Source organism: Papaver somniferum, unplaced genomic scaffold (assembly GCF_003573695.1).
Source record: "Papaver somniferum cultivar HN1 unplaced genomic scaffold, ASM357369v1 unplaced-scaffold_132, whole genome shotgun sequence".
NCBI lineage: Eukaryota > Viridiplantae > Streptophyta > Magnoliopsida > Ranunculales > Papaveraceae > Papaver > Papaver somniferum.
This window is the reverse complement of record NW_020622381.1, coordinates 10,302,756-10,446,934: the sequence shown is the minus strand read 5'-3', so window position 1 is coordinate 10,446,934 and position 144,179 is coordinate 10,302,756. Positions and strand designations below refer to the sequence as shown.

The 144,179-nt window shown below is 36.5% G+C and overlaps 7 protein-coding genes and 1 pseudogene across 12 annotated transcripts; 2 read left to right on the top strand and 6 right to left on the bottom strand.

Moving 5' to 3' along the window:
- Positions 1–66,822: 66,822 nt before the first annotated feature.
- Positions 66,823–77,016, top strand: LOC113332734 (E3 ubiquitin-protein ligase UPL6-like). Of its 2 annotated transcripts, XM_026579244.1 has the most exons (27): positions 66,823–66,959; positions 67,104–67,260; positions 67,384–67,481; positions 67,592–67,719; positions 67,929–68,040; positions 68,448–68,628; positions 68,889–69,074; positions 69,301–69,483; positions 69,845–69,926; positions 70,025–70,146; positions 70,250–70,554; positions 70,767–70,863; positions 71,213–71,356; positions 71,562–71,648; positions 71,756–71,842; positions 72,032–72,172; positions 72,264–72,389; positions 73,480–73,578; positions 73,723–73,790; positions 74,172–74,238; positions 74,680–74,850; positions 74,944–75,033; positions 75,505–75,585; positions 75,699–75,772; positions 76,071–76,142; positions 76,262–76,351; positions 76,485–77,016. In XM_026579244.1, exons 2-27 carry the CDS (start codon positions 67,105–67,107, stop codon positions 76,549–76,551), a joined length of 3,114 nt encoding a protein of 1,037 aa, XP_026435029.1. In that variant the 5' UTR covers positions 66,823–66,959; position 67,104; the 3' UTR covers positions 76,552–77,016. The 2 variants fall into 2 exon arrangements, with proteins under 2 accessions (XP_026435029.1, XP_026435030.1); XM_026579245.1 differs by lacking the exon at positions 66,823–66,959 and having other exon boundaries at positions 67,101–67,260; positions 67,395–67,481.
- Positions 77,017–77,334: 318 nt separating this feature from the next.
- Positions 77,335–78,794, bottom strand: LOC113332735 (annotated as a pseudogene).
- A 10,062-nt stretch (positions 78,795–88,856) lies between these two features.
- LOC113332817 lies at positions 88,857–89,618 on the bottom strand. The gene has a single exon (XM_026579324.1). The coding sequence runs from the start codon at positions 89,616–89,618 to the stop codon at positions 88,857–88,859; it is 762 nt and encodes a 253-aa protein (XP_026435109.1).
- Positions 89,619–101,833: 12,215 nt separating this feature from the next.
- Positions 101,834–103,577, bottom strand: LOC113333165 (GDSL esterase/lipase At3g62280-like). Its single transcript, XM_026579678.1, has 4 exons — positions 103,188–103,577; positions 102,836–103,021; positions 102,571–102,734; positions 101,834–102,477 (listed from the first exon to the last, which is right to left on the bottom strand). The coding sequence occupies exons 1-4, from the start codon at positions 103,438–103,440 to the stop codon at positions 101,974–101,976; spliced, it is 1,107 nt and encodes a 368-aa protein (XP_026435463.1). The 5' UTR covers positions 103,441–103,577; the 3' UTR covers positions 101,834–101,973.
- Positions 103,578–103,723: 146 nt separating this feature from the next.
- On the bottom strand, positions 103,724–106,630 carry LOC113333164 (GDSL esterase/lipase At1g09390-like). 4 transcript variants are annotated; one of them, XM_026579673.1, is made up of 5 exons: positions 106,348–106,630; positions 104,842–105,027; positions 104,574–104,731; positions 104,225–104,495; positions 103,724–104,134 (listed from the first exon to the last, which is right to left on the bottom strand). In XM_026579673.1, exons 1-5 carry the CDS (start codon positions 106,613–106,615, stop codon positions 103,902–103,904), a joined length of 1,116 nt encoding a protein of 371 aa, XP_026435458.1. In that variant the 5' UTR covers positions 106,616–106,630; the 3' UTR covers positions 103,724–103,901. The 4 variants fall into 4 exon arrangements, with proteins under 4 accessions (XP_026435458.1, XP_026435459.1, XP_026435460.1 ...); XM_026579674.1 differs by having other exon boundaries at positions 104,225–104,471; XM_026579675.1 differs by lacking the exon at positions 106,348–106,630 and adding an exon at positions 105,429–105,778.
- A 327-nt stretch (positions 106,631–106,957) lies between these two features.
- Positions 106,958–111,453, bottom strand: LOC113333162 (YTH domain-containing family protein 1-like). Of its 2 annotated transcripts, XM_026579671.1 has the most exons (8): positions 111,279–111,443; positions 110,374–110,436; positions 109,936–110,083; positions 109,775–109,848; positions 109,137–109,670; positions 108,178–108,690; positions 107,786–107,998; positions 106,958–107,699 (listed from the first exon to the last, which is right to left on the bottom strand). In XM_026579671.1, the coding sequence occupies exons 2-8, from the start codon at positions 110,419–110,421 to the stop codon at positions 107,343–107,345; spliced, it is 1,887 nt and encodes a 628-aa protein (XP_026435456.1). In that variant the 5' UTR covers positions 110,422–110,436; positions 111,279–111,443; the 3' UTR covers positions 106,958–107,342. The 2 variants fall into 2 exon arrangements, with proteins under 2 accessions (XP_026435456.1, XP_026435457.1); XM_026579672.1 differs by lacking the exon at positions 110,374–110,436 and having other exon boundaries at positions 111,279–111,453.
- Positions 111,454–117,318: 5,865 nt separating this feature from the next.
- Positions 117,319–120,424, top strand: LOC113332816 (the record flags this gene model as incomplete). The annotated part of the gene is made up of 3 exons (XM_026579323.1): positions 117,319–117,468; positions 117,582–117,653; positions 120,117–120,424. Coding segments are annotated over 3 exons (405 nt in total), but the record flags the coding sequence as incomplete, so codon positions are not given.
- A 124-nt stretch (positions 120,425–120,548) lies between these two features.
- Positions 120,549–122,573, bottom strand: LOC113333154 (galactinol synthase 1-like). Its single transcript, XM_026579661.1, has 4 exons — positions 122,136–122,573; positions 121,582–121,902; positions 121,344–121,478; positions 120,549–121,229 (listed from the first exon to the last, which is right to left on the bottom strand). Exons 1-4 carry the CDS (start codon positions 122,469–122,471, stop codon positions 120,984–120,986), a joined length of 1,038 nt encoding a protein of 345 aa, XP_026435446.1. The 5' UTR covers positions 122,472–122,573; the 3' UTR covers positions 120,549–120,983.
- Between the last annotated feature and the right edge of the window lie 21,606 nt (positions 122,574–144,179).

The following is a 144,179-nucleotide window of genomic DNA, read 5'->3' as shown; positions in this document are numbered from 1 at the left end:
GGATTTGCCTGAAATCTAGCACAACAACCAACACTAAAAGAAATATCAGGTCTAGTGGTTGTAAGATATAAAAGGCTACCAATAATAGATCGATACAATTTTTGATCCACTTTTGCTCCTTTCTCATCTCTGTGCAGTTTACCAGTAGTGGGCATAGGTGTCAGTTTTGGAGTTGACTTATCCAAACCGAATTTAGACACAAGATCCCTTGCATACTTTTCTTGGGATAAGTAAATTACATCCTTATGTTGTTGAATTTGTAATCCTAAGAAGAATTTTAATTCACCAACATTGCTCATTTCAAATCTTTAGCAAGAGAGACTTGGAAGTCCTTTGCAAATTTTTCAGAAGTTGAACCATAAATGATATCATCTACATAGACTTGAGCAATGACAACATCTTTACCACTCCATTTGGTAAACAAGGTTTTATCAGCTCCGCCTCTTGAAAAACCTTTTCTAATAAGAGAAGTGGTAAGTTTTTCAAACCAGGCTCCATGTGCTTGTTTTAACCCATATAATGCCCTTTTGAGCTTAAGAACATGATCTGGGAAATCAAGGTTTTCAAATCCTTTAGGTTGAGCAACATAGACTTCTTCCTTTAGAATTCCGTTTAGGAACGCGGATTTAACATCCATTTGGAAAAGCTTAACCTTGAGAAAACAACATGAGCTAATAAAAGTCTAATGGAATCAAGACGTGCCACAGGTGCAAAGGTTTCGTCAAAGTCGATACCTTCAGTTTGCGAGTATCCTTGAGCGACAAGTCTGGCTTTATTTCTGATTATTGTGCCAAATTCATCAGACTTGTTCTTGAATATCTATTTTTTTCCAACAATATTAACATTGGAAGGACAAGGTACGAGTTTCCATACGTCTTGTCTTTGAAATTGATTTAACTCTTCATGCATTGCATTTATCCAAAAGGGATCGTTCAGAGCTTCATCAATATTTCTTGGTTCTACTTGTGACAGATAACAACCAAAATTTCACAAGTTTTGAAGTTTCCCTCTACTCTTAGCTGTAGAATTTCTTCCTCCAATGATACTGTTAGGATCATGATTCCTTTGAACCCAGAGGTGTCGTGGAGGGACACTTTCTTGTTCATCATGTGTAGCCTGATCAGTGCTCTTCTCCTCGTCACTAGAAATATCAGGATCAACAACAGTTGGGATAACTTCAGCTGATTCTGGTATTTCTTTGACTTTCTCAATTGTCTCGGTTGGAGGCAATTCAGCAGGAGGATTATCATGATGAAAATCACTAATGTCGTCGATGATAACATTAGCAGATTCCATCTTGACTTGAGTTCTGAGATTAAATACTCTATACCCACGACTATCAGAGGCATAGCCAAGAAAGATACCTTCATCACTTTTGGTATCAAATTTCCCTCTCTGTTCTCGATCTTTAAGAATGTAGCATTTGCTTCCGAACACTCTAAGATAGTGCAGATTGGGTTTTCTACCATACCACAACTCATAAGGAGTGTGATGAGTGCTAAAAAGTGCATATTTTTATATCTTTTTCTTAGCAATTAACTCATCTTTTGTGCTCTAATTCTCCATTTTAACCCATATTCTGTATTTTCATTGTTTTCAAGAATAAATACTTTTCTTAATTAATTTTGCATTTTTAGGTTCTAAATAAAGCTTGGATGGAATTGCGGAGCGAAAAGAGCAGAAAAGTGGTGGAAAGTCGATAGGAATCCCGCAAGAAGGCCGCGAAGAATGTTTTGCACAAGACTCAAAGGCTAGAAATGGGCTTGGAAGGAAGAATTTGTTCTTAAAGAAGAAGTGGGCTCAGAATTGTCTAAGCCCAAAGCCTTCCTAAGCTCGTAGCCGTCAGATTGGATCCACAGATGCATCCAACGGTCGCTTCATCACAGTGCATCAAACTCTGAAGCTCCTGTCAAACATCATAGCACCTAACTCTCATCTGGATCGTCAGAATTGTTGTATCAAGAATCTAACGGTCGCTCAAGATATGCCTCCGTCTCGCCGTTAGATCGATCCATCGTCTTCGCATCCAACGTCTCATCCTTGTTGTGCATCAACATTTGCTACACCCGCTCAACACCCGAGTACCAAACACCTATACCCCGCACCAAACAACCCCTTCTCCTATTCTCCATCGAACCCATCTTCTTCTCCGTCTGCAACTCCACTGCCTCTTCTCAACCACCACCACAACCACCATCTCTTCATCGCCAACCACCACCAAAAGCCATCATGGCTATCACCTACTAATGCCTACCTATTTCCCCCTTCTTTCTAGCCAGCTATCATACCAATTTCTCTCCTAGGGTTTCAGAGACAGGAAAGAAGAGAAATTGATAAAATAGCTCGAGCTAGAGGAGCAGTTGGAACAGGAGATGGAGAAGGAAGAGCAGAGGAAGGATGGGTCGAAGACATGGGAACGAATCATCCCATCAAATTAGGTAAATCAGTAACCCTAATTTCTGCTGATTTGGGGATTTGGGGAAAAACATTGTGTGAACCCTAATTGGGATTCTGGGTAAAAATAGAATGTGGGTGTGATGTTGTGGGTATGCCTGGACTAGCCAGTGCTTCACCCAAGAGGACTGGAATAGCCAGTGCCTCAAGGGTTAGTTTTTATTTTAAATGATGTTGTGCATTTCAATTGTTTTTATCCTATCCATGATTTGATCTTGTTGTGCTTGAATTGTCTAGGATTGAATATCCTTATAGGTTGTTAAAACACTAAGCAAGCTTCTCTGCGGGTAGTTGCAGTGTGAGAGCCCCAACTATCACAAGGTTTAGAATTCATGTTAGTTCCTTTAGCCTCCTTTCTAGACCAACCCTTAGATGAACAGCCGGCTTTGAACCGCAACTGTCATCTAGTTATTCAGAAAGCCTAGAAGCTGACTGATAACTAACAAGCGACAAGAACATAGCTGGAGGACCTGCCTTTGTTTCTTTATCACTGCCCTTGGCTCACAGCCTTGGTTTGTTTATCTTTGTTTCAATGTTTCTTATTCACTGCCACTGAATTTCACTTTCTTTGTTCTTTTCACTGTTACCTCATTGCTTTAGTTACTGCCTTGTTAATTTATATAACTAGCTTAAAAACTTCAACTATACACCCTAGTCTCTGTGGTTCGACCCTGCCTTGCACACGCACTACAACAGACCTTGTGCACTTGCAGGTATCATTTCTGTGACTCTTTTAGAGAGACACCAAGTTTTTGGCGCCGCTGCCGGGGACTGGCGCTGTGTACTTGAAAAAAAAAATTGCTCTTGCTTTTCTGTTTTCAACCTGCTGTAACTTAGTGTAACTTAGTGTAGATTAGTATAGTTGTAGTTTTGTATCTTAGTACCACCTGTAGTGTAACTTAGTGTAGCTTTAATGTTGTTGTTTTAGTGTAGCTGTAATTTTGTATCTTTAGCTGTAACTTAGTTTGCATCTTCATCTTCATATTTGCATCATCTTGCATTGCATTTGCATCTTGCACTGCATATTCATTATTGCATTCTTCCCTTGCTTCTTCCTCACTTTTCTTCAAAGAGACTGATCATCTCTGTTGAGTGCAGGTACCATTGGGCTTGTCACCCTGCTGATGGCCTGTTGCTGCCTGACTTGCTGCTGTTGCTCTCTGCTAGTACTGCTGTTGTTTGTCTTCTGTTGCTGTGGAGTTGCTGGTGCTGGTGCTGAGCCTCTGGTGCTCTTGCTGTTGTTGCTGCAGCTGTGCTGCTACTCTTTCTTCTTCTTCCTGTTTCTGCTGCACTGAAGTACTTGCTGCTGGTGCTACTTGCTGCTGTGCTGTGGCTGAACTGATGCTGCTGCTGCTGTCAACTCCTGCTTTTGCTACAGCCAGCCTCTGGTGCTGCTGTTGTTTGCCTCTTGCTGCTGGTGGTGCTGCTATGCTGCTGTTGCTCTGTGCTGCTGGAAAAGAACCAAGCCCAACTGGGCTGTGCAACTGCAATTACTGAGCAGCTGGGCTGTGCTAACTAGTAAGCCTAAACCCATCAGTAAACCCAATTTTTGGGCTTGTAATTTTAAGACTGAATGCTGGGCTTGTAGTTTAACTAAACTGTGGGCCTGTATTTAAGCTGAACTGTGGGCTTATTTTGTTTCTGAACTGTGGGTTTCAACCCTGAAATTTGAATTTCTGAATTCTGGGCTTGACCCAATTGGAAAAACAATTTTTAAGCCCAACTGGGCCTCGAATTTTGGCTATTCTGTTAGCCCAAAACCCAACTGAAACTTAACTTTTGGGCTTGGTTTACTGAACAGTTGGGCCTCGTACTCAAATTATAAGTTGTCAGCTGGGCCTTTTTCCCTAAAAACCAAAATTTTCTTTTTCCCTAAGAATCAAAATTTTCTCTATCCCATCAAAAACCAAATGTTTTTCATTCCCAACAAAACCAAATGTCTCCCGACAAGTCCAAATTTTTCCCAAAAAGTCCAATCCCATTAAAAACCAAATTTTCTTGTATAGAGTCTAGTAGATAGTTTCTTAGTTAAATCTTTTGTTTCTTTTGTACATATTTTTCTAATCCAATGTGACTCTTAACTAAAAATGTTGGATTTTTGCCTTGAATAACGGAGTTCTAATCTTGCTTTCGCCGTCAAATTGGGTAATCTCTTTCCTTTTTCTCTAATCAGCATGATCCTCTTCGTATGTTGTATTACAATTCTTTTCATCTTTTGAAACATTGAGGACAATGTTTAGTTTAGGTTTGGGGGTATGGAGTAGATACCACGATCACATGTTATAATTGAAAACAAGAACTCCTTCTTTTTGAAAAAAGTTAAAAAATTGAAAAAATTAAAAAATAAAAAATCATAAAAATGGAGCTCATTTACCTTGAAATGTTGACTCTTGTGCATGTATGTAAACATAAGGATTCTTAGTCTAGATATTTAGGCACCCTGATTCTAGCACAATTCACATAGTGATAAGAAACTTGCACGCGCACGATCTACCAATACATGTATAGCCTCGATCTTCAAGGTGTTTGATAGGAAGTTAGATTGCCAATCACTTTAGAATACTGAATGAGACTTGACTAGCTTGTTCTTTGGTTGGCTGGGATAGAAGTTGGAGGATACGTTAAGAAAAGCAACCATAGAATTTGACCGGATGCATTCGATAAGGGCCACCTCTTGCTAAGAGTCATGTAATTATGTTTTTCTTTTTGTTCATGTATCAAAAGTGTCACTATGTTGTAAAGATCAAAGTTTTTCTTCAAAAAAAAAATCAAAAAAAAATCAAAAAAAAAATTCAAAAAAAAAAATCAAGTATTTATTTATTCCATGTTTTGTCATGTTAAAGACAATAGTTCTCTCTTGTTCCAAAAATAAAAGAGAGTAATCAATGTAAATAAGAGTCATGTAAAGAGTCATCTTTTTGTTTTATTGTAATAAGCAAGGAGGGTGCAGCCATCGATGTATAACGCGGGTAAACTGAAATATCACCAACTCATTGGGTGAACATTCACAATTCTCGTAAAGCCGGACAGCTAGCTTTGGCTTAGAATTCGGTTCTTAGCCTAAAAACTATCTCTTGGTGATTAGTAGTCATAACTTCAGGTCATTCTAGACACATGTGTAGATACACTTACACTCTTATCACATGTCTTTATTTGTTATCAGTGCTAGGATTGTGCCTTTGATAGCTAGATTGACATCTCCATTTTGCTGTGAGCTTCTACTGTCTTGCACATGTCACATTTCATGGAATATGAGCTTATATTTTGTCCTAGAACTTTGTAGGTACGTTCTAAGCAAACCTTCACGAGACTTCACTCGTCCACTAGGGACACTTAGTGGTTTAAAAGGCTTAGTGCATACGCTAAATGCATTCGAGAGACCAGCGACAGTGGTATAGGTAGGATTTCCTTAGTTTTGTTTTACTTGAGGACAAGTAAAATTCAGGTTTGGGGGTATTTGATGAGTGCTAAAAAGTGCATATTTCTATATCTTTTTCTTAGCAATTAACTCATCTTTTGTGCTCTAATTCTCCATTTTAACCCATATTCTGTATTTTCATTGTTTTCAAGAATAAATACTTTTCTTAATTAATTTTGCATTTTTAGGTTATAAATAAAGCTTGGATGGAATTGCGGGGCGAAAAGAGCAGAAAAGTGGTGGAAAGTCGATAGGAATCCCGCAAGAAGGCCGCGAAGAATGTTGTGCACAAGACTCAAAGGCTAGAAATGGGCTTGGAAGGAAGAATTTGTTCTTAAAGAAGAAGTGGGCTCGGAATTGTCTAAGCCCAAACTCTATCCTAAGTCCAAGACCAAGCCCAAAGCCTTCCTAAGCTCGTAGCCGTCAGATTGGATCCACAGATGCATCCAACGGTCGCTTCATCATAATGCATCAAACTCTGAAGCTCCTGTCAAACATCATAGCACCTAACTCTCATATGGATCGTCAGAATTATTGTATCAAGAATCTAACGGTCGCTCAAGATATGCCTCCGTCTCGCCGTTAGATCGATCCATCATCTTCGCATCCAACGTCTCATCCTTGCTGTGCATCAACATTTGCTACACCCGCTCAACACCCGAGTACCAAACACCTATACCCCGCACCAAACAACCCCTTCTCCTATTCTCCATCGAACCCATCTTCTTCTCCGTCTGCAACTCCACTGCCTCTTCTCAACCACCACCACAACCACCATCTCTTCGTCGCCAACCACCACCAAAAGCCATCATGGCTATCACCTACTAATGCCTACCTATTTCCCCCTTCTTTCTAGCCAGCTATCATACCAATTTCTCTCCTAGGGTTTCAGAGACAGGAAAGAAGAGAAATTGATAAAATAGCTCGAGCTAGAGGAGCAGTTGGAACAGGAGATGGAGAAGGAAGAGCAGAGGAAGGATGGGTCGAAGACATGGGAACGAATCATCCCATCAAATTAGGTAAATCAGTAACCCTAATTTCTGTTGATTTGTGGATTTGGGGAAAAACATTGTATGAACCCTAATTGGGATTCTGGGTATAAATAGAATGTGGGTGTGATGTTGTGGGTATGCCTGGACTAGCCAGTGCTTCACCCAAGAGGACTGGAATAGCCAGTGCCTCAAGGGTTAGTTTTTATTTTAAATGATGTTGTGCATTTCAATTGTTTTTATCCTATCCATGCTTTGATCTTGTTGTGCTTGAATTGTCTAGGATTGAATATCCTTATAGGTTGTTAAAACACTAAGCAAGTTTCTCTGCGGGTAGTTGCAGTGTGAGAGCCCCAACTATGACAAGGTTTAGAATTCATCTTAGTGTCTTTAGCCTCCTTTCTAGACCAACCCTTAGATGAACAGCCGCCTTTGAACCGCAACTGTCATCTAGTTATTCAGAAAGCCTAGAAGCTGACTGATAACTAACAAGGGACAAGAACATAGCTGGAGGACCTGCCTTTGTTTCTTTATCACTGCCCTTGGATCACAGCCTTGGTTTGTTTATCTTTGTTTCAATGTTTCTTATTCACTGCCACTGAATTTCACTTTGTTTGTTCTCTGTCACTGTTACCTCATTGCTTTAGTTACTGCCTTGTTAATTTAGATAACTAGCTTAAAAACTTTAACTATACACCCTAGTCTTTGTGGTTCGACCCTGCCTTGCACACTCACTACAACAGACCCTGTGCACTTGCTGGTATCATTTCTGTGACTCTTTTAGAGAGCCACCAGAGTGCTAAGGGTTTTAGACCGTAAATAAACCCGGTTGATCAAATAACATGTTGTAAAAACAGCTTCTCCCCAAAACCTTGGGGGTAAGTTTTTGTTGTGGAGCATTACCCTGGCTATTTCCTGAATGTTCCTATTCTTTCTTTTTGCAACTCCATTAGCTTGAGGAGTAATGGGTGGTGAGTATTGTTGAATGATCCCCAGTTTGTCACAAAATTCAAACACCTTGGTGTCTTTGAATTCAGTTCCACTGTCACTCCTAATTTTCTTTAGTTTGCGACCTTGTTCGTTCTGGATTCTTTTAACAATAATCTTGAATTCACCAAGGGTTTCATTCTTATGAGATAGGAATGCAACCCATGTGAATCTAGTGTAATCATCTACCATAACTAAAGCATACTTCTTACCAGCAACCGTAGGTTGTTGAATTGGTCCGAAGAGGTCCATATGAATTAAATCAAGTGGAGCTTTAGTGAGAATATCTCGAGATGATTTATGGTGAACTTTCGTTTGTTTACCCTTTTGACAGGCACCACATACACCTTCAATCTTTGCATTGATTTTGGGAACGCCTCTAACAAGTTCTTTATTAATGATCTTAGTTAGAAGACGATAATTGATGTGACCAAAACGCTCATGCCTAAGATGTGTAGATTCCACTTTTGTCAAATTACAACAATTACTAAACTGAGTATCAAGAAGATAACAATTTTTTTTGCCACGAGTTCCTTGAAAAATCACTTTTCCAGTTTTTTCTACAATGTCACATCCATTTTCATTGAAGACAACTCGATGGCCTTTGTCACATATTTGACTAATAGAAAGAAGATTTGCAGTCACACCTTTTACGTATACTACATCATGAATTTCAGGTACGCCGGGCAATTTGATCGTCCCTTTCTTGCTAATGTAGCAACAACTCCCATCTCCGAAAGTTACTGGTCCTCCTTCATAATCGTCAGACGAAACAAACCATGTGAGATCACCTGTCATATGTCTGCTACATCCACTGTCAAGAAACCATTGAAAGGGTGATGTTGATTTTAAAGCAAAAGCTCCCATACTGTTAGTACTTTCCTGTTTAGGATTTTCTGATAGTTTTGTACGTCCTTTTAAAAAGGCACTAAGTTGTTTAGTTTTCGTGTGAAGATTACTTGCAACTTTCAGGCTCTTTTGAAAGGACATACAAGTATGTTGAAAGTGATTAGAGGAATCACAAAACAAACATTGGCCAACATCTTTGGAATTTTCAGAAAAGTTCTGAGTCATATCAGTTTTGACAACTTGCGAGCGTTGTACACTACCTGACTTATGAATGTTCTTCAGAGAAGAACAACTGGAGTTATTCAAATCCATTAAAGAGATTTTGACAGATTTCAGATCCTTAAGCATTGTAATTTCTGCTATGAGATCAGAGTTGATCTGGATTTTTTTATCCAACTTTTTCTGGAGAATAACAAGTTTATTAGAACTTTTTCCACGATTGGTTTTTAATCCTGGTGAAGCGTTTCTAGAGACTTTTCTGTCCATCTAGTCAGATCGCTACAAACACAACTTGTAAGGTCTTAAACGTGTTTGCCTGCTCTGATACCAATTGAAAAATTGGGGGTCTAACAACCACACTCAATATTTCGCTTAGCAATCTGTATAGACAAACTCCAATATACTTTTTTAAGAATCAACTAGACAGTTAGACTCAATCAATGGAAAGTATATCAAAGAGTTTATATCTCAATCTCTCAATTTGATCTTTACTCAAGCAAATAGAAATCTGTGAGTCTTTATCAAAGAGAGATAACTTGGATGGTACCAAAGGTCAATATCCAAGTGTCAATCAATTTAAATCAACAACCAAAAAGGTAGGATATTCTAATTGATTGAACAACGCACAACCTGTGATATTTCAATTATATAAATAAATATAATGCGGAAAAGAAATAACACAGACATCGGAATTTTGTTACCGAGGAAACCGCAAATGCAGAAAAACCCCGGGACCTAGTCCAGATTGAACACACACTGTATTAAGCCACTACAGACACTAGCCTACTCCAAATTAACTTCGGTCTGGACTGTAGTTGAACCCCAATTAATCTCACACTGATCCAAGGTACAGTTATGCTCCTACGCCTCTGATCCCAGCAGGATACTGTGCACTTGATTTCCTTAGATGATCTCACCCACAACTAAGAGTTGCTACGACCTAAAGTCGAAGACTTTAATAAAAAAATATGTATCACACAAAAAAGTCTACGATAATAGATAAATCCGTCTCCCACGAATATACCTACGAGTTTTGTTCCGTCTTTTGATAAATCAAGGTGAACAGGAACCAATCAATAATACCAGACTTATATTCCCGAAGAACAACTTAGTATTATCAATAACCTCAGAATAATCTTAATCGACGCAGCGAAAAAGATATTGTGGAATCACAAACGATGAGACGAAGTTTGTTTGTGATTACTTTTCTATCTTGCCTATCGGAGATATAAAATCTCAAGCCAATTATTTCAATTGTACTCGTATGATAGAAGATGCAAGATAATATCACACAACTACAAGAAAAGTAGTATCGGTCTTGCTTCACAATCCCAATGAAGTCTTTAAGTCGTTAACCTGGTTTAGAAGAAGAAACCAAAGGTTAAAGGAGAATCGACTCTAGGTTAGCACAACTAGTATCACACAGAATGTGTGGGGATTAGGTTTCCCAGTTGCTAGAGTTCTCCCTTATATACACTTTCATATCAGGGTTTGCAATCAATGTTAACTTAGCAACAAAGCATTCAATATTCACCGTTAGATGAAAACCTGATTAGATTCAAGCTAATATTTCTCGACCGTTAGATCGAAAACTTAGCTTGTCACACACAAATGAAATGTCCAATTTTGGATTTATGAACTGTACCCAAACATTAACGTTTGTTGGTTCAACAAGTCAACCAAAAGGTTAGCCATATGATTACTCTCATATCAACCTTATTCTTCTTCACCATAACTAGTTCAAATGACTCAAATGAACTAGTTAGAAAATTGTTCAATTACAATGAAATCTTATGTAACTACACAAGACAGAATTGAAGCAAAATTGGTTTGATTCACTCGAATCGGTTCATGAACTTTATAGCCACGGTTAGCAAAAGCATTCCTTAGTTTATTTAAACATTAGTTCAAGAACAACCGAATTTAGATATAACCTGCTCAAGTTCGCAGACGGGGTTCGCGGACTTAAGCTCATGGAAGGAGTACACGAACTCCAACAGAAAATCTCGGGCCGAGAAGTTCCGCAAGTTCGCGGACTTGGCTCACGCCACTTCCATTTCTCTTGATCAACAAAGTTCGCAAACTTTGGTTCAAGGAATGGGACTTATGCATATATGTGTTTCCACAACAATGCTTATATCCACCAATAGTTATGTAATCTAAACTCTCATTTCAATCATTGAAACATTCTCATAGAACGTTATATAGCCGTTATTCACAGACTATTTTTCGTCAAAGCAATTTCCAAAGTGATTGAAACATAACATGACTATCGTCACTTGGTAAAGATGAATTCGGCTAAAGCGAAAGCTTACCAACACATATTTCGAGAAATAGATAGGCGAGATAAACTCGGCTCGAAATAGCAAATGTGTATAATGAAAGTCTATATATCAAAACGACTTTTGTCTCAAGAGTATGAGATAGAGTAAATAGACTTTTGAGTGACAGATAAGTTCAAGTCTCCACATACCTTTTAGTCGATGAAAAACCACCAGTTCCTTGAGTACTCTTTCGTCTTGTATGATGATTTCCATGGAGTCTTGAGGTCAACTACACTTTCTATCCTAATCCGAGACCTTTAGCTATGTAGGCTAGAAATCAAGACTTATAGTTTTGATAACTAATATTGACAAACATGCTTGAGATAGCAACGCATGCGAGTTCGACTGAGCAATGCTCTAACAATCTCCCCCTTTGTCAATTTTAGTGTTTTTTTTTTGCTAGGTCAAATTTCAAAAATGTGTCTATCAATAGCCTGCTCTGATACCATATTAAAGTCTGCGGGCATCCAACTCAAAACCAATTGGCTTTGTCAATTTTAGTGGCAAAACTATTAATACATATGGAATACAAAAAATAAATAAATTAACTTTTGTAGATCCTATTCACATGCCTAATCTTCAACATTACTCGAAATCTTCGTCACTTCCAAGTACTCCAATGATCCCAAAGGTTGTAAGTTTAGCATCATCGTTGTTGAAAATCCGTAGCTATAACAACAAGAAAACAATAGTTCTTAATCATTGTTATACAACGTCATAGTATCATTATACAGCGTCAAAGTTCAATTGTGTCACAACTTCAACAACAATACTATGGTGATATGTATCACTCCCCCTTAGTAAATACTCCATCTCACATGGAAACCACTCCCCCTTACATAATGATCTGAGCACCATATGTATTTGTAGTGTGAACTACATATTAATTCTCCCCCTTTTTGTCAATAAAATTGGCAAAGGTACAAGAACGGGATCCTAATGAAATTTCCGAAAGAGACATTTCATGACCAAAAGAAAGCAAAAATATCAACATGTTCTTTAGATGCAATCATAAAGCCGAAGCTAAATGCATTCGTCAAGGAGTTTATAAAGATACGAGATAAGCTCTATTATATTCCACAGCCGCATTCCCCACAAAGATTTGGCAATTAAGCGCAAGTTCAAAAATAACTCTCCCCCATAAAATGTCATTCCCAAGGGAACAACAAGAGTGACCTTAATTTCGAAAGAGAAAAGAAGGATTTCCTTGGACATAACAAATCACATACAAGTATGAATTTGAATCCAAAATATTAAATTAACCACAAGAAGTTCATAATTAATTTAACCGAAAATTCTCAACATAAGTAAACTTATGGAGACGTAAGAGCGCTCAATTAGATTAATCACAAGTAAATGCATAATTAATCTAATTGAAATACACAATAAAACTAATCATAAATTAATCAATTTAATTGGTCATACTCACATAAGAGAGTCTATGGAGCAATGACTAAGTTAATCATGAAAACAATCAACCCAGTCATGAACGCTCAAACATAAGAAGACTTATGGAGTCATAACTAAATAACCAAACAAGATGATTAATTTAGTTGAAAATGCTCGACATAAAGTACCTTACGGAACAAAAACATAGATAATCAAAAATAATCAACTTGGTTGTTTAATGATCAACAGAAGACACTTTACGGAGCCTCACGGTAATACATAAAATTATGGATCAGGGAAGATCAATTACTGCGGAATACACAAGGATTTATTCTATTTTCCATCACTATTTGCATAACGACATTTAATAGAAATAATCCTTGCAAACAAAATATTTTAACCTATCTTCCATCAATAATTCACAATATAGGCTTAACTTTTGTATTTGTCAAAAGTCCATTCATTCTTTCATCAATACATGCATATCAATTCATGAACGACTTTACTTTTGACAAGATATAAGACAATCAAGTTCACTGACGCAAACACAAATATCCCATAAAAATATTGCAATATATAAAACCATAAAGATTAATACTGCAAAAATCATCTTCCAAACAATTTAGAATTTAAACCAATAAATCTAAAAACACGAAGATGAGAAATGTTGGACATAGCTATGTGTAATCACAATAATGGCTATTCCAAACTTTAGTTATTCTTCTAATAAAAACAAGAAAAATAGAAGGTTTATTAGACAAAAAGAGAAATCAACAATCTAGGGAACAAAAGCAGACTCCAGTGCCATGGCCGAACACGAACTAAGGTCAAATAGACGGTTCAGGATCCTCACGAGTCTTGGTGTCTTTGAGCTTGTGATTAGCAGCATCCGTTGCATCTTCAGAGAAGAGATTCTCTTTGTGAAAATCATTGATGTTAGATTTTATGAGACCAAGGTCAGATGAAACCTTTTTCAACTCAGTTTTGAACACATCAAGACTTTTCAGAGTATCAACGAGATGCAGTTTTGCTTCCTCAAAATACTTAAGAAAGTCATGGACCACTTCAGCAGAAATCATATCATCCTTATAAAAATTCTCATGAGTATACGCATAGTAACACGAGGCATTGGGATGATTTTCATCTATAAGGGTTATTTTCTTCCTCCCTTCGTATTCAAAACCAATACCTTTATCAAGAAAGCCTTTAGCAAAACCACACAATTGTGAAGAGGACGACATTCTTGATAACCTAGAGTACGCAAACGTGACTCAGAGGTTTGGTATTTATATGTTTTCTTAGGGAACAAGACATTTAGGGTTTCCAAACGGTTGACTCGTGATGGTAACAAGTGTACACATACAAATACAACATGGCCCATAAAGAATAAAACAACAAAAGAACTTTTGCTACATGAGAATTCATAAATGGATCAATAAATTCCTTACCATATGAGAAATTTAGAGCATACTTGTAGCAGCTCACAAAGATGCAAAAGAAATGCAAAGAGAGAAACGATAAAACAAAAATACATCCTAGCCAATATTGTTTGCAGGCACTAGTTTAGCTATAAACGATAAGAGGATAGCTCAACTAAGCAGAACACCAAATTTCCATAGTATACCTGATTTTTACACATCTTGCTCAACAGGATTTTTATGAGCAAGTTCTCAACTCTTGTGATTAATTAGCACAAGTATGAGCTCTGAGCTCATTAAAAGAACTGTGTTTATGATCGAGTCTCTTCTTCCTTCTGAATCTAGAGAGAGATTCCCTTTTATGTGAGAAATTATCATAAAAATTACTGTCATCAAAATATGAGACATAGTTAGAGTCCTTAGCATAAGAATTTTGACTTGCGGAGGATGACAACATGTCAACAATTTCTTTATATCCTTCGATTATCTCCATCAGGTTATCATCAATTTTTCTTCTTTAATCTGGAATTTCGTTCACATTAAGGGAAATGTTATTTCCAGAGGAAACGACTTGATCCTTCCTTGGACGATTCTTGTTAAGACTACTATTATGCTTTAGAGCATTTGAGGAACTCATTGAACTGACCTTCCTGGTAACATACACAAGGTAAGTACGAAAACCAACTGGTTTAGACATACGAATGTTAGTTACACCTTTGAGAATTAAGTTTAAGCTGTGTTGAAGTTGAACAAAGGAGGTTTTATTCAACCTAGAGTTTCTCTTTTGTTTAGCAGAGCCTTTTGCATTGCAAAAGAGGCATACTTTCTGATCACAAAAGTGATTAGACAAAGCAGTCTTAACAACCTCGTTAAGATATTTCTTCCTTCCATGTGATGTAGAACATCCTTGATCAATAGGTAATTCAGACACATTCTTTGCAACAAGAAGGGATTCCAATTTTACTTCTGGAGCTGGAACATTTTTAGGCTTAGCAGAAGTACTTGGTATATTAGACTGCTTAGAGCATCCTTGAATACAGAGTTTACTCAAGCGATGTTCAATTTCCAACATCCTTTTTGAGGCTAGCCTCAGGAGTCATACATGAAGAATGATCTTCAGTATTTTCTTTGCAGTCTCTTATTACACCAAGCAGAACATCGACATGGTGTTTTAACCGATTAAATCTATCAGCTTGGATTCTAACAAGATTTAGAATCAATACACTCTCTTCAGTTGTTTCCCGTTCATTTAGAGAGATAGACTCTTTTGAAGGGTAATCGGGAATACTCATGTTGGAGCTTGTTTGTCTTGTTGGAACACATGGTTCGTCTATATTCGAGATTGAGGAATCTTTCTCTTTAATAGAATTAGACAAGACATAGCTTTTATTTATGGTGACGCGTTTATCAGAGATACTATATTCCATCCTCAGATCGCTACAAACACATACTTGTAAGGTCTTGAACGTGTTTTCCTGCTCTGATACCAATTGAAAAACGGGGGTCTAACAACCACACCCAATATTTCGCTTAGCAATCTGTATAGACAAACTCTAATATACTTTTATGAGAATCAACTAGACAGTTAGACTCATTCAATGAAAAGTATATCAAAGAGTTTATATCTCAATCTCTCGATTTGATATTTACTCAAGCAAATAGAAATCTGCGAGTCTTTATCAAAGAGAGATAACTTGGATGGTACCAAAGACAAATATCCAAGTGTCAATCAATTTAAATCAACAATCAAAAAGGTCGGATATTCTAATTGATTGAACAACGCATAACCTGTGATATTTCAATTATATAAACAAATATAATGCGGAAAAGAAATAACACAGACACCAGAAATTTTGTTAACGAGGAAACCGCAGATGCGGAAAACCCCCGGGACCTAGTCCAGATTGAATACACACTGTATTAAGTCGCTACAGATACTAGCCTACTCCAAATTAACTTCGGTTTGGACTATAGTTGAACCCCAATCAATCTCACACTGATCCAAGGTACAGTTATGCTCCTACGCCTCTGATCCCAGCAGGATACTGCGCACTTGATTCCCTTAGATGATCTCACCCACAACTAAGAGTTGCTACGACCCAAAGTCGAAGACTTTAATAAACAAATCTGTATCACACAGAAAAGTCTACGATAATAGATAAATCCGTCTCCCATGAATATACCTACGAGTTTTGTTCCGTCTTTTGATAAATCAAGGTGAACATGAACCAATCAATAATACCAGACTTATATTTCCGAAGAACAAGTTAGTACTATCAATCACCTCACAATAATCTTAATCGACGCAGCGAAAAAAGATATTGTGGAATCACAAACGATGAGACGAAGTTTGTTTGTGATTACTTTTCTATCTTGCCTATCGGAGATATAAAATCTCAAGCCAATTATTTCAATTGTACTCGTACGATAGAAGATGCAAGATCATATCACACAACTACAAGAAAAGTAATATCGGTCTTGCTTCATAATCCCAGTTAAGTCTTTAAGTCGTTAACCTGGTTTAGAAGAAGAACCAAAGGTTAAAGGAGAATCGACTTTAGCTTAGCACAACTAGTATCACACAGAATGTGTTGGGATTAGATTTCCCAGTTGCTAGAGTTCTCCCTTATATACACTTTCAAATCAGGGTTTGCAATCAATGTTAGCTTAGTAACAAAGCATTCAATATTCACCGTTAGATGAAAACCTGATTAGATTCAAGCTAATATTTCTCAACCGTTAGATCAAAAACTTAGCTTGTCACACACAAATGAAATGTCCAATTTTGGGTTTATGAACCGTACCCAAACATTAACATTTGTTGGTTCAACAAGTCAACCAAAAGGTTAGCCATATGATTACTCTCATATCAACCTTATTCTTCTTCACCATAACTAGTTCAAATGACTCAAATGAACTAGTTAGAGAGTTGTTCAATTACAAGGAAATCTTATGTAACTACACAAGACACAATTGTAGCAAAATCAGTTTGATTCACTCGAATCGGTTCATGAACTTTATAGCCACGGTTAGCAAAAGCATTCCTTAGTTTATTTAATCATTAGTTCAAGAAAAACCTACTTTAGATATAACCTGCTCAAGTTCGCGGACTTAAGCTCATGGAAGGAGTACACGAACTCCAGCAGAAAATATCGGGCCGAGAAGTTCCGCAAGTTCGCGGACTTAGTTCGCGGACTTGGCTCACGCCACTTCCATTTCTCTTGATCAACAAAGTTCGCAAACTTTGGTTCAAGGAATAGGACTTATGCATATATATGTTTCCACAACAATGCTTATATCCACCAATGGTTATGTAATCTAAACTCTCATTTCAATCATTGAAACATTCTTAGAGAACGTTATATAGCCGTTATTCACATACCATTTTTCGTCAAAGCAATTTTCAAAGTGATTGAAACATAACATGACTTTCGTCACTTGGTAAAGATGAATTTGGCTAAACCGAAAACTTACCAACACATAATTCGAGAAATATATAGGCGAGATAAACTTGGCTCGAAATAACAAATGTGTATAATGAAAGTCTATATATCAAAACGACTTTTGTCTCAAGAGTATGAGATAGAGTAAATAGACTTTTGAGTGACAGATAAGTTCAAGTCTCCACATACCTTTTAGTCGATGAAGATCCACCATTTCCTTGAGTAGTCCTTCTTCTTGTATGATGATTGTCATGGAGTCTTGAGCTCAACTATACTTTCTATCCTAATCCGAGACCTTTAGCTAAGTAGGCTATAAATCAAGACTTATAGTTTTGATCACTAATATTGACAAATATGCTTGAGATAACAACGCATGCGAGTTCGACCGAGCAATGCTCTAACAATTATTACCAAAATTTGTTATTATCGTATTAACAAACTCATATGTCTAGCGAAACTTGTGCCAACCCGGGGAACCCGGGGAACCCGAGGAACATAATTTGGGCGGACTTGGGCAGTACCTTCATGGGTTCCACGGGTTCGATGGGCAATCTGGGCAAGGGATTCCTAGATCGGGTCTGCCTCGGCCAAGCCTTCTAACCAGCCCAACCAACCCAAGTTCCACCCCTACTATATATAATATAACACATTATTGAACCTAGGTAGGACAAGTATTGCATAGAAAAATGAAAACAATTTCCAAAAATACCCATTGGCATAATTTAGCTTTGCGCAAACACTCGTCTTTTTTTCATTTCTGTTTTTCGTCTCTCCTCTAACCCTTCTTCTTCCTTTCGCTCTTTTCAGTACTTCTAAGAGATCATAAAGAAAAAAAATTAAACATACATGGAAAAGAAGTGAGACGATACAGTATCCAACTGAATTTTATATACAAACGAGATCTTAGAGAACATATAGGATTTCATATTTAGGGTTTGGAAGATTGGATTTGGGTTAAAATTCAATGATGATTTTGGTTTAAAATGGTAGTAATGATCGGATTCACAGAGTAATCAAACAAAAAAATGTATTAATCATTTGACCATCATTCTCAAGTGGGTCACCGGAAAATATGTGACGGAATGTAATTTTCTTTGGTTTTGTTTCAATGAAGAAACAAAAGAATGATGATTTAAGATATGAAGATGAAGAGTTAATTCACTGTATGCTTTCTAGACTTACTAGAGCTTAACCCGTGTCATAGCGGTACAGGAAAGAATATGTATTTCGAATATATCCACCGGTTCATACATATCATAATTGTTTGCGAAAAATCGATCCAGTCGATCCAAGTCTAAATGTTTTTGAGGTGTTGGTTAATAAACATGTTCTTATCCTCAATCTTGTATTATTAAGTATGTAAGTCGTACAATCCTTTAGCACAAACATAGTTAATCGTTAACCAACTCCTCAAAATCCTACGGGCCTATGGGTAGTAGAACACTATTTCATTCACTTCATCAAAATAAAGTAGTGTCCCTACTTCGAAAAGAAATAAATCATCAAAGGTCGTTCACCAAATTTGTAACAAAACTGAAAACACAAAATTACTTCAAAATTAATCAGATTAATCTTACAAAATCGGTTAGCTTTAGGAATTACTTTTCTCCCTTTGGTGATATAAATTATTCAAAACTTACATAAATTTGTGTTTATTCATTTTCCTAAAGTTTAATATTCTGTAATTTTTGATCCATTTCGTTTCTTATCTACTTATCTTCTCTCTTTACCTTTTACCATGAACTATTTCTCAAGCATGCATAATTACATGTAGTCGAGGAGAAATGGCAGAAACAGAAATCATGACAAAAAATGAGAATAAAAAGAGATATGAGAAACTAAATCAATTACAATTGATTCGTGTGTAGCCTTGTATATGGTTAATTTCTTTTTATAGGTTTCATCTTCTTTGCTGCTCGAACCGACAAATCTTAAAACCATAGCTATTGATTTATCTTCTCCCTAGAAAAATATGGCCTTTAATATTTATTTTAATTTACAATAATTTTAAAAAATAAAAGAAATTATTTTTTACCCAAGGATAACTAAATAATTTATCTACCTTAGAAACCTTTCTCATCCTCACTACCACTACTTCTTCCACCACCACCACCATTAACGTCATCACTCCACCATTCTCACCAAGGCCCACCACCTTTATCCCCACCGCCTATCCACCACCCAGGCCCATCATCACGCCTACCATTAATGCCTACTGATTTGATATAATATAAATTTATAACTTCCTCGTACCCTACTTCTTTATATGACTTCCACTTGTCGATCCCCGCCCGGAGACCCTACGGGCCCTCTCTATTCCTTTGTGCCGTCGTTCCGGAGGCCGAATGTATTAATGAAAATATATTTGTTTGATTAATTAAAGAAATATTTATTATGAAATACCAATAGAACATTTATTGCTGAAATTTAATTTAACTGATCATTTTACAATCGTAGATTTAACTTTCCCAAGAATGAATTCAGAGCGTCATTTATCTTGCCTAAGTTGTCTAAATTCTGTTTTATAAACTTGACTAGGGCTTAACCCTATCGTAACGGCACGGGCATATTTTTTGTTTTTAGATTCTCATACCATGGGCAATTCTCCGACCAATATTACTCTGTAACCAAGTTTATTTTAAAATTAAATGTTAGATCTTAGATGGGATAATAATACATAATGGTGTGTTTTGAGGCCCGGTGATATCAAAGCCTAATATTCTGTTGCAACGGAAACTGTTAGATGCCTACTGTGATCAACAAATTTCTAATGGTGAACCATTTAACAAAATTAAATATTTAAATTTGAAAATATCCCAGTTTGTTGAATATTATTTAAGAATAGTCATATTCAATAAGCGACAGTTAAGAATCAAGGAATCAAGACTACCGCTTATTAATTAACTTCGTGATTACATGCACATGAGAAGAGTTCTAGGAAAAAAGTAAGGATACAAACAAAAAAGTACTTGCACCATGCCCATTCCCTTAATAATTTTATCAAATATAGCGTTGCTTGTTATCCATCATGAACATTGTGAAAGGTCTTTGGTGCCTTTAACTGCAAATTAGAAAAAGTAACCATTTCTCATTCGTAAGCTCTTCCTAACAAATGACAACCTAACACTAGAATGTACAAATAATGCAACCCAAATGAAAGAGAACTTCGTTATAATCAGATTCTAATCATATGATCCTAGAAGTAACCCAAACTAAATCTGTAACTGACTTTTACTATGTCAATCAGCAATAAGAGTTACCTTTTGTGGAACTCATCTACCCCGAATAGACCACCCATCATTGTCGTATTCCAGAGGATCTTCAGTCTGTATCATGATGCCTTGGATAACCCGATGGAAGATGCGACTATCATAATAATAACCATCTCGGCAGTCAGTGTTGAAGTTCTCCACAATCTTTGGCCATTCTCCAGGGTATAGTTTTATGTGAATATCGCCATGCTATGCGTGAATAATCTTTCAAAAGGCCAAAACATGAATAAACCGTAAGTATATAACCAAAGAAAGTACGAAAATGCTACTTACGCTAGATGGCATGCTAATAAAAAAATATTTTGATCCGCTAATGGCCTATTAATAATGAGTAGTATGAACACAATGTTATTAATCAATTTTTATTTTTATTTTGAAGAGTTAATCAGTTGTTGATCCATGTATTTTCTTTTCTTTTTTTTTTGTTGGTAATCATCCATGTATTTTTGTTATCGTGTAAAATCTTAGGCTTCTCAATCATGTTTCCTTATCAGTAATACGAATGGTGATAGTAAGTAGTTATCATTTAGCGACCTAGAAACTTTGTTTATTTATTGTAAACTTTCTTTAATAAATTGTTTTTCAAAACCTCCCGCATCTCACATTTTATGGGGCCCAATACAAAACAAAGGTGGCCCAATGGGCAAAGGGACCCAAAATCTGTGAGGAGCAAGATTTATTTGCGGTATTACTGCACGGTGAGTGTATCTGTTCTCCTAAAGATTTCACATGTGAGTTTCATTACCAACTTTATATGTTCATGAAGTGTTGCATCTTCTTCAAATTAAAAAAAAGAAAAAAAAACAAACAATAAATGAATTTGAGTACAACAATCGCTTAATGCATTATCAATCACGAACATGGATGAAAATTACATTGCAAAAAAAGTAAATGTCAAACTTCATAAAACCAAACGTCTTAATGATAAAACCTAGACAAACTACCCTTAAACAATAAATATCTTAACGATAGACCACAAAGCTTACTAAACCACAAGTAACCACCAGTAGCACACGAACAGAAGGAACAACAAAGCTGGCCCACATCCACGAACCATTTCCTCAGCTGCAGATTTAGACGTCCCCGGAAGTCACATTATGGAACTCGACGGTAGTCAGAGTCCGACAAACAGCCTCATCAGTTCCAACCTTCTTATTATAGCATGTAACGTTTGTCACGGTCGTTATCCAATTTAGAAGTACTTCAGTATTGGGGTCTTCCGGAATTACATTGGCAGAGGAAGAGGGTGAAATGTACTCGAAAGCTATATATCCAAAAACAACCAAAAAGGAACAAGACAAATTAGAACTTCATATTAAGAAGAATTAAAGCACAATTCAAATAAAAAAAGATTAAAGGGAAACTTCATATTAAGAAGAATTAAAGCACATATTAAGAAGAACTAAAGCAAATCCAAATAAAAAACAGAACCTTCATATTAAGAAGAATTAAAGCACAATCCAAATAAAAAACAGAAAGATTAAAGGGAAACTTCATATTAAGAAGAATTAAAGCACATATTAAGAAGAACTAAAGCAAATCCAAATAAAAAACAGAAACTTCATATTAAGAAGAATTAAAGCACAATCCAAATAAAAAACAGAAAGATTAAAGGGAAACTTCATATTAAGAAAAATTAAAGCACGTATTAAGAAGAACTAAAGCACAATCCAAATAAAAAACAGAAAGATTAAAGAAAAACTTCATATTAAATAATTTTTAAGAAAAGGAGGGTAAAATAGTAAAATGTGTTTTCTTTAATGTATTATTTGATTGACCAAGAATTTATGTGATTCCCAGTAATATTTAGAAATACAAGGTAAAAATCATAATATTTGAAGCTACTAACTTGTGCACCCATGTACAAGTTACAAAAATCCAACATCTATAACATTTCATGCAATTTAACTCTACTTAACTTTCTTATTTAATACGATATGTCTAAAAACATTTATTAATTTATGTTACATTAAGTTCTTTATTTATATTAATTATATATAAATAAAAGATGTTTTGATACAAGAAATATTGTAACCACTAGGAATACTTAACATTCACCTGAAAATCATTTAGGCTAAAGCCAGACTCTATCGCTAAATACCTGAATCAAATACAACATAGTCATCACATCATCAATAAACCTTAGACAAAACAACTTTGGAAATATATACTGAAAAACTCAATTTGAAAAAAATATCAAGCAATCCAAGTTCTGTATTTGGTGGCTAATAGGCTTAAATGTCAGAAGATACTCCAAACTCCTAAAACTTGTGAAGAATTCAAAGGAGCCCGACGAACTCCGAGTAATACATCTTTTTATGCATCAATGAGAAACCTCCAAATCACATTAAGTGTAACTAAGAGAAATAATAATAAATGTTAGTCTAATTGTTTAACCGACGTTTAGATCCATAGTTTATCAGCTTCATTTCATCTTCTTCGTACCCCAAAATCAACTTCATCGTCACCTGTAAAATTAACTAAACAACAACAATTGTCATCAAGTGAAAAACAACCTATGACATGTTCACAAACAGAGAAAATAAGAACTGAATCTTACTATTGGCTTTGGGATGGCTTCTGAAATTTACGGAGATTCCACTTAGCTATTCTTGGGTAGCTCGACTGATAATATTTCAAATTCTAGGAATTTTGCAGCTCGGGACACTCAGCAACCCATAGTTGGTTACAACAAACTTTAATCAATGATAACAAACTTAGGAAACTAAAACTAAGCCAGTGTTCTTACCAGAAGCATAGGAGCACAATCAATTATATTGGTTGGCTCGTCGGGTAATTAGATTTTACACTTTTCATTAAGAATCTATGCACTAAGTTTGACCATGATAAGGTCTCTGCACTAGTGATATAACAATCAAACTTGGAAGTCAGGTATGAACTAATAGTGCTTGTAAAAAAAAACGAAGTCCCGTGTAATTTAAGAAGAAGCTTAACAAAATCATCTTCATCTTTAGATAGATTGAACACTAATCCTTTTAAACCATTTATCAAATTTTGAGGACACACTCCAGCTTTCTCAAAATACTTTTTGTCAAAAGGGTGACTTGTGCATTTGAGCCCTTTTGTTTGCTCAAGATGTACAATATTATAAGTCATTGGGATTCCACAGAGGACAACAATATCCTTAGGTCTGAACTCAAGCAATACCCCATCAATAAGGAAGGTGTTTCCGCCTTGATAACTCTCTATAATTTACAGTGTACCCTTCACATACTTTGTTGATGAAGGATCCTTAGAGAGATACCGGTTTTCTAGTATGCAGTTTATAAAACTCCAAAATGGGCATTCCATCATTTTGGATTTGAACACATAATACATTAGGTCTCTTAAGTTATAAGCACATCATTTTGTAAGATTGACTTGAGTATCCATGGACAATAGTGAAGGGCAGATAATGGATGATTCACTTTGAAGTTGGAGATAAGAGAGCCAAAAATTTTATGAAGGATTTAATCAGACTTTGAATTCAACCGGGAACAATACATCATTTCGTTATTGGGTATGTTTTTTATATTTTTGGGGTTAGGGTTTTATTTTATTTTTTCAATTCAAGCAACATTAAGATGTTTGTTGATTATTTACGATGTATATTATCAAACGACGACACGTTCTACTTCTATGTGTTTTTTTGTTCACAGTGACGAAGTCTGATGAAATCCTTCATAAAATTTTTGGTTCTCTTGTCTCCATTTTTATAGTGAATCATCCATTTTTCACCCTTTACTATCGTCCCTCGATATGCAATACCATCGTATGAAATGATGTGCTCAGAAGTTAAGGGACGTAATGGGTAATGAAGTGCTCAAGGATAAAATGATGCGGTGTTCATTTTGGAGGATCCTTCATCAACCAAGTATGTGAAGAAGATACTGGAAATTATCGAGTTTTATCAAGGCGGAAGACCTTCCTTATTGATGGGGTATTGCTTGATCTCTGACATGAGGATATTGACGTGCTTTTAGGAATCTTAATTACTTCTAATATTATTCAACTTGTGCATATAAAAGAACTCATGTGCACAAGTCACCCTTTATAAAAATAAAACTTTTGAGAAAGCTGGAGTGTGTCCTCAAAATTCGATACAACTGTTGAAAAGGATTAGTGTCCAATCTGTCCAAGAATGAAGACGATCTTGTAAAGCTTTTTGCTTTTTACATGTGATTTTGGTTCTTTTTTACAAACACTAATGGTTCATGCCTGGCTTCTAAGTTTTTTGATTATCTCATTAGTGCCGAGACCATATCATGACCAAACATGATGCATGAAATCTTAATTTAAAGTATAAAGGATAATTACCTGACGAAGATAACCAAAGTAATCGGTTGTACTACTCTGTTTCTGGTAAGAACATTGACTTAGTTTTAGTCTGTTGACATTAATTAAAGTTTGTTGTCACAAGCCATGAGTTGCTGAGCATTGTCCCATTCTGCAAGATGCCAAGAATTTGAAACATTACAAGTAGAGTTACTCAAGAATAGCTAAGTGGGATCTCCGTACTTTGACCCGACTTTGACTGACTTGACCTTGGACTGAACTTTGACTATTAGTTTGACCGTCTGTTAACCGTTAGTGGACCCGTGACTTTTCTGGACAGTTGGGATATTTTCTACCGACTTTCCAAAAAAATTTCTTAAATTGTTCGATAACCAATTTTGACACAAAATTTTCAATGGAAATTTAATAAAGAAAGATATAGTAAAATACTAAAGAGAACATAAAGAAGAATCTTATGTAAGTTTATGAATTTACTTCAGATGATGAGGATAATGATGACGATTACTGAGGATAAGATCTTACAAATTGATTGTTGGAACTGCAACAATGAAATACTGAAAAATGATGTTAAAAAAATAAATTTTCTGAAAATGAAATAAAACACTTACATATTTAACCGCACACTGAGGACAGAGTCACTTGATCATCAAGTTGTCCTTAACACGATAGTTCACCGGTACGCCTGAAAAATGAGTGATGCTTATACCATGTGGTGAAGTCGTATCCAGAATAAAACTTCATGTTGCAAGTACTATAATCACTACAACACTTGCCCACTTATGAACTCAACATCAAGGATTAGGAGGAGAAATAAACACACAAGCGCACAACAAAGTAACAAGAGGGGAAAATAGCTAGGGATAATAGCCTGTTTTGGTACACATTGAAATGAAGAAAAAAAAATTCTTTTATAGGCAGTGTAAATGAATTTGACATAAATTTTATTTGGTAACTTTCCTTGTTGAGTATAAAAACATTTAAGGAATTAAAACCTTGTTTTAATGTTAACAAAAACAGTAGGACTCAAATTCTTGTTTTAGTTACTCCGTTTAGGAATTAAAACTTCTTTAAATAATTCCTTTAGAAATTTAAAACTTGTTTTGCTTCTAATCCGTTTAGGAATTAAAACTTGTTTTAATTTTAATCTTTGTTCACTTATGCATGTGCATACATGCATTAGGCATGACAAGTGTCTCATGCCCACTCATATTTGCATTTCATTCACTCATAGAAAATGAGTAAGCATCCTTAGACCTTTAGGTCATTAGATCAATTCTAACCAAGACCAAAAAACTAAAACATATTAAAAAGACTCATTTTCTCCAACAATCCACATGAATGAAAAACCGATAAAAATCAGAAATCAGAAAGCGAGAAATACCACTATAGGCAAGAGGTGTCCATGAGGTCTTGAACCTTTGATTAGTGAGAAATTGCCGGAACTACTTGATGGACAGTGAACGCGATGTCTTGAACTGCCATTGTTTGGTATAATTTGCGATAATAACCACGCGTGATATCTCTCTAGGTGTTGTCAAGTTCGTGTCGTTGTATCCGTTTTGGCCCTAGACATATCCCGTTTCTCAGAATGCTCCAGAGAATCAACTATATTCTCATAGGAAGCGACCCACTTCCTCATTCAGATAGGTGAATTCCATCAAGAGTGTTTACTGCTACACCCCACTTCAATCTTAAATTGAAACTATAGAACTCATTATGACTTAATTAAAAGTCATCCTTCACATGCAGTCACACTATCACGTCTACACCATAGGGAAGGGACAGAGAATTAAATTATCTGATAGTGTTTACATTTACCCACCACAAATTAGTTGTCTCATTCAAAATCTTGATCTTATGATCTCCAGTTAGCAAGGTTGAGTATCCTTCATGGAAAGTTTAATTGATGAGATTAAGCCCCGCCCTCTTGATGTATTTCTAACTATCTCTTTGGACAAACCTTTCGTCAAAGGGTCTGCGATATTCTCCTTGGACTTTATCCAATCAATGGAAATAACGCTTGTTTGAGATTAGTTGCTTTTAGTTTTAGCTATTACAGCTAGGCTAACACATTGTATAGATATAGCTGGCAAATGCCTATGCCATAGAGGAATGTCTTCTAAAAAGCATCTTAGACACTCAAGCCTCCTCTCTTGCTTTATCTAACGCACTATACTCAGATACCATAGTGAATTGAGAAATACATGTGTGTTTGGAAATTTTCCAAAAACAAACCCACCTTCTAGAGTGAAAACATATCCACTCATAGACTTAGACTCCTCTGAGTCAATTATCCAGTTTGCTTCACAATATCCCTCAAGGATAGAAGGATACCTTTCATAAACAAAAAACAGTTGAATATTTTCAGGAACCGTAATACTCTAATAAGCACATCTCAATTATCCTTTCCTGGATTAAAAGTATACCTACTTAACTTACTCACACGATAGGCAATGTCTGGACTCTTATAGTTCATTAAATTCATCATACTTCCTATACCTCTTGAGTATTAAAGTTATGATAGTCCATCATCCTTATTCTTCTTGAATCTACAAGAAGGATCGTACAGAGTACAAGCATGCTTACAATCAAACTGATTATATCTCTTAAGCACATATTCAACATAATGAGAACGACTAAGATTATAACCATTAGAAAATATCTTAATCCTCATCCCTAAGATTACATCAACATGGCCTAAGTCTTTTATGCCATCATTCTCATTCAGCGCATGATCTTATTGGAATTAATCACATCTATGTTTGTATCAAGTATAAGCATATCATCAACGTACAAGAATACAATCACACAGGCATCCTTAACAAGTTTACTGTAAATACACTTGTCAGATTCATTAACTTAAATCCACTACCCATAGTTACATGATCAAATTTTTCATGTCACTATTTATGTGTTTATTTTATACCATACAAATATTTGTTCACTCTGCAAAATTTGTTTTCATAACCTTTCACCACAAAGTCCCCAGGTTGGTCTAAGTAAATTTCTTTATCTAATATACGATTTAGAAAAGATGTCTTAACATCCATATGATGTATCTGTAAGTTGTGTATGGCAGCAATAACAATTAGTATCCTAACGGAAGTAATTCTCGTCACAGGTGAATAAGAATCAAGGAAATCTACAAATTCTTTTAGTTTATAGCCTTTAGCTACCGACCTAGCCTTATATTTTCCTACAGTTCCATATACCTTATGCTTCCTCTTAATTAAAGACTCATTTACATCCTATGGTCTTACTCCCTGGAGGTAAACTAGCAAGCTCTCAAGTCTGGTTCTGACGGACTGAGTCCATTTACTAAATGAAGCTTCTTACCAGAATGGGGTTTCAGTAGATGTTATGGATTCTTTACAAGTCTGTAGCTCAGACTAAGCTAGGCATGTCATAGAGTCATGAGGTGTCCGATATTATATTTTATATACAAATTATATGCGTAGGGGCGTAAAAGCATCAAATGTTATACAATATTATCTAGGGAGATTGGTCGTGTGCATGTTGTGCTTATTTGGTTATTCTAACAATATTTTTGGAATAAATTCTAGGTTTATGTTTCGATAAGACGTACTGTAAACCTACTATGCATAGTCGGGTTAGAGTATTTAAAATATATTTATATGTTCTAGACTTTGATGGTAGTATCTGAATCACGAGATGTACGAATTTTGTGTGAATGGTGTCATCATTTGCGATTGGAGTTATTTTTGGGTCATCTTCTCTATTCAATAGGCGAGGTTGGGATAACATATGTTTAGGTTGTTCTGACGTCACTCTGTAGATTCATCTAGTAGTGATCATTCAGAAATAATCTAATATGGTACGCAATATCTGGGGAGGTGAACTAGAGGAATATTTTGTTGTATGTTGGGTGTAAAAAGTGTCATATTGTTTTTCAATTAGTTGAGCTGTGAAGCACGTTAGTGATTATTTGAGCGTTGTATTTGTTCCAACTAAGCACCATTCCGGATGACAGATCACTCGATTTCTCACTTTCAGTTTCAGAGACATATCAAGTAGTTTTCATGATGGAGAATGTTCAGGATTCGAAGATATTGAGCGAGGATTGGAAATCTGGTCGAATGTTAATTTACACTATATGTTAGAGCACTGCTCGGTTGAACTCGCAAGCGTTCCTATCTCAAGCTTGTTTGTCAAGTTTAGTTGCCAAAAGTATAAGTCTTGATTTCTAGTCTACTTATAGCTAAGTCTAGGATTAGGATAGTAAGTGTAGTTGAGCTTTAGACTCCACGGCGTTCATCGAATAAAGACGAAGAACTACTCAAGGGAACTTGTGGAACTTCACCAACAAAAGGTATGTGGAGACTTGAACTCATCTATCACTCAAAAGTCTATCTACTCTATCTCCTATTCGAAACAAAAGTCGTATTGCTATATAGACTTCAAATATACACATTTGGTATTTCGAGCCGATTTTATCTCGCTTATCTATTTCTCGAAATATGTGTTGGTAAGCTTTCGCTTTAACCAAGTTCATCTTTTAATCTTGACGAAAGTCAAAATATGATCATGTGAAAATCGCCTTGTAACATCTTACATGATTTGTGTGAGACAGTCATTTGATGTAGACTCAGAATATTTCGTATTGATCATTCGATCACTTGAAAATTTCTTTGAAGCTAATAGTTTGTGTGAGACAGCTATTGTCGTCTTCCAAGAATGTTTCAATGATTGAAATGAGGGTTTAGAACATGTAACCATGATTGGATATAAAAATAGTGTGTATTCACATTTGTGTAAAGTCCAAAAACGGGAATCATGGTATGCGTACCCGTACCCGTACGCGTACTGACAGAAGCCTAAGTCTCGTAAATTTCTGCTGGAGTTTGGAAGTGTAAAATGGTATGCTTACACGTACGCGTACTGGCTTAACCAAACTCAAGTACAGCTACTTAGGTATGCGTACCCCTTTGCATACTTAAGTAGGTTATGTTCTAAAATCGGTTTGTTCATGAACTAATACATTTATATATAATAAGGAATGCGATCTTTTGCAAACCGTGGCTATAATGTTCATGAAATGATTCGAGTGAATCAAAATCGAGTTTGCTTCAATTGTGTCTTGTATACTTCTATGAGAATATAAACAATTGAACAACTATCTAACTAGTTTCATTTGAGTCATTTGAACTAGTTATGATAAAGATGAATAAGGTTGATATGAAAGTGCTCATATGGATAACCATTGGTTAACTATTGTTGAACCAACTAAGTGTACACGTTTAGGTACGGTTACCTTTATATAAATGTTGGTACATTTCATTTGTGTATAAAAATCTAAGTTCAATCTAACGGTTGAAAGATATTAGCTTGAATCTAATCAGGTTTTCATCTAACGGTGAATATTGAATGCTTTGTTACCAAGGTAACATTGATTGCAAACCCTGATTTGAAGACTATATAAATGAGAACTCTAGCAACTTGGAAACCTAATCCCCACACCTCATCTGTGATACTAGTTGCGACTAGAGTCGATTCTCCCTTAACCTTAGGTTTTTCACGAAACCCTGTAGGTTAACGACTTAAAGACTTCATTGGGATTGTGAAGCCAGACCCAGCTATTTCTCTGTAGTTGCGTTTTCTGATCTTGATGTTTTCTATCATGATTGAGTACTATCTTCTTTAATATTTGCTCAAGATTTATTTTTCGATAGGCAAGATTGAAAAGTAGTCACAAAAATTTTCGCCTCATCGTTTGTGATTCCACAATATATTGTTTCGTTAATCAATTAAGATTATTGTGAGGTGATTGATAATACTAGGTTGTTCTTTGGGAATATAAGTCCGGTTTATCAATTGCTTCCTGTTCACCTTGATTTGTCAAAAGACGGAATAAAACTCTTAGGTTTATCTGTGGGAGACAGATTTATCTATATAGTAGACTTTTCTGTGTGAGACAGATTTGTTTATAAAGTCTTCGACTTTGGATCGTAGCAACTCTTGGTTGTCGGTGAGATCAATTAAGGGAATCAAGTGTGTGGTATCCTGCTGGGATCAGAGACGTAAGGAACGCAACTATACCTTAAATCAGTGTGAGATTGATTAGGGTTCAACTACAGTCCAGTCCGAAGTTCATTGGTAGTAGGCTAGTGTCTGTAGCGGCTTAATACAGTGTGGTGTTCAAAGATGGACTAGGTCCCGGTGTTTTTATGCATTTGCGGTTTTCTTTGCTAACAAAATTTTGGTGTCTGTGTTATTTCTTTTACGCATTATATTTTGTTATATAATTGAAATATCACAGGTTGTGCGTTGAATCGTTCAATTGGTAAATCCAACCTTTGGTTGTTGATTGAAATTGATTGATCCTTGAACATTGGTCTTTGATACCGTTCAAGTTATTTCGCTTATATTCAACCGGGCTCGAAAATTCATATTTGTTTGATTGCAGATTGAATTGAGAAATTGAGATACAACTCTTAGATATACTTTTCTTGAGATTGAGTCTGACTGTCTAGTTGATTCTCTCGAAAGTATATTGGAGTTTGTCCATACAAATTTCTAAGCGAAATATTGGGTGTGGTTGTTAGACCTCCGCTTTTTCAATTGGTATCAGAGCATGCAAAAATGTTTAAGACCTCATAAGTCTGTGTTTCTAGCGATCTGACTTTATGGACAAAAATGTTATCTCTATAAAGGTACCACCAGTCTTCGATGGCTCGAATTACTTACGGTGGAAATTTTTTATGCGTGCCTTTCTTCAAGCGCGTGATTTTCAATCATGGGTTTACTTTGTTAATGGATATGATCCTCCGGTTGTTACAATAGGCATTGTAACTGTTCCAAAGGATATTGGTGATTATGATGTTGTCGAGATTCTTGTTGCAAAGCAAAATTCTGACGGATTGAATGCAATCATCCATGCCATCACCCTAGATCTTGAGCACCATGTGATAACGTGCACTCGGTCTAAAGATGCTTGAGATATCTTAGAAACCGTATTTGAAGGGAAGACATGTGAAAAAGAAGCTAGGCTTCAAACCTAAATTCTGATAGGGAAAACCTTCGTATGGCAGATGAGGATTCATTTGATGAGTTTAATCACAAAGTATTTGAAATTGTTAATGTATCTTTTGCGTTGAGTAAGACTATTCCTGAAAAGGACATTGTGATGAAAATTCATAGATCGTTGCCATCTAGATACGATTCTAAGAAACATGCTATCGTATAAGGAAATAACCTTGATCTTCTTTCCAGAAATACTCTGGATGGGAAGTTAAAGATCTTTGATCATGAGTGTATCCAAATTTGGAAAGGATATTGCTTTTAAAGCACAAAGGAACACTAAATTACTTGATAAAAGTAAAAGTGTTGGTGTTAGAGCATAGCTCGGTTGAACCCACCAAGCATTGGTATGTCAAGTTTGGTTGTCATATTTTAGTGAATCAAAACTCAATTAAAGAGTCGCTTGATTATGTACTAGAGACAACTTCGTTTAGGTTAGGCTAGAAAGATTAGGATTATGAGACATTAAAGTATTACTCGAAGACTTGAAGAATGTGAAGAAGTAACAAGCTACATCGACGACATCATCCTTCCTCTTGAGGTTAGTAATATTATGACTTGAACTGTTTCATTCCTAATGTATCTTTCAAGTCGTGCTATTTGAAAACATAAATGCGAAGCTGTGAATGATTATACTCTAGTAGACATAATATTAATGAATTAGAATACGAAGTATAATGCTTATCTTTTGAACTTAGTATATAAGACATCCATATAATCGTATGAATGCTATTGTGATTATGTGTATAGTATGGGTGAATATTTCGTCCTGGGAAACAATGTTTACATTCGTTTAAAGGAAGTACATTCAAGAACTTGTTTTATGAATCGAAAGGGAAATTGCCAGGCTTATTGGTATTGTTATTCATTGCATATCTTTGGATTACCAATATGTGTGAGTTAGTAGAACCGATCATAACTTGTTATGTATCTTGGTAAAACTAGTCACAATGCATGACTTATGTATTGGTATGACTTTTATTAGTGTAACCGATCCTAAGTAATCACCTAAGATGGTATGATCGATATTTGTAATTGGTGTGACCGATCCTAGTAATTGATGTATCCGATCCTAGTAATTGGTGTGATCGATCACAAAAGAGTTGTAATTGATCCTTGTAATTGGTGTAACCGATCCTGGAAACTGGTGTGACCGATCACAAGTAATACCATGAGAATATGGTAACCGGTCATGGTAATTGACGTAGCCGATTTGGTAACTGATGTAACCGGTTCCAGTAACCATATTAAGGTAGAACCGATCCTTTTGTTTGTTAAAACCGTAAACCCATGATTAGTGTGTTGATTTGATCTATCACATAGTTCTTGGAAATTAGATGAACCAGTTCTAAACTTGTTTGGAATTGTGGTATAATCGGTTCAAAGATTGTAAAATATGAAAAAGGATTTACAAAGAAAAAGATGTCGACATACTTTGAACATGTTCATTAACTCTTATCTTTTATTGTTCAAAGATATTCCTTAATAACTCAAGGAGATCATGGACCGAAATAAGTTGAGAATCTTTTAATTAAGGTTGTTAATTTTATATGCTTTTAATTACCAGCAATTAAAATGCATATCTCTGGAAAATAAAAATTAGTAATGTGCATTTACTAATTGGAGATTTCCTAGTAAGATTTCGGTTAATTTTGGACAGAGCATTTCTAGGAATTATGAAAACCGATTTTGGGAATTTATTGCATATTTTAAGAATATTCGGTTTTGGAAATTCCTTGGTGTCCAAACTTCCTTGGTCTATAAATACCCAAGTTTGCATTTCGAGCAACCTATCATAAGATCCAGCAAAACTACCTTGTTGGGTTGTTACTGGTGGAGCCGTCTATTCAGAGAGCAACGTACCCTAATTAGGCGAAATCTCTTACGACCGCTCGTTTAAAGACTTCTGTGGGATCAAGAAGCTCTACGAGTACCGTTGGTGGGAAACTAGATAATTGCAGTATTAATAGTTTTCGATTTGATTTGATTGACTAACGGTTGTTGAACTTTGATTGCACCTAGTTTCTTTATTCTTGAGAATCTTCTCTTATGATATAAGATTCACTCAAACTAGATCGAAGTGTCGACGGGATCTTTAGAACTGTTTTTAGATCTAAAGACGTCTTGTGATAATCCATTGTTAACAGACTTCGTTCTGTGCGTGATTGATCACAAGAGATTCAAGTTGTGGTGTGCAGGTGTTTATTGAAAATTTAAGAAGATTTGAAGACGAAGAAGATTTCTTATTTAGGTTCATAATCTTTGTTGTGCACAAAACTTGATAGGATGGGATCCAACTATAATCGGTTTATCCTTGATAGATTTGATTGATTAGTTGTGTAGATCGGCATCACTATATAGTATCTTGGTAGATCATATTTTTGATTGCGAAATATAAACTCTGCTACTTTGGTAGTTGTTGGATAGATAGATCTAAACCCGACAAAGGAGTTTATTGGATTAAACAGAAGATCCTTTGTCTAACTCATATCAGTGAGATTGAATAGAGTTGTTACCGAACAAATTTGTTGTTCCTTTACTGTTTGGAATACGAACCAAAGGAATTTTTCCAGTGCGTCCATTTATTGAATGTCGGAAGCGCAGGGATACTGAGGAAACTAGGTGAACTATAGGTTTAGTTGTTTGGTCTCAACTATACGAAGTTGGTGTGATTTTGTATAGCGGCTTAATTCTAAGAGTATTCAATTCTGGACTAGGTCCCGAGGTTTTTCTGCATTTGCAGTTTCCTCGTTAAAAAAATCTTGTTGTGCCATTTACTTTTGTTTTCCGCAATTATAATTTTTGTTATTATAATTTAAAGTAAATTACACAAACGTTAACTCCGTATTACTTGATAGCGATCCTATAGAGTTTGGTTAAATCCGAACCTATTATCAAGTAATCACACTTTGATTGTTGTATTGTCTCGATCTCGTATCCATAGACGATCACACAAAGTGTGAATATAGATTCGTTGTATTGTCTCGACGCAGTCCATAAACAATCACTTTCGGTAAGAGGACTTATAGGTGCAAAAGTTTAAGATTGTGGTATATTTGGGTACCCTCGTCTTTTCAATTGGTATTAGAGCAGGAAAACATGAAAGATCTAACAATATGTGCTTGCTGCAATCCATCCTATAAGAAATGAACTCGAGTTCACATGAATCGATTTCAGTTAACGTACCGCCAAGATTTGACGGAACAAACTATCTATGGTGGAAATCTGCTATGAGATCTTTTCTTCAATCTAGAGACTTTAATACTTGGTTATTAGTCGTCGATGGTTATAATCGCCCGAAACTCGAAGATTCGGAAACTGAGTATAAACGCTTAGTAGATTATTCTAACGAAGAAAAGGCTTTTGCAAAGCAGAACTCAGATGGTTTGAATACTATTATACATGTTGTAAATCGTGATCTACAACATCATGTATCAACATGCCAAACTTCAAAGGAAGCTTGGGATAATCTTCAGATCGTATTCGAAGGAAATACATCAGAGAAAGAAGCTAGACTTCAAACTCTTATGTCTGATTGGGAGAACCTTTGAATGGATGACAACGATACTTTTGAAGAGTTTGATATTAAACTCTCTGAGATAGTTAATGCTTTTTTCTCACTTGGAAAGACTATTTCTGAAAAGGATATAGTATGCAAAATTCTCAGATCGTTGTCGTCTAGATACGAATCTAAGAAGCATGCAAGCATAGAAGCAAATGATCTTTCAACTCTCTCACGAAGCACTCTCGTTGGAAAATTGAAGATCTTTGATCATGAATCACAGTCTATTCAAGCTAAAGGAATTGCTTTTAAAGCTGCAAAATTTCCAAAAGCACCATTGGAAAAGGATAGACTAATGAATGATTCTGATGAACAGATTGCAGGAAATTCTGATGATGAAGTTGAACAATCATTATCATTGATCACCAGACAATTTCGAGATATCTTGAAGAAAAGAAACAAGAGACTCATAAATGATAATCATCGATCTTCTTGACCCCATGACCGAGTTCTTGTCAAGAACAAGAAAGATCAAGAAGAAGATGATGAATATCAACATCAGTGCTTTAAGTGTAAAGGTTTTGGTCATATGGCTAAAGACTGTCCTAATCTTAGGAAATACACTGGAAGCAAGGCATTGGCTATAACTCTAGACGAGACCTTTGATTCATACAATTCTGAAGAAGAGGAAACAACTAATATTGCATTAGTTGTCAATATTCCTTCCTCCTCCATTAGAGATTTAACCATTTTAAGAATGAACATGTCTTCTGATATTAATAAATCATCTAACGGCAAAGGAAAATATAAGACTAAGTGCATAACTGTCTCAAAGAGCAATATAGCTAAAAGTTGCATATGCAACATCTGTCAATCTCAAGATACTTCGTTATTTCGAGGTAACAAGAAAAATGTTTTTCATACAATACTAGATCAAGAACACACTGTTTGTTCTAATTCCCTTAATGAGGAAAAATCTCACACTAATACCATCTAATCGGTATTAAATTTATATTCTCACCTTGTGTGCCGAATCTGTGTGTGAGGAAATAAAAATTCAAGGCACTTATGTGTAGAATATGGGAATGAAGAATCTAAAAATACGAAAATATATTTAAGATATTCGTATTTATAGGAATATTATATTTTCGGAAGTATGAAAAATATAAAAAGATCTTTCTCCTTCTTTGGTCATTCCTTGTCCGAACTATGAGTCAGGATCCGATGTCTTCTCTTGATAGAGTACGGGATCTGAAAGATCACTCTAAGAATAAGTTTGTACCTTCTCTTGATATTGAGAATTCAAAGGGGAAAATTAAAAAGAGAGATTGGCTTAGCAAGAAGGAAAGAGAAAATATGCTGAAGAAAGATCAGTGTATTGAAGCATTGACACACTTATGTGTTCAATCATAGACATAATTACATGTTCTTGCAGAATCCTTCACAAAAACTTCTCAACTGCAAGAAACACTGGTCAAGCAACAAGGTGTTCTCCTTGAATAAATTCACAAGCTGAAGACTGAAAGTAATAATCTGCCTTCCTCTACCTCTGATATAAAGGACTAAGTTGCAACAAAATAGACATCAGTTTTTGATTTCTTTCAATTATTGTGTAAGGTCTATTGTTGAATAAAACTATCTACTATTTATGAATAAAATTATTATTTTATAAATTTTTCTTGTGATAGTTTTTCGATTACATAGCCTGTGCTTGAATGCTTTATTTTATTGCTATGTGTATGGGATGTTTGATTACGGTTTTCTAACCTTAATATTTGATCTCATATGATGTGTGAACCCTTATGGTTTGTGTGGCTTTTTGATTTAGCGGGATTAAGTTCTAGCCCATGTTGGTAGGCTTTATCAAAGGATCATAAGGTGTTCCTATTGAAACTCATATGTGAAAAAGTCACAATATGTTGAATCGATTTGTGTTTAACATAAAAGCATATGTGTTTCGGGGTTTTCAACTCTTGTTATTTGCATTTGTTAAAACCGATTCAACCTTTCTCTGGTAAAGGTTTCTTTTGTTGTTGTTCTTTTGTTCCTGCGAGAGGATGACAACACAATGATATTCCTCCCCGGAAAGATACGAACAAGAGGAGAAGAGGATGCGGAATTTGAGGTAACAAATTTGTTAGTTAATCGTTTTCCTGTTTAAGAAAAGCTTGAGTTTATTGCATATATTATGCTTTTGCTTAAAAAAATTCGGTACAATTTATGTTTATTCCATTATGTGTGTATGAATGTATGTGTGTGTGTGATTCAATTGTTTCCGGTTAAGAAAAACTGGTTTGATATCTTTTTTATTGTTTGGTATCAATTGTTTTGGACTTAACGAAATTCGGTGCAATTGCTTCCTGTTAAGAGAAATAATTGTGCAAGTCAATTTATTTGGTTTGTATGTATTGTTTATGGCTTAACAAAATACGATATCATTGGTTTAGTCCAATTCGATTCTGGATAAGAGAAACTAAGTTAATTCTGATCTTAATTAGACTTATCAAAAGTAAAGGATTCGGTTACTCAAGTCTAATCGATAGTTAACTAACCTAGTATTTGTCTTGTCTAAAGTGTAAGGTCTAAGTTATTATCTGAATAATTAGTTCCTGATGAGAAAAATAAAGTTAATTCTGATCTTTATTTTGGTCTTATCGAAAAAAGCGATTGTATTTGTGCAATCGGTTTAGCAAGGGAACTAAGTTTCTTAGTCAATTTGTTAAACTATTAGGGAAAATTGCTTCGGGCAATTGTTTCCTTGATAACATATTAAAACAAAATTACTTGTAGTTTCGGTTTTGATATTGGTTATCTAAAGTGGTATGTGAAACCTTCGTGCTTAACTCTTATAGGTTGTACAATTCTTTTAGATTGTAAGATCCTTTCGGTTTTGGTATTTGCTCGGACCTTTGTCATTTTGTGACAAAAAGGGGGAGAAATATATGGAATAAACAAGTGATTTGTAATCACTAAGGAAAGGACAATTGTACTTAAACGTTATATCTAACGAAAGAGTAAAGCATTGACTAAGGGGGAGAAACATATCATATGATATTTGCAGTTATTTGGACTACAAAGGGAAATAGCAAAGATGTGCGTATTGAAAATCTACCTATCTTACCTTTAGGGGGAGTATTAACTTTGTTATTTAAATGTCAACAATGGCATTTATGGATTGAATATATGCAGGTTATTGTGTTGTTGAAACTTAGAATCAAGCGTATGTATAATGTATTTTTGTAATTTGTTACCCATATGATTGTAAGAGTTTTGCCACTAAAATTGACAAAGGGGAGATTGTTAGAGCATAGCTCGGTTGAACCCACCAAGTGTTGGTATGTCAAGTTTGGTTGTCATATTTTAGTGAATCAAAACTCAATTAAAGAGTCGCTTAATTATGTACTAGAGATAACTAAGTATAGGTTAGGCTATAAAGATTAGGATTATGAGACATACAAGTATTACTCGAAGACTTGAAGAATGTGAAGAAATAACAAGCTACATCGACGACATCATCCTTCCTCTTGAGGTTAGTAATTATGACTTGAACTGTTTCATTCCTAACGTATCTTTCAAGTCGTGCTATATTGAAAACATAACTGCGAAGCTGTGAATGATTATACTCTAGTAGACATAGTGTTAAGGAATTAGAATACAAAGTATAACGCTTATCTTTTGAACTTCGTATATAAGACATCGACATAATCGTATGAATGTTATTGTGATTATGTGTATTGGTATGGGTGAAGATTTCGTCCTAGGAAACAATGTTTACATTCGTTTAAAGGAAGTATATTCATGAACTTGTTTTATGAATTGAAAGGAAAATCGATAGGCTTATTGGTATTGTTATTCATTGCATATCTTTGGATTACCAATATGTGTGAGTTAGTAGAACCGATCATAATTTTGATACGGTAAGTTGGGAATTTATCACCGAAGTTCTTAGACAATATGGTTTTTCAGAAAATTGGTGTTCATGGATCCTTAGTATTATGAATTCAGCTCGGATTTCTGTGTTGATAAATGGTAGCCCAGAAGGTTTCTTTAGCATTTCTAGAGGTTTATGGAAAGGTGATCCTCTTTCACCTTTGATTTTTGTTCTTATTGAAGATGTTTTAAGTCGAAATATCTCTAAGTTGTTTGCAAGGCGTAGTATGCACTCTATGGTTAGCAAGAAAGGTGTGGCCCCTACACACTTTTATTTGCGAATGATATTCTTATCTTCTGCAGAGGTAATCTTCATAGTTTGAAAAATCTGAAGGATATGTTGCGCATGTATCAACGTGCGTCTGGCCAGTATGTGAGTTATGCAAAGAGCAAGTTTTATTTTTGTGGCGGCACTGGCTCTCGTGTTATTGCAATTGCTAATTACATGGGAATGGAAAGAGCTTCTTTTCCAGATAAGTATTTGGGAATCCAATTGAAGCCTGGAATTGTGCGCCACATTCATGTTCTTCAGGTGGTGGAGAAAATTATGGACAAGTTGTCAGGATGGAAGGGTAAACTTCTTTCCTTTCAGGCTAGACTTGTTTTGATTATATCAGTCATATCTAGATATGTGCTACATTCCATGGTTGTTTATAAGTGGTCGTGTACGGTTATTAAGCAAGTTGAGCGGGCCATTAGGAATTTTTTATGGTCAGGTGATGCTGAAAAACGTAAGTACTTCACGGTTCTTTATGAAGATTTATGTTGTTCGATGCGGGAAGGTGACCTTGGCCTCAAGAAATTGGTAGATGTTAATAGATCTATGCTTATGAAGTTGTGGATCTCTATTCGGGATTGAAACAAGATTTGGGCCAGATTCTTGCGGGCAAAATACTTCAAGTTAAATGGCAATTTGATTGATTATAAATTGGGTTCTTCGGTTTTTCCAGGGATCAGATTGGTTTACAACTTTGTGCAAAAACACACACGCTCAATTATAGGTATTGGTGCTAATACTTCGTTATTTTTTGATAATTGGTGCGGAGATTCTCTATAGCGAGGCGGCTTGGAATTTTTTCCAATGGTCCGAATGATTACAAGGCAAAGGTGAGTGACATAATTGTTGATGGTGCTTGGGCCATACCTTCGCGTTTGAAAGATATGATGATTCCTTGTAACATTGATGTTGAGAACCTGCCGCTTATTGCTGGTGGAGATGATTACAAAATATGGGACTTGGATAGCAAGGGCGTTTTTTCAGTCAAGTCCGCAAAGGCTGCTATCAAAGCACCAGCTGAAGTTTTTCCAATTGCAACGCTTTTTAGTAGACAAGTTGTGCATCCTACTTTGAGTGTGCAGTATTGGAAAATCTGGTAGAAACAATGTTGCGCAACTGAAGATAATGTTATTAAGAAGACTAGCAGAAGCATGGCTACTTTTTGTCGGCTGTGTAGGAAGAGTGAAGAAACTTTGAGACATGTCACTTGGCACTGTAGAGTAGCTAAGAGAATTTGGGCTTGGGCTACAAAAAATTTTAATCTTCGGCCAAAGGAAGATTTGGTAGCCTCTTATAAGGTTGCTAAAGCTCGAAGTAGGATGATTAAGGATCTGTGGCTAGTTGCAAACCTTGCAATTACCACAGAGCTCTGGAAGATGCGCAACAAGATATTCTTTGAGGATTTTAGATTGCATTGGCTTGGTTTTAAGGGCAGAGTTTATCAGGTTATTCGTGATAACTCGATTCGAATGAGGGTCCATATGTACAACACGCAAGAAGATTTGCGCATCTTGAATTATTTCAGGGTGCAGCATAGATCGAGCAAATTTTCAACTCCAAAAGAGGTTAGTTGGTTTCCCCTAATCCTGGAGAAATTATGATCTGTTGTGATGGTGCTTCTCGTGGCAATCCTGGTCTAGCGGGTGCTGGTGTAACCTTCAGGGATGCTAATGCAGCGGTGCTTGGAGTGCTTTCAGTTGGCCTGGGTTTTCAAACCAATTATTATGCGGAAGTTTGCGCTGTGATTTATGGTGCATTGCTTGCTAAGATATGGAACGTTAAAAATCTTTGTATTCGTTCAGATTCAATGAGTTGCATTCAAGCTTTTCAGACGGGTGATCTTCCTTGGCAGCTAGTTACGAAGTGGAAGATTGTGAGGAGCTTTTATGATAATGTAGTTGCAGGAAATCCCACAACACACCCCTTGTATTATCATTACTATGATTTCTAGATATAAACTTATTTGATATGAAAATAAAGATAAAGATAATGAAAATAGAAAATAAGACACAAGATTTACGTGGTTCGATCAATTTGATCTACATCCACGGGGTTAGGTTTCACTATGATCATTGAATTACATATGAATTACATTGAGACTCCATTAATGAGTATTTGGAGCTCGCTCTCTCTCTCTCTGGTTTTTGGGGAAGAATAAGAAGATAATAATAATACAAGTTCCTTTTCTCTCTCCTACCTTTCTCTTTATATAGGATGCTACCTAGTGGATGACAGCTCATATACAGCTAAGATTTCCCCTAATTTCAGATCTGGCTTGCGATGATATCGCAAGCTTATAAATGTTAATTTCGCAGATCTTCTAATCTTCGCAAAGTTATTACATTTTTCTTATGTTTAAGCTAATATCACCTATTGTGTCGTTTCTTAAAGTGCTCTGCGACATTTTTGTAATGCGTTGTTAAGAATTTCGCGAGCTTATCGTTGTCGCGAAATTCTGATCCTACATCTTGCCTCTTTTTTCTTGAATATTGCTTGAAGAGCGATCTTCAGGAAAAAAATCCACCTTGTTGTAGTTGTTGGAGGAACGAGCGAAAGAATATTGGACTAGAAAAGTACGTACTTGCCTCTATTCTTTTGTGAAGTTCCGGAGCGTTGCGAAGTAAATAAGAAGTATTAACCCTTGAAGTATAAGAAGTATGAAGTATCCTTGAAGAAGTATGCGAAGTATGAAGTATCCTTGATGAAGCATGAAGTATCCTTGATGAAGTATAAGAAGTATTCAATCCTCTAAATATAAGAAGTATTCGTTCTTGAATGAGAATAATAAGTATTGCCTCTATTCATGCGAAATTATTACTCCATTTTTGGTGATTCTTGCCGAGAAGATAAAGAACATAAAAAAAATTCTTGGTAATCCATAGTTGCCTCTGTTCTTTATCTATGAGAGTAGAATCCTTGAGAAAATGTTGAATGTGCGAATTGTTTCTTCATTCTTATCTTGCCTCTGTCTCATGTTTTGTGCTCATGCGGTAGTATAATCTCTTCAAGTTGTTTATAATTGTGCGAAATAATTGAGCGAGATAATCACATCATTCGAAATAATCACATTCTGCGAAATTCTGACACATTCTACGAAATTTCGAATCATTCTGCGAAGTTTTGAATCATTCTACGAAGTTCTGAATAATCTTGCAAAATTCTGAATAATCCTGTGAAATTCTGAGTAATCCTGAATAATTCTGCTAAATTCTGCGATATTATTGCGAAATTATGCAATATTATTCCGTACAGTTTTGTAAAGTACTTGTGCGAATATAATGCTTATGCGATGATTATGTTATGAAATGTGTATGCGATGTTTATGCTATGAAATGCTTATGCAATGCTTTTATGATGTTATGATGCTTGTATGATGAGAATGCTTATCTATTGCAATGTATAGCTAATGTTTGTGTTACTTAGCTCATTTTGCACGCTAAAATTGATGTATCTTTAAATTGCCTCCATTTATCTGACTTTTTATTTAGTGTATGCATTCCTCTTCGTGTAGTTATTGTTCCTCACAAGTTCTTACTTGTGTTTCATATTTCCTCTTTCCTGCACTATTAGTATCTCATAACAGTATGATCATAGTATCAAGTCTCCGGCATTTTCACTGCCTCAGTTTTATATACATATACATATTCGCAAGCTTATTTGCTTACATATAGTCATTTTCGCAAGCTTATTTTCTTACTCATCTTCTTATGTGGTCTTATTTTGCCTTCCTAGTTAAAGGTCTTATTTTTCCACCTCTTGTCATTGCGACAAAATCGCAGGACGTCTTTGCACTTTCATGCAAAAACCCGTTGATCTTGCCTTAACTTTTTCTTTTGTATTATTGCCTCTTCAGGATTGTTGCGGTAATATGACAGGCCTAAATATTCTTGCGAAAATAAAGCCCCATGACATTGCCGTCTTGCGACGAAATTGCAGGACGTCTTTACACTTTCATGTAATGACCCATTGATCTCGTCTTATCTTTTTCTCTAGTATTATTGCCTCTTCAGGATTGTTGCACAAATATGACAAGCCTTAATACCCTTGCGAGTAAAAAGCCTCATGACATTTGCGTCTTAAGACACTTATCAGCTCCCTAATGGAGGGTGCCTCCCTTGTCTCCCCCCTGGTTGCCCCTTCAAGGAGGCGTACTTCTACCATACAAGGTTAGCTCCTCCCATCCAGTCTTAACAACAACCGGTTGTTTTCGCAGCCTCTTATCCCTTTTTCCTATAGGGCTTATGGTTACGAGACTGCACCCTAAGTGGGGTTTTCTTCGGGCCGAGTGCAGTATAAGCCAAGACTTGTCAAGAATGGCAAGGTACGCTCCAGATGCCCCTGGCACTCTTGACTCGACCGTGTACCTCCGCGCCTTGATCAGATTTTGCACTCCTTGGGAGAGTCCTTATTACCTTAGTCGCCCAACCTAAGTCATAAGCTTAAGCTGAGAATCCAAGGTGCCTCTCCCGGATGGGCTTTATTTACCCCAAATCTCCATGACTCAGGTTCCGGGGCGGTGTAACCTTTCCCTGAGCCATGCAACAGGTACCCACTTATATGACGTACTTTAGGTCTTACATTTTCCTCTTACGAAATTGTATTCGCGAACTAGGGTGTACGCCATAAAGGTTCGCCCCTATCTGCGAAATTTTATTCGCGTTTCTGCAAAATTTTCGCGTCTCTTTGTTTCTGCGAAATGTTCGTGTTTCTTTATTCTCTCATTCATCTTTTCATTTCTGTCATCTCTTTCATTCATTCTTTCATTTCTGTCATCTCTTTCATTCATTCTTTCATTCTCATAATATCATATCATTTGAATCAAAATAAATATTCAAGAGAAATTCTAATACATGGTAACTCTGAAATCTTTGTAGTTGTGAAATCTTTGTAAACTATCGCGTTTTGTAAATCAAATCAAAAATCTTTTTATTCTCTGCAAAAGAAATATTCTAGAGAAACATATAAATTGAATTTTCTCAGTTTTCTGTAATTTTGAAATCTCGAAATCTTTGTAATTTTGAAGTCTTTGTAATGTTGAAATCTTAATAATCTTTATACTATTTGAAATCTTGAAATCTTTGTAATCGTGCGATTGAATCGTTTTTTGTAAATCAAATCAAAAATCTTTTATTTTCTGTAAAAGTAAAATATTCAAGGAAAGTGGTACTTAGCTTTTATGTGATTCGTTGTTGTTGTCAATCTCGCGCAAAAAATACGTTTCATGAAGTATAAATGTCGCTTAGCAATAATAGATGCGAGAGGCAAGAATTGAACCCGCGACCTACAACTTGCATATTCTCACACCATACCAACTGTGCTAATCCTCTCTTGCGAAATAATCAAAGTTCTTGCGAAGTAATCAAATTCCAACTGTGTGAGAGGCAATTCTGTATAAATTTCGCGTAACAAAAAACACGCGAGAAGCAAGAAGTAATCAAATTCCAACTGTGCAAGCTTCTTCTTTGTGAAATATCTCTGCGAAATTATCATCAACTGTCTTCTGTGCGAAATAATCAAAGAAATATCTGTGCAAAAAAATGCGCATGTGTTGGGACTTGATCACACGACCATGAACTCATTAACTTCGCATATGACCAATTGTGCTGCCTCTTGTTTGCGAAATAATGAAACAATATTGCGAAATTATTTATTTTTCGCTATCTGTAAAAAAGAATAAAACTATGTTCGCAGGCAAATTCGAACTTGCGACCACGAACACACATACTGCTCTCTGGACCAATTGTGCAAGAACCTCTCTGCGAAATTAGCACATAACTTTTTTCCTTATTCTTTTATTCTCCCATGCAAATGAGAAGAAAATGAAAAATATGTGCCTCTGCGAATTCGAACCCGTGACCTATTTGTTGTTCGCTCAGCCTTGAACCATCAGTGCGAATTCTGTTTGTGACAGAAATTACAGCGCCCGCCTCTTATCTTATCTTCGTCTTTCCCTTGTTTCTTCTCCTGAACATGAAAATCTTCCACTGAAACTTCCATTTTTTCCTTAAATTTCACCACAACAACTAATTTTTTCTCTCACTCTTTTCATGTCTTTGAATTGTTGATGATGTTTACTCCCTGAAAGTGTGATTTCTTCCATGAAATTTCCATTTTTGAACTTAAACTTTGTAGATCTAGAAAAATATGAACAATAGCTAATCTTCATGGAAATTTTTTGAACCAACAAGCTACAGGAGGGATAAATCCTTTACTCCTCCCTGTTTCTAGCGCCAAAATGTAGTTGCGGGAAATCCCACAACACACCCCTTGTATTATCATGACTATGATTTCTAGATCTAAACTTATTTGATATGAAAATAAAGATAAAGATAACGAAAATAGAAAATAAGACACAAGATTTACGTGGTTCGATCAATTTGATCTACATCCACGGGGTTAGGTTTCACTATGATCATTGAATTACATATAAATTACATTGAGACTCCATTAATGAGTATTTGGAGCTCTCTCTGGTTTTTAGGGAAGAATAAGAAGATAATAATAATACAAGTTCCTTTTCTCTCTCCTACCTTTCTCTTTATATAGGATGCTACCTAGTGGATGACAGCTCATATATAGCTAAGATTTCCCCTAATTTCGGATCATCGCAAGCTTACAAATGTTAATTTCATAGATCTTCTAATCTTAGCAAAGTTATTACATTTTTCTTATGTTTAAGCTAATATCACCTATTGTGTCGTTTCTCAAAGTGCTCTGCGACATTTTTGTAATGCGTTGTTAAGAATTTCGCGAGCGTATCATTGTCGCGAAATTCTGATCCTACAGATAACATTCGTTATGTGCATAACTATAGGGAAGTTAATTTCTCCGCTGATGCTTTGGCCAAACAAGCATGTTTGTTGGCTGAAGATGTTTTTGAGTTTTACGAGGGTAGGCCAAGTTTTCTTCTTTCTATGGAGTGGCCTGGAGAGGTTTATTTTCGTTTTAAATAGGTTAGACTAGTGATGGCCAAACAACTAGCATTAGTTTAATCTCGTCCCTGTACAGTTTTCGATTTTTTTAATTTTTATTGACCGAGTAAAAAAAATAGTAGAACCGATTATAACTTGTTATGTATCTTGGTAAAACTAGTCACAATGCCTGAATTATGTATTGATATGACTTTTATTAGTGTAACGGATCCTAAGTAATCACCTAAGATGGTATGAACGATATTTGTAATTGGTGTGGCCGATCCTAGCAATTGGTATAATCAATCCTAGTAATTGATGTGACCGATCACGAAAGAGTTGTAATCAATCCTTGTAATTGGTATAACCGGTCCTGGTAATTGGTGTAACCGATCCTGGTAGCTGGTGTGAACGATCACAAGTAATACCATGAGAATATGGTAACCGGTCCTGGTAATTGACGTAACCGATTTGGTAACTGATGTAACCGGTCCCAGTAACCATATTAAGGTAAAACCGATCCTTGTGTTTGGTAAAACCGTAAACCCATGATTAGTGTGTTGATTTGATCAATCACATAGTTCTTGGATTTCAGATGAACCAGTTCTAAACTTGTTTGGAAGTGTGGTATAATCGGTTTGAAGATTGTAAATATGAAAAAGGATTTACAAAGAAAAAGATGTCGACATACTTTTAACATGTTCAGTAACACTTATCTTTTATTGTTCAAAGATATTCCTTAATAACTCAAGGAGATCCCGGACAGAAATAAGTTGAGAATCTTTTAATTAAGGTTGTTAATTTTATATGCTTTTAATTACCAGCAACTAAAATGCATATCTCTGGAAAATAAAAATTGGTAATGTGCATTTAGTAATTGGAGATTTTCTAGTAGGATTTCGGTTAATTTTGGACAGAGCGTTTCTAGGAATTATGAAAACCGATTTTGGGAATTTATTGCATATCTTAAGAATATTCGGTTTTGGAAATTCCTTGGTGTCCAATCTTCTGTGGTCTACAAATACTCAAGTATGCATTTCGAGCAAACTATCCTAAGAGCCAGCAAAACTACCTTGTTGTGTTGTTACTGGTGGAACCGTCTATTCGGAGAGGAAAGTACCCTAATTAGGCGAAATTTCTTACGACCGCTCGTTTAAAGACTTCCGTGGGATCAAGAAGCTCTACGAGTACCGTTGGTGGGAAACTAGATAATTGCAGTATTATTAGTTTTCGATTTGATTTGATTGACTAATGGTTGTTGAACTTTGATTGCACCTGCTTTGTTTATTCTTGAAAATCTTCTCTTCTGATATAAGATTCACTCAAACTAGATCGAAGTGCCGACGAGATCTTTAGAACTGTTTGTAGATCTAAAGACGTCTTGTGATAATCCATTATTAACAGACTCCGTTTTGTGCGTGATTGATCACAAGAGATTCAAGTTGTGGTATGCAGGTGTTTATCGAAAAATTAAGAAGATTTGAAGACGGAGAAGATTTCTTATTTGGTTTCATAATCTTTGGTATGTACAAAACTTGATCGGCTGGGATCCAACTATAATCGGTTTATCCTTGATAAATTTGATTGATTAGTTGCCTAGATCGGCATCACTATATAGTAACTTGTTTTTGATTGCGAAATCTAAACTCTGCTACTTTGGTAGTTGTTGGATCGATAAATCTAAACCCGACAAAGGAGTTATTAAACAGAAGAGCCTTTGTCTAACTCATATCACTGAGATTGAATAGAGTTGTTACCGAACAGATTTGTTGTTTCTTTACTGTTTGGAATACGAACCAAAGGAATTGTTCCAGTGCGTGCACTTATTGAATGTTGGAAGTGCAAGGATACCGAAGAAAATAGGTGAACTACAGGTTTAGTTGCTTGGTCTCAACTATACGAAATTGGTGTGATATTGTATAGCGGCTTAATTCTGATAGTATTTAATTCTGGACTAGGTCCCGGGGTTTTTCTGCATTTGTGGTTTCCTCGTTAACAAAATCTTGTTGTGTCATTTACTTTTGTTTTCCGTAATTATAATTTTTTTTATTATAATTTAAAGTAAATTATACAAACATTAACTCCGTATTACTTGATAGTGATCCTATAGAGTTTGGTTAAGTCTGAACCTATTATCAAGTAATCACACTTTGATTGTTGTATTATCTCGTATCCATAGACGACCACACAAAGTGTGAATATCGATTCGTTGTATTGTCTCGACTCAGTCTATAGACAATTACTTTCGGTAAGAGGACTTATAGGTGGAAAATTATAAGATTATGGTATATTTGGGTACCCTCGTCTTTTCAGTTGGCATCTCTGAAGATGATCCTTCTGAGACTGATTCATCATATGAAGATCTTGAAAAGTCAGTCTCTTTGATCACAAGACAGTTTAGAGATCTTATTTTGAAGAGAAGTAAACGGTTCACTAGAGATAAACCCAAGTCATCAGTTAAACCACATAATTGTGTTCCTCCTAAAAATAGGGATGCTGACGATACTGATGATGAGTATATGCCACAGTGCTTCAAGTGTAAAGTTTTTTGTCATTTTGCAAATGAGTGTCCAAATTGTAGAAAATACACTGGGAACAAAGGTCTTGCTGCAACTCTTGATTAAATGTCTGATCACAATGATTCCAATGAAGACGAAAAATCAAGTGTTGCACTCCTCTGTGAAAATATAAAATGGACTTCTCTTTGTTTACTGGAAATTTTGTTTATAATCTTTCAGGTTCTACCATTTGTCTAGTAGCCTGCACAACCATGACATCTGAACCATCCTCCACATTGACATGTTCTTATTATACTCTCAAGGGTCATGAACTCTCCAAATGTTTAAAGTACAAACACAAGATAAGATATGTCAACAAACTTCAACGAAGATCAAATCGATTAGAAAACAAGCTTAAACTTGTTCAGAAATTGTCCGAGGTATGTAATCTTATCTCTTCCCCGAAGAAGTTTATTTCCAAAGAAAAAAATTAGACCACTAGAGAAAATAATTCGGTCTAAACAGTATGTGAAACAGGGTTCTAATAATTCCATTCAATAAGGTTATGGTGGACAGATTATTTTTCACCCCAGCGTAACTTAAATGTGTTGGTTGTGTATCTTGTCTCATGTGCCTGGTTCAAAAAGAGACAAGGGATTGCACACTTCAGGCTTTAGGAAAAGAGAAAAGTTTTCTTTTTTTTGGTCTTTTTTTCACCTTTTTTTTTTTGAATGCTTCCATGTTTTCATATCTAATAGATATTGAAAGGACTTTACTCTGTTTAAGCAATAAAAGAGGATTAAAATCGACAATTCTGCCTTCTTTAGGGTTGTGAGTTGTGCGTACGTGAATCCTTTTGTGAATAAAGGTTCCGTAACCCTACATTCCTTTTTCCTTCTCTGAAAACTCTTTTTATCACAAGATTGCTTGTTGAGTCTGATTTGTGAATTCCTCTCACAATCCCATATTGGTATGGAGAATCCAAGCATTATGTCTTCTGATGGAAAAGATGTTGAAAAGACGAGGGTACCCAAATATACCTCAATTTAAAACTTTTCCACCTATAAGTCCTTTCTCCGAAAATGATTGTCTATGGACTGAGTCGAGACAATACAACTAATCGGTTCACACTTCGTGCGATCGTCTATGGATACGAGATCGAGACAATACGACAACAAGATAACTTGTGTGATTGACTATGGATACAATATCGAGACAATACAACAACAAAGTATGTTTACTTGATAGTAGGTTCGGACTTAACCAAACACAATAGGATTGCTATCAAGTAAATAGGAATTAACGTTTGTGTATTTTACTTCTAATTATAATAAAAACAATTACAATTGCGGAAATAGAAAAGTAAAAGACACAACAAGATTTTGTTAACGAGGGCACCGCAAATGCAGAAAATCCACAGGACCTTGTCCGGAATTGAATACTCTCAGGATTAAGCCGCTATACAAAATCTAAACCAACTTCGTATAGTTGAGACCAAGCAACTAAACCTATAGTTCACCTAGTTCCATTTGTATCCATGCGCCGCCAACTTGCAACAAGTCACGCACTTGGAACAATTCCTTTGGTTCGTATTCCAAACAGTAAAGGAACAACAAAGCTGTTCGGTAACAACTCTTTTCAAACAACGTGATATGAGTTTGACAAAAGGCTCTTCCGTTTATCCCAATAAACTCCTTTGTCAGGTTCTTAGATCTATCTTTTAAAAATTACCAAAGTAATTTTTTAGACTATGCAATCAATACTTCGAATCACAAAGAAACGTATTGATGTCGATCTAATCAACTAATCAATCAAGATTATCACAAAGATAAATTAACCGATTATAGTTGGATCCCCAGCCGGTCAAGTTTTGTGCACACCAAAGATTATGAACCCAAATCAGAAATCTTCTTCGTCTTAAAATCTTCTTAAATCTTCAATAAACACCTGCACACAATCAACTTGAATCTCTTGTGATTAATCACACACATAACGGAGTCTGTTTACAATGGATTATCACAAGACGTCTTTAGATCTACAAACAGTCTAAAGATCCCCGTAGAAACTTCGATCTAGTTTGAGTGAATCTTATATCAGAAGAGAAGATTCTCAAGCATAAACAAACTAGGTGCAATCAAAGTTCAACAACCGTAAGTCAATCAAATCAATCGAAAACTAATAATAAACTGCAATTATCTAGTTTCCCACCAATGATACTCGTAGAGCTTCCCAATCCCAAAGAAGTCTTTAAAACGAGCGGTCGTAAGAGATTTCGCCTAATTAGGGTACTTTCCTCTCCGAATAGATGGCTCCACCAGTAACAACACAAATAGGTAGTTTTGTTGGCTCTGAGGATTAGTTTGCTCGAAATGCAAACTTCAATATTTATAGACCAAGGATGTTTGGACACCAAGGAATTTCCAAAACCGAAAATATTCTCAAGATATGCAATATATTTCCAAATTCGGTTTCCATAATTCCAGTAAATGCTTTGTCCAAATATTGACCGGAATCTCAGTAGAAAATCTCCAATTAGTAAATGCACATTACCAATTTTTATTTTCTAAAGATATGCATTTTAATCGTTGGAAATTAAAAGCATATAAAACTAAAAACCTTAAATAAAAGATTCTCAATTTATTTCGATCCGGGATTCTCCTTTAGCTATTAAGGAATATCTTTGAACAATAAAAGATAAGATTTACTGCACATGTTCAAAGTATGTCGATATCTTTACTTTGTAAACTATTTTTCATATTTACAATCTTGGAACCGATTTGCCACACTTCCAAACAATTTAAGAATTGGTTCATCTGACTTCCAAGAACTATGTGATTGATTATCCTATCAAATCACCATTAATGGGTTTCACGGTTCTACCTCCATGTGGGTACTAGGATCAGTCACACTAGCTTTCCAAAATTTGGTTGACTAGGTACTAGGATCGGTTACCATATATTTATGGTATCTAACTTGTATTCGGTTGCACAAGTCATATGATCGATTACCAATAACTACGACTTGTTGTACCTTTTACAAGGATCGATTCCCCTTGCTTGTGATCGGTTGCACCTCTTACTAGGATCGGTTCCCCAATGTTTAGAGTTGGACATACCAATTACAATATATTGATCATACCATCTCAGGTGATTACTTAAGATCGGTTTCACTAATAAAAGTCATACCAATACAAAAAGTCAGGACTTGTGAATATTTTTACCAAGATACATAAACAAGTTATGAGCGGTTATACTAAATACACATATTGGTAATCCAAAGATTTGCAATGAATAACAATAACGATAAGCCTAATTATTTCCCTTTCGATTAATAAAACAAGTTTATGAATTGTACTTCCTTTAAACGAATGTAAAACATTGTTTCCTAGGGCGAAATCTTCACCCATACCCATACATAATCAAAATAGCATTCATACGATTATGTCGATGTCTTATATACGTAGTTCAAAAGATAGACGTTATACTTCATATTGTAATTCCTTAATGCTATGTCTAACTAGAGTATAATCATTCACAACTTCGCAGTTATGTTTTCAATATGCACGACTTGAAAGATACGTTGGGAATGAAACAGTTCAAGTCAAATATTACTAACCTCAAGAGGAAGGATGATGTCGTCGATGTATCTCTTTACTTCTTCACATTCTTCAAGTCTTCACGTAATACTTGTAAGTCTCATATCCTAGTAACTTTCTAGCTAACCTATACGAAGTTGACTCTAGTAAATAATCAAGCGACTCTTTAAATGGGTTTTGATTCACTAAAATATGACAACCAAACTTGACATACCAACGCTTGGTGGGTTCAACCGAGCTATGCTCTAACAATCTCCTCTTTGTCAATTTTAGTGACAAAACTCTTACATCATATGGATAAAAAAATTACAAGAATTCATTACACATACACTTGATTCCAAGTTTCAGTAGCACAATAACCTGTATACATTTAATCCAAAAATACCGCAGTTGACATTATAATAACAAATCTAATACCCCCCCCCTCCTAAAGGTAAGATAGGTAGATTTTCAATCCGCACGTCTTTGTTATTCCCTTTGTAGTTCATGTAACTACAAGTATCGATATGATATGTTACTCCCCCTTAGTCTATGCTTCACTCTTTCGTTAGATATAACGTTTAAGCACCATTGTCCTTTCCTTAGTGATACCAAATCACTTGTTTACTCCATATATTTCTCCCCCTTTTTGTCACAAAATGACAAAGGCACGAGCAAATAAAGGACAAACCGAAAGGATCTTACAAATCTCAAAAGACTTGCAAAATCTATAAGAGTTAAGCACGAGGGTTCCACACACAATTTTTGATAACCAATATCAAAAACTAAACTACAAAGTAATTTTGTTTTGATATGTTACCAAGGAAACAATTGCTCGAAGAAATTTTCCCTAATAGTTTAGCAAATCAAAAATCGACTAAGCACCTTAGTTCTTTTGCTAAACCGATTGCACAAATACAATCGCTTGTTCGATGAAACCAAAATAACTCTATTTTTCTCATCAGGTTCTAATTATTCGAACAATAACTTAGAACCTTCACTTTTAACAAGACAGTTACTAGGTTAGTTAACTAGCAAATCTTGTTAAGGCATTCGATTCGACTTGAATAACCGAAACCTCCACTTTGATAAGTCTTACTAAGATCAGAATTAACTTAGTTTCTCTTATCCGGAATCGAATTGGACTAAACAATTCATCCCGAAAACCTTTTTGTTAAGCCATAAACAATTCATATATACCAAATAGCATAATTATTTACCTCAACCGGAAGAAATTGAAACAAACATAGACATTATAGTACCACAATTGCATCGTAATTTCGTAAGCCTAAACAATTGATACCAAACCATAAAGCAAGATAATAATAGTTTTTCTTAACCGGAAATAATTGAATCAAACACACATCCATACACAAATAATGGAATAAACATCAATTGTACCAAAATTTTGTTAAGCAAAAGAAATAAATATATGCAATAAAATCAGGCTTTTCTTAAACAGGAAAACGATTAACTAAAAAATTTGTTACCTCAAGCTCCGCATCCTCTTCTCCCCAGAAAGATATATCATTAAGCGTCAGTTCAAGATTGGACTCTCCCCCATTGTGTTGTCATCCTCTCGCAAGACAAAAGAACAAAAACAAAAACCAACCTTTACCAGAGAAAGGTTGAAAACCGGTTTTAACTAATGCAATGCAAAAGTTGAAACCCCGAAACACAAGGTACTAATGTACCTCGACAATGCTAATAGACTTCCTTAAATTTTTGAATGTTGCCCTGTCTAATGGTTTAGTGAGAATATCAGCAAGTTGACGTTCAGATGGCACATATTCCAGTTTGATAACTCAATTCTCATATAATTCTCTGATAAAGTGATATCTAATATCTATATGTTTAGTACAAGAGTGTTCTACTGAATTTTCAGTCAAGCGAATAGCACTTGAGTTATCACAAAGGTGTTGTGTCAAAAGTTGAGTATAGCATGTACCAGCAGCAATATATTCTGCTTCACAAGTTGACAAAGACCGTGAATTTTGTTTATTGCTGTGCCAAGCTACAAAATTTTGACCAACATAGAAGCATCCACCAGAGGTGCTTTTCCGGTCTTCTACACATCCTTCTCAGTCTGCATCTGAATAGGCGACAAGTCTGTTGTTCGTATCCATAGAGTATGATAAACCATAATCTAGGGTACCATTAACGTATCTTATGATTTGTTTTACAGCTTTTAGATGTGATTCTCTAGGATCTTTTTGAAATCTTGCACGACATCCCACACTAAAGGCAATGTCTGGTCTTGTTCCAGTTAAGTACAACAAGCTTCCTATCATATATCTGTATAATTTCTGATCAACTGATTTTTCTCCAAGATTCTATTGAAGTTTTCCGGTAGTTGGCATCGGAGTTGCCATAGGTGTTGCGCCTTTTAGTTCGAATTTTTCAACTAAATTCCTTGCATATTTTTCTTGAGAAAGAAGAATATTGTCTTTTTGTTGTTGTATTTGCAAACCAAGAAAATATGATAATTCTCCAACATTGCTCATTTCGAATTCTCCACTCATAAGATTCAGAAATTCATCTGTTAGAGATTTTGAGGTGGCTCCATAGATGATGTCATCTACATATATTTGTACTACAAGAATATTTTTTCCATTCCATTTGGTGAAGAGTGTCTTATCATCACCACCTCTAGAGAATACTTTTTGAAGTAAGAAGAATTGCAGCTTATCATACCAAGCTCTTGGAGCTTGTTTTAGACCATACAAGGCCTTTTTGAGTTTAAAGACATGATCTGGGAATAATGGATCTTCAAATCCTTTGGGTTGAGCAACAAATACCTCTTCTTTTAAATCCCCATTCAGAAATGTTGATTTAATATCCATTTGAAAAGGTTTTATCTTAAGATAGCAGACATAAGCAAGTAAAAGTCTTATTGATTATAAACGAGCAACAAGAGCAAAAGTTTCATCAAAATCAATACCTTCAATTTGAGAATATCCTTGAGCAACGAGCCTAGCTTTGTTTCTGACAATTGTTCCGAATTTGTCTGATTTGTTCTTCTAGATCCACTTTGTTCCAACGATGTTTACTCCTGTCGGCTTAGGAACAAGTTCCCACACTTCTTGTATTTTAAACTGATTAAGTTCATCATACATTAAGTTTACCCAAGCAGGTTCACTGAGTGTTTCCTCAATATTGTTTGGTTCTATTGAAGAGAGAAAACATGAATAATGACAGACATTCTGAAGTTCTCTTCGAGTCATAACTCTAGCATTGACATCTCCAATTATGACTTCAGTATAATGTCTTTGATGTACCCACTTAGCAGGTTTTTGGACAATATTTTCAGTATCATTGGGTTGTTTAACAATACTTTCATTATCGTCTTTATCATTTGTGTCACTAATTAAAGGAACAACTGATGGTTCTTCTTCAGTCTGTTTTTCTTTAATAACAGTTTCAGAGGGAGAAAGCTCTGCTACAGTGTGATTGTCTTGACAAAAGTCGCTAATGTCATCAATAACTATGTTAATTGATTCCATCATGACTTTTTTTTTCTGAGATTGTATACCCGGAAGGCACGACTGTCAGAAGCATATCCAAGAAAAATTCCTTCATCGCTTTTGGAATCAAATTTTCCTTTATGTTCTCTATCAGTATGTGACTGGTTTTGTTTGATCTCTTCTTCTAACATCTTAACAAGAGCTGAGAAATATTCTTCAGTGTCTTCTTTAAGACCATCTGAAATCTTTGAAACGTTAATCGAATCGTTCATGTGATTCAATTCTTATAGGTTGGATCGCACCAAACACAGATTGTTAGATCTTTTCGTGTTTTCATGCTCTGATACCAATTGAAAAGACGAGGGTACCCAAATATACCTCAATCTAAAAATTTTGCACCTATAAGTCATTTCTCTGAAAGTGATTGTCTATGGACTGAGTCGAGACAATACAACTAATCGGTTCAAACTTCCTGTGATCTCTATGGATACGAGATCGAGACAATATAACAACGAAGTATGTTTACTTGATAATAGGTTCGGACTTAACCAAACAAAATAGGATTGCTATCAAGTAAATAAGAATTGACGTTTGTGTATTTTACTTCTAATTATAATAAAAACAATTATAATTGTGAAAATAGAAAAATAAAAGACACATCAAGATTTTGTTAACGAGGAAACCGCAAATGCAGAAAAACCCTGGGACCTTGTCCAGAATTGAATACTCTCAGGATTAAGCCGCTATAAAAAATCTAAACCAACTTCGTATAGTTGAGACCAAGCAACTAAACCTATAGTTCATCTAGTTCCGTCTGTATCCCTGCGCCTCCAACTTGCAATAATTCACGCACTTGGAACAATTTCTTTGTTTCGTATTCCAAATAGTAAAGGAACGACAAATCTGTTCGGTAACAACTCTTTTGAAACAACATGATATGAGTTTGACAAAAGGCTCTTCCGTAATCCCAATAAACTCCTTTGTCAGGTTCTTAGATCTATCTATCAACAATTACCAAAGTAATTATTTAGACTATGCAATCAATACTTCGAATCACAAAGAAACGTATTGATGCCGATCTACTCAACTAATCAATCAAGGTTATCACAAAGATAAATTAACCGATTATAGTTGGATCCCCAGCCGATCAAGTTTTGTGCACACCAAAGATTATGAACCCGAATCAGAACTCTTTTTCGTCTTCAGATCTTCTTAAATCTTCAATAAACACCTGCACACGATCAACTTGAATTTCTTGTGATCAATCACACACAGAACAGAGTCTTTTAACAATGGATTATCACAAGGCGTCTTTAGATCTACAAACAGTTTAAAGATCCCCGTCGAAACTTCGATCTAGTTTGAGTGAATCTTATATCAGAAGAGGAGATTCTCAAGCATAAACAAACTAGGTGGAATCAAAGTTCAACAACCATTAGTCAATCAGATCAATCAAAAACTAATAATAAACTACAATTATCTAGTTTCCCACCAATGGTACTCGTAGAGCTTCCCATTCCCAAATAAGTCTTTAAAACGAGCGATCGTAAAAGATTTCGCCTAATTAGGGTACTTTCCTCTCTGAATAGACGGCTCCACCAGTAACAAAACAACTAGGTAGTTTTGCTGGCTCTAAGGATTAGTTTGCTCGAAATGCAAACTTCAATATTTATAGACCAAGGAAGTTTGGACACCAAGGAATTTCCAAAACCGAAAATATTCTCAAGATATGCAATATATTTCCAAATTAGGTTTCCATAATTCTAGGAAATGCTTTGTCCAAATATTGACCGAAATCTCAGTAGAAAATCCCAATTAGTAAATGCACATTACCAATATTTATTTTCTAAAGATATGCATTTTAATCGCTGGAAATTAAAAGCATATAAAACTAAAAACCTTAAATAAAAGATTCTCAATTTATTTCGATCCGGGATTCTCCTTTAGCTATTAAGGAATATCTTTGAACAATAAAAGATAAGAGTTACTGCACATGTTCAAAGTATGTCGACATCTTTACTTTGTAAATCCTTTTTCATATTTACAATCTTAAAACCGATTTGACACACTTCCAAACAAGTTTAAAATTGGTTCACCTGACTTCCAAGAACTATGTGATTGATTATCCTATCAAATCACCATTAATGGGTTTCACGGTTCTACCTCCATGTGGGTACTAGGATCAGTCACCCTAGCTTTCCAAAATTTGGTTGACTAGGTACTAGGATCGGTTACCATATATTTATGGTATCTAACTTGTATTCGGTTGCAAAAGTCATAGGATCGGTTACCAATAACTAAGACTTGTTGTACCTCTTACAAGGATCGATTCCCCTTGCTTGTGATCGGTTGCACCTCTTACTAGGATCTGTTCCCCAATGTCTAGAGTTGGTCATACCAATTACAACATATCGATCATACCATCTCAGGTGATTACTTAAGATCGGTTTCACTAATAAAAGTCATACCAATACAAAAGTCAGGCCTTGTGAATAGTTTTACCAAGATACATAAACAAGGTATGAGCGGTTATACTAAACACACATATTGGTAATCCAAATATTTGCAATGAATAACAATACCAATAAGCCTAGCGATTTCCCTTTCAATTCATAAAACAAGTTTATGAATTGTACTTCCTTTAAACGAATGTAAAACATTGTTTCTTAGGAAGAAATCTTCACCCTTACCCGTACATAATCACAATAACATTCATACAATTATGTTGATGTCTTATATGCGAAGTTCAAAAGATAGAGGTTATACTTCGTATTGTAATTCCTTAATATTATGTCTAACTAGAGTATAATCATTCATAGCTTCGCAGTTATGTTTTAAATATGCACAACTTGAAAGATACGTAAGGAATGAAACAGTTCAAGTCAAATATTACTAACTTCAAGAGGAAGGATGATGTCGTCGTTGTAGCTCTTTACTTCTTCAAGTCTTCACGTAATACTTGTAAGTCTCATATCCCAGTAACTTTTTAGCTAACCTATACGAAGTTGAATCTAGTAAATAATCAAGCGACTCTTTAAATGAGTTTTGATTCACTAAAATATGACAACCAAACTTGACATACCAACGCTTGGTGGGTTCAACCGAGTTATGCTCTAACAACTTTATGATGAAAAAAAGATGCCACCCAAGGATTTTATTAAAACAACCAGAATATTTACACATAAATGGTTGGAAGTCGGGCAACAATTTGTGCCCAACACCTTTCTGGATAGTCAACCCTATCATACGAAAAAGAAAACTACGTACTTTTCTATTTGCATCATAACTAGCTAAGAAGTTCTTCAATCTCTTCAAGAAGGCAATCATATCATCTCCAAGTTCCCTTAATGTTGTAAAAGCCAAAACACGAAACGATAACCATGCATTGTACATTTTTCCAAGTATTTGTTGCATTTACGGGTAATAGTTGCGGAAAAAGCATGACCTGGTGTAAAGCTACGCACCCCTCCTCCTGTAAAAGATGAGACACCTGTGACATCAAAGCACACGTTTCGGCCATTCTCTCAATTGTATACGAGCAAGTCAGCGAGTCTCAAAGGTGCATTTCTTTCCGACAAAAATCCCATCGGTACTTCCTTCCTTGCAGCGACTCCGGCCTTATAGCAAATGTCCATCATTACGCCACGTACCAAATCATGACAGAATTCAAGCCCGACTTCACTTGCGCAATGGATAGCATGGTCACCGAAAATGTCCATGTCTCGATTACATATTGTGTAAATGTTGTCTTCAGGAAATATTTGTACACCCAATCTGTATTGAGTGATGACACGAAAGTGTCTCGGCCCAACAGTTTGATTCAGTCCAGCAATTGGAATTGCTTTCAGATAATCCATAGCATGATCCATCTTTTTACTTTGTTATAAAACTGCACCCTTCTCTGATATTATGGATTTGGTGGGTAACTCTTTCTTAATAACATCAAAATAACGAATTGCCAAGGCTTTCATGGGATGAGAGGACGTGTTATTGATGTTAAAAGTGGAAGGAGTAAGACCACATATATGCATGTACTTATCGAGAGCAAACTGGAAGTTGTAGTTGGTGTAGTCGTGTCAACAAACCTCAAAATGATACCCTGTAAGCTTTGTGTATGGATGCATGATGCCAGGTACCCATATTGGCTTGTGTCCTCCATCGTATATACCCCTAAACCACCATCCTTGATAGGCAAAGTTGCTATCCTTTGCTGAAGTGAGACCAAATCCATCACCATCCCTTGTATTCAAAAGACGTAGATACTGAATTAAGTGTTGATCAAAGTGGCTTGTTGCTGCTGCAAGGACCTAAGGGGTTGTAGTACGCAAGGTAAAATATAATCTTGAAACGTATTCTCCAAGAGCGGCAGTTTAGAACATAACCTTCTCCATATTGTACCAACTGCTATGGGTCTTAGACCACCATCAGGTTTGAGAAATGGTAGGGGTGCACTGGCAATGTATTCTCCAAGAGAAGCAGGACACTTTCCAGAAAGCCATAAGTTCGCAACACCTGCAACGGATGTGAGGATCTCTTCAGAAACAGTTGTTGCAGATTCACTTAGAGCATCAAGCAGGTGTTGGGCTCTAAGTCCATCTCTGCCACACGAGGTGCCTTTTGGGAATCCTCTAATAGCATCCCAGACAGCTTTGCTATCAACAGAAACTGGTGGACAGTCTATGTTGTCTGAAGATATGATAGGAGGGGGTGCATATGGGTGCTTCTGTTGTAACTCATGAAGAGTATCTTCATTATGTGGTGATATACCATTAGAGGATAGAATTTGGATGGCTGTTGTGTAGTGCCCATAGCTGAGTTGCTTTCTACATGCCTCCACATTGGTGTTTGGTTTCTTTCTAGTGTGTTGCTTCCTGCTTTTTTTGTATTTCTGGTTGAGCCTCCAAAATCTGCTGAAGTAGAATACTATAACCATTTGGTTCTCTCCATGTGTTCAAAGCTTGGTTAATGACTGCAGTTTGTAGCCTCTTTCTGTTTCCTGATCTCTCTTCCGTTGAGGTTTTTGGTATATATAAATTGAGAGTGCAAATGGGTAATAGAAGCAGTTTTAGCTATGAATTGAGATCACAGGGGTTGACAAGTACTTTATCTAAAGATGTTTTTAAAGTTCTAGAAAAGTGCAGCCGACATTGTGGTGGGACGCTCGAGATCGTAGTGATCTGTTTCTGAAAAATCAAATTAAGCATACCGATATTGGGACCCCCCATGATTCTCATCATTGCTTGTAGATGTGGCAGTAGGAGCAGGATTATGCATCGTAGGTTTGTCTACACCATATATCAAAAATTTTGCACCTTTACCATTGAATGGACAAGGTAATACACCACCAGGGTGATCACGACATATGGTCTCCTCCATGCATACCACTTCATAAAGGGCAAGCATAGACACATCTTCAACTTCCTGAGAAGTTTTTCCCAAGCCATGAAAACAACGTACTTTGTACATATCCTTTCTTTTCAAATGGATAAACCATCTGCAACATGAAAGTGTATATCCTTTATGTGCCTGAAGATGGAACTTTTTTGCATATCCCCCACCATTTACACCATCATGACATTCTTGAAAGTGTTTGTATGAGCAGTGAAACGAAGAATTATCATCTACTGAGCTATCAATGCAAGGTAACTGTCCTTGAAAGTTTGTAGATGGACTAGTCGGAGAAGACGCTGAAACACCCTCTCCTGTAGATAAAGATGGTAAACCCCCTAGTGTGGAAAAAGAGTCATCACACACAGTATTAGATAATCTTGCAGATGACGATGACGATCTTGTATAAAATGATCTAGTTTTTGGCATGATAACTACACTAACCACTTTTTTCCTTCGATGAAAAAAATGTGTTGAAGTAAAACAGTAACGATGTGGAATATATAAGTGGATGGCCTGTGAAAAGGCGATGGATGGAATCTGTAATAAATTTCATGTAAAGAATAAAATATACAACTCAGATTTTCAGCCCCTGTAAGAATAATTGTCACTACTTGCACCACTGAGGATTTGGAACGAGTTGTTTAAACTTCTCCCTTGCAATCAAATCACAATACCCATCACTAATTCATCTTTAATATTCACACAACTAGCAGTCTGTTCGAAAAATCTTAACCCTGGTTTCCACTAAAACACCTCTTTCGATCAAAACAAACCCTGACCAATTCAACTCTATAACCTTCCTTAATTCAAGAACAATTAGGGTTCAAGGAATTCAGTAATTAATAACAATTAGGATTCAAGGAATGAGAAATTAAGAGTTCAAATTAGGCAAACAAACCCAATCGAAAACTTGAAATACCATTCATTAAAACACTAATTAAAGCAAAACCCCCACACCACCAATCTTCAAAGTTGTTCAAAGAAAAACCACTGAAACTCCTATACAATCACTCAAAAAAAAAGAAATGTGTAGTTACATCTTCTCTGATGACTACACCCAAGTAGATCTAACGACTATAAAGCTACTAACATTCAAGATTCAAAGATAAACAAGATGTAAAGAACACAAAATTAAAGATGAAAACAAGCATATAACGTGGTTCGACCTTTGAGACCTACATCCACGGGAAAGAAACTATCTCTTTATTGATTAAGGTTTTACCCTTGAAAGAATTACAAATATCACTTAGACTTCTCACTCTTTCCTTCTCTGAATCTCTCTCTATAATTCTCTATAGAAAGACCATCTAATATTACATAACCTGTCCATTTTCGTCTACATGGACTGATATTTATAGACAAACTAAACTCGTAAAGGTGTGGCCCGATATCGCTGAGCTGGTTAAGCTTTCGTACATCTTATGATTACTTCAGACGAACTCTTCGTTATTCTCCCTCGTGGTATCTCACTTGATTCTCTTCCAAGTTATCTCGCCTTGCTTACTATCGTACTGCTACTCCTTAGAGGGCATCGTATTGCACCTTCTTCGGACGATATTGTTGATCGTCCTTTATTCGGGCTTCTGATACGATGTACTTTCGTCCATGGATGTATCACACCCCTTCTGATCCTTCATTAAATGCACCGTTTCTCTTTTAGACTTGACCGTCTGAATGATTTGACTACTCCATACACTCGTCTTTCATGCGGTTGTGTAGCAGATACCTTGAGTCGAATGTAATCACCTTTTTAGAGTATGATTTGGTACATCCTCTTTGTTATCTCATCATGAGATACAAATACAGAAAACCCCACTTCAGAGTCGTAACATTGAAATTTCTACACCACTGAGCAATCACAGAATAACCACAGCCTCAAAACAATCACAGAACTTATGTTGAAACTACCCACTTGAATCATTGAGGATTGGGAGCTATTGATGAAACTTCTCCCTTGCAATCAAACCACAATACCCATCCCAAATTCAACTTCAATTAATATAATAGTCATAATTTTATAACTCCTACATCACTGAACAAATACAGAACAATTATAGCCTTAAAAAAAGAAAAATCACAGAACATATGTTGAAATTACTCACTTGCACCACTAAGGACTGAGAGCTAACTGAGTGAACTTCTCCTTTGCAATCAAACCACAGTATCCACCCCTAATTCAACTTCAATTTCACACAACAGTCAATCAATTCGAAAAACCTTAACCCTGGATTTCACTGAAACACCTCTTCCAAACAAAACAAACCCCAACCAAACCAACTCCCTGATTCAACTACCTCACTATGTTTCTATCACTCCCAGAAAAAGCCCCAATTTTGAATGGAATCACGACAGGATGGAAGAGATTAAGAACTGAACAAACAAGAAGAGAAGAAAGAAGAAAACCAATAAAACCCTAGCTTCTATCGACGAAAGAATCCTCTACAAACTGAGAAATCTGAGATTTCAAAAAACCCTAATTGAACCCACAAAGAAGATTGATAGATTGAATCTTCAAACTAATGGAATAAACGAAAAGAAAAGAAAAAAAGGAAAGAAAAATCGAAAAAACCCTAATTGACGGATTGAATCTTCAAACTTTTATGATTTTTTTTTGCTTGCGTTATATGTCTCTTTTGAAAGAAATATTAGTTTTCGAGATTTTATATGACCAGTCTGTTCGTTTGACCTTTTGATTAAAAACTTGGGTTATTTTTCTTATTTTATGTTTTACACCTTTTCTTACCATTAAAAAGAACCAATTTTTTCGATGAATCACCATATGTTGTGATGGTTTTCACAACCGAAGGATGGAGTACAATTTGATAATATATTTTGCATATTTAGTCCATTATTAGTGAATACATTCTCACATAATTCATCATATTATGTAATATTTTGTTGAAACGGTTTTTCAAGGGATTCTGACTTATGAGTAAACTCTGCCTTCTTTTCCATTTTATTCCAGATACACCGGTTGTTGTCCCATCTCTTCCTCAATAAACAGTCATATCTAACACATGAAAATTTTATTTACAAGTTATCGACATGTAATCATTTATCAATTGTAGCTACAAAAGATCCCTGGTCCAAAATCTGCTAGGTAATATTTTCAAACCACCCTATGGCATTTTTTTGGGTGATCGACAATGAAAGATGACACAATTGGGAAGTATATCATCCATTTAATAAAATTTCAAGATCGCATCGTATAATCCACTATTGTTAGTGTGTGAATGATCAAGTGTTGTAACAAAAAAAGGGTTCCCTTAGGTATATCTATTGTTTGGTCGAAGACTCATTGTCGGCTGTTTTTTCATTTGTACATATTTTCAGTATAAAATGAATTTATGTATATTCGACTTTTAGCTATGCATATTATAAATGAAATACACAAATCTGTATTGAAACACAAATTACTCTAACATAATGTCCACAAGTGTGGATGGAAGCACATCACTCAAATAAATTCAAAATTGATTGGTTACAACATACATAAAATAAATAAAACTACTACTGTTACAACATAACTTATTTCTAATAAAAAATATAAGATAAATTAAAGATGATCAAATTTTAATAAATTTCATCCGCCTACTACTGCACTAGTCCCCCGAGTTTTAAGAAACAATTTAAACATCGATTTTTGATTTATAATTCTTTTTATACTCATTTGATCTTTGGTTAACAAAGAATCCACGTTTGAGGAATACTCTCATAAATTAGGGATACACAAAAAGACAAAAAAAAGACATTGTGAAGCAATTTAAAGAACCTCTTATCCAATTAATTTTGGCAGTAGCTAAATTACCGTTGATTAATTAATGTTACTTAAAATTAGTTAGTTAATACATGCTTAAAAAAAGTTAGTTAATAAATTAGCTTGTTAAGATTAAACTTGAGATGGTGATTCATTTTGTTTTTCTTTGTAATGATTCTCAATTGCAACATCTTCTAGATAATAAAAAATTTCATCCTTTAAAAAATCTTAAATCAAGATATTAATGATACAGGTGCAAAGCCATAAGAAAAATGAAGAAACTTATGATACAACTACTCTGAATACTCAAATATAGGTCCAAATGAGGTTAAAGTTGATTTTTTTTTTGGTTTGATTCGGTCGAAAATGAATACTCAGGTCCAGAATCTACATACTTAAATAATGAACGCCGACTCCAAAGAATCAGTATTCATCATCTAGCAATGCCGAGAGTAGGTATTCCCCAATTTATCAGGCAATCAGCATGATCGAAGAAATACGACAACGCCGACTGTAGCATTTATAACCAAACCCAAAACTTGTGCACAATCGGGATCGATTGAGCGTGGGTCAACTACACCGACTGCGGAAATGTGCAGTCGGTAATGAAAAAAGTTTAACCAACCATGCCGACAGGGTGTGTACCAACATTGTCGGCATCGTCTTCTTGACAGTCGACATTGTATTTATCATTCAATGGCAGACTGTCAGATGTAATGCAATGATTTTTTTTTCTTCAGTTTTTTTGTTTTGATTTTAGGAGAAGAAGCGATCGAGGAATGCATTTCTTTTTAGCTTTCATTTAGATTTTAGGATTTTTTTTTTGTAAATTATTAAGAGAAAGAAAAAGGGTATCATGATAGTTTTATCACTAAAACCTTTCTTTTAGCTAAAAATCCAGCTCTATTTGACCGTGGGTACCCCACAATTTGTGAAGGTATCCCCAAATATGAGTTCTTAACAAACTCGTCTACTTCTTAATTTACCACCAAAAAAAATAAATTTTGGTGGGTTTGGATGCAAAATATAAAAGGTAGGATTTATGGGTTTAGGGAATTTGGTGGAATTACTTTTCTTTTGGTACATTTGGTTTCCGAATCCCCTAAAATCACGTTTCCCATGTGATCATTTTTCCAGCACCTCTCCCCATAAAATTTGTTGTGAAATTTACTAAGGGATTTATGAACCACTTTTTTAATCCTTAAATTCCACATATACACAATTACAAGATTCTGAAGGTAATGCCAAACAATAAATGGACAAGGGAGTTCTATGAATCTTTAGGTGTTTTAACTGATTTACCGTACACAGATTTAATTGAAAAATCCTAGTCAACGTCAACAGGTTCATGTTGGGGTGGAAACATACAAGTCCTTCCCTGTAAAATACGGAGTACTACAAATACAGTCCTCGCTAAAAGCTCTTCCTTCTGATTCCAGTTTCCTTTCTTCATCGCTGTCGGGGAAAAAGCTGAGAGGAGAAGACGAACTCCTCAGATGTCCGTGTTAACTTTCTCATTCTAGTAAATCAGGGCAGAATTTCTTCACATTCGGATTAGGGTAAAATTCTATGCATATTCCAGTTATAAATTAGGGCAAATTTTTTACATTGGAATTTCTCTCAGAAGGAGTTCTCTTATTGGGAAGTGATATTAGGGCAAAATTTAAACAATTTTGAGTCAGTAATTGAATTAGAAATATTAGGATGTTCTTTTCTGGAGATTCGACTCGTAAAAGAGTTGATTTAGGCGGAAGAAGCTCGAAAGAAACAGATAGAAAGAAGGTATTAGAACAATCACGATTAGAAAGACAACGTCGACAAGAATTAAAGCAGAAAAATGCTTCTGCACTCAAAATTCAGGTAAAAATCACTTCAATTCATTCATAGTTATGTTTTTAGGTTAGAGTTACTAAAAATTCATGCTGAATAATGTCTTAGGCTACAGAAAAAAAACATGGATTGTTTGACTTAAAATTTCTACAGAAATGCTACAGAGGGAGGAAAGTTGTAGAAGGTGAAAGGAATAGAGTGAGAGATGAATTTAAGTTAACTTACGGAGAGAAATGTCAAAAGGTAGACAGGTATGCTGCTTCTTGGTCTTTACAACAAAGATCCTTTTTTTTCCTTCATATTCTCATGGCCTGATTTTGTGGGATAATATTAAACATTCGAGCTTGTTTGCTTTCTGCAGGCGTTGTTTTGACGTTGATTCGGGTTTTCTTAGTAAGTTATTGTTTTTCTTCAAAGCAAGTAATGGTGGCGACTTTTTGGTTCTTGTGGAGACCTGCAGAATCCTTCGTCGGCTTGCTTTAGACAGTGGTGAGATTAACTTTTTTGATTAGAGCTACTGTTATTGCTTCAGTATGTACCTATCTTATGACAATGTAGTGTTTTCTTGAATAGTGCTGTTTACCTTGTATATGTCATATTTGGCAACCTTTTTGTTGAAGATCCTATTTATTTGGTTCGATACGCATTCTTTCTTCCTACTTCAATTTGTTTGTTCATGAAATTTGATTGTGTTATAGGGGATTTGGTTAGCCTCTTTGCAAGCACAGAGTATTCCTTAAAGCGAGCGGCAGTGGAACATAGAGTGAAGCGTTTAGCAAATATTTGTCTTCAGGCAGTTCATCAGAATAGGTGAGTGGTGTTCCTTTGTGTTGTTATACCTTAAGAAAACAAAGAGATATTCAACCCCCGATTGGAAGACTGTCTGGTGGTCTCCAATCTTCTTATGACTATTGTCTTTATAATACATTGCTGACCATTTTCATCAGCGTCATCTTCTTAATGCTGTTGTGTAAATTTTGTTGTTCATAGCATCAGGTATTGTTAGTCACTGATTCTGCACAATGCACTGAAATATTATATATAAGTGTAACATGTGCTTTATGTTTTGCAATTAGATTAGGATTTAGCTTTGGGATGTAACATCTTTGTATTTAGATACATTATGCACAATGGAGCAAAACATTAGCTTCTTACTATAAAACTTTTTTTCCGAGTTTTTATTGAATTTTTTGCTCACGGTGCTCTATGTTGCTTAGGTATCATCTAAAAGACCAGCTTATGTTGTCGTCAGAGTTTTCTGATACTCATACAGTTGTCTTGCTTGAGGCAGTGATCCTGTTGACGAATTCGAGTCTTCCCTGGGCTTGCATAGTTGCTTCTCATCTTCAACAAACACATGCATTTGCCTTGTTGAGAGACATCATTCTTACGGAAGCTGTATGTGTTCTTCCCAGAAAAAAAAATCAAATTTTATGTGCAACTGTCATCTTATTGCTTTCCTATTTTTGAATAAATCTTCTCCCTCAAGGGAGATTTTCTGTATATAATTCTGCCTGTATAAATAGTGTATAAATCTTGCTTATGCATTAAATTCTTTACTTCGCAGAATTTTTTATTAAATCCGTGATGTCTCCGAAGGTTGCATCCTTTGTGTTTGGGTTTTTCTATAACTTACTGATATAGATTATCATGTGCAGTATATTGTGAAGACTCGAGGTGCTACCGGGAAAGGAGCATCTTCTTTAGAGCATGTCCTTACCCTTATTGTTCGTCAGATTGGTGAACAACGACGAATTTGCTCTGTCAATGATTCTCAGTGGAGTTTCTCCTCACAAATTCTTACCATTCCGTTCTTGTGGAGACGTTTCTCATACTTAAAAGATGTAAATTCCTTGTGCTAAGTTTGTCATTGGTGGATATAACTTGCTATTAACTTGGTGCCATTATCAACTTGTATAAAATTATGTTTGTTTTGTAAGTTTTATCAGGGATTTACTAGTCAAACCGCGATATATTTTTGTTTGACGTATACAGTATGTGGAACATATGATGCTAATTGGAATGCAAATTGGCTTTGAAACTGAGTGTTTTTGTTTTTTGGAATTTCAGGTCTTTGCAACTCAAGGGTTGGTTGACCATTATATTCATGAGATGTCATTATGTGTGCGTAGTCATACCTATGTTCTTCCTGATGATATCTCGCGTGAGTTTCCAGGGTATGCTTGCCTACTTGGAAACTTCTTAGAAGTTGCTGGGGTTTCTTTGTCTCGACCAAACTGCTCATTCGACATGGTAAGGGCCTTCCCATACACGTGTTTGCTTAATGTTGTTTTGCTCGAATTTGTAGATACTGCACATCATAAAGTGAACTCCACGAGTAATTTAACTGCCAAGATCCAAAACTCACAGTGGATGTCATCGATTCCATGTACTGGATTTGAACAAGGAATTATTAAGCTGAAAAAATCAAATTAGAATTGGAAACAAAATTTGAGCTTTCTTATTTTCTGTACCAAGTTCAACTTACTTAACTTGGTAGACGAAATATACTGTATCCCTGAAAGAAATATGCCATGACTTGAAGATCTAAGTTCATTTATTTTAGATTGTCTTTTAACTGAATATGTACATATTTGTTTTTGTTTCCAATCAGGGCATAGACTTTGCTACTGTTTCAACATTTTTGTTGGAGGCGTTGCCGCCGTTAAGATCCCTGGATACAGACATCGGTGGAAGTATGCTCCTCTGCAATTAGAAATACCTCTGTACAATTCTTCATCTGCTAAGCAATTTTAAGAGACACCTAAATGAGGTTATCTTTTCATTTTGTTAGATTCAACTCCGAACGAGGATGAAATGGATGTTGAAGAGGAAGTTAAAGAAACTATAGTTATGGATCTTGATTTGGAACGGCAGATTTCCAATGCCATCAATCCACGCCTTCTTCAGCAATTGGTATATGCCGTTCTACCTTGTCACATAAGCGCTTTTCCTTCCAGTTCGATTTCCACAGATTCTTCTTCTGTTTTTCTAACTGAATTTGCTCTATCTGAATTAGGTAAATGTTCTATTTAGAGGTGCCTCACTGCTTAATGGTCTAGAAAGAGGTTTGCCACATGATCAAGAGATGGCAGCAGTTGGTGCTGTCTGTTCTTTCCTGCATATTACGTTCAATACCGTACCTGTTCCTTTCCTCATAACTGGACTAGCCTACAGAACTGAGCTTGTTCAGATTCTCTGGAACTTTATAAAGCGCTGCCATGAGAACCAAAGGTGGCCGGCATCGACAGAACTAACAGCTAACCATTCTGGCGAAGTTCCTGGTTGGCTATTACCACTAGCTGTTTTCTGTCCTATATATACGTAAGTCTTCTTATTTTAAGTTGACCTTCCTATAGGTTTTCTTAAGCACAGTTACCAAAAGGTGGAAATAGCTTGTCTGCTGCATGTTCTTTCTTTTGAATCGAAACGTTCTGTGCTCTTGAGTTGCCACTCTTTTTGCTTTCCTCTGAGCTTGTATATTGGTTCTTTTTGTATTTGATTAATCAATTTTACCTGTTCTTGGTGGTTGGCAGGCATATGCTCCTGTTAGTCGGTAATGATGAATTCTATGAGCAGGAGAAGCCACTCACGCTAAATGAAATTAGGAGCTTGGTCATTATTCTTAAGCAGGTATGTTCTTATTAGGTGATGATGACGGTGGCCCAAGGGCATCTATTTACATTCGTGTAAAAATGTCTATTTCTTTTCCTTTTTTTAAATGCACCAGAAATGAACGGTCTATGAGCATATTCTTGCCTTCCCGGAAACATAGGTGTTATGGGTTGGATAATTGAGAATGAACCTATCATCCGTAAATAATCTGAATTAGATATGTCAAAATGGTAAATCTAAGTTTACTTCTGTCAGCATGTGAATGTAAGTAGTAAACTGGGTGGTGTTATAGTTTGGTCTTAAACACGTAACATAACTAACATGGTTTGTAGATTGGTCAACTTACATTAACTGCTTCGCATCGCAGGCCTTGTGGCAACTGCTATGGGTAATTCCTTCTAAATCTCCCAATGTGACGAAAACTGCAGTTGATTTCTCTTCACAAAAGAAACACTCTACTGTCTTCTTGCAACACAGGGTTAACATTGTTACTTCTGAGCTCCTAACTCAGGTATGAAGTTTGAATTTTAATTTTCCCCTTTTGATTATATTCTGTTTCTTGATTCTTAAACTACTGGTTAGATCCAAGTATTTAATAGTGTTTGTTGAATTCTTCATGTGCTTAAAAGCGATACACATGTCTTTGATATGTATTGGTTTGAAAACAGGTCTCTAATCTCTCTCTGCCTTCTTTATTTTTATAAATATCACTGCAGTTACAAGATTGGAATAATAGGAGACAGTTCACAACACCCAGTAATTTCCATGCTCAGGAAGCAGTTGACGAGCTTTTCATCTCTCAAGTAAGGAATTTCCACTAAATTTTGAACAATGTTAGCAACTTAGCATAGTATTTCATGATGTATCTTATGATATGATTGATATATATTTTAATATTGCCCCTTTTCAGGCTCTAACTGAAAATTCCAGAGCGTATGATATATTAAGACAAGCTCCCTTCTTGGTTCCGTTTACTAGCAGGGTTAAAATATTTACGGTGAGTGTTTTTCTTCTTCCTGCCTAACTTGCATTACTCCCAAATCTCAATGCTATGGAAACACAGACATAAGTCATTATTCATTTACTTGTTCCCAGAGCGCTTCGATGGTAGAAATCTCAACTCAAGTTCACTTTCTTTGTTTGGTATAATTTCTGATGAATTTTTTTTTGCCTGAATCGTAAACAGACACAATTAGCGGCCTCGAGGCAAAGACATGGACAGCATGTTGCTTTCACTAGAAACCGATTCCGAATTAGACGCGATCGAATTTTTGAAGATGCTTTCAATCAACTGAGTGCACTATCGGAAGAAGATCTTCGAGGAGTGGTATGCCCTAGCTTTTATCGATGGAATAAATTTGCTTTTACCTGTTAGCATTTAATATATGTTTCAAGTACATTTGTCTTCAATTTTTCAGATCCGTGTAACCTTTGTTAATGAGTTTGGAGTGGAGGAGGCTGGAATAGATGGTGGTGGTATTTTTAAAGATTTCATGGAGAATATCACTCGAGCAGCCTTCAATGTTCAGTACGGGTTATTTAAGGTTGGTAATTTAGTGTATATGCATGTGTTCTATTCATTTGTTTGTTTTTGATGCGTATTTATCATTGTAAAATGATTTTGCTTGTTGCTGTTAATTTATTGACGTGAAATATGTAAAAAAGTCTACCAGATTTGAAGCTCTTCTATTTCTGTATAGTAAAGTTCCTTGTGTAGTTCTTTAGAAAATAACTTCTGGTTATATATGTATATCTTGCCACTTTAAGTTACGAAAATGGAGTTATTGAAACTCGATGCTCCTTGGAAAACCTTACATCACAGTAACTGTAGGTAGTCGAGAAAAATCCAGACTTCAGTCATGCAATTCCTCGATGTCTTACTATATCCTGTTTTATTACAGTATTAGAGATCTGAAGTTCTCTCGACTTTTTAATATGTATATCAAGCTGTCAAAACTTGGTACTCAATGTCTGTAGGAGTAAATTAGGTGAACCATTATCATGCAAATTGATTAATGACTTTACTTTATGTAATAACACTCAATTTAACATAAATGTTTTTCCATGAGATAAGTGTGAGTACATAATATGACTATTAACTGAAGATTGTAATGGTGAACTGTGTAATAAGTTGGGTCTATGAGTATGCTTTACCCCTCAAGCGAAGGACCGATGGACTTTGATCTAAACAATCCAAGCTAAATTGTGAATACATTGTCATACAAGAAGATAATAAGAATTTACGAAAAAGGGCAAATGGTAAACCCTGTCATTAGTATCCCTACCCTATAATTGAAGGACTAACAACATTTGATCTGAATCATCTCATCCAACGGCATGAAATATGCTCTTACATCTGTATTATTATGTTGCTGTAGTGCTGCTATTGCACTTTCTTGTATGTTTTTTCCAAGTGACGTTTGATATCTGCTATTCATAGATACAGCTTAATCATCGTCTACTTCTAGTTAGACATGTGAGTCTAAAAATGTTGAGTATTTTCATCATATCCAGATCAGTGCCTTGGAGACTTCACTTTATTTAATTTTTCTTCCGTTTCCTCTTTTATTTTTCGTTAAAGACTCTTTATTCTTATATGGTCTACTGTTTTCTTTTCTTGGTTACTATCTTCAGGAAACAGCTGACCACCTTTTATACCCTAATCCTGGGTCTGGACTGGTACATGAACAGCATTACAACTTTTTCTATTTTCTTGGAGTTGTTCTTGGAAAGGTATATTTCATCCTCAAGCCCATCTGCTCCTTGACTTTAAGCCAGTGCAATGTTGCTTTACCTAGTGCATGAAGTTGTTGACCATGTCATTCATCCGGTTACTAGACCTGATAAAATTTCATGCCATGATGTCTATTCTTGCAGGCAATGTTTGAAGGAATTCTTGTGGACATACCATTTGCAACATTTTTTCTGAGTAAACTGAAACAGAAGTAAGTTTTCAGATGGCTGCCTGTTTAAGCATACTTGCAGTACATTTACCGTAGACAGTTAAAAATAGAGTACCTAGGGACTGCTGACCTCGGCTAAATCTCTTGACTTGGCAGTGCAGTTCCTATGTTATTCTGTATCTTTAATTTATCTTAATAATCCTGTAAAAAAGTATGTCTCAGTTATATCAATTAAATGTCCTTAAATTTCCTATTATTGTGTTTAAGTCGATGTTATCATCACTGATAGAGTTTTATATGCTTTGTGGTTTCATTATTGAGTAGTCTATAGTAGTTTGAAGTTTAGAGACTCCTCAGAATGTATTATTTTTTCCGTACTAGTTTTGTTGTTTTAGTAATGCTCTGATTTTCACCATGTTCCAGGCACAACTATTTGAACGACTTACCTTCACTTGACCCAGAACTCTATCGTCATCTTATTTTTCTGAAGGTGATTTCCTTTCAAGATCTTAATTAAGCAGTTATATTTCAAAAATATATTTTGATGGCTACAAGGTTATGTTTTGTTGCTCGTTTAAAATTTGTCATAGAAGTTCATGCTACTTTTCTTGGTGGACATAGTTACCATGTTTCTTGTAAGAAAAGCTCTTTTTTTGCATGGTTGTGGCAGCTTCACTTCTCTCTTAACAAAAGATCATGATTTGGAAAAGTTTTAACAGTATTCAATACAGTGAGCATCAAAAAATCTTTAACAAACATTTCTTAATCATTGCAACAGGTTTTCTTTTCATCAGAACCAAATATTGCCTTTCAGAAACACTTTTGATCTTCCTGCTACCATTTTAGTTTTTTAGTGTCGTCTTTGCCAAGTTTTTCTATTTGGTACTAACTGGAATTGATAATTGAACTTATTTAACTGACGTACTTGCAGCATTACAAAGGGGACATTTCAGCATTAGAGCTGTACTTTGTCATTGTGAGCAATGAATATGGGGAACAAACAGAAGAAGAGTTGATTTTAGGAGGAAAGGAAATTCGGGTGACAAATGAGAATGTAATTCGATATATCCATCTTATTGCCACACATAGGTTGAATATCCAGGTAATGCTTTCTGGCGCTTACAGCTTGCTAAGTTGTCTCCTGTTCCCTTCTAAAGCACATACCCTGACACTTAGGAACATGTGTCATCAACAGATACGCCGCCAAAGTACGCACTTCTTGAGGGGATTCTCGCAGCTGATACAAAAAGATTGGATATCAATGTTCAATGAACACGAACTTCAGGTAATATCTCTGATAATATTGTTTATCTTTTTGGAATTGCAATCTTCATTTTTGTTGACTTTTGTGAATGCCCATTACTGGCTCACAAGATTCCACCACTATGACACTAAATGTACTTTGAATTGCCTATAGTTCTGCATCATCTGACTTTTCCCTCAGTTCTCCATTACCCGTACTAGTTTTTACAAATGAAGTATGTTCCACAGCTGTACATTTTCTAGTTCACAAACTAGTCTTTTCGAATTGCTTATAGTCGCCAAATATAGCATGGAATAGAACTGTTTGTTATTAACTGTCAAGAAACCAACTGCATAGAAGACAGCATTTGTTTGATTGCAAGTTAGTGAAAATATGTTTTGTCAGTCTACTGTTTTATTTTCTCTTGCAGAATGATTTAAGGCATAGTTCATGAATTTTCCAAATGTGTAAATATAGTTGCTATGCTTAAATACACAAATATTTGTATTGCAGCTTCTGATATCTGGATCTCTTGAGGGCCTGGATGTGGACGACTTGCGATCTCATACTCATTATAGTGGTGGATACCATGCTGTAAGTTGTGTCTCTGTGCTTCTCAGAATAATTCTCCCTCTCAAGATTGTTGTCAATGATGATTGGGTTATATTCATCTCTCAACTGATACTTCTGGGATTTTTTTTTTGTAGGATCACTATGTCATAGAGATGTTTTGGGGAGTTGTGAAGAGTTTTTCTTTGGAAAATCAGAAGAAATTTTTGAAGTGAGTTGTAACTCAACTAAACATAACTTTTGTCCCGACCAACCTTACAACTTTTGATTGCATACAATCTACAGTACACAATAGCTTGTAGGTGAATTAGAGCCACCGACTACCATTGAATGATTGGGCCAACTTAGTTAAGTTACTGGGCCGAAATGTTTCGATAGCACCTAAAATGGGAAAAGGACTAGGTCTACTACCTGCGTGCTAAGCATTGCAGTCCAAGATTATAATTTACCATCAAGCATCGGCATTATGAATTATATAAGAAATGACAATAAATCGAGGCTATCTGCAGGTTTGTGACTGGATGCTCTCGAGGACCATTGCTTGGTTTCAAATATCTGGAGCCTCAGTTTTGTATTCAAAGGTTTTTGAAAATTGAAGTGTCATTTTCTCTCTATCTCTTTACCTGTTATACGTGTCTAAATAGCAAAAAGTTCAAAAAATTACCTGCGCATGTGCTGATTGGACTGTACTTGACTGCAGGGCTGCTGGTGATGCTTCTGAAGAAGCTCTTGATCGATTACCAACCTCAGCTACTTGTATGAACCTTCTGAAACTTCCACCCTATAGAAGGTATACAGATCTACTCATATGTTCCTTCTGAAGCTCTTGATAGTACTATTCAGGAATTAAAGATTGAAATGTTTTTTTTTTTCTGTTGAATTGCTTGTGTTTTTTTTTGTTGATGGTGTGATTTATGATGCAGCAAAGAACAGCTTGAAAACAAATTGATGTACGCAATCAACGCAGATGCCGGTTTTGATCTCAGCTAAATTACTATATCGAATTTTGTTGCTATCAACAGTTATCTTTGTTGATTATCCTTACCGAAGGACACACTCGCCCATCTAAGAGGACCCGTTCAAAGACTGTAGAACATTTAGAAGTAGCATCTGAACTCTTGGGGTGGAGACAGCCAGTTGCACCAAAAGATCAGAAGAGAAAGTATTCAAATGTAATATATACACAAAAATACATTTCTGTACATATCCCTGGGGTTAAGGCTGGTTTGGGGAACAACCGGCGACAGCTAGGTTTCAGCCCTTTTTAGTAATGTCTCACTTTTTCTCATATTACTTGTGTCAGTTAGGGCTGCAAGATTTGCGAGGATGACTTTTTCATTGTGTAAATCATCCAATAGCGACGCTATTTTAAATAATTGAACTATTGTTACTATGTTCAAGTACAGAGTAATTTATGATGAGGTTAAATATGGATGCACAATATTCTGTGAGGTGTAAATGCATCTGTACGTGGGGTTATTCTTGTTTTCTTTTTTTATATCACTCATCCTCCAAGAAAGAAGAGAGTCCAGCTCAATGGGGTGTTGTGAATAATGGGATGTTTTGTTGAGAAAATTTCCTGGTGAAAAATCCTGAAGTGTAAATTATGAAATTTGCATGTCATTGCGGATGTTATCTTAAATATTACAATTCCAGAATCCAGACATCGATGTTAAGGGTAACAATCCGCGTGACTATGCATCTCATTTACCAATTGGCCTGTTTATCCAATAAATCTCCCATTGCGCTGAACCAATTACTTCAGAAAAAATATACCAAAAAATAAAATAAAATTAGCTTAGTAGTTTATTACCAAAACCAACTTTGAATCAAAAAAAATTTATGCAGCTGCAGTTCCGTGAAACATTTCTGCCAGTGCAGTTCAGTCTTTCCTTGTTTTTATTAGACAACACTGAATGCTGATTGTATAGTTGATGTCATACGAGAAGCAATTGTTTTTGATGCAAATGCTTGAAGCTGCTTCTTGGCATCTGAATAGATTTGAGATAAAGAAATGAAGTTAGGAATGGGGCAGAAAATATTGTACCCCTATCAAAGAAGATTCAAAACAAGAACACACAAAAAGACCTAAAGATCTGATATATGCTAGGTAATATGGAGATGTGAAGAAAGAAGAAGAAGCAGCATGTCCAACTGAACAACACAGATTCATTGATAGTAAATTCGCACTCCAGAAATTGATTTCTTAAATGAAATGACATACATTTGATATAAGAAGAAGAAGAATTGACATACAGACCTTTATTGCATTTAGTGAAGCCAATGATATTAGCGGCGCTGAGGCTCAGACATACTCCTACGACAAGTAGATAATCTGCTTGAAACCTTATAAGTGAGAATATTCCAAGGATGACCCAAGCAACTGCCTGCAGTTTCGAAGCAAATGCATTAGTCTTCACAATAAATCATTGCATCACGGAATTCAAGACTGGTTCACGGCTCCCTCATGTGAAAATTTTAAGTCAATTTAACGCTGAGATACTGGCAGTCTGGCATTGAGAAAGACCCATATATAAACCGCGATGAGAATAGAAGTGCATCTATTCTAAACTGTTAAGAATAGACTGAGATACTGTCAGTCAGGCATATATAAACCGTGAAGAGAATAGAAGTGCATCTGTTTTAAACTGTTAGGCATAACCAATATTAGCCAGTATACTGAACCTTGAACGATTAGATGGGCATATTTACTTACTGTGATATAAAGTGTCCACCAAAACAACCAGGAATCTTTCTTATTCATTCGTGCCAAAGACTGCAGAAGAATAACAACAATAAACATTGATCAACAACAACCTTAAAGGAAATACAAATTAAAATGTTAAGTTGGTTTAAACCTCTTGGTCAAGGCATTCGAATTTCCACACGCTTCACCTTGTTCATCAACTTCATTCCACCATCTTAAACCAACTAATATCCTTCCACTGACATTCTTCACAACCCAAAAATCAAGAGCAGCGAGAAATACAGTGACCACGAAAATGATAACAAAGCTACTAAAGAACAGTGCCGAGAGAATGTAAAACGCCAATGCAGAAGCCTGTTTTTCGAAAGTCCACAAACAGTTCAAACAAAATACATGTTAATACAACCAATTGACAACTACGCTCAAGTAAATAGCAAATTGTGAAAGAATGTAAGTATTTAACCTTGAAAAGTACATGGAAGAAACAAGTTTTTGGGTTGGCATAATTCTCCTGTGGAGGCTGCATCATTGGAGTAAAGTTAAAACTGACATTTCTTAGTTCAGAAAGCGAAAAGATACAAATTGAGAACGAGTAATGACATTCAATTTGAGATTTATACAAATAAAGGTGCTTAATTGTGGTGAAAAGTGGGAACTCAACAAGAACTCTATGAATAGGGGATCATAAACACAACTAACTAGGAATATAAGATCAAAACAAAAACGCAATAAATTATCTTCAAATGCAATTTATGTAGACTACTAAGATCTAGTACAATATGGAGGTCTTCTGAATCATAAATCATAATATGGTGATCTGAGGAGTAAAATGCAAGCTAAATTACTTTAACCAGATTAATTTTCGAAATCCAATCAGATTGATTCCATAACAAGGATTTTAGTTTTACCTGGTTTAGATCCATAACAAGAAATTGAAGAATTCCTCTGTTGGTGTCAAGGTACTGAGAGACGATCGTAGCACCTTTACTGAGCGCTACCAGCAATAAATTTTTATTATTTTATTGCGTTGAATCAACTGGAGTGTTATATGTGTGTGACTATAGGGGATAGTTAAAAAAAACACTACTAATAATTAAGGAAATTGAAAAAATACCTCTCATTTCAGGATTTTTCAAAAATATATATTTTTTTGGTTAAGTCCGAAATTATATTAAAATAAAAACAAAGTTGTTTACAAAGCAAGGGGCACTTGCAAGGCAAGCACCCCAAAAAGAAAACCAAAAACTACTAAAATAACAGCAGTTGCAGCCAAAGATGCAACAATCATCTAAGCTGTTATAGTCACCATCGATGAAACATTAATTGAAGCGGTAATAAGGCCTATTTGGCTACTCCACTGCAGTGAGAAAGCCGGGCCTGCCTATATGGCCATCTTCGCTCGGCCAATCGTCGGAATGTGTACGAGATAAGGTACTCATTGGCAGCAAACTACCTTGTTTCGCCACCGTGTCCGCTGCAAAATTAATTTCTCTGTACGTATGCTCAAGCCGAATGCATCTATACCATGATTTAGCAGCAAGCCAACGTTGCCTTACTGTCCACGGAACGCAATTGGCCTGAAAGGCAAGCACTGCGCTTTGAAAATCAGACCTAACACGAATGTTCTTAAACCTCCATTGTTTGGCCCATTCCAGACTATATATAACTGCTTCAATTTCAACCATGTAATTAGTTGTGTTTCCAAGACCAACACTCAGAGTCCCAAGGACCTCACAACTGCTATTTCTTGCAACTATACCCGATGCGGCAGGGCCTGGATTTCCAATAGAGGCCCCATCGCAACATATCAATATCTCATCTTTATCAGGGGGTCCACAAACATTCCAAAGGGATTGAATGTTGAACACTTCTATGTGCCACTTTGAAAAAACTAAGAATCTGCAGATCTTCACAGGTGTTATGCATATAGCCTGTCATTCTCTTAGCATTCTCATGAATACGCTGATAAACCTTCATCTTGAACTTCGTCCAATTTAACTTCGCACCATCGAAAACTATATCATTACGTAGTATCCAAAGTTTAACTCTAATGGCCAAGTTTGCTACTAGCCACAGGTCCTTCACCATTCTACTACGTCCCTTTGCCACTTTATATGAATCTAGCAAATCTGGTTTCAGATTCAGCTTAAAGATAGTTGCAATCCAATTCCACCCCCTTTGCGAAAATAAACAACCCCACGAAATGTGCTGCATCGACTCAGAGTCTATCTTGCAAAGTACGCAGCATGAAACTATCTCCCACTTGAATCTAGAGATAAGAATATCATCTGTAGCACAACAATTAATGTTTAAAACCTTCCAAGCCTGGGCACCCAAAGTCGGATGTATAACTTTACGCCAAATAAGATTAGCCTCACGAAACACAGGCGTTGATTGACGCAGTAAATTCTTTGCACATTGTACTAAGAAGATCCCCTTCTGATCCAGAGTCCAAATATTGATATCCTGCAAGCCACTAGGCTTTGGTAGCATAGCCACATCCATCCCAACCGCTTCCATTTGTTCACGCACATCATCTGGTATTACCCAATGACCATTTATAATCAAATGCGAAACCAGAGAAGAAAACTCCATTCTCCGAGTCATTGATATTCCCAAAATTGAAGCTATACTCTGTTGGCCGTTCCAATTGTCAAAATATAGAGATGTATTGCGACCATCCCCAATCAGACGCCTAGTATGCTGTTCCACTTCATTATAAATCCATCTAATGCCTGGCATAATGGAAGATTTGAGATGATAATCAATTCATTCGCCATTTACCTTGAAAAATTTTGCTCCCAAGAAACGCGCCCACTTCTTATCTGAATTCTTGATATTCCACCACAACTTCATGAGCATGGCTTTATTAACTACCTGTAGTCGAGTAATCCCTAAACCACCTTCGCTCTTGGGACTACAAATTGTGTCATATGCCACCATTGTATACTTGCGTTTTTCCGAATCACCAGACCAGATAAAATTTCTGATGGCCCTTTCGCATTCAACAATCACTTTCAATGGCCACTTATAAACTGCCATCGAATGAATAGCTATACTCGAAATCACTGACCTAACCAAAACAAGTATGGCTTGAAAAGAAAGCATCATTCCCTTCCAACCAGCCAACTTATCAAGAACTTTCTCCACCACGGGCCTGACATGCATATATCGCACAACACCCGGGATAAGTTAGACACCTAAGTATCTATCCGGGAAACTAGAAGCCTGAATATTTAGCATTGCTGCAATTTTCCTTTTCCTAGCAAGTGATCCACCTCCAAAATAAAACTTACTCTTCGCGAGACTAAAAGTTTGACCCGAAGAATTTTGGAAACCAATTAGCAGATCAACCAAGTTACGCAGGCTTTTCAAGTTGCCCTTGCAAAATATCATAATATCGTCAGCAAAGAAAAGGTGTGTAGGTGCTACACCTTTTCTAGAAACCATGCGTGACATATCACCGTTCGCAAACAACTTAGCGATGTTAGGCTTAAAACATCCTCAATGAGTACGAAAATAAGAGGGGATAACGGATCACCTTGTCGTAAGCCCTTATTGATTTTGGAAAAACTTTCCGGACTGCCATTAATCAAAATTGAGATCCTGGCGGAACTAAGAATATTAAAAATCCAACTGCACCAAACATCAGAGAAGCCGTATCTTTTGAAAACCACAAGTACAAATTGCCAACTTACCATGTCGAAAGCTTGTGTTATATCTAGCTTAATTAAGACCGACATTCCAAACTTCCTTTTCACATCAATTTCGTTCACCATCTCTGAAGCTAAACTAATGTTCTCATGAATATTTATACCCTTCATGAAAGCCATTTGTTCCTCCGAAACCAAATTATCCAGCACACTGCCAAGTCGTGTAGCCAAAATCTTGGTGAAGATTTTAAAGAAAAATTTACTCAGACCAATTGGCTTGAAATTCTTCAACTTGTACGCACCTTTAACCTTCGGTAACAAAACTACATGACTAGAATTCACTCCATTGGGAATAAAGTGATGTTTCCAGCAGTGAATCACTGCTGCGACAAGATCAGTTTCAATGATTTCCCAACATCTTCGATAAAAGATGTTAGAAAAAACGCTTTAAAAATACCAATTTTTCCATGGACTATGTTTTGATCCCTAGACCTATTGCCCATTAATTGTTTTTTCATTTGAATAGATAAAACAATAGTCCCACATTGACTAAAATCTAAAGAGTTTTAGACTTAAATACCATATAATTGGCTATAAGGGCATGGCCCTTGGGTCATTAGACTTTTGTGCTTGGAGGGAAGGCCTAGACTAGGGCAAGGTTGCCTTTCCCGTACGCGCGGTGCTTCGCACAGAAGCACGCACGCCGCCGTCCGTCCGGTCGGGTCAGGCTCGGGCTCGGGTGTGGGTGTGGGTGTGGGTTCATTAGATCATATCTTTTTGCTGAAATTTTTGGTACGTGTTTTCCACACAAGTAGAAGAATCTTTTCTTTGTCTGTATGTGTTTTGTCCTGACTTCTTTGTCTGAACGTGCTTGTCTTGGTTTCTTTGTCTGTACGTGTTTTGTCCTGACTTCTTTGTCTAAACGTGCTTGTCTTGGCTTCTTTGTCTGTACGTGTTTTGTCCTGGATCCCTTGTCTGTACGTATTTGGCTTGGCAGCAACACACTGCTCCATGCCTGACAAAACAACTTTTCTTGCACTATCTTTAACCCAACATTACCAGTATTTCTGTCATAAGCATGGGTTTTCTTTCTTGTTTGTAACTACACAAACACTATATAAGAGAGTAGTTGTAAGCTCAGAAAATACACCACAGAGAAACATCTCTTCTACTCTCCCTCTGGTTTTCTGTAAACATCTCTTCTACTTTTTTAAGTTATGCCAAGCTCTAAGGGTACCCTCATTGTATGCTACATTGAGGGGTACTAACTGTAGTTGTATCCTGGAGGTGACTCGCCAACTGCTGTAGCATCTCAGAGGAGTGGCAGGCGATATTGCCTTTAGGACAGCGTATCATATACGTGCCTCTACATTTTCTGTGCATCTCCAGCAACATCGGTTTGAGCTAAGTATCTTCTTCTCAGTTACATTATTAGTACTTTACCAAACAATCTAAAGGCAATATCCTCTTTACTATATTTTGTAACAACATGGGAAAGAGTACTGTAGACAAACCCCCAAAGTTTAGTGGAAAAGACTTTAAACGATGGCAGTCCAAAATGTTATTCTTCTTAAAAGACCAAAGGCTAGATGAAGTTTCCTTAGAAAGACCCTCAAGAAGACTTCATGACCGTGGCTATGAAGATAGACTGGATAGGTGGACTAGGAAGAATTACATGTGCAAAAACCACATTCTTAACTGTCTCGATGACTCCTTGTACGACTTTTATAATGCAAAAGAGAATTTTACTTCTTTTGATTTATGGGAAGCCCTGAAGAAAAATATCTTGCTGAGCTGCTGGAAGCAAGAAGTTCTTGGTGGCTAGGTTCCTGGAATATAAGATGACTGATGAAAAGCCTGTTGTAGAACAATTCGTCGAACTCCAGCTACTCATCAACGAAATTCTTGCTGAAGGCATGCATATTGATGAATCTCTACAAGTATCTGCAGTGATTGAAAAGCTACCACCCTCATGGAACGAGTACAAGAGGAGGCTGCGACACAAGAATCGTGAAATCACCATGGTGGAGCTGGGGAAAAAATCCAGGTGGAGGAACTTCTGTGCTGCAAAGACAAAGCCTGATGCTGAGCAAAGACATGTCAAAAAAGCTCATGTCCTGGACGATAATGCTGCGTCAAAGAAAAGGCACGGAGAATCCAGCAAAAATGGTAAACGTAACAAACAGCGTAACTCCAAAGGTAACCATCTTAAGCCAAAGGGTGGTGTCTCCAAAAACACCATCAAAGGCGACTGCTATAACTGTGGGAAAACTGGTCATATGGCCAAGGACTGTAGGGCACCTAAAAAGACCAAAAATGATCCTAAACAGAAAAATAAGGCAAACGTAGTAGATGATTCTGGATATTTTACTGGCATGGTGTCTGAAGTCAACCTTGTCTCTAATGTGACCAATGTGAGAGACTGGTGGCTTGATTCTGGAGCCACTAGGCATGTCTGTAAGTTCAGAAATGCTTTCTCCTCCTATAACAAAGTAGGAGACGATGAGAAATTGTTTATGGGAAACTCTTCTACCTCTAAAGTGGTAGGAAAAGGCAAGGTTGAATTGAAGCTCACTTCAGGAAAAACTCTCGCATTGAATGACGTGTATCACGTCCCGGACATATGCAAGAATCTTATCTCAGAAACCATCTTACTTGGAAAAGGTTTTAAATTTGTAGCTGAGTCTAACAAAGTTGTAATCTCTAAAGGTGGTGACTTCGTAGGAAAAGGATATGTCACTGATAACATGATTAAGCTTAGTGTACTTTCTTTGAACTTGAATGATAATGCATCTTCTTCTGCTTATGTTTGTGACTCCTCACATGTTTGGCATGATAGACTAGGACATGTTAATTTCAAATCTATTGAAAGACTTGCTAAATTAGGCTGCATTCCTAAAATAAACTTTGACAGAGGTCATAAATGTGAAATTTGTGTTGAATCTAAATATGCTAGAAAACCCTTTAACAAAAAGGTTGAACGTAGTACAACTCCCCTAGAACTAATCCACTCCGATTTGGGAGATTTGAAATCAACACCAACTAGAGGTGGGAAAAAATGGTACATCACTTTTATAGATGATCACTCAAGATACTGTCAGGTTTATCTTCTTAGAAGTAAAGATGAAGCCCTAGACGCTTTCAAATTATATAAACTTGAAGTAGAAAACCAAAGAGGTGTTACTATTAAAACTCTTAGGTCGGACCGAGGCGGTGAGTATGTGATACCTATAGGAGAATTCTGCAAACTTAATGGCATCATTCATGAAACTACTGCACCTTATTCACCTGAGTCGAATGGAGTAGCTGAAAGGAAAAACCGAACACTCATAGATATGGTGAACGCTATGTTAGCTAGTTTCAGGGCTACCTTCGAACCTGTGGGGGGAAGCAATTCTCTCTGCTTGCTATATCTTGAACCGAGTTCCATTTAAGAAATCCGACAAAACTCCATATGAGTTATGGAAAGGAAGACAACCGTCCTATGCATACTTTAAAGTGTGGGGGTGTTTGGCCAAGGTGGCCACTCCTCGTTCCAAGAAAACCAAAATAGGACCTAAAACTGTAGATTGTGTTTTCCTAGGATATCCTGAGCACACTAGTGCTTATAGGTTCATGGTAATTGGTGAGAACACCATAATGGAATCCAGAGATGCAGTGTTTTTCGAACACATTTTCCCTTTAGGGTCTGGACCTCATAAAAGGGTCCGCGATGATCTCTCAGATGTTCCTTCGACTAGTCAACCCCCGTCTCTAGATGCTGAAACCGAACCTAGAAGAAGTAAGAGGGTCAGAACCGAGAAAGGTTTCGGTCCAGATTTTGTGACTCTTACGGTAGAGTCTGAACCCCAAACCTATAAGGAAGCTATGACTTCTCCGGAAGCTCCCTTCTGGGAAGAAGCTTCAAATAATGAGTGGGATTCCATTCAACAAAATGAAACTTGGGAGCTTGTAGACTTACCTCCTGGTAGTAAAACCATAGGTTGCAAGTGGGTCTTCAAAAGGAAACTTAGAACAGATGGAACTATAGAAAAACACAAAGCTAGGTTGGTAGCTAAGGGGTACAGACAACAGGAAGGATTAGATTTCTTTGATACCTATTCACCGGTCACTAGAATCACTTCTATCCGGATGCTGATTGCTATTGCTTCTATTTATGATTTGCATATACATCAGATGGATGTTAAAACTGCTTTTTTATATGGTGAATTGAATGAAGAAATTATATGGACCAACCGGAAGGTTTTGTTGTGAAAGGTTTTGAAGATAAAGTATGCAAACTGAAAAAATCTTTGTATGGTTTAAAACAAGCACCTAAACAGTGGCATGAAAAATTTAATCATGTAATGATATCTAATGGCTTCAAGGTTAATGAATCTGATAAATGTGTTTACATTAAATCTGTGGATGATTCTCATGTTATTGTGTGCCTATATGTTGATGATATGCTCATATTAGGTAAGTAACCTTGATAGTATCAATACCACTAAAAGCATGCTTAACGAAAACTTTGACATGAAAGACTTAGGCCCTGCTGATGTAATCTTAGGGATGAAAATCAGAAAGATGTCTGATGGATATAGTCTTAGTCAATCTCATTATGTTGAAACTGTGCTTAAGAGATTTAATCATGAAAATGCTAAACCTGCAACTACTCCTCCTTATCCCAATTGCAAATTGAAAAAGAACAAGGGTGAGGGTATTTATCAACTTGAGTATTCTCGTGTTATTGGCAGTCTTATGTATTTAATGAACTGTACAAGACCTGATATTGCTATACTGTGAGTAGATTAAGCAGGTACACTTGCAACCCTGGGCAGGATCACTGGAATGCTCTCTACAGAGTTCTACGGTACCTGAGAGGAACTTCAAACTATTGCCTAAGTTTTGGGAAGTATCCTGCTGTGCTAGAAGGGTATTGTGATGCTAACTGGATATCAGACTCAGATGAGTGCAAATCCACTAGCGGGTACATCTTCACACTTGGTGGTGCGTCTGTGTCATGGAAGTCTACCAAACAGACATGTATAGCCGATCCACCATGGAGTCTGAGTTTATAGCCTTGGAGAAAGCTGGAGAGGAAGCTGAATGGATACGAGGTTTCCTGGGTGGAATTCCACTCTGGCCCAAGCCTGTGTCTTCGATCGCAATCCACTGTGACAGTCAAGCTGCTATTGGATGCGCAAAGAATAGTGTATACAACGGAAAGTCTATACATCTTCGAAGAAGACACAAGACAGTGAAACAACTACTCTCTACTGGCATCATCTCTATAGACTTTGTAAGGTCTAAAGAGAATATTGCAGATCCTTTGACGAAAGGGTTATCTAGAGAGGTAGTTAGATCCACATCGAAGGGGATGGGACTCAAGCTCATAGAATAAATCGCCATGAAGGACACTCAACCTTGTGAATGGAGCTCCAAGATCAAGGTTCAATGAGATAACTAATTTTTGGTGATGTCGAGAGAAAGCACTATCTTGTCCCTCCCTATGGTGTAACCGTATGATAGTGCTGCCTGCATGTTTTAGGATGATCTGTCAGGATCTTAATGAGTTCCATGGCTTTGCTTAAAGCGGAGTGTGGCAGGACACTCTTAATGGACTCACCTATGTGGATGTTGGAAGTGGGGCCGCTTCCTATGAGAATTTGAGCTTTTTCTAGAGACATTCATTAAGTCCGGGATTTAGCCCACGGCCAAAACGGGCACAACGGCAAGAGCTTGGCAGCTTTTTTTTGAGACATCAAAGTGTGGTTGTTATTTCTGAATTGCACTCACTGTTGACGGTTCAAGACATTGTGTTCACCGAAACAACAAGCAGTTCCGGTAACCTCTCACTATGTTAAGGTTCAATCTCTGGGACACCTTAGCCTAATATTGATGTATTATGTTTTCTCGTATTTCGTCGATATGTTTTATCATTCATGTGGGGGATTGTTAGAAAAAACGCTTTAAAATTACCAATTTTTCCATGGACTATGTTTTGATCCCTAGACCTATTGCCCATTATTGTTTTTTTTCTTTGAATAGATAAAACAATAGTCCCACATTGACTAAAATCTAAAGAGTTTTAGACATAAATACCATAGAGTTGGCTATAAGGGCATGGCCCTTGGGTCATTAGACTTTTGTGCTTGGGGGGGAGGCTTAGACTAGGGCAAGGTTGCCTTTCCCGTACGCGCGGTGCTTCGCACAGAAGCACGCACGCCGCCGCCGTCCGTCCGGTCGGCTCGGGCTCGGGTTCGGGTGTGGGTGTGGGTGTGGGTTCATTAGATCCTATCTTTTTGCTGAAATTTTTGGTACGTGTTTTCCACACAAGTAGAAGAATCTTTTCTTTGTCTGACGTGTTTTGTCCTTTCTTCTTTGTCTGAACGTGCTTGTCTTGGCTTCTTTGTCTGCACGAGTTTTGTCCTGACTTCTTTGTCTGAACGTGCTTGTCTTGGCTTCTTTGTCTGTACGTGTTTTGTCCTGGCTCCTTGTATGTACGTATTTGGCTTGGCAGCAACACACTGCTCCATGCCTGACAAAACAACTTTTCTTGCACTATCTTTAACCCAACATAACCAGTTTTTCTGTCATACGCATGGGTTTTCTTTCTTGTTTGTAACTACACAAACACTATATAAGAGAGTAGTTGTAATCTCAGAAATACACCACAGAGAAATATCTCTTCTACTCTCCCTCAGTTTTTCTGTAAACATCTCTTCTACTGTTTTAAGTTCTGCCAAGCTCTAAGGGTATCCTCATTGTATGCTACATTGAGGGGTACTAACTGTAGTTGTATCCTGGAGGTGACTCGCCAACTGCTGTAGCATCTCAGAGGAGTGGCAGGCGATATTGCCTTTAGGACAGCGTATCGTATACGTGCCTCTACATTTTCTGTGCATTTCCAGCAACATCGGTTTGAGCTAAGTATCTTCTTCTCAGTTACATTATTAGTACTTTACCAAACAAAAGATACCTGAGAAACTATCAGGGCTAGGTGCACTATCCGCTCTAAGGTGAAAAACTGCGTCCTTAATTTCCTCCAACTCCGGTACTGCATCCATGCGCATACTATCTTCATAATTGATGCTAGGATGCTCATAGTCGAATAAGTCCATATCCACTACCGTCTCGGACCCATTGAACTTATTGAAATAATAGTCCAGAATATGATCACGGATTTGATCGCTGTCATTAAGTATGGTACCTGCATCAGAAACAATGTTAGAAATAAGCGAAGCATTCCTTCGCATATGAATAGAATTGTGGAAGAAACTGGTGTTGCTATCTCCATCCATAATCCAAGTTGTACGCACCTTCTGTTTTAGCATAGTCGCTAAATTCACTCTGGCCAGATCAACACTAACCAAAGCCTCAGTCAGAAGGTTAAAGTTAGCATCATCACTTGGATCCAAATCCGAGATAGCCTGAACTGCCTCTAAGTGCAACTCAGCCCTTTTCAATCTAATATGCACATCACCAAAAACTTCACGGTTCCACAGCTTCATTGCCTCCTTCAATCTCCTAAGCTTATTAGGAAAAATATAAGCCTTTGAATCTTGCAAAGGTGCGTTCCAGCTGGTACGAACCATATCCATGAACTTGTCATGTTCAAACCACATTCTCTGAATTCTAAAAGGAGCCCGAACAAGCATGTTCGTTTCAAAAGGAAAACCAATTAAAGGTGCATGATCAGACACATCTCTGGCCATTACAAGGTAACACCAAAAATGAATCTATCAAGCCATGCCTCGTTAATTAAAGCTCTATCAATCTTCTCCACGATCCTAGCACAACCAGATCTTCTGTTGTGCCAAGTCATTTTACTTCCAAAGGAGTCGGCCTCTATCAAGTTATTACCATTGGCCCAAGACCGAAACTCATTGATAACAGCTTGGCGGACAACTCTACCCCCTTTCTTTTCTTCAATACGCAAGACAGAATTGAAATCCCCCATCACTAACCATGGGATGTTTGCATCACCAAAGTTAAGAACATGCCATAAACTTCTTCGACGAGTAATCTGGCATGTGCTGGCATGCACAAAAGAAATAACTACTCCATCCACCTCAATCGATATAGATTGCTTACTCTTGTTGGTGAGAACAGGATCCGCAATACTTCCCGACCAAAGTACCCACAAATTACTCTTATCACAATCCATATTTTGAATGAAATTATTGCCCAAGCCATCTAATCTTAAGCTATGTACTGTGCGAGTATTGCAATGCAACATCGTCTCAACAATGCATAAAATATCAGGCCTATATTGTTTTACCAACTCCCTAAGCTTAGATCTAGGAGCATCTTTGCTTAGACATTGTATGTTCCAGAAGAACACACGCATTAATCAACTATTGGCGGAGGTGTTGGTCCCTCCTTACCTATCTTTTTTAACCTCTTTGCAAAAAGCTTCGACGATTCTTTCAATTCCGCAATCAAAATTGCGCCATCAATGTCCTCGTTTTCGTCGATAGTCTCAACTCTCAATATCTGTCGCATTCGCAGATTTGACAGCTTTCGGATTTTTCTTCTTCTTAGACTTTTCATTGGGTTTAACTGCGTCTTTGATAGACTTCCTTGTACCACCCTCTAAATCTCTATCACTACTTGCGTCCATTAATTCCTTCATTTCAGATTGAACAACGATAATGGCCTGAGCTTGAGTCTTTAATTCTATCTCTCTTGCTGCATCCTCGGCTTCAGTTTGCGAAGCCCAACTGAATTTACCAACTTCATCATCCAGTAAAACCACGTTAGGATTAGCAATTATATCCGCCTCAATCTCAGAATCCACTTCTTCAGATTCTATCTCTTCGTTGTCATCTGCAGTCTCCTTTTTGTTGCGCAAAATCGAATAACGATTGGTGTCAGGTTTGGAGACATTAATACTTGCAGTGGTTTTAGTTCTACGTTTCTTCCTCTGGGTTACAAAAGGTGTATTCTCCCAATGTTGTTGCAATTGAGGATCAATTTCTGAATCCAATTCAGCTTGCAACTGTGTTGCCATATTGGCATCACCTTCTATAATACTTTGCTTGATTTCCTCCGTTGTGTAGCCTGCCTCTAATGCATCCTGAATATACAAGCCAGTACGCGATGACTGTGCCTTATGTGCTCGTATAGCTCCACCCATTAGCTTCGCTCGTATCTCCTCTCTAGGACTATTATCAAACTCAGGTGCTTTACCCTTCAGCTCAGCAGAATTTGGTTGAGCAGACCTAGCCAAATCAACAATCCTATTATCGTTCTCCAACTTCAACTTCCTAGCTTCTTGTTGGTTAATCTCATAATCTTGTTGTGCCTGTTTAGCTCGAGCCCAATCTGCTGCGGATTTGAGTCGTGCCTTTTCGGCCTTTGCCAAATTGTCCGCTGTCTTCTTAGCCTCATCAACAGTAATTACAGTACCCACGGTCTTATCAGTGGTGTTAGCCTCAGCCCCAGGTTTCACAGCCTTAGAGTCCTTTTTCAGATTGGAAACCTTGACAGCACCAGAGTCCTTTTTCTGGCCGAATTCTTTTTGTGCAACAGTTTCCTGTTTTTGCACAACTTCCTTGGCCGGAGCAGAGTTATGATTCAACCAAGATTCCTTGTCTTCTTCGCCTTTCTTCTTCTCTTTCACCTCCAGCGCCAGCTTGCATTCCTCAAAAACATGGCATATGATCTTGCACTGTTTACAGAATTTTGGCTTGCGCTGGATGTCTACTATCTGATCAAAGCCAAATCCAGAAGCATTGACTTGAACATGTTTTAGAATATCCTCGGCAAAATACACATCAACGAGGATGCTTGCAAAATAACCATACTCCCTCTTCAACGTCCTAGCATCAATAGCAATAGGTGTACCTAATGCTGTGCATATGGACATCAAAATTGCCTCTGTCCAATATGCAACGGACATACTAGGCAGTTGAACCCAAACCAAAGAACGTGATGTTCTCTGATTATTTGGATTGTTTCAAAAAATACCACTAGACATGACAATTGAGTACGTAGTATTGCAGGATTGAGTAGTCATGATGTAACGAGGTCACACTCGTGACAGCTATTGTAAGGGCTCGCCTCATAGCCCTTGGATAGGTCATCTTAGATATCTACATATCCCGAGATAAGAATTAAATAATAAAAATATTTTTCTTACTTTTTATATATCTGTATATAATTTAATTTGGTCATTAATCCTCTAATAAATGAATTGTTTTAGAATTCCTGTTAAAACTTGTACTGAAATCACTAAATTTCAGAGAAATTACTGGTGGGGTAAGGATGAAAATGGTATTAATAAAAATGGTAAGAAAGGGGTTGTCTTAAAGGGTAGGATTCTATGTGTAATTCTCTGGTTAATGGAGGATTGGGCTTCCAAAACATGAGAAAGTCTAATTTAGCTATGTTAGCTAAGATTGGGGGGAGACTTGGCATGTACCCACATGATGAGAAGAGGGTGTCCCTTATCAAATCAGTGTCAATACTTAGTACTAGGCTTATTAGTATTAATTAGCTTATTAGTGGGTGTCTTTATAAACTGTAAGGGAGTGGGCAGATGTAACCACTTGGAGGCTGTGTAGCCGTTGGATGCTAGGTAGTGAGTGAGGGCTTTATAAGCTATTGAACCTGTAATGAAACCTCAATCCAACTTTTGATCAAATTAATCGTTTATTCGATTTTCGGCTGCGTTCGCAAGAACCAGAGAAACTTGATTCTCTGAATCAAGTGGTTACTATCCAGATCTTGTCACTGTACCTCCAGGTACATGACTTGGTATCATATTCACTTCCTGGAACCTGTAGCCATGGCCACCAAACAAACCCTCTCCGATCTCACAAATGCTGTTAATCAAAACACCGATTTTATCATTGAAATCAAAGATGAGATCAATTCGTTGAAATCTTCAGTCACTAATATGGTTTCCAAGATGAACCTTATTCTTAGTTTACTTGGATACAATCATCAACAGATTCAGAACGAAATTTACTCTGAAGAACCAACAATGGAAGAAGTTGTGATTCCAGAAGAAATAAAGACTGAGGAGTTGTTTGTGGCTGAAGAATTGATTGTGATTCTTTCGATTCTCTTGACTTGGAGTTGATTCCTCAACTTCTCTTTGTTGAATCTGAAGAGGATGATGATTGTCTCGATTTCGAATTGCTCATTCCTTCGTTTTTCTTCGATGAAGAGGAAGATTTGCCTGACGAGGTGAATTTTCAAACTACCGAAGTTATGAGTAATGAAGGTAGTTGTGAGAAACTCCAAAGCTTGAAGGAGTTCGTCAATGGTAACGACAAAGTAATTATTCCAATTGACAGAATGAAAGATATACAGATCCAGTTTTGTGTCAAATTTGTTGTGGAGAATTCTGATATTTCTGAAAACTTGATGGAGTTGTTCCTTCTTCACAACAAGTTACTCGCTCCTTATTTGATCGAGGTAAGTGTCATGTGATATCATCACTTACTTATGAAAAATTACTTCTTAGCCTGGGGTACGACTCAAATTTGCGATTTCAGAATTCGTTTCCTCGTTTATGTGTTAATGATTTTGCAATTCTGGATGCAAAGAAGATATTTGTTCAAATGCCTCAGAGGGGTAGATTTTTGTCCCTCTTGTTTGCTAGAGTAATTACTATTAATATTAGATGTGAAAACCTTGCAAGCTCAAAGGATTTAATCGTTCTCGATAACAAATTGAACTTTGATGCGTGCTTGAAATTGTTGAATGGATACTCTTATTTTACTGGTGCCTATGAGTTCAGTTTGGGTTTAACTGGTCCTTGTTTGTTTGTCCTAAATGTTTTCTCAATTGTAAGGAATGGAAACAATAGGAATTTCGTTTACATTCATCCACTATGAATTATATCTTATTAGTGTTCAACACTAGTGATGTTTTACTGTGGTGTCTCCAAATGCTTGCGATGTGGAAGCTGGAGTGCAAGTTACTTCATGAGATTACAGTTCATTATCTCAGATCATTGGGTGTTCACCTAGAGATTTTTAAATGTGCTCACCGGCTTACTTCTTGTGATACCTCAACTGTCATTCATCATGGGTTCCTTGTACTGCAACAATGGTATCTTCTTTTTCATATGTTGGTGGTTTATGCAACCCATGGTAGCTGGTTTGCTCGAATTCTTAGAGCCTATTATGCTTCTTTTAGAGAGGAGCTTTCACAAGCGATTATGGGGTTCAGTCCCGAAGATAATTCTGCTTGGATTCAGGATCCTTCTCTTAGACTTCCAACTGGTTTGCTTTATGCTACAGGAGACACATTCTGGAAATGGTGTAAGAGAGGAGCAATGACAGTCCAATTTTGTGTTATGGTTGCTCTGCAGTCTTCATTATTAGCACACAATATTCACAGCCACATCCATTCAATACTTTCACTATCTTAGTGGAAAGAAGCTTTAACTATCGAGGATTCGTTCTTGAACTGGTCAATTTTTATATCTGATCATGCTTGTGTTGGTTGGCAAGGGTGACAGTGGTGTAGGAGGTAAGCTGCAGGAATGCCTACTCCAAGAAGGCAACACAATAACTCAGAATTTCTATGTTCAGTCTTTCGATATCCTTCTTACACAAATCCGTTTCTCCACAATCGATTTCAGCAAGGTATACTTCTTCAAATACATATTTCTGATTGTTTTTCTATGTGCCAGTTTACCTACTGTGGAGTATATTCGCCTCATATTTGATCGTGGTAAAGAAATTGCACCTGTTGCGAGAGGTTCTGTTTTTATAGACATATTTCCAAATTCTACTTTACTTCTTGTTTGATCGTCCCCAATGGGTTGATTTTCACGGATGCTTGTGCTGGCAACTCTGCTCATGAGCTGATTTTGGAGTTTGGGTCCAATTTATTTCTGTTCCTCGGAGACTTGAATGTGTTTGAGAGTGTTATAAATGGAGAAAGGTGTGATACTCGTCAGCTGGTTAATGAAATTCCACAACAAATTTATATTCTTTGGTCTTTTATGATAGTACAAATGGAAAGGAAAAAGTTGTTTGATGGGTATATTTTCATGCATTCTTGCAAGGGTACATCTGATTACGAGTTTGATTTAGACCATTGGTACCAACTCATTGATTATGTTTTTATTTGTGCAATTGTCTGTTGCAGCTGGGGATAGTAGTAATAGTGGTCTATACTTGCTTTTTCTTTGGTTTCCATCAAAAGTATGTGGAATATTGGCGCCTCATGAGAGAATTATATTGCAAGTTTTGCTTTCCCTTTGTATTTCCTTGCACCCGTTTTACCCTACCTGGTATTTTACTCGTTGCTGCGCGGACCTAACAACTTTATCCAGATCAGATTCGAGTGAATATTATCTTCCTTGTTACCCTGCTATATGGAAGTTTGCGTCAAATGGCGATGCTCAGCCCAATGAGGTACTGGTATTCACACATGTGATAAGGAAATCTGCTGAGATTTTCGAGCACATGAAGTTTAATGGCTGGCTTACAGTCAAGAGTTATATTCGTAGTCAACTTCTGGGAGGTGGAGTAATGGTGGGGAACTTCCCTCATCTCTTTGTATCTGAAGCCAAGACTGTGTTTGCAACTGTGTTGGAGCTCAGGCAACTTCCACCAAAGGTAGACAACACTGTACAAGTTCAGAGTGGAGCTTATGCAAATTGCACAGAAGGGAAACTCAGGGCAACTCTAATCTTCTTGGTGTCAGGTGAGATGTTACACAATTTTTGTCGGCAGTGGAAATTTGGTTGTTAGGACACCACCTGTGGCTATGGTACGTCATTTTTCTACCAGACATGGAGATTCTTGTTCCTCTCTCATCAGTCGTCAGTCTTGTTGATAGTGCCACTTCTGTTACTGCTTCCCAAGCTACAAATTGTGATGATTCTGAACATGCTTACTGTTGGGCACCGAGCACAAGCGAGTTTAGTTCTCTAGTTGAATTTTTGGGTGGACCTCCTACCTTGTGTGCTCATATTATTTCGAGGTTCAGTAGACGTTGGATCATCAGGCTGGATGTTGTACTTCGGGACCTTACAAAAACATTAGGTAGCGTTTAATTTGAAATCTAGGATTTCTGAAATTGGGTATTTTTATTTAAAATTTTAGTATATAAATCATGTTGGGTTTACTAATTATTCTTACCTTGATGTCAATAATCAGATTATAATGATGTATAAAAATTACAGATGGTGTATCTACTTGATTTTACCATTTTTTATGAAGGTGGGGTGGTGGTGCAACTAACAGTGGTGGTCGTGTAATTGATAGTGGTGGTCGTGCATCTGGATTCTGAATCCGTTGATTGTGTTGGCACCTTTCAGCCATTCCCATGTTTTTTCACTGGATGTGATTGGATATTTAGGTTAGTGATTGAATTTTGTTAAAGTGATCGTGGTGTGATTGAAGGTAAAACGAAGAGATGGTGCTAATAAATTCACAAATTTAAATAGCGGCAAATCTGTAGTTCCTCCGTCCGTCCGTCCAAAATTTCACACGAGCTAGTGAACTGGATGGTACGTTTAACTTATGGGTGCAACCATCAACTAATAGTGTGACTTTGTGTTAATGGAAGTTAATTTCACCTTGTTTAAAAAGTCAAGTAACAGACTATTTGACGGTCTCCCGTTAGTTTATGATCCTATTGTACCAAATGCATCTTTTAGGACCCAGACCCTAATTAGTCTATAAAGTCACAACCCTTTTACAAAATATCTCAAAGTATAAATACATATTGACAAAAAATCTCATGCAAGCGGTGGCGCCAGTTATATATTAAACCTGTACCATGAAAAATCTTACCTCGGCATGTTTGAGATTGTGTCAGTGACATCTTTGACCACATTCTCCTCGACATAGAACGGATGTAGCATAAGACCAGGTTGGAGCATGGATTTAAGTGATCCGTAAGGAGTAATATCAAGAAGTTTGGATATCTCTGAAGAAAAGAAAATGTAGTACTTGATTGTAACAGGAACTGCTTCAGGTATGCCAAAAATGTCCCGAACAGTGCAAAGAAAAGCCTCCACCTTAGTATTTGGATCTACATCGATGAACTTCACCATACCACCAACATAACGTGGGTTGTTTTCATCTTCATTGACAGTTTTACCGTTATACCATACTGCAGCTTTAAATATTTCTTCCCCCATCTATAATGCACACTTTTGTGGCGAGTTCTGCAGATTTACGAGGGGTTAGCAAGCAACAACATGGTTAGAAGGCGGATTTAACAAGTCATCTATGTAAAAAGTCGGAGTAGATTGAACAGTTCATAAGCATAATAACAAGTACGTGCACATTTCCTGCAAATGACTATCGCAAGTATATGTCGGACCTTCGTTCACAGACGCAAACCTAATACATGATCGAACTTAAAAGACAAAGGAAACACTCAAGTCTTCCTATAAAACAACTATTCGCTGGGATCCTGCATCTCTGTAACTGCTGTGAACGGTCACTGCAAATATACCGCCTATAAGAACCTAGTAAAGCTTTTATTGGCAGATCGTTCAGATTTATTGTTGGAGAAAAATGAGTTTTTTTTTTTTAATAAAAAATGTTTTGGTCTTGGTGTGGTTTGATCTAGTGACTTATGGGTCCACGGATACTTGCTCATTTTATGAGTGAATGAATCTCTCTTTAGTCCCACATTGGGTACAATAGAGAAGGAGTTCCACTATATAACCATATTCTTATGGATATGTTGTAAAACAATGTGGGTGGAGCGGGTGATCAAAAATACGTTTTTCAACCCATCATATGCCATGCACCAAGTCCCTTTTCTACGAGTCTTACTTGTTTTTGAAGAAAACAAAAACCTAACTTGATTTTGCAAGCATCTTCTTGCTTTTGAGTTTGCAGTGTTTTACTTTCCATCCTCATTGCTGAGTTCGAAGAGAGGGTAACTTGCGTTGTGCTAATTCAAGTTATATCGAGCAGTCTTATCCTGGACACATCTTTGCAGTGAGGGGTTTAGCATTACTCAACTCGAATATACCCGCGAACTAATGTGTTAAGGACAACTTGTTGAACCTGTGATTCTGCCCTCATCAAGTTATTTCGGTAGAGTTGTTCCGGATTAGTTCTTTACATATTATTCTGATACGTCTAACGTGTTATTCATTGTTGCAAGATCCCAACTTTTATGTCCATCCTTTGCATTCAACTTTGATTACTACCAAAACATATACTCAATATATAACAAACCCATTTCACAATCGGTAATAATCCTACACTTCCAATTATCTGACAACCCAGCTTAATTCCAGAAACAAATACACGCTACTCGTACGCATGGTTGTATTCCAAATTTCAATCTGCAGTTGAGATGTATATGTGTTTGTACAACTTATTCTTCTCTGTACCCGGCAAGACTTTATATTGTTCTCTTTTTAACAGGTAAACTCTAGTAACCACAACAACCGAACCTGTGACCTCCACGCTAGGTCTGGAAAACTTATTCCATAACTTGAAAACTTCTACTCGTAGTAGATACGAGCCTAACTCCGTCATAAATACATGCAATCTCTAAGGCAGCAGTTTCACTACACAACTCCGACTCACCCTTAATTAGCAATATTGATCAGATCCTAAGCTAATAACGAGGTTACCGTTTACAGAGTAAAAAGTACGAAAACAAACCATAAAGAAAGATAATGGGTACGACAAGTCAGTAAGTCACTAATTTCAAAAAAAAAAAAAAAAAAAAAAAAAAAAAAAAAATGAAGCCTCCTTAATGCATGCCATACTGATAGAGAGGAAGAATACTAATTTTATCGATTAGCTTACCTGTTTGCCTCAAGCTCACAGTCTCCGACTCCGTAAACCTAGGATTTTCTCAAACAAAGCCAATGCAGTAGGGTGACTTTATAGCAACGAGTCATTGACATGCATATGGACTCCAGTCATTGACAGTTTGACACACATACGTGACAACTGACAACCGTAGATGTGCCAAATTTTATTTACAATCGAGCCCAACTTCGGCCCAAGTGGCAATCCATGGCTCTCTCTCTGGACGAGGTTTCATCAAACCTCCAAAGAGTCGAAGACTATAAATAAAGTGATGCACCAAGAGGGAAATTTCTTGCAAGACAATGAGCATTGCGACATTCGAATTCCTTATACATGATTATACACGTAAAATTCCGTGAAAAGATAAGGTGCTCTAAAAGAGTAATGGTTCTTGGACGATGCGCAAGACTTCTGCCTGGCTACAATATCCGTACAAATTTACGAAAAGTATTAAGTGGCTCATTGATAAGATGAAATAATTTGTATCAAAATAATTTGCAATAAGTGTGTGAAGCAAAATAATTTGTATTAATCTAAAAGATGGCACATTGATAAGCACATACAATAAAATGCAGCTGACTTCTATTACTGTAGATACATGTAAACCATCAAAATCTAGTTTATGTTCAGTTCTGGTGTTTAGTTGGAAGGATTCAGTTGTCAAGGAGACATTCAAAAGAAAATACCTAATGTTTTGAAGAAGTCGTCGACTCTGGTGTAGCTTCTCGCGTAAGTAATTTTTCCTGCACATACAACATTTATGTTGAAATTATCGCCATGTAACATAAAGCTTGAATGAATGGGATGAAAATACATGTCATCAAACATTAGAAGCTTTCTATGTTGAGCAATTGCACCTTTCACCTAACCGTTTCATTGCTTCAACCTTTTTATCTTTCCGTTTCATTGCAAGAATTTTCTTTGCTAGTCTCTTATTGTCCAAATAAACCGTACAACATTCCAGACCCGTGTGTTTTAAGATGTAGGAGCTTTCCTAGTTCTGCACAAAGCAAATCAACAACTGGTCGTCAGTACAATTTCATCCGCAAATCATATTACAATAACTACTTGCGAAAATAACATATTCCTACCGAAGAGTGCATTCGGCCCACCAGAATTCTTCTGTGCATTGATAATGCCTTGCTTGACGAATTCCACAGTTTTCTGAAAACGAATATATACAAACTTGAGTATAAAACTCTAGAAACCCTAAGTAATTAGCTAGGGGTTGATTACCTTAACTTCTTTGAGGAGACATAATCTCCTCAGTCTAATTTCCTTCACCTTCTGCTCCAACTCCACCAGAGTTTCTTTGACTACCAATGCGAAAAACAAGTATTAGCAATTCCTTTGGATTATTAAGAATAAAAGTACATTCTATAAAGAAAACAAAAGTTTACCATAATCGAGAAGACGATGATAAGCTAGATAATTCCAGCTTCTGGATACTAATCCGTATTGGATAACTGAATCAATGTCTAAACGCTCGAGAATGTCTACAATAATCTCTATTGGGAGACTGTCCAGATTCCCCATCAAATCTTACTTGGTTGAATCTAGATGTGCTGGAATCAAGGATATGGGTGTCTTTTCTGTGGCGGGGATATGAATTCTAGGTCTAGAGTTTTTTACGAGCTGAAACTCCCTTGATGTTTTCACAAGATTGCCTAGTTAAAGTATCGGTACATATGGGTTACAGAAAAGAGGTAAGAAGGGCCAGTTTCCATATTTTGACACTATCTACAGCGCTGCTAAGTTGATCAGGGTTGTCCCGCGCGTGACGCAACCCTTGGGACTCCTAACTTGTAGATTAGTATGACCGGCCCTGCGAGTAAGCATGATGATTGAGCGTTACAGTGTTGCAGGCCAAGTAAGTACTCCGCCGAATGGCGCATTACGAAACCATAATAGCAGTATACTGTGTAGACCGTCAAGCACTAAGATAGTGGCACCCTGCAGGGCCAGTAAAGCGCAAAGGTGGCGCTACACTATAAAGTACATTGGCTAAGGAATGAAGCTATTGGCCGACACAACGAGGCTTCATTGAGGGGAAGGAAAGATCAGTCCAAAGTGACAGATGCAACATGCGATGTTGGCATTAAGGCATATCCGTGGAATTGAGTTAGCCCAAACTCAAGGATGATGCAAGAAGGTAGATAAGACCAAGAGTTGGTATATGGCATTAGTTCAAGGCTGGCCAAACCTTGAACAGTGCAAACAAGCTAGTAATGTAAGAGTGACATTGCTATTGTCAAGCGAATTGGTTAATGAAGCATATATGATGCATGAGTAACTAGAGTGAGCTTAAGGAGCTGGCCTCGATGATCGAAGCACAAGGATTGTCCGTGCATTAGCTTAGAGTGATAAGCATGTCGAGCCAAGGTGGCTGAGCGTTGGAGCGATGCAGAATTCAGTAAAGCACAACAGTGGTGCAATATGGCTCAAGTGACGGTTACGAGTTGGTTACGAGCTTCACAAGCATGCCAATGACTCGTGATGAAGTAGAACGGTTGTAAAGGAGTTTATAAGCGTGGGAGACGGTTCCTAACTGCAAGAGAACATGTGTTGGATGATTGGCGCGAGTTGGAAGAGAACTGGCCAGTTAGCACAGTTATTGGCGGTTACAGAACTGCTCCATGGGACAGATGGCTATCCAATGCGTGTGCAACGGTTGTGCACAGTTTGGCCAAGTAAAGCTGCTGTATAAATAGTCCTAAGAAATGGAAAATTCGGCAGGCTTGCATATGTGAGTGAGAGACTCAAAATATGAGGGTTTTTGTAAGGCTAAGGCTCGGTTCAAGGTGAACAAGTCTGTGTAAGTCCCCAAGTGGACAAGTTTTGTATTTCTTCCCTTTGATGCAATAAAAAGAGTTGATTGTGTCATGTTCTAAATGTTCTTGGTTGGGTGGTTGTTGTTGAGAATGTATGGCAATGTTTGAATGTATTTGAGAAGTTTAGAGAAGTGAAAGAAGGCTAAAAAGACTTCCGCTGTAAACCTGAAGAGTTGGCTGTTTGCATTGGTGCAAACTTATAAGGCTGAAGTGCAGGTGGGTGAAGCTTAATTCACAGAACCACTGTGCTGCCGGGTTACACTTTTGCAGAAGTTTGCAAGAGGCATTTGGAAGTGTGACAACTAGTAGGGGCAGGCCTTTTGGTCCGAAGAAAAGAGAAGCGAAATTGTACTACTATATTAGGTGATACTGAGCTTACAAATTTGACACAGTGCCTTCCCGTATAAGTTGGCACTCAGAAAACTAGGAACTTTTAAGCAAAACCGAATTGAAAAGAAGATTCAAAATTTAAAGAGTCAAATTCTCCAAAATGAATCCAGAAATATCTGTGGTATGGAAAACTTTGTGGTCAGAATCTGTGAGGCGACTACTTGATTAGCAGCTTCAGTGTAGTGAACTCCATCCCACACTATAGCTTGTGATACATTCTTGCACATGTTGTAGCCAGGTTGCCCACATGTTGCTTTGACATTATAGTTGTTTGGTTCTCCACCATACCCGCAACAAGCCTTGTGTGGTTTTGTAAAACCATAACTTGTGTAATTTGCGAAAAGATTGTATTTGATTTTATATATATCAACATAGACAATGGTTGCATCCTTATATGTTGATCTTAATCCCTTGCATATATCCTTCAATCCTTTATTAAAAGCTTTTGCCAAATCGTTATGAACCTTAAAACACCCGATCCGGTCAAGATCGGTGTCGTTATGAGGATGAAGAGCAAGCTCTTTTGGCGCACAGCCTAATGGTCCAGTGTTGTGTATCCAAAATTTCCTGGCTCCATATTTATAAAGATTCTGCAATTCAAATTTAAAATCAGATAAGCATAATGAGATAAAATATATCTGGCCTGACTAATTTCACATTTATGTATTGTTCATGAGATTTACCTGAACTGCTAATTTGATTTCTGCAAGAAATGATGGAATTTTTTCAAGCACCGGTTTCGCGGTTAAGTTTGATGCATACAGAGCAACTAAGAGATCATTTTGTCCAATGTCAATCATATAAAGCGCATTGCGATAGCCATGTTCATCTATCAGACCTTTCGAACCTATATGGAAAATGCCATTGATTAAAAGCCAGATTCAACTATATCCGGGAATAAAAATGAGTAGTTATCTGACTTTAGGATCATTGAGCTCAATGTAGTACCTTGTGCAATGAGTTCGAGAGTGCGATTTCTGAAACGAACGAACTGACGAACTTGTACACCCAAAACAAAAGGGACAAACTGGGGTAAGGTCATGCCACCGGTGACTGCGAAATTGACTCCACTTTTGAAATTTGGTTCCAGGGAGTCCAAATATGGGCTCAGAAGCCTGAGGTTTAAATTTTCACCTACACGTAAAATATAATTGTACAATACACACAGAATAATTGATCAAACTTTAATTAATAAGATTGAGATCTCAAATCAAGAAGAACAGATGGACAAGAACTGCATTTTCCCGATGGTGAAAAGAAAAATGAAAAAAAAAAAAAAAAAACATGAATCTACACTTACAGAGGAAATCGATAATTAGGCGTCCATTGCCTAAACGGCCGGTACCCCTGTTGAAAAATGTAATACCATGGGGCAAACCTATTGGGAGACCGGTACCAGCAAGCACCCCACCGGTATCCGAGTTGGAATCTCCGAAATTAATCAGAATTGGTGATGATTTTTTCTTGTAGATTGTTTTTGATTGAGAATGGTTGGGAAATAGAAGAAAGAAAATACAAAAAGACGCATACAGCAGAGTAGAAAAGGATCTCATAATGTGTTACTACCTTATCAATGACTACTACTGACTATATCATTATTCACAAACGAAGTTTTCTTTATAAGCTCATCAGAATGGGTGATTTTTTAATACTAAGTGGATAAAATTATCAGTTGCATACTTAACTATTCGGTATTGGAGTTCGTGAAATCTTAATCCAAGTTGGTGTTTTATAAGCTTTTTATTCAAGTTGAAATCTGAGGCATATGCACGCATTAAACTATCAGCTAATTTGGTCGACTTTGCTCTGTCATAATCACTTATTTTACAAGCTCATGTGGAAGTGTTTTGCTGTCTATCTTTCATTTTATATAAACGTAATTTGCTGGAAATGCATTAACAGTACAAAACTCTACCACCAGAAACTCCTCATTTAGTTCTAAATTTCAGACCAGATTCTCATGGTCTTTTTATTAAAAGCTTCTTTGGATAGTTAATGAATTATACAGTGATAATCAGGTATTACAGAAATGATCCCATTTGAGTTTCGGTGTAGAGTAATTTGTAGATAATATTTTGGATGCAACAAATGAATTAGCAGCTTCGGTGTAATGAACACCGTCCCAGCTGATGCATTTTGTTCCCTGTGCGCACACGTTATAACCAGTTTGACCACATCCAACCTTATTGTTCACGTTGTAAGGTGGCCCTCCATATCCACAGCATGCCATTAATGGATTCTGGAAGCCTACACGGTTATCATGATCAGTACATATTGTCAGAAATGAGAAACTAAGGTTCCAGTCAACAGGCGTCAAAACCTGTAACGCATACGTACCATATTTTGCAGAGTTGGCTATGAGATCATATTTGATGGCAAAGATATCCGTGTAGACAATAGTTGCATTCTTCATTGCAGATCTTAACTCTTCGCAAAGGGCGCGCAATTTTTCATTAAAGGCTTTCGCAGCGTCATTAAGTGTTCGAAGGCATCCATGTTGGTCAAGATCTCCTGAACTATGGTTTGTTGAAGAGAGTCTTTGAGGCAAACATCCCAATGGACCAGTATTATGTATCCAGAAATTCTTTCCACCATTTTGATATATAGAATACAGAGAGAAGAGTATCAGTGTCACCTATGAAGACATCAGAGTACTAAGTTGAAGTACAATTACACAAATACTAACCCAAATAGCAGATTTGATTTCAGCAATGAATAATGGAATTCTCTGGACTACTTGGTTGTACGATAAGTATCCGAATGCACCAGAAAGGTCATTTTTCCCGATATCGAATGTGTATAGCGCGTTTTCAAACCCTTGTTGGTTCACAAAATCTTTCTTACCTGCATCAAATGTTTTTGAGTTTAGAAGAAATTGTGCCTGATAGACATTTTAAATATCCGACACAGAATGCACCCAAGGAAACCAATAAAAACATGGGTAGATAGCACACCTCGAGATACAAGTTCAATAGAGAGAGACCGAAATCTGCGAAACTGAAGGATTTGAACATCTAAAGAGAAGGGAACGTATTCAGGTAAAGTGGATGCACCACTAATTGCAAAATTTGCTCCATTACTAAAATTTGGATCCAAGGACTGCAAGTATGGTGTCAAATAGCTTGTATGAATGTGTTCGCCTGCCAAATACCAAAAATGATACATTGTTAGTTCGATTTCAATAGCTCATTAGAGGATTAGATAGTCACGGTTCTGAAGTACTCTAGCCCCAACTGTTTGGTGTGTGGTACTTCACCACTAGCGCACTAATTAAGCTGACACAACCAAAGCCTGGTCGTCATTAAACAAGGATAAGGACATTTATAATACAATGAGGTAATTGCTAGCTCGACCGATGCACGTTTTTGTTGAAGTGAAGCAGCGTATTACATATTTGCAATTTTATATGACAGCTCCACTTGAGCCGAACAGAGAGACTACTGAAAGCCTGGTTATAAGGCCACAAATATTCTTTCAGAGAATTGCGTGTTGGATCTAAAAGAAAGCAAGGGAGAACCATTTATACAAAATATGTACTTACAGAGAAAATCGATAACTAGGCGACCGTCAGATAATCGACCACCAGTGGAAGAGTGAAAGAATGCCCTGCCATTAGGTGGTCCAAAAATGGATCCAGTTCCAGCAGATAAGCCACCAGTGTCCGAATTGGAGTCACCAAAATTGAAAATAACTGGGTTTTTTGTGCACTGGGACTCGACAACCACAACACCCAAAAGAAAAAGAGGAGAAAGAAGAAGAAGACTAGCAAAGATCTTCATTATACTAGTGCTAGAATAGTGATACTAGTTCATGTTCTTCTGTGAGAGAGAGAGGTTCTTGGATGGTCAAATTCGTGGTATCTTAAACCAAAAGACGAAGACAGAATTCCAACAAGAGACACATGCATTAATAGGACCAAGTGGGTATGCATGCTGCAATATATAGGTGAAGTAAATTCAGATGGGGACAATTGGTCTGCATAAAACATGAGGCTGTGTGGTGCCAATTTGATTAACTTCACACAACCTGTCTTTACTACGTTATAACAGTGTTATGATTGGTGAAAATTCACTTTAAAGATTTGGATTTTCTTTTTCTTATTATTATATGGCCGCACCAGCGTTATAAGTTAACACTATAGACTAGGGCCTTAGGCTCACAGCGGTCATATGGTCGAGCAGTAGATAATTTACCCATCACTAGTTATTGAATACACTTCAACTGTAAGGGACTGACTGGGTACCACCCCAGATGGATCTATAGAAGATCATGATAATAGACCTGTAACGTTTTTAACATCATGACCGACATTATTTTCACATATAGTAATTACATGCCGTAGTCGGACAGATCTAAGACTTAAAATTCCCCGTCACTGAACAAAATGAACCACAACAAGATGAAGCCATGAGTCCGCAAATGCTTAAGGTGGAAGGTATAATAGAAATTTGTAAACTTACAGAGAAAATCGATCACTAGACGGCCATCAGATAACCGACCACCATTCGGTGTGTGAAAGAATGCGCGACCATGAGGTGGTCCAAAGGTGAAACCAAGCCCGGCTGAGATTCCGCCAGTGTCAGAATTGGAGTCACCGAAATTGAAAATGACAGGGTGATTGGTGCACTGTGACTTCACAAGGTCCACAGAGAGACCAATTATGATGATCAACACTAGAAAACCATGAGTGCGGAAGGTATCAAGAGATAAAGGATCCGTTCTCTTCATTTTCCTTTCAGGTTTTTGCTGATTCTGTATTTGGTCCAAATGCATTAAGCTTGCATCTTTTATTTCTCTTTTTGAAAAAAAGACAAAGCCTCTCCATATCATATCACATGGAGCAAAGTGGTGGCATATTTCTTGCACAGACAACACTCATCAAGTCAGTGGATTGTTTCTTTCTTCTCACTCTCTTTCTATCCTCTCGGGACAAAGTGCATTTATTCAGTTGTTACAATAGATTTCTTTCATTGGACCAATATCCTGAACGGAACAACATCTAAACCCACCAAGGGAAAAAAAGAAGAAGAAAGAAGAAAAGAATTACCGGAAAAAACGAGAGAAAGAAAAAATAAGAAAAAGAAAATTACTATTCTGTTTTATCTTCGGTGTAAACTGCAAATCTAGTACACCATCTTGGTATCAGTTTTCATGTGCATATCTAGTGGTGAGTACTACTGAGTAGGGTTTCTTTAAATATTATGTGCAACACTGCCACAATCCCAGACTTTACTTGCTTCTTGAAAGATAACAATGAAAAGCCCAGACAGAAAGTACACGACAAATTTCTGTATTTTCTATTCTAATGATGAAACTTGAAAGAACAGGTTCCAAGGACCCATGGCAAAGAAAGGGAAAAACAATGGGGTAATCTTACAACCAGCCGCTACACTAAAGTATCTCCCCGTACCCAAAAGAACCATAATATCCATGCACTACCTATAACAGCTGCCATTCACGGGTTAGCTTCCCCTTGCTTCTTCAGATCAATATTAAGAGAACCAAACTTTAAGACAATTTCCTTCTCATCGCCAACCAAATTATTTTCAGCTTCATCCTTTGCACTGCCGATATCAGGTTTAGAAAGATCACTCAAACTAGGTCGTTGCTCGATCACACCATTTAGTTGCGTAGGAGGTACCACTGCCGGTATAAAGGATGAATCGTCATAGGTTTTACCAAGATACCTCTTTTTTTCTTCCTGCATGATTTTCTGACGCTCTTCGTAGTACATGAAGTCATCAAGTAGAGATGTCGTTGCCAAATAGTTCTTAAAGATATTCAGCATGTCAATTCCTGGCTTGTGATGTATCTGCTTAATGCACGCACTAAGCATGTTAGCAATCAAGACGATCAGAAACATTAAATAATAAACCAAAAACGAAGGCAAAAGATTACCTCTTGAGTATCTCTGCTATTTGTGACTGGCTTATTTTCATTGTTCTCTAATATAATATGTCGAAAATTAGTGTTCGGAACATCCTTTATAAAGTGCCACTTCACCGGGAAACTACCGCTCCATTTGTCTTGCTGCCAGAAATTCATGTCTTTGTTGAAATCAACAGGACCTGTCATCTCTGCAACACCACAAAACTGCCCGCTTGCATTGACCTGCATCAAAATTCTTTCCTCAGCGAAACTTAAAGCATAAACAGTTGTACAACTACAAAGTAAAATAGAAAACATGCAAATACACAAAATACACTATTTGTTTGTTTGCCAAACGTAGAAATAGAAACAAACCAAAATGATGGTAAATGCAGTATCCCAAATGATAACAGAAAACTTACAGAGAAAAATAGGAATATTGGGCATCCACTTGGCTTCCCAGCTGATATTTTCTGCGCATCTTCATAAGCATTCTCCAGCCTCTTGTTTCCATTAGGAGTGCTTGACCACACGTTATACTTGATACTCTTATGCACATCATCTTCACTATAAGATTTGATAACAAAGAACTTGGCATCAACGTAGTTAACAGAGAAATCTTCTCGATTATAATTATCTGCACTGACAATGATGTCACCCTGTGAAATGGATGACACCCCTTGGTTTTTTAACCTATTCGTCCTAGGCCCCCTATTCTGTTCACCCAAGAGATCAGTGTTTCCGTTTCCATATTTCAAATCCCCACCATAATGAAACCTTGGCTTGAACTTATCCACTACACCCCATCCACGAGCATTTGATCCGAAGTCTGATAATCCATTCACAGACACAACAGCTTTTGTTGAGTTGAAAGTAGATGAAACACCACGCGGAAATTGATTAGCTACTTTAGTCGAGGCTGAAGTACTTGGGCTCTGAAAGCATGAGAAACAAAGTGCACGGAGTTAAGAATCGAGCATCCGGTCAGAAAGTAAGCGGTTCAAAGTGTAAGCCTACATTTTAGAGATCCCTTTATTTACATTAGGGACAACCTTATGAGAGATTTTTTTTAACTACTAGAACTTACATGAGGACACATTCTACTCATCCGACTCCCCAGCTAATGGGATACACGGAGTTCTATCATCAATCAAGGAAATCAATGAAAGAAATTCTTGAAGTTTTCAAGTCCACACAAATACCCACTCGGCACCACCCATTAAAACTACAACAAAAAAAGATGCTGCATTGGAATTGAAGGGAGCATATGCATGTATATCAAGGTATACTCCCTTAACTTAGGCACTAGTTTATATGTATTTCAGTCAGGACAGAAGCAGGAAGGAAACATGCAATATGTTGAACCAGACAGAAGGCATACCTGAGCAATGTGTGGTAAAGCTGAATGAGAAACAGTACCAGATGCAACAGTTTGGATGGCTGTAGGGCGCTTAGCCAGAGTGGCACTAGATTTAGACCCCTCTGACCTTTTAGTGTACGGCTGTGACATATTGAGACGATTGTCCATGGCTTCTGCTCTTCCATCTGCTGCAGCTGGCCTCAATGGTGCTCTAGTCGTACTGACAGGCACGAATGAAGTGTTCTCTTTCAACCCTACTCCATATGGCCCATTAACAATTGATGCACCAGCATTTAAGGAATGGAGATCCGAGGAACTATTTGGAACGCCATCAGCACCTGGTTGAAGAACAAGAGGGTAATAGGCGGATGACGAGGTGGGGTACTGATAAGCAGATCCAGGGTAATAAGTTTGTGAGCCTACATATGAGCCATCAACTCCCATGTAAGCACCAGGAATGTAAGGATTGTATGGATTGTACGGTGATTGTGCAAATTCATAAGTAGGCGAAGTAGGAGTGTAGTATACAAAAGGCAAATTTTCAGTCTGTAAACCCTGCATCGGGAGAAAAGGAAACATTAGCAAAACATGCTGACTGTTGTTTAAATAGAAAGGACTACATTTTGTTTACAAGATTTGAAATTGAATATTTTACTCACTGCATAATGGAGATCTTGACCATCTATTCCAAAAAACCTAGGGTGGTCATCCCATTCGCTAGGTGAATCAAATCCTGACAATACACAATTATATCAATTCAGTACATAGCCAGCAAGGAGTACCAGATTTTAGAGATTAAAATGAGAACAGAAATTTATACCTGTACAGTAATATCCATAGTAATTAGTAGGAGAATAGTATAGGCCCTGATCAAGTATGAATTTCGGGGTGCCATCGTTGCCCATGGCTTCTGCTTTTTCGAGAGATTGAGCTGCAACTACAAATGGACTAGCCTCACTACCTTGTATCTGAAATTCAAGGATAAGATGTAAATATATTTAGTATTCCACCTTGACTCAATCCGAAATGATCCACAACATTTGAAATAGAAAACTGAAGACCAAATGAAGTTTAAGCTGGAATGTGTAGCGCGCTTAGAACAGTTTATTTTATATACAGTTTCTATGAGATTGTATGCAAAAACTGTAGTGCTAATACTGTGATAATACGATTTATAATTCCCAATTCAAGTCTAGTAGCAAGGTCACATCAACTGGAGCAATATCACGATGGCCATTGGTCATATTAAGAAAAGTACCAGATGTGTTTCTACAGTTCCATAGTCAGAACCATCAACTTTTTCCATAACGGGATTACCACCCTGCACGAAACAATATAAGATACAGAGAAATAAAATCAATCATACATTATTCAAGCTTCCATGTTACAAATTTACATACACAACAACGCAAGCCTTATATAAGGCTCTCCAATAAAAGAAAGAACGTTCACAGAATTTTACACAGTGATTTGTGTGGTCATGATAATGCGTATGTGTCTGTGAGGTGGTGGAGGGTGGTAGTTATAGCCAACAGTTTGGAATCAGGTAGAACTACAGACATCCATATATCCAAGCCAAGAGGTTGTAAAGAGAAATATTATGAGCTTCAATACAAAAAGAGCCAACAGTTGACTGGTTGATAGAAGTATCGAACAGTCAAACAGCTCAACTACACCAATTGCTATTTCAAAAGAACATGCCACTAATATACCTTAAGGATTAAGAAAAAACCTAAGAAATAAGAAAAAACTTAGCGGGTTCCATATAGGCGAAACTTCTCCACACAAGAAAAATCAACGGAAGAAAATTTCCAACCCTTGAGAAAAAAGCTTATTATAAAGATTGATACTAGAATACCATAGCCATAGTCATAATTAATCAAATAATAAAATGTTTAGGTCAAAAAAAAACCCAAACCTAGAATCCTTCTTAGAGCTTATAGAAACTCAACCATGTATTTTCTCATTCTACGGAAAACCCAATACCAAAGCTCAAATAAAACCAACACAATCATACAACCCAACAAACAACTAAATTAAAATCAAAATATTTTTCCCCAAGTAATACCTTCTATCAATAAAACCTCAATTTGGGGAATTTGAATAAGGAAAACCCAAAATTTAAATTAAACAGCAAGTGAAGAAAAGGTTTAAGAAGAGTACCAGTAAAATAGACCTAAATTCAGGCCATATGCATGTTCTGGAGCATGAAAATTAGAACTATAAGGAAAATCCCTTGAGAAACGAATCAAATATACGCACCATTTTTGTCTTTGAAGAAGGAAAAACCCTAACCCTAGAAATTTGTAGAAAGAAAAAAGAAGAATAGATAGGAAAAGGGATTCCAAATATCGTGTGTTTAAAAGAGCGTTGTATATTCCGCGATTATTACCATAAATACCCATAAACCCCTTATTAATTACCTAAAATTGCCACTTTATTTTTTATGTTTCCTTCGCCCCCACGATTCAACGACGTTGACGTAACACTGACGCGCAAATTAGACCACTGGGCCTTTCAGATATGGCCCATTTATAGGATCCTTTTATATCATCACCACTCACCAGTCATTGATTTTTTTTTTAAATTACCCTTCTGTTACGAATGGACATGTGTTTGGATGCCACATTTTATGGGCCCCACCTGAACCTATATGTATATGACACCAAAAGAAATACGTGTCACTTAAGATGTTAATGTTGATCCTTTAAATGGGATGATTCACCTCCTACTTCAACACTATATATACCCGTTCATGGTACTTTGTAAATAGAGAGAGAAATAAAAAAAAAGAACAAAAATTAAATGAAAACTGCCTCTTTCTCTTCCACTTCGTTCTTTCTTATTAAGCTTTATTTATATGTATACATATCATCCGTATTACGTTGTACCTTGGCCCATAAACAGTAGCACAGTTTAGACGAATTTCAACACGTTATCAGCACGAATAGCTCGATGCCGCCAATTGATAAACCAGTGTTCGACGATGTTTATGCCAAGCTGTCGGGGATGATACCCACAAAGCCATATAATCAACTTCACAATTTATATTTGTGTTTTGAGTTGAATTTGTGTTTTTGATTATATATGTGGATAGTAGTACTGACTCTGTTGCTTCTATTGATCAGGGTAGTAAAACTATTAATGGAGGCAAGTTGTTCTACAAGTATTGCAAACTTGTACGGATGTTTTTGGGTAAGTGCGGGAAGGTGAGAACCGCGACTCCGTAAACTTTAATAATTTTCCGCTAATTATTTTTGTTATGGTACTTGCGGTTTTAGTACCGGCGAAGCGAGAAATTGTTGTATCCCTAGAGGATAACATAAATTTAATTTCTCTTGCTCTAAATAATCTCCATAGATTTTGAAACAATTCCACCAGAAGCTGGAATTTCGTTTAGCATAGTGTGGATGCAAAAGGCACGGTCCGCTAGCCCTTCTGTCCCAGAAGTGACCCGTTATAAAAGTGCTAGTCGTTCCTATTTGCGGTCCCTGAAGTGACCAAGTAGGAAACTTTTCCATAAAAGAGTGTATCCATTTGTACGCTTGTAAATTAATATTTCGTTGACCCTGAAGGTGACGAAGTTGGAGATTTATTGTTATTGTATTAGTACCATATGTGTTTTGATGTTTATCCTTTGTTTTAAGTTTTGTTTGTTTTCTTTGCTTATTTTTTTATAAGTAATGGATTCCAGAAGCAATCCATGAGATGTTGCCGACTCCAGAAGCAGTCCAACATGTAATTTGTGGTTTCTTGTAAAAATCATATTAGACTCCAGAAGTGGTCTTTGGGTTCCCGAAGTAGCCCATGGTTACGTAATGATATTGTTAAGGACTTATTAATGTATGTCTCTCGTCCAACTGTGACATCGAATATAGATTCCTGAAATAATCTATCCATTTTAAATAGACGATAGAGATATTTGTCTCTAGACAAGGGAACAAGAAACACAAATTTTTCGAACAATTTCTGTAACCTTGTAGAGGTTTGGGAAATGTGAAATGCCATTTCGGGTTCGAATAATATGATAAACGGCTCCGGAAGACCGTGTATCATTTTGGTGGTATAACAGTCATCTTTATTAATGCCTTATAGTATTCCGGATTCCTGAAGAATCTGTTGAGTTTTTGAGAATATTTGGCGTTACCACCTTGAAACGACAAACGAGCATTTTTATGGAGTATTTTGTTACTTCATTTGTTTTTGTGCCAGAAACACATCGTAAAGAAACATAAGGCTTTCTTTTATGGGGTGTGCCATAGGAGAATTCGAATAGTCGATTTCCATGTTGTCATTAGCCAGAAGTTTAATGACCCTTGAATTATTCATGCTCAGGCATGATCAGTATGGACGCCAAAGTTCTACCAAGATGAGTAGACGATTCAAAATGCTCATGGAATCCTTTACAGAATCTGAAGCTTCTATTAGATAAGGATGTAAATTGTGTTATTGGTCCCTGAGACAATTGGTTGTTAAATTGCATTAACATTAACATTAACATTATGGTAACCCATTACTGAATCACCAACATTAACTCCTAGAAAGGATTCAAGGTGGAAATTGCATGACTTATTCACCCTGCAATATGGACAATTATTTCAATACTTTAGTGTATTAATAGACACATCTACTAGATGGTCTCTTGTTATATTAACACGTAATGTTAGATTTTGCCGAACTGTTTGTGCAAATCTTGTGGTTGCGTATCCATTTTTGGACTTTCCACTTAAGTCCATTTATCTTGGAGGTAAATTGATAGGCTTTGATGCTTTGCCTTCAGTTGGTGTTATATCGAGCATATAGTTAGCACATGTGCGCACTCGACATGGTCTAGTTAAGTTCTTTTTTTGAAGCATCTTTAGTTTATTGCTCGACCAACTATTTACCATCAATTATATCTTGGGAAGAAACCTTACAACTTACGTATTTGTTCCATAACGTCACCTAGCTATATATGTTGGTTTCGATTCATAAGACATTTAAAACCATGTGCTAGATGAGACTGTATTCCCGCCGTTAGGGGGAGGAAGTAAGCCGTTACAAGGAACGGCGTGAAATGGCTCATCTTTTGTCGAGCCTGTAGTCGTTTTTGGGATACTTTTTGTCTAGTTAAATTAAAACCCAAAAACTATCATGAGCAGAATTGCCTTTGAAAATCAGGCAATTATGGAACCAGAAGTTTCCAGAAATGAGATAATAATGTTTCCGCCATGATCAGGAAAACTAAAATGCCACCAGAAGTTGGCATGGAAACCCTCCACCAGAAGTTTGGCAAGAGTAGGGTTGATAACCTAAAAGGTTCTCCCACTTTAGTCAGGGGGAGAAACGTCACCATAAAAGGATGGTGCAAATTATGATAACCTAAAAGGTTTTCCCGCCTTAACCATGGGGAGAAAGACTTCCACCTGAAGATGGCACGTATTATGTCGAAAAATTTAAGGACTTTTCCCTTAAAGTCATAAAGATTCCAGACACCACCTAAAGGTTGCAGTAAGCAATGTCGACAATTCAACAAGTTATCTGATTAAGTATTTATCCTGATCAAACAAAGTTTGGCTGCCGCTAGATATTAGCGTGAAACTATCTCAGTTTGTTTTCTCACACCAAGATATTGGATGTAATTGAGGTGTTGGAGATTACACATGATTAAAACAAATAACTGCAGTAGCTCTGGGAAAATATCATTCGTCACTTGCTTGAGGATGCAGACCCGAGAAGTTGTCTCAGCAAGTTAAATTATGCATCTCGCAATGACGAAGTCGTGTGTTAAAACACGCTTGAGGCCTGAATGAATGCCTCATATATGCCTCACAAAAGAGAATCCAATCGCTTTTATAATATGTAGTGCTCTTGAAGAGACTACAGATAGTTCTCGTGGAGACTATCGGAATATGATCCACATTCTCTAAGCTTATACCTCATTAAAATGGGGATATGATAATGCCCCTGAAGTGGCAATGGTACCAGTCTATGAAATTTTCATAAATGTGCATGCACTAGAGAATGTGTTAGATCGTATATGATTGTCGATTACTGTTTACAATAATGGTTGTGTACCCCTCTGCAGAGGAACATCGACATTATGATTGGAAGGCATATAATTGGTTCCTCTATAACTAAGATAGAGGATGAAATCTCTCGAAAAAGTGTAATTTTCGGATCCGACTCACACTGTAAAATCATGAGGCCTGAATATTACAGGTTGGTGTTTGAGATGAAGCACAGAGAGATTAATATAATCGCTCAAGGTGCGATTTAAGGGTTTTTCCTGCTAAACCCCCAGGATTGATTCTGTAAAACGAAAAATATTCTCCTAATATAGATGCACTTTAACATGGTAGTCACTGAAGGACTCATATTGCATCTGGTTATGACTAGTAATTGTAATGAATCCCTGAAGGATTCGAGGTTCTCTGACTCAGGCAGTCAGCCACCTGACTTTGTGAATTATGTCAGGCTTGAAATTTAGTCATAATCACCATCTTGAAGAGGAGAAATTTATGAACAATCCTTTGTGTATTTTATGTTCTTGGTATAAGGTTAAAATCCGGATGAAATGATGATATCATTTTTGACTTCTGAAAGAACCCTTCGTAGCGCTAAAATCCACTATTGAACTAGATTTTTGAGATCTCGCTGGAATCGAAATATTTGCTTGACCTGAAATTCGAGGACATGCTAGCATAATAAAACTTTCCTGTATATACCAGAGTATCTAGTTTTGATACTCGTAATACTTATCGTGCTTCTAAATTAGCACCATTACTGGGAAGTGATCGATCCATCTGATACGTACGTTAAATTTATGGTCCATAAGTACCATACATGGATATAATGCATGCATTATCTTGTGTTTTCTAACTTTTATTTTGCAGGTTACACTTTTAGATGCTGAAATTGATTCTACGGTATTTATGAGTTTACAAAAGGCCTTTCATTATTATGCCTGAAGTTAAAGCGAAAATAAATTGGTGTGTAATGGACTGAGGATTTAAACGCGAGGCGTACAATGGCAATTGTGCACCCGGCGCAAGACCTGCAGTCAATCCTCCATAAACTGCAAATGGTAAAGCGGTTTTCTGAAGGATATATAATGTTTGCACCACCAGCCGCTTTAAGAAGTCATGCTTCAGGGGGAGTAAACTCGTAGAATCTTTGGCTGGACTAAAACGCGTTGTACTCTTTTTCCTTCGCTAAGGTTTTGTCCTGATGGGTTTTTCCTTGTCAAGGTTTTAACGAGGCAGCATATGCGTGTTCAGCACCATTATCGAGCGACGTCCGTTGTACTCTTTTCCTTTGGTCTGGTTTTGTCCCACGTGGTTTTTCAGACGAGGTTTTTAACGAGGCAACATTGGCATTGACGTCAACATTATTATGAACTTTGGGCACTCAGGTTTTGTCCCAAGTGGTTTTCCTGGTGCGGGCACCCAGGTTCTGTTCCAAGTGGTTTTCCTGGTGCGGGTGTTCAGGTTTTGTCCCAAGTGGTTTTCCTGACGCATTTTCGTCAAAGAAAATATTTTGTGTCAGCGACGACCCTCATTCTAAGCGCAGGTTTTGTCCTAAATGGTTTTCCTGACGCAACTTTGACAGAGGAAGCATTTCATGACGGTGACCAACCTCACTCTAAGTTCAGGTTTTTCCTAAATGGTTTTCCTGACACGATTTCGACGACGAGAGAAAATGTGCGACTAGCATCATCACTTTGAAGCTACCGATGTTGTACTCTTCGAATGAATTTTGTCCCACTGGATTTTACCGACAAAATTTTAACGTGGCAACGTTATTAAAATGGTGGTCATCCAAGGGGGAGTGTTACGAATGGACATGTGTTTGGATGCCCACATTCTATGGGCCCCACCTGAACCTATATGTATATGACACCAAAAGAAATACGTGTCACTTAAGGTGTTAATGTTGATCCTTTAAATGGGATGATTCACCTCCTACTTCAACACTATATATACCCGTTCATGGTACTTTGTAAATAGAGAGAGAAATAAAAAAGAAGAACAAAAATTAAATGAAAACTGCCTCTTTCTCTTCCACTTCGTTCTTTCTTATTAAGCTTTATTTGTATGTACACATATCATCCGTATTACGTTGTACCTTGGCCCATAAACAGTAGCACAGTTTAGACGAATTTCAACACCTTCAAAATATTGATTTTTTGTGCTGCGGTGGAGCTGTGAGAAATGGGTGAAACCCCAGAATTCGTTTACAGAATCAGCACCCAGAATTCGTTTACAGAATCAGCACCAAAGAAGAATGGGATGAGCTGCAAAAGAATGGGTCTACTTTTGGTGGAGAAATTGATAAGTCTACTGCTTGTTTTCACCTCAGCAAACTCAATCAGGTTTCCTTCCCCAATCTCTCTTGATGATTTTTTAACTACTTTCATGGTCTTTGATCCCTAATTTGGTTCAAATGATATGTACTGATAATGGATTGTATCAAATGTTCGTCTAGGTGAAGTCAACTTTAGAGAATTTTTTCAAAGGAAGGGAAGATCTCTACTTGCTACAAATTGATTTTAAGAAGGTCATATTTCTAACTGTACTCTTAATTTTATTGAAGATCCACTGAATTTCTGTTTATCTGGATAACTTTTAGAGTATTAAAAACTTAATTGGGTCATTTGATTAGTATTTGTAAGATTAGAAAATTAATTCTCAACCCAAGAAGTACTTCAATTTAATAAGATCATTTGGAGTGAACTAGATTTTTCTCTTGAAGGCTATTCCTTTGGTGGTAGTGAGGAAATGCACTTCAAGTTTTGGAATTATTCGGCATGATTCTTCTCGAGTCTCGAATTATGGGCCTTATGGCCTCAAAATAATCTATTCCACACACTGCAGTAGAAGCGCTAGATTAGGTCCAATTTGATCAACTAGGTATCCTATGTTTCTAACTTACACCTTTCAATAGTATCGACTTTACTTCCAAGTGGATATAAGTTACAGTGAGGAAATTACTAGATTTATTGTACAAACTCTCTAGCTTTCTTATATGACTTTGAGATCTCCACTATAGGCATTCAACCAGTCAAATATTTAGTGATACATAAATTTCAAAAAATTTAAGCTTGGCAGAAAATTGTTCAGGCATTTGGGCTTGATACTTATATATGTAAAAGTAAATCAGGACTTGTATTGCAGGTAATCGCTGTCAACAGAACTACAACTACTCAGAAGACTAAGTCCGAAGACCAGAAAGAGTCTAAATCCAACTGACATAGTTTCCTCATTAACTCTCCAACTTATTTTACAGCTGCAATGCAAATCTTGTTTTGATATCAGCCAGATGATTGTTTAAACACGCATCCTTTCTTTTCTTCTTTTTCTTCTCCAATATGACAGCTTCAACTTCAACTTTTTAACAACTTCATATTAATCACCTAATTAATGTCAAACTCAATTGACACAAACTATCTTTTGTTGTCCAAACCCCTTCGAAAAAGATATAAACTGCAAGGTTACATTGGTGGAACCCTACCCAAGCCCCCACGTACCTTTCCAAACTCGGATGATATTAATCGCGAGTTTACCAAAGGAGAAGAGCAAACCATTTCCTCCTTGGCTGGTTAATATTTTTCGAGAGCTGAACACATTTTTGGTGCGTTTGCAGCTTCAGGAAACCCGACCACTGAAAATTATTTGTAGCAAGCAGTTCTAGGATATATCATAAGCCTTATCTACTCCACGTAGAATTGAGTGTTGCAAATCATTTTTAGCAATGGGGTTTCCTGAAGCTGCGAGGGCATTGAAAATTTGTTTAGCTTTCTGAAATGATTCTTGCATTGATTTGTTAGTGCCTGTCATACTTCTTGTAATGATGACAATCCCACAACACGAGACATAACACTCTCTGTGAGGGAGAATAACAGCCACTCTAGGAGGATCTGGTCTTGTTCTTCCAATTTGGTGAACTTTGTATTTCCCATTATCAAAATTTGGCAAGGCACATGGGGGCTTAGGTAGGGTGTTTTGACGTATTCTTGGAGTTTGTATCCTTTTATGAGGAGGGGTTTGAACTGTGTTGTGTGCAGAAGATAGTTTGACATTGATGAGATGATTAATATGAAGTTGTTGAAGTTGCCATATTGAAGAAGAGTTGGAAGATGTGTGGTTAAAGAATTATCTGGCTGATACCAAAACAAGACTTGTATTGCAATTGTAGTTCCACGCTTTTGGTGGAGAAAAACTCTTCGCTGTATATAATTGCACTACACTACACATTGGATAAGTATTGTTTTAGAATTTGAATAGTATAACAATCCGTAAAATAAGATGGAGAACAAAAAGGGAGACTATTTGAGTCTGTTGTAGACTCTCTCTGGAATTCAGACTTAAGTCTTCTGAGTAGTTGTAGTTATGATGGCGTCGGTATCCTTGACAAAGTAGTCACTATTCAGATGATTTGTAAAGGTAAATGCAACTGATATGTTTTATGTTGAAATTATTTTGTTCTTGGAGGGAGAGTAACCCATGCAAGAGAAGAGAATCTACTCACAAGATTCGGGCACATTTACTTTGTACAGAATGTAACTGAGTAGTGGTAGTTCTAATCTTTTGTAGCTATCTATTGAAAATTGAAAGATAGTAAGAACTACAGACTGAGGTCTAGGAGATGAGAACTACTGATTCACCAAAAAAACATTACAGCTCCTTTGACTCACAAAAAAATATTACAGCTCCTTTGACTCGTTATGTGGCTGAACTGTGGCTGAACTTGTATCAACCGCTTTTTAAGATACTGACTGCCTCAGATATCGGAGTTGTATTTCGGCTTCCGTATACAGATAGGTTGTTTCTTCTTTTCTATTCTGTATACTGCATGTGTATCAGATAGGTTGTTTCCTCCTTTCTATTAGTATGAGGGGTATCACAATTCGAATTGATTGTCACATAACAAGCTGTATTACTTTAAGCTTCATATGTGATGAGCATGATGATTGAAATCATAATTCTACGACAGTTGTTTATTCTCCTTGTTTTGATGCAGCTCGGGGATGGATTGGTTTATGAATCTGTTGATAGTACCAACTACTTCCCTCATTTCTATGGCCCTTCCCGTACTTACATTCCTCTCCCTTTGGATGCCGTTGTTAAAGCTGAGAAATTGACTCTGTCGGGAGGCCACTTCAGTCGCAGTTTTCTGGCTGATTCAACTTTGGATGCGCAGTAAAATTTGGTTATCCTTTACCTTTTACATAATCTATTGTGACCGTTGGGTACGTTGAATCAGATTCTGTATGGTACTTGCCGTTATTCTTATTATCTTAAATTGAGTGGAAAATATCTTTTGGGAAATTAAATACCAGCGATCTAAAAGACCAACAATCACTCGAAGAATGCTGACAAAGAACTAAAAAGACCAACAATTATCTAGACCAACAATCACCTGAGTGCTGCGAAAGAACTAAAAGACCAACAATTATCTGATTATCTGAAAAGGGTCGAGGTAGTATACTTGCCAAAGCATAATAAACATAAACATTAACCTATCAAGTCTCAACATTGAAAAAGAGCTACAGATCTGCATCTCCTTGCACATTCCATTTAAACACGAAATGGGGAACTTTCTCCAAAGCGCATGCAAGCGCAAAAGGAAACTCAAACACGCCAAGGCATGTCGGCCTGGCAAGCAATACAGCAACACATCCATATTTGCATTTCACTAGATGTGCCTCCTAGTAGAAAAAGATGAAACAAAAAGTCAAAGTCGCCACTTCCACAGTCGAACAGCTTCAGCCCTCGACCATATAAGGCGAGACGAAATGTGCATATGTAAGTATATATTAATAATAACCCCGAGACTGTATAAATCCGAACACGAGATGTAGTATACAATTTATATACAGCCACACTACTAAGCTGCCGATGGAGCCTTGATGTACTTGACTCCAGCAGCCTCAGACAAAACAGAGAGGAACAACTGAAAGTTGCCAGATTCAACCGTATCACTGGGGTTTTCAATCTCTCCTCCCTTCTTGACAGGCATCTTGTAATCTAAAGACTCATCGTTGTATATATCCCACCACTTCTTTACCAGCATCTTAATGTCTTCTCGTTGCATATTCTCTTCCTCTCCAGTATACCTCCACGGCTTTGATCCCTATTATCAAAATCATATGTGAATACATCATTAAGCAACACTGAGCAAATTGTCAACCAAGTGACATCAAAGTAAACAGAAACATCAATGTTAATGAAATGAAACAAGACGCACCGCAGCACAGTAGTGAACGACTTTGACTTTGTCAAGCTCCACATTCTCAGGGTGACGCCATAACATAGCTAATACCAGATTGTACACTAGAGGAATGGGTTTGTAAATATCCCTGAAGTAAATGTTCAGAAAGTCCTGCAAATGTCCCCGCCAAATAAAACATGAAAAAAATGGTTAGCTTAAGCAAATCAAGATCGGTTAGTTACCCTTGATATTTTTAACATTGTCTTAGATTTACCTGCTCAGCAAAAGGAGTTGTAGGGGAGATTTTGAGCTGCTTTAGCAGGTCATGGTAAGTACATAGGTTGGGTTCAAAAAGGAACATTCCAGCGTTGAAGTAGAGGGCCGGAGGCGCCCCCATCTCAGCTGGCCACTTGACCCTATCAGGGCATTGTTGGCAGTACCCAATCTTGTACTGAGGAGTATGACTCCAAGTTTTCTCACAGAAGCAATCCTTTACAGCATAGAAGTAACCATCTGGAAGATCAAAGAGATGATCAATGTTTTCAAAGACTTGGATATCTCCATCCAAGTATATCATCTTGCTGTACTCCACGAACTACAAATAAAAGTATATCATTATCAGATAACTATAGAAACGGAGGGCACTTAGGTAAATAGACCTGCACAACTTAGAAATATCCAGAACCTAGAAACAAAAAAAAACGACCAGTGCATGTATTCAAGCTTCCACGTGGCAGCAAAGATCCTCATAGCATTTTTTATGCAAAAATTCTGAATGAAGAACCGTTAAGAAAACTGACTAATCAAATTCATGAAATCAAAAGTTACCTCCCAAATACGCAACTTAGAGTAGTTGATGACATAATAAGCCATAGCAAACTGAGTCTGATTTTCAGGTGGATAAACAGGTTCAATCTCACGAACAATACAACCTTGTTGCTCGAGTAAGTCACGATGTTCTTGAGGTACATCAGGTAAAACTGCAACAACTAATGGATATGCAGTTTTCACTTTTCTTAAACCTTTTGCTAATCCTACAACACCTTTTACATAATCTTTATTACCAGCTAAAAACGTAACATAAGCTCTACTCTGTAAACTTGCTTGTTTTGATGATTTAAGCCCACCATTGGCTAGGGTTCTTGGTATGAGCTGTGGTGCCATGATGATCAAGTATCAAAAGGGAGAAAGAGTGAGCGAAGTTTTTGAGATAAGAGTTTTGTTGATAAGAGGAAAGTTGAAATCTTTGAGAGCGAATTGTTTTTGTTTTTAAGTTTTGGTGTAGGAAACTAATATGTGGGGTGGTGCTTAAATAAGCTAATGAAAGAGATTTTGGCCCAAGTGGTCATAGAAATTTAAAATTTTATTAATTCCGATAATCACGGGTAATCTAATGACATGTGTAGTAAGTATTTAATCTAACGGTGGTAACGTGTCAACTGGAAATTTCTCGAGTTATTAATGAGAAAAGACCGAGAGAGGGCAATGGAATGAGCTAGAGAGCTGAGAGCCTAGAAGATTGTCATGTGTGTTTTTCCAAATTGACCAAATCAGGACACGTAAAATATGTTTTTTCTATAAATACCCTTTAAATATTTAAATATCAGTTAAATGAGGTGTAAATAGTACGTGTCACTCAAGTGGGTCATGGTGACACTCTTCCCTTTGGTCTGTCGACAAGTTTGATAGGGAGTTATTGATGTCATTAGGTCTACATGGCACAATTTTAGACGTGCTGCTCTCCTAATGTTACAATCTGGAGGTGGGGTCGACTCTGGCGGTAAAGCGTAATCCAATGGCAAGTGGCAACAGTCGATAAACGGATTTGCAAAGTTTTGTCGGTGGACAAATTAGATTTTCAAACTTGTGACAATCTAGCTACGTATTACGGGCCGGGCTAGTGAAGCACAAAGATTGTGCGTTATAGCATAGCCGGCCTAGTTAGTGGTCAGCCAGGATGGCACTACACTGCATAAACCATGAAGCCCTAAAATCACAAGACTCTGCACGGCCAGTGAAACGCCAAGGTGGCGCTATATCATAGAGTCAGTGGCCCAATAACAAAACTTATTGGCTGACACAAAAAGCTTCATTGAGGAAGACAAGGCAGGCCAAATTGACAAATGTAACATGAGATGTTCGCATTGATGCATATCCATGGAATTAAGTTGGTCAAACTCAAGGATGATGCAAGAGCATAGAATAAGCTAAGAGTTGGCATATGCATTAGTTCAAGGTTGGCCAAACCTTGGACAGTGCAAACAAGCTAGTGATGCAAGAGTATGCATCACTATTGTCGAGCAATTGGTTAAGTAGAGCAAGAATAACGCATATGAGCATATGGCACATATTGGCATAAGTTGGAAATCATGTTGGCATGAATTTTGCTTAGCTAAAGTGTCCTAGAAAGTTCAGATCAAGGCCTAATGCGGCGCATTGTAGCGCATTATGGCTCATTATGGCGCATTATGGCTCAAGTGTTGTTTATTGGCTTTGCGAGCATGCCAATGATGTAAGACAAGTTGGAACAATTATAAAGTAAGTTTATAACCTTATTAGAGTGTCCCTAACTGTTCAAGACAAGTATGGCTTAAATATGCAAGACAACACAAAAGGTAACGGTTGAAAAGCAAATTGGCGGTTATGAAAACTACATGTGGACATGTGGCTGTCTGTAGGATGTGCAAGCGGTTACACATAAATTTTGGCATGATCCTATTAGTATAAATAGTCTAGGAATCAATAATGTTGGTATTGTTCAATTTGGAGAAGAACCACTGATTTGTAGAGAAAGTTAGGCATTCACCAAGAGAGTGAATGGCCTGTTTTGGTCCATGTGATGGACAAGTTTTGTAATCTTCCTTTAGTTCAATAAAATGGGTTTGTTGCAGTAAGTTTTTGTGTTCTTATGTTGCTGATTTGTGTGAGTTTATCAATTGTTTGATGCATGTAAAACCTCTTATTCTTATGGTGGGCATAAAGAGTTAGAGAAAAAAGAAGAAAGACTTCTGTTGCGTAAAGCCTTAAGAGTGAAGGAAGATGCATACTTTGATGCAAGTATGCAAGGCTGAGTACTCTTGGGTGAGGTTGATTCACAGAACCATAGAGTATTTCCGGTCATGTCCCATGAAAATTTTAGGCCATTAAATGGGCATACGACACTGCGTATAAAATAACTTATTTGTTGTGTTCGGTAGGCTTTTACTTCGTAAAAATTCTCATTAAATTACATTTTTTCGAGTATAAATATTGAAAAAGCGGGGGTCTAACAACCTCACCCAATATTTCTCTTAGCAATTTATATGGACTAACTCCAATATACTTACAAAAGAATCAACTAGACAGTTAGACTCAGTCTTATAAAAAGTATATTAAAGAGTTAATATCTATATCTCTCGATTCAATCTGCAATCAACAAATAGAAATATGCGAGCCCGATTGAATATAAGAGATATAACTTGATTGGTAGCAAAGACCAATGTTCAAGGATCAATCAATTTCAATCAACAAACAAAAATTGGATTTATCAATTGATCGATTCAACGCACAACTTATGATATTTCAATTATATAACAAAATATAATGCGGAAAAGAAATAACACAGACACCAGAAGTTTTGTTAACGAGGAAACCGCAAATGCAGAAAAATCCCGGGACCTAGTCCAAATTGAACATCATATTGTATTAAGCCGCTACAAACAGCCTACTACAAACTAACTTCGGTATGGACTGTAGTTGAAACCCAATCAATCTCACACTGATTCAAGGTACAGTAGCGCTCTTTACGTATCTGATCCCAGCAGGATACTACGCACTTGATTCCCTTATTTGATCTCACCCATAACTAAGAGTTGCTACGACCCAAAGTCGAAGACTTGATAAACAAATATGTATCACACAAAAAAGTCTATATGAATAGATAAATCTGACTCCCACAGAAATACCTACGGGTTTTGTTCCGTCTTTTGATAAATCAAGGTGAACAAGAACCAATTGATATACCGGACTTATATTCCCGAAGAACAGCCTAGAAATATCAATCACCTCACAATAATCTTAATCTAGCGAAACAAGATATTGTGGAATCACAAACGATGAGACGAATGTGTTTGTGACTACTTTTCTATCTTGCCTATCGGAGATATAAATCTCAAGACAATCTTACGATTGTACTCAAACACGATAGAAACAGCAAGATCAGATCACGCAACTACAGAGAAAATAGTTGGGTCTGGCTTCACAATCCCAATAAAGTCTTTAAGTCGTTAACCTACAAGGTTTCGTGAAAAACCTAAGGTTAAAGGAGAATCGACTCTAGCTTATACAACTAGTATCACACATGAGGTGTGGGTATTAGGTTTCCCAGTTGCTAGAGTTCTCCTTTATATAGTCTCCAAATCAGGGTTTGCAATCTAAGTTACCTTGGTAACAAAGCATTCAATATTCACTGTTAGATGAAAACCTGATTAGATTCAAGCTAATATCTTTCAACTGTTAGATCGAACTTAGCTTGTTATACACAAATGAAATGTAACTTCATCTAGGTTTGAGTAACCATACCTAAACGTGTACACTTAGTTGGTTCAACAATAGTTAACTAATGGTTAGCAATATGAGCACTTTCAACCTTATTCATCTTCACCATTATTAATTCAAATGACTCAAATGAACTAGTTGGAGAGTTGTTCAATTGCTTAGATCTTATAGAAGTATACAATACACAATCGAAGAAAAATCGGTTTTGATTCACTCGAATCGATTCATGAACATTATAGCCACGGTTTGCAAAGATTGCATTCCTTAATATATAAATGTTTTAGTTCATGAACAACCCGATTTTAGAAAGTAACCTACTTAAGTATGCATACGGGTACGCGTACTTAAATAACCGGATTGAGTTTGTTTTTCACTTTCAAAGTCCAGCAGAAATTCACGGACGTGGACTTTCCGCCAGTATGCGTACGAGTACGCATACTTACCCGGATTTCCAACAACCGCCAGTACGCGTACGGGTACGCATACTTTGGGTTCCCGGTTTTGGACTTTTACACAAATGTGAGAACACACCATGTTTATATCCAAAGATGGTTACATGTTTCTAAACTCTCATTTCAATCATTGAAACTTTCTTAGAGGATGTTATATAGTTGTTATTCACAAACTATTTTTCTTCAAAGCGATTTTCAAGTTATTGAAATAATCAACATGACTTTCGTCACGAGCAAGGTAGTCAATATCGGTTGTACATGCCGATATTACATGTTTTTATCAGATATCGGAAAATACCTATACAATATCCAAAATATCATTGATACGAAGACGGAACGATAAAAACGTTCGTATCGGCTACCGACCGATATATCGGTTTTACCTATACACTGATATTATCAGTTCAGTATCATTTTTTATAAAGATGAAATCTATGAAATGAAAATTAGGCATTTCAGTATCATCTGTAGTAAAGATATAATAAACTAAACATGAACGAGTTAGGGCATTTTCTTTGTTGCGGAAAACAGATTGATCCATAAATCGTTAATGGTGCGCCAAACTGATTGCCTTCTTTGTTTGAGAATTTTTCTGCAACCCTTAACTTCTTAGAGTGTTAGTATTAAGTTTTGATTGTGCATAGGAAATTTCAAGGAAAGGGAATTAACTGGAATGTATGTTAATTACCTTTTATTTTGGAAGTTTGAGAAATGTTTATGATTATTATTGTTTTTTATTATGATTTTTATTGATATTTGAAATTATAATTTTAATAATGTACAGTCGATAAAAACCGATAATATCTTTTGTATAGGTGTATAGGATCCGCCAGATACGATACCGATACGTGATATTAACTACTTTGCTCGAAACAAAGTTGAAGTGATCACACTTAGACGAGGTTGTTTATCATACAACAAAAGACTTTGAACCATGAATCTAACACTCAAAATCAAGTATCCAACATATATTCATGCGAATGAAGGTTTTCTACTGACTTTATATTTCTCTGTCTCATCCGTGTTTTTTTTTCTTCTTTTTAATAACATATATCATGATGATATGTTTGGGTTGGGGGTATATAAAGTTAACACATTTGATGGGGTATATAGGTAGATAAACAAGAAGGGTACAGGGATAAATGGGCATCGATAGTATTTTAAATCCAATTATAACAATTATCACTAAACACGAACTCACGGAAAAATCAAAGGTGTACATAAGGCCAAGCTTTAGTTGAATACTCTTCAGTCAACACTTTGTGCACGTGAGTCGTCTGACAATTCAAATCCAATTTTATATTGTATTATGCGAGAGAAAAACTCAAAAAAATGGTATCAATTAAGTTAGGCACGAGAACAAAGACTCAAAGAGTAGTTTTCTTTCTGAACATTTTTATACAAGAACTTCCTCCAGAGTTTTGTACCACCCTTCGTGTATACACTTGCGACTTCCATCTTCACATGAATACTCGTGCGGCAATATATTTGGGTACTTCTCTCATGAATGACACCCATGATCATCGTTTGTGACTTGTCCAATGGTCTTAGAACAACCGGGGACAAATGAAATATCGTATTGAACATCTCGCATTTTAACCATATTCATGAGTAAAGCAAAAGCATCTCTCGTACCAAATTGCAGACTGAAGTCTTCAATATCTCTAAAAGTAACTTTGCATCGAGGTTGAAGTACCCGACTCCTGAAATCAGAAACAAAACAGAAAATCATAATCTGCGAAGTAACACCAACAAGACATGAAGCACCACAAACATTTGAAACACACATTATATAAGTCTTAGGACAAGCTTTAAGGAAAAAGAAAAACCTCATTGAAATGACTCACTTATCATGGTTTTCAGGTGCAATTTTAAATAATCCTTGAGGCAGTGGGAGATGCGTTTTGACGTGCTCATTTGTATCGTTAACAAGACATGTGGAAAACCTACATCATCTTCCCGAGTCAAAACCTACAAGAAGTTCATCTCCTTATTGTTAAGAGGTTGGATATACAGGATGATACTGGGAGCATATATTCCCAAAAAAAAAACAACCTTTTTTTTATCATTATTTTGCATTTAGTTTACTTAGTTTTTCTATTTAGTCTACTAAAATGTCCTCATTTTATATAATTTTATTTTAGTCCCCCTCATTTTCAATTTCAAGCTCCGTCATTTTGTGGTGGCTTCTGTATCTCTAACACTACACCTACATATGGAGGGGAGAAAATGTAAAAATGATATATATTATCTTATTTATTTTTATCTTCATCCTTTAAATATTATAGAGATCCTTTAAAAAAATCTTCAATAAAGAATGAATAGTGAACCTTAAAAAAAGAATTGATATGATAACTCGCTCAAACTTTCGTGCTTTACCTTATTTTATCATCTTTTTCTTTTTGAAAGAAAAAATTTGTATTAAAGGAAAAGAAATTTACAGAGACTATATAGATACAGAGACCATATAAGTCAAATTACATACTCGTAAGAGTTTCCCAATTATTTTAAATTTGTGCAAAGCTAACAAACTTAAAGATTTTATTGTCGCAACTCCAGAGATCTATAGTCTGCTTGATTAAAACAATAGTTTCTGCTACAGATTTATGACTCCCACCAAACACCCGATTATTCCTTTCTTTCCATATCAACCAAAAAACAGCAAAGTGGAGAATCTTGCAAACGTCCTTGCCCTTTCCCTTTATTATCTATTATTACTATTATATGCCATTCATCCTTGTAATAAATATTTGTACAATCGTATTCATTGAAAACATAACATGCAAAGATTGTTTACATGGATTTAGTTGATTAGATGACTTGATCATTTATAGGATCCAAGTGTCAAAGAAATAATATACATTGGTTGTTTCTATAACATAATGTATTGATACGTAATATAGTTTACTATACTTTCGTTGTTTCGACATAACGCGCTTTTAATATACACTTCACTTTTGTAGCCATTTCCACTTCTTTTTGGATGATTCACTTAATAAAAATGCATAAACTAGAAAACAAACATAATATAAGGTAATATATGAAAATTATAACTAAAAAGCAAGAATGAATTTGACACTAGAAACATGTAAATTAAGCACTTATCACAAAAACCTGGGACTTAGTCTTGGATAAACAAATACCAATAACTCACAACCTCGTGTAGTTGAGATCGAATGTAGTACCCCCTAGTTACTCTGTCATCTCAGTTTCCATGCGCTTGTAACCAAAGTAGCTTACGCACGTGAATCACCTAACATAATCCACTGCTAAGTGTTTCTTTACCTTCGTCAATACTTCTGCAAACCAATTCCTTTAGGACGTCTTACACACAACAAGGAATCCAACAGTTTGCTAACCATTCAAATCCAATCACAATATCAAAGATGTACTATAATTAACTCAAAGTCAAAGATCTTTCGCATAGATCTGTAATCCAATGATTTACCATATCTGAAACTCCTTGATAAAGATCAATCAAGATTACAATTATCGAAATAACCAATCTTGATTCTACAAGTGAAGTTTGTATAACAAACAACATGTTGATCTTACAAGCTTTACGTTTATCAAAGATAAACAACTTTTTGGTCTCATACAATCAAGTCAAGTAGAAAATCACGTCAAGATTAGAAAAACAAAAGAACTTCAAGTCTTCAATCTTATTAATTTTTCAGTGATAACTACCTGCATTTGCTTTCACTAATGAATTGTTTCACAAAAAGGAGTCTGTTAACGTTAGAAAATCAATAGTTTTATCCCATGGATCTAGAGTCACTTAGATTAGCAATAGTCAAATCTTCACATATTTAGTGACCTTATATCAGAAGAGAATGGCCATACAATGAGAAGGAACTTATCTAGAAGATAACTATGATTTTAGTTAAACAAAAAGTAATAAACACAAAAACTAAAGTGCGTTTGTTAGTTTCACACCGATGGTATTACAAGAGCTTATTGATCCCAACGAAGAGGCGTTCGTCCAAAACCGAATCAAACTTACTTGTCATTGTTTAACTACCACATAACAAATGTGTGTTCTGGATGAGTTTGAAACTACAAACTCCATTATTTATAGTGTTATGGCCAAGGATTGTTTGGAAAACAAGAAATCATATTTATGAAAATTCTCAAAGATATCCATTAATATCATTTCCGAACATAAGATATTCTTTATATTTTTTCGATTATATTAAGATACAATATTGTAATAAAATCTTTAGAATATATGAGAATCGTACTTATATGACAAATAATATTAGGTAGTGTAAATCCATGTACTTTGCTTAATTAAAAAAACTAGTTATATGCAATCTTCTGGGAAAGGAAAGCATACCAATATCGATTCCACGAATTGGATTGGAAAATTTATCTGAATATTAATTAGGATGTAGCTTTCAGTATCAAAATCTGCAAGTTTATAATCGGTTCTGGTTAGGATCAGTCCTGAATACTATTAGACACAAAAATTTAATTTTGTCCTAAACAAGCTTTAAACCATGACAAAAGTGTTAGAGCATCGCTTGGTTGAACCTACAAGTATTGGTATGTCAAGTTGGTTGTCAATGTTAGTTGACCAAAACTAGGTCTTGATTTATAGTCTACTAAAGTCAATATCGGACTAGGATCAGAGCATGGTAATTGAGTATCAGAAATCACTGAATACCCTCGAATATTAAAGACTGAAGAACAACAAACTACATATGCGAAAACTTCATCGATAAAGGTATGTAAAGACCAACCATCCTATTTACTCATTATTTTTATCATTCTATCTCCTGAGAAAATGTCGTTCGACTTTAATATATGATGAATTACAAAGAAAAGGTTTCAATTCAAGCTAGTACTTCATTAATCTCGAAACATGAATTCACGCGTTGGATGTTCATAGGACTTATCGCTTTTAAGGTTGAGAAAATTTTTATTGTTCAAAAAACTATGTCTGTGAAAGAAAATCCTAAACCTATAAAATAGATAACTCATCTACTAGATTAATGTGTGACTACCATTTTCTAGTTATACACAACGAAATAGACAAGATTCAAAAGGTTGGTGTACAAGTATTTGCTGATAAGAAGAAAGGTGAAGTCCTTGAAAGTGTTTTAAGAAGAAAGTTGAAGTATTTGAAAGTGTTTTCAAGTCCGTTTTAAGTCTTGGTGTAGGAAAATGAAGTGAGGGGGTGGTGTTTAAATAAGGTGTAAATAGTAATAGAAATTTGAAGATAATGTAATGAGCTTTTCAATTGCGATGATCTCGAGTAATCTAATGCCATGTGTAGTATGTATTTAATCTAACGATGGTTACGTGTCAACCAGAAATTTCTCGAGTTAGGAGCATCTCCAACGGAGTTTGGGTATCTAGAAAAAACTCACATGCCACCTAGGATTTTAGAGATTATTTTGAAGAATATTCTCTCCAGTGGTAGTTGTATAAGTAAAACTTTACCTTATTTGGCAATTTGAGTTTGGATGAGAGTATCTATTTTTAGAGACTCTTATTCATACCCACGTCATCTTTTTTTAATTTACGAAACTGTTTTTATGGAATTTGACTTATAAAAAAAAGACAACTAGATATATAAACTCCATTGGAGATGGTTTTGAAAACACAACTATGTATCTAAAATTATTATGGACCATACTAATAAAAATTGTTTTTATTTTATCTCCACATATGATACATATCCAAACACCATTGGAGATGCTCTAAGAGAGGGAAATGGAAGAGTCATGTTAATAGGAGGGAAAGAATGGATTTGAGGAGGGAAGGCTTATGAGGAGAGAATTAAAATTTGGGAGGTGTTACAGGGCCTACATCCCATGGATGTGTGGTCCATCTAGTTACCCCTTTATATGTATATAATGTAACCTATGTAATAGAACTACTGATCTCTCTAATATGATGGTTTTTCTTATTGTCTCTACATCTCCTTCCTTCACCTCTGATTCTCCTCGATCACGTTATCATGCACGAAGCTATACCGCAGAGCTATATTGGATTGGTTGATTTTTTTTTCTACATATGGATTATCATTGAGTTGATATCGAAATCGGTTGAATCAAATCAGCTAAGTTGGATCTATTTTGTCCTATATATTTTTTTTTCTTTTTCATGATTGATTAAAAACGAATATTCATATCATGATTTGTACCATGATCTATTTTGTTCAAATAAGCCAATGTGAAAATTGTTTTGAATATATTCTATACCATGATATTATGTTCTAATAATATATCCATATGATAAAATAATATATATTCATATTTGTATGTTTAGGCGTGAAGATTGATTCTAATTTGTGTTGTACATCTTTGTTTTTTGTGCGGCGGTTGATTACGCCAATTCTCGTCCGCTGTGTGATCCTCGCGGAAAAGAGGAATAAGAAATTAGGTCAGGAAGAAAAAACCTGGTCCGGTCCAACTCAACCCGGTTTGGTCCTGTTCCTGTTTTCCAGATGTCATGTTCTGTTCCGAACTGTGGTATTAGGCAGTGCGCGACCAAGTATGTTCCGGTTCTGTCTATGTAAATCGGGAAACAAAGCTTGAAGTATGTAAAGCTGAATACTTAGTGAGCTTATTTATTTGTTTTTAGAACATGTTTAGTTCTATTTTTCTTAAGATAAGTCCATATCATATAAACAAACAATTTAAATTATGATTGTTAATCATTAAGAGTTTTAGTTTTAGTATTATTTTGTTATTTTGAATAAGATATATTGGCTATAGTTGAATGTTGTGTGATGATATTTTCAATGTTGTTGTTATTGTAGTAAGTAAGATTCGAACTCTAAAACTTGTGAAGATTAAATTTAAAGATTTAATGAAAATAATTAATTAAACGAGGGTTACTAGGTCTAGGATTCCACGAGTTCATATCATAGGGCTCAATTATTTATTCTCAACAATTATCGCTCAATAACAATAACATCGATTCTTGTTTTTCCAAAGTAGATTCTCCAAATATTAGTTGTAAATCGTAAGCATGGGTAATCAAACATCTAAGCAAGCATGACCCATCAAATAAAATAATAACTAATTAATTCAAATCATAATTCTATTTTAATTAGTGCAAAAGTCATACAGAAAATAAAATAAATTCACCCATGTGTGAAATTAAGATTCCTCCGTCGACCCAGTGTCGGGGTTTAGCTTCTCATGATGAAAACACACTCAAAAATATAATTCATAGCTCAAATGGTGTTTTTATTGAAGAAAACTAATAACACAATGAATCTGCAATGTTGTACTGGCGTTACAGAAGTCATCGTTACAAGATTTGTTGCAAATTCAAAATAAGCGTGCCAAACTGACTGTTAAGAGTATTGTTTATAAACGACAGTTCTCTGCGACAGTCAGTGGACGTTATAAATTCTTCTTATTCTTCTTCTCTGCAGCAGCAGAGAAGTTTCTCTGCAACTCTCTATTCTTCTCCCCAAACTCTCGATGATCCTTCTCTGAGTCCCAGGAATCATTTATATACCCAACAACACCAAATCTTCCGCAATAATTCTGTATAATTCTCCCATCAATTTTCTGCAGATATGGGAATATGTATTTCCTATTTTTCTTCTCTTCACGCGTTCTCTTGCGCTGGCGCACTCCATATTGGTTGAAACACGAATCTTGATTGAGAGAAACTCGGTCATTCCACAATCCTACCTTCCAAATATAAAGCAGATGACTCACGAAAAATATTTTCTTCCCTGTTTTAGAGGAGACACCAAATATAACCGAGTTTTGCTTCTTCAAATACGTGAAAGATGTGTGTACATAGTGAGCACATAATATCTGGTCAAATCCCATGAGAATCTGCAAAAAAACTTCACGTATCTTCCAGCTGAAATCCCGAGTATTTTTCTCATAAAATATACGTGCCTTGTTGCACGTTACATCCCAATTTTATCGTATCCAATTGATTTACCAGCCCTGTTTGGATGAAACAGGTTGTTTACAGTCCAAACCCGACATTAATTCTACACAAAACTCGCCACAGATCTCTTCAAAAAAATATGCAGACGAATAGCCATTTTCCCGCCAATAGTTTTCAAATGAAGAAGATGAAGGGCGCCCCCTATCCAAAACGTGGGTGCCTTTAACAGATGGGGTGCTTGGGGTGTGAATAGTAAAGACGGTGCCCCTTAGTAATTGAGTACCCCTTATCCAACTGTGAGAGTCCAAATAACACGTTCCTCCGGGTATAAATAACATTTTTTTTTTCGAGCCAATTCTCCACGAGCTTATTCTTCCAAAACACCTACAAACAAGTTTATTAGTTATAAAATAAGTCCCAACTAATGTATTTATGGGTGAAACTGCGTCGCACTTTCGTGCTTTTCAAATTCCTTCACACTTACATTTTGCTAGTCCTCGAGCAAAACAGAAGAAGACCCGCTACACAACTGGTCATATAATATGAGAGAGAGAGAGAGACCCGCTACACAACTGGTCATAATATGCAAAAAAAAGAAAGAAAAAGACCCGCTACAGAGCTGGTCATAACCCTAACAATCATAATTTTTTTTTTTTTTTTTTTTAGTTATTTTTTTAAGACCCGCTACACAGCTGGTCATTATTTTTATTTATTTTTAATTTTAGACCTCTAGACCCGCTACACAACTGGTCATAATTGGCAAGAAAAATCCTGAAAAATAAAAATAAAATGTTAACCGCTCCCCCACACTTAAACATTACATTGTCCTCAATGTAATTGAGTCATCCAATGCAAAAATTAAGATGGGAAATTCACAATATTGAAAATAAATAAATAATAAATACACCTACTGGAATGTACAGTAAGGATCTCCATATACTAATAACCTGAAAATTTGGGGATCAACCCAAAATACAACATTTACAAATAACAGCTTCCCACTTATGTTATGATTCTTTGGAGAAGGTGAAACTATCAAAAAGAAAAAGTTACCCCCAAATCTGGTTTTTACTTCACAAGGAAGTGCATAAAGAACATAATATGGGGATACTATTGGGACTGGGAAATTGTCAACTGGCTCACGCACGGTATAAAAAATAGGCAAATCCTCTGGGTATTTAGATGCAAAGTATTCCAACAAAATTTTAGAAGCATACAATTCTAACCCTAAATGAGGTAACTTTTGGAAGTCTAGGGTCTAGAAACAACCTCTAAGTTGGGTGAATTATTTTGTGAGATAGTTCCATCTGTGGAATTAGGCAAATCATCTACACAATCATCCACATGGTGGTCATCTACAAATTCTGTCTGGAACAGAGAGTCATTACAAGACTGATCATCATCATCATTAAATAATTTTTGGCATTCCAGAATTCTCAATCTTTGGTCCAAACTAGGTGGTGTGTATTTGTAATACTTCTCATAAATCATTAGAGGAGATTCTTCACTTACCTCATGTGGAGCAAAAACTCTATACCATTGCTTATGCTTATATTCAGCAAGCGTCATCTCAGATGAGGTTACCTGATAATTTGAATTTCTACGCTTATATTCCGCCAGCGTCATCTTAGGAGATGTCTCCTCAAAAGAAGACATCATCCTCAAAAAGTCCCTGAAAAGAAATACAAAGAGAAACGAATAAAAAAAAATCTAAAATGAAATGAAAATACTGTACAAAATAAACTTAAAAATTAATCTAAAAACAAGTCCGCGTCGGCGGCGCCAAAAATTGATGATATTTTCAATGTTGTTGTTGTTGTAGTAAATAAGATTCGAACTCTAAGACTTGTGAAGATTAAATTTAAAGATTTAATGAAATTAATTAATTAAAACGAGGGTTACTAGGTCTAGGATTCCACCGAGTTCATATCATAGGGCTCAATTATTTATTCTCAACAATTATCGCTCAATAAAAATAACATCGACTCTTATTTTGCCAAAGTAGATTCTCCAAATATTAGTTATAAATCATAAGCATGGGACATCAAACATCTAAGCAAGCATGACCCATCAAATAAAATAATAACTAATTAATTCAAATCATAATTCTATTTTAATTAGTGCAAAAGTTGTATAGAAAATAAAATAAATTCACCTATGTATGAAATTCAGATTCCTCTGTCGATCCTGTGTCGGGGTTTAGCTTCTCATGATGAAAACACACTCAAAAATATAATTTATAGCTCAAATGGTGTTTTTATGGAAGAAAACTAATAACACAATGAATCTGCAACGCTGTACTGGCGTTACAGAAGTCACCGTTACAAGAATTGTTGCAAATTCAAAATAAGCGTGCCAAACTGACTGTTACGAGTAGTGTTTATAAACGACAGTTCTCTGCAACAGTCAGTGGACGTTATAAATTCTTTTTCTTCTTTTTCTTCTTCTCTGCTGCTCTGCAACTCTCTATTCTTCTCCCCAAACTCTCGATGATCCTTCTTTGAGTCCCAGGAATCATTTATATACCCAACAACACCAAATCTTCCGCAATAATTTCGTATAATTCTCCCTTCAATTTTCTGCAGATACGGGAATATGTCTTTCCTATTTTTCTTCTCTTCACGCGTTATCTTGCACTGGCACAATCTAGATTGGTTGAAACACGAATCTTGATTGAGAGAAACTCGGTCATTCCACAATCCTACCTTCCAAATATAAAGCAGATAACTCACGAAAAATATTTTCTTCCCTGTTTTAGAGGAGACGCCAAATATAAACGAGTTTTGCTTATTCAAATACGTGAAAGATGTGTGTACATAGTGAGCACATAATATCTGTTCAAATCCCATGAGAATATGCAAAAAAAACTGCACGTATCTTCCAGCTGAAATTCCGAGTATTTTTCTCACAAAATATACGTGCACTGTTGCACGTTGCAGCCCAATTTTATCGAATCCAATTGATTTACCAGCCCTGTTTGGATGAAACAGGTTGTTTACAGTCCAAACCCGAGATTAATTCTCCACAAAACTCGTCACAGATCTCTTCAAAAAAATTATGCAGGGGAATAGCCATTTTCCCGCCATTAGTTTTCAAAGGAAGAAGATGAAGGGCACCCCTAGCCAAAACGTGGGTACCTTTAACAGATGGGGTGCCTGTGGTGTGAATAGTAAAGAAGGCGTCCCTTAGTAATTGAGTACCCCTTATCCAAATGTGAGAGTCTGAATAACACGTTCCTCTGGGTATAAATAACATTTTTTTTCGAGCCAATTCTCCACGAGCTTATTCTTCCAAAAACACCTACAAACAAGTTTATTAGTTATAAAATAAGTCCCAGCCAATGTATTTATGGGTGAAAATGCGTCGCACTTTCGTGCTTATCAAATTCCCCCACACTTACATTTTGCTAGTCCTCGAGGAAAACAGAAGAAGACCCGCTACACAACTGGTCATATAAAATGAGAGATAGACCCGCTACACAGCTGGTCACAATAAGCAAAAAAAAAAAAAAAACCCGCTACACAGCTGGTCATAACCCTAACAATCATATTTTTTTTTGTTTTTAGTTTTTTTTTAAGATCCGCTACACAGCTGGTCATTATTTTTATTTTTTTAATTTTAGACCTCTAGACCCGCTACACAACTGGTCATAATTGGCAAGAAAAATCCTGAAAAAGAAAAGTAAAAAGTTAACTCCTCCCCCACACTTAAACATTACATTGTCCTCAATGTAATTGAGTTATCCAATGCAAAAATTAAGATGGGAAATTCACAATATTTAAAAAAATTAAAAAAAAATACCTACTGGAATGTACAGTAAGGATCCCCATATACTAATAACCTTAAAATTTGGGGATCAACCCAAAATACAACATTTATAAATGACAGCTTCACACTTATGTTATGATTCTTTGAAGAAGGTGAAAGTGAAACTATCAAAAAGAAAAAGTTACCCCCAAACCTGGTTTTTACTTCACAAGGAAGTGCATAAAGAACATAATATGGGGATACTATTGGGACTGGGAAATTGTCAACTGGCTCATGCACGATATCAAAAATAGGCAAATCCTCTGGGTATTTAGATGCAAAGTATTCCAATAAAATTTTGGAAGCATACAATTCTAACCCTAAATTAGGTAATTTTTGGAAGTCTAGGGGTCTAGAAACAACCTCTAAGTTGGGTGAATTATTTTGTGAGATAGTTTCATCTATGAAATTAGGCAAATCATCTACACAATCATCCACAGGGTCATCTACAAATTCTGTCTGGAACAGAGAGTCACTACAAGACTGATCATCATCATCATTAAATAATTTTTGGCATTCCAGAATTCTCAATCTTTGTTCCAAACTAGGTGGTGTGTATTTGTAATACTTTTCATAAATCATTAGAGGAGATTCTTCACTTACCTCATGTGGAGCAGAAACTCCATACCGTTGCCTATGCTTATATTCAGCAAGTGTCATCTCAGATGAGGTTACCTGATAATTTGAATTTCTACGCTTATATTCCGCCAGCGTCATCTTAGGTGATGTCTCCTCAAAAGAAGACATCATCCTCAAAAAGTCCCTGAAAAGAAATACAAAGAGAAACGAATAAAAAAAATCTAAAATGAAATGAAAATACTGTAGAAAATAAACCTAAAAATTAATCTAAAAACAAGTCCGCGTCGGCGGCGCCAAAAATTGATGATATTTTCAATGTTGTTGTTGTTTTAGTAAATAAGATTCGAACTCTAAGACTTGTGAAGATTAAATTTAAAGATTTAATGAAATTAAATAATTAAAACTAGGGTTACTAGGTCTAGGATTCCACCGAGTTCATATAATAGGGCTCAATTATTTATTCTCAACAATTATCTCTCAATAAAAATAACATCGACTCTTATTTTGCCAAAATAGATTCTCCAAGTATTAGTTATAAATCGTAAGTATGGGACATCAAACATCTAAGCAAGCATGACCCATCAAATAAAATAATAGCTAATTAATTCAAATCATAATTCTATTTTAATTAGTGCAAAAGTCATATAGAAAATAAAATAAATTCACCCATGTATAGATGTCAAACGGGCGAAGCTAGGGTCAACCCGTCCCTAGCTTGCCAACCCGTACTAGGGTTAGGGTCAACCCTAGCCCTAGTACTATTCACGACCAAGCTCAAAACCCCAACCCTAGCCCTAGACGGGTCAACCCTGACGGGTTGGCGGGTTGGCTTGTTAATGTTATCAATTTAAAAATTAAATTTAAATTTAGGATTGTTTAGGATTATTCATTTAGTAAAGGTCAAACCTAGGTAAATTTGGTGTTTAACTAGAAGCCCCACCACTGAGTTCTAAAGTGGATGTTCTTATTGCCACTTAATCAACGATATAGCCGGTTACGGCGCTTTAGTTTTCTTAGGCAGAGAACCCTAACATCAACTAAGCATTTTACTTTTTTTTTTTATCATTTTATAAGTTTAAATTAATGTGAGTAAGACTAACTCACTGTTTAAATTATGCTAGTATTTTTATCAATTTAGGACATCCTGAATAAATATGTGATTGATGAATCTAAGTTGTAATTTAATTTATTGATTGATTATTTAAAATCTAAAAATTGTTATATTTTTTTGGTAGATCCAAAATTAGCTTTATTTATTGATTTAAAATTAACTAATTCTAATATATGTTTTCAAATCATGAATTTTAAAGAGTTGGTGGGATTGAGGGATATATTTATTAATTTTGACGGGTTGACGGGTAACCCGCGGATTGGCCCTATCCCGACTTGTTTTCTAGTAGGGTTGTATATGCCAACCCTAACCCGGCCCGTTTAGACAACAAGCCAAGACGGGCCGGGTTGAAACAAGCCGGGTTAGGGTCAACCCGCAAGCCGGGTTATAAATTGACAGCTCTACACCCATGTATGAAATTCAGATTCCTCCGTCGACCCAGTGTCGGGGTTTAGCTTCTCATGATGAAAACATACTCAAAAATATAATTCATAGCTCAAATGGTGTTTTTATTGAAGAAAACTAGTAACACAATGAATCTGCAACGTTGTACTGGCGTTACAGAAGTCACCGTTACAAGAGTTGTTGCAAAGTCAAAATAAGTGTGCCAAACTGACTGTTACGAGTACTGTTTATAAACGACAGTTCTCTGCGATAGTTAGTGGACGTTATAAATTCTTCTTCTTCTTCTCTGCAGCAGCAGATAAGTTGCTCTGCAACTCTCTATTCTTCTCCCCAAACTCTCGATGATCCTTCTCTGAGTCCCAGGAATCATTTATATACCCAAAATCACCAAATCTTCCGCAATAATTCCGTACAATTCTCCCTTCAATTTTCTGCAGATACGGGAATATGTCTTTCCTATTTTTCTTCTCTTCACGCGTTCTCTTTCACTGGCACACTCCAGATTGGTTGAAACACGAATCTTGATTGAGAGAAACTCGGTCATTCCACAATCCTACCTTCCAAATATAAAGCAGATGACTCACGAAAAATATTTTCTTCCCTGTTTTAGAGGAGACACCAAATATAACCGAGTTTTGCTTCTTCAAATACGTGAAAGATGTGTGTACATAGTGAGCACATAATATCTGTTCAAATCCCATGAGAATCTGCAAAAAAACTTCACGTATCTTCCAGCTGAAATCCCGAGTAATTTTCTCACAAAATATACGTGCCCTGTTGCACGTTGCAGCCCAATTTTATCGAATCCAATTGATTTACCAACCCTGTTTGGATGAAACAGGTTGTTTACAATCCAAACCCGAGATTAATTCTCCACAAAACTCGCCACAGATCTCTTCAACAAAATATGCAGACGAATAGCCATTTTCCCGCCATTAGTTTTCAAAGGAAGAAGATGAAGGGCGCCCCTATCCAAAACGTAAGTGCCTTTAACATATGGGGTGCTTGGGATGTGAATAGTAAAGAAGGTGCCCCTTAGTAATTGAGTACCCCTTATCCAACTGTGAGAGTCCGAATAACACGTTCCTCCGGGTATAAATAACATTTTTTTTCGAGCCAATTCTCTACCAGCTTATTCTTCCAAAAACACCTACAAACAAGTTTATTAGTTATAAAATAAGTCTCAGCCAATGTATTTATGGGTGAAATGCGTCGCACTTTCGTGCTTATCATTGTGTTTTTTTGTTCAATTGGTTGTACCAACTCGATTCCAATGTATTCATTTGTGGTTTAGAAGTACTTGCGCACCATTATAGCGTACTTGATATTTTCTCCCCGAATTTAAATGTTGCGTGGAATAAAATCCACTTGCTCGATTATTTAAGAGTCGGTAGTTTCAAAAGATACGTTGCAAATAAAATCCCATGTTTTTCAATTTTTTTTGTGGAAGAACTCACAAAAAGTGATATGAGTCAGAAAATTTCCATTTATGTACTTCATCCATGATACTAACGAACCAGTATATGTTGAAGTATGACAACAAGAGAACTATCTTGAGTAATCTATTCAACCTAAAGTAAGTGGTTGATATGTGTAGTGAGATTCTCTTGGCATGTTGAGATAAAGAAATTTCTCAAATTAAGCTAAATGTAGCAAAGTTGAAAATGGAAAAAACCCGAATGAGGATCAAACATATCGATTCATACGCTTGTTGGCATAGTGAAATATGTGTAGAGGAACATATGTATCATGAGACAAAGATGTACTTTTGTCTTTGGTAGTAATACCAAACATGGGATTAGTTACAATGTAATTATAGCTCCCATCATAAATGAAAGAGTTGGAAACACACATGGTTATAGGTGTTGGTATATGCAACGTAACGTGTGTATCATAGTAGCAACCAATTTCTAGAGGAGATCATGCTTTAGACATCAACTTTAATGACAAGCAGAACTTTGCTTGGCCAATTGACTATTTAATTGAACTAGATCCAATGTCTGCGCTTATGGAATGAAAAGTACATCATTCCCACGAGACATAAATTCTCTAATGCACTTGAGATATATCTGGATGAAACGTAACATATATTCACTCTAAAATAACTGAGTTGAATCTGTCTTTTATTACGTAATAAGGCCACACCACTTATTAAATCTCTCAAGACTTAATGTCTAACTGATAGTGGTTTTTCTTCCACTAATTTAAGGAATATACACTAGTTGTTGAACTAATTCCTTATAATATGACTACGATGATTGGATCATTGAGCGAAGCACTGTTCAAAATTTGTTTCCAAGATGGAACAAAGTCACGAAAGCTCTATATGTACCAAGAGCAAATCACCTTGTTAAATTCCAAAGAAAACCATGAAAGTCGATATCATATGGAAACTCACAGTGATGAGAATGTAATTGACTGCATCTTTTATATCTCTAATGCATGTGGAAGGAAACACATTTTAGAGAAGCTAATGAGTCAATCTAGTGAAATGTAAATCACTATAGTATTTGGATTATTGAATCCACATTGATTCCGACGATGAAATGTTGGGAATAGACTCATATAGTCTTTTTGCATAACCACAAAGCTATTTTGGTTGTAACATGATGATCATTTTGAAAGGACTCATACGAACATCACTTTATTTGAGTGAACAAAAACGGGAAAAAGATTGACAAAATGAGAAGTGCCCGCATATCTCTCAATAAGTGTTTTTCTAAAGTACTAGATGCACCCCACCCCCCCACCCCCACCCCCCTCCCACACACACAAACTATGCTTTTAAGTAAAGAAACATATCACTCATTTTACAAAGTCTTCAGTAAAACAGGATCGAGACCATCCTAAGATGCAAATGGAAAACAATCCATATTACAAAGAAAACGAGGTGAAATTTAGAAAAATATTCATCGAGAATGCGGACCATTAAAGTGACTTATGGATCTGGTGAATGTTTTGACATTTTGGACTAGTTATAGTTCCCCAGAAATTTGCGTTTGGAAAACTACTAGCACATGCTAGCAAGTGTACATTAAAAGGAATTGATGGTTATTGCATGTTTAATAAGATCAATGTAGAGCATCTTATACCCAATGGTCTCGCAGAGACTACCATCAAAGGTTACAGATGGTGTCTAAGGAACAGGTTATGCGCACCAGCCTACCTTTTATTTCTTTGGGGATATGAAATATTACACGCATCTTTACTTAATTTTTTTTAGAACCCAATATTAGTCAATCTTTTCTGGGTACCAGTTGGTAACTGGATTTAAGCCCGACATTCGTGTTCTTACGCATTTTTGGTTGCACTATGTATGTGTCATTACGACTCCACATCGTACTATGATAGGTCTTCAAAACTGTTAACTAGTTATGTTGAAGTGAATTCCCAACAATTATCCTCATTTTAAACCTTTTGTAAGGAGATCTCTTACCGCTATATTTGTGGGTTATCACTTTAATGAGACAGTCTTCCCGTTGTTAGAGGGAGATAAGAAAAAGTATTTTCTAAGGGAACGACAGGAATTGTCGTGGTGTGTTCCCACTATGTCTCATATTGATTCTTGTACTCCACAAATGTAAATGTGAAGTGACAAAGAAAAGTTGATTTTCAGAATGTACACTGATGTACACTGATGAAATCACATATACCAGCTGCAAACCTACCTGCAAGGTTACAAATCCTCAATACGGGATATACACCATAGAATAAGGTGTTGCAACTACACTTAGTTGAAGTGTGGTTGAGGTCGTGGCTCCATAAAGAAAGTTGGAGAGACTACTTGGTTCGATCAATCCTCACCTTACAAAAAAGTAGGTGAGTAAGGCACAACTTATTTATATCATCAGAAATCATCTCATAAGATTTTTTCTGAATATGTCCATGAATCAAACTGGAGGGCGCTCTGAAGTTTAATGATTCCAGAGAACAATGACATCCCAAGTAGATTATAAGAATGCGCATGAGTCAATGGAAAGATCATGCGAGCATATTGATGATTAATTTTATATACACTTGCTTAAGTAAATAGAGCAAGATAAGATCGAACCAATCTCATTGTTGCTTAATGCCAACGAAGAGCATATTTGGCCTATACAATCCAGGTAGAAC

Bases quoted from the DNA above. Each gene is read 5' to 3' on its own strand.
- LOC113333165 (XM_026579678.1), bottom strand. From the start codon at position 103,440: ATGAGATCCTTTTCTACTCTGCTGTATGCGTCTTTTTGTATTTTCTTT. The intron at 102,735-102,835 runs GTACTACATTGA...TTTTCCATATAG, and splicing joins TCTCGAACTCATTGCACAAG to GTTCGAAAGGTCTGATAGAT. The intron at 102,478-102,570 runs GTAAATCTCATG...TTTGAATTGCAG, and splicing joins AAATCAAATTAGCAGTTCAG to AATCTTTATAAATATGGAGC.
- LOC113333164 (XM_026579673.1), bottom strand. From the start codon at position 106,615: ATGAAGAGAACGGATCCTTTATCTCTTGATACCTTCCGCACTCATGGT. The intron at 104,496-104,573 runs GTTAGTATTTGT...TTCTCTCTGTAT, and splicing joins AAATCAAATCTGCTATTTGG to TCTATATATCAAAATGGTGG. The intron at 104,135-104,224 runs GTACGTATGCGT...ATAACCGTGTAG, and splicing joins AGCCAACTCTGCAAAATATG to GCTTCCAGAATCCATTAATG.
- LOC113333154 (XM_026579661.1), bottom strand. From the start codon at position 122,471: ATGGCACCACAGCTCATACCAAGAACCCTAGCCAATGGTGGGCTTAAA. The intron at 121,479-121,581 runs GTAAATCTAAGA...GGACATTTGCAG, and splicing joins CAACTCCTTTTGCTGAGCAG to GACTTTCTGAACATTTACTT. The intron at 121,230-121,343 runs GTGCGTCTTGTT...TTTTGATAATAG, and splicing joins TCGTTCACTACTGTGCTGCG to GGATCAAAGCCGTGGAGGTA.
- LOC113332734 (XM_026579244.1), top strand. From the start codon at position 67,105: ATGTTCTTTTCTGGAGATTCGACTCGTAAAAGAGTTGATTTAGGCGGA. The intron at 74,851-74,943 runs GTAATGCTTTCT...TGTCATCAACAG, and splicing joins CACATAGGTTGAATATCCAG to ATACGCCGCCAAAGTACGCA. The intron at 75,034-75,504 runs GTAATATCTCTG...TTTGTATTGCAG, and splicing joins TCAATGAACACGAACTTCAG to CTTCTGATATCTGGATCTCT.
- LOC113332817 (XM_026579324.1), bottom strand. From the start codon at position 89,618: ATGGCCAGAGATGTGTCTGATCATGCACCTTTAATTGGTTTTCCTTTT.
- LOC113333162 (XM_026579671.1), bottom strand. From the start codon at position 110,421: ATGGAAAAAGTTGATGGTTCTGACTATGGAACTGTAGAAACACATCTG. The intron at 107,999-108,177 runs GTAAGTTTTCTG...ATTTTGATGCAG, and splicing joins CAATATTCCTATTTTTCTCT to GTCAATGCAAGCGGGCAGTT. The intron at 107,700-107,785 runs GTAATCTTTTGC...TGCATTAAGCAG, and splicing joins ATAGCAGAGATACTCAAGAG to ATACATCACAAGCCAGGAAT.